Below are 142790 nucleotides of genomic sequence, written 5' to 3'. Positions count from 1 at the left end.
CCTTTGTGGTGGGAGCAGACAGTGTTGTCTCAAAGGAAAGGTCAGAGAGAGACCAAGCTGGACCTCTGCCTCCTGTCCCTCACCCCACAAGGGCAGGAGGGCACAAAACTGAACACTTTTAAAATTTTTTTTCTGTCCTGTTATTTCCAGGAGCTTGACTAGGTCGAAGGAGAGGATTAGAAGGATTTCATGAGGATCACTGCCAGGGCACAGCACACATGGCATCCCTCACCCCTTGCATCATCCTGGGATGGAGGGGTAGGAACCAACAACAGCCCTACCCCACTGCTCCAGAAGCCAAAACCCCCATGCAAGCATTTAGTTATGGCCTACTTAGAGAACCACATTGAGAGGAATGTTGAATTTTTTCTTTCCAAATGAGTTGTGGATCAACCTGTAGATAAGGCTAGCACTGAGAGATAAAAGAAACAATGGGATGGATTCCACTGATTGATGAATGGAAAAAGATATTTGCCTTTACAAACAAACTGTAGGGCTGCTGATAAATGAAATTGGATATTGAAAGATGAAAGAAGCAACGGGGGAGAAAACTATGAATTCTGTAAGAATTAAAAATTAAAAGGGAGGGTTATACATTAGAGGGGAATTTCAGGTATCAGGCGTTCCGGGAAATCTGTGCCTCTCAAGTACCTCAGCCAACGGGGAAAGAGAGAGGGAAATGAGGCCAGGAAAATAGGATAAAAAGGAGGCTGCGTCCTCCAAAAATTTGAGAGATCCCAGGGGAATGTCCCATGACCTCTCCCTTTATTCCAATAAAGTCTCCTTTTTGGACATAAAACTCTGGTGTTTGAGGATTAATTTTCCTGACAGAAAGCACTTTGGGATTCTTACCTGCACAAGCTCGTGCAGTGCCTCAGTCATAAGTGCCTCAGAAATATCAGAAGTGTGTCTTCTTCAGAGTGTGGTCACAAGGGTTCAGAGTTGGAGCCAGTTCTGCGGGCAGGCTGATGAATAGTCTGGGGCTCCTCTGCAGAGCCCCATTCATTCTGGGGCTGCTTTCTGCTGGTTCTGCTGGACTGGCTCGAGTGAAACACACACCCAATTAACAGCAGTTAAATTACTCTGGCATGAAACAGTGGGGAACAGGCAGAGCAGTGAAGGGCAGCATGGACCAGTTGCTCTGGCAGCTCTGACGAGGTCTGGTTTGATACAGCACTCACAGAACTCTGCTCCACCTGTGACACTTCCACTTGCAGTAGATGACTGTTCCTCTTCACAATATCCAGCAAGGCAGGTCAAAGACACTTTTACCATTTTCATCTTCAAAAGGGAGAAGAAATCAGCAACAAACATGAAGTAACCAGTCAGAGGTCCCAGGAAGAAACAAAAGAACAAAGAGTGGTGGAAAAAACCAGGTGGAGCAGTGATCCTTATCTCTGTGGGAGATATCCTCTGCTAATGGGCCATCTGATAAAACCAGGTGGGGCAGTGTTCTTTATCTTTTCCACAACCCATCCTTCCTCCAGGAAGATATCTTCTGTTAATGGGCCATTGAGTGCCACTGCATGACTGATAAAATTCCATCATCCCATTGGGAGATGCTCCAGCCAGGGGGAGGAGCCAAGCCTTTCCTACCTAGATAAAATCTGAGATTTGGAACACCAAGGCAGCCCTTACCCACTGGTTTCCAGAGGACAAGAGCTACCAGACCTTTCTACAGCATCACTACTACAACAAGACCACTTCATCTGGACTGCTACCACCACCCTAACTAGCGGGGTGTCAGGTTGTATTCTGATTCTGTCAGTTGTTTTCTTTTCTACTATTGCATGTATTTTTTCCTCTTATGTTTTTCCTATGAATTTGTATTTCTGACTGATTCTCTCACAGGTTTTGCTTTCAAATCAGCACAATTTTGGAGTGGATTTTGGCTGAATCTTGATATTTGGGGAGGTTTTGATATGTGTCTTAAACTTTCGAGGATTCTGGGTAGTAATCTTGGTGTTTGGGAGGTTATTACAGACACAAGATGCTCAATGACTTCCAGACATGAACTTGGGCGAGGAAGAACACCCAGTTTATGGAGCTCTTTTCTTGTTATTTCCCCCTAAACTGGGAATTTTCATTCCCCAGGTGTACGCAGATGGAGGAGGCAGAAAAGCCCCGGAGATCTCTTACGAGGAGGGGCTGCAAACCCAGCCCAGGGAGCTGTGAGGAGGAAAGACCCTCCCTGAGCCGGGAAGGCGGCCGGAGATCCAGGCAGAGCTCAGAGCTGGTGGAGAAGCCTCCTGGAGGGGAGAAGCCCCACAAGTGCTTGGAATGTGGGAAGGGTTTCAGCCAGAGATTCAGGCTGATCCGGCACCGGAGGATCCACATTGGGGAAAAGCCCTACGAGTGTGGGGAATGTGGGAAGATTTTTAGGGAAAGCAACTACCTGATGCGGCACCAGGTAATCCACACAAGGGAACGGCCCTACACCTGCTTGGAATGTGGGAAGAGCTTTGGATGGAGCTCCAACCTGAGAAGTCACCAGCGCACCCACACTGGGGAGAGGCCCTACGAGTGTCCCAAGTGTGGGAAGAGGTTTCAGAGAAGCTCCAATCTCCTCCTACATGAGCGGATTCACACAGAGGAGAGGCCCTTCCGCTGCCCCGACTGCGGGAAGGGATTCAACCGCAACTCCACCCTCATCAGGCACCGGCGCATCCACACTGGGGAGAGGCCCTACGAGTGTCCTGAGTGTGGGAAGAGCTTCTCACAGAGCTCTCACTTGACCCAACACCAATGGAGGCTCCACTAAGGGAAGCCCTGTGAGTGCCCAAGTGTGGGAAGAGCTTCGTGCTCTGCTCCAGCTCCATCCCCAATGGGAGGATCGGTGTTGGATGATCCCCAGTGATCCCCATTGGTTGAGGGGGAAGGGGTTTGAGAGATTTCTTTCCCTTCTTCTTGTCCTGCTGTGATTTGGTTGGTAATAAATTTCCTCTCCATGCCCAGGCTGGGTCTGTGATGCACATTTTGCTGTTTGGTACGGGATGTTTCTCCTTTTTACACCCACCCAGGAACTCTGGGTTAAACTTTTTCTCCCCTGTTGCAGCTGGAGGGACAGGGACAGTGGCTTTGGTGGGTGCCTGGCATCGGGCCAGCATCACCCAGGCCATGGGCACCCCTGAGATCCCAGTGTGGGGATGCATTCCCCCACTCCTAGAGAAAGTGCTGACCCAAACTGAGGCCAGGATGAAACATGGTTATGACTGGAGCCCACTCTCTTGTGACCCTGTCAGCAGAAATCCAAAAGGAGACCTTTGAGCTCTCCTTGGCCACCGTGGGCTGTGACCAGCAGTCTCCCTCTGAGGGGCCTCTCAGAGCCAGCAAACCCTCGGCTTTGCTGTGCCTGGAGGATCGCTGAAACACGACGTGTCCTGGGCCCATACCCTCACTGCTCAAGGCCCCATCCTTCGGCCAGTGGGAGATGCAAAAACATCTGAAGGGAGGATTTCACTGAGCTCTGAGGGGAATTGCCTGCACTGACTGTTCCTGTCTGTGTGTGTGCCCCTGCACATATGCTATAGCAAATCTGGGAGAAATACAGCTTTCCTAGATGTGGAAGTACCTTGGATATCTAAGTTAGGCCTTTAAGCAAGGTTCAGTTATAGTTATGAACATACTTAAATGCTGTTAAATGCTAAATGTTTTGCTAAGTTCTTAAATGTAAGTCATAAGTGTTGTTATTGTATTAAGTTGCTAAATACAACTTGGAAGTTACAGCTGTAAGTTAGGTTAAATGCTGTTAAGTGTTATTGCTCTGTTGAATTGTTAATGTTAAGTTCTAAGTTAAGTTAGGTATAAGTTTGGTGTTGTTCGTCTGTTGATTTCCTAGGCCTAAGGTATAACTTAAGTTACAAATTAAGGTAGAAGTTAAAGAGTTGTTTAGAGTTGTTAAGTTTTTAGGCCGTGTTCCTTTTAATCCCTGCATGCACCTAAACACAGCACACACCCATCCACACTCCCCTAGAGAGTTCCCAGTTAATTTCTGTTCTGATTGCATGGATTTTATTTGGTGTTGTTCTTGCCTTGTTGTGCCTCACCTGTCCTGTAGGCAGTAGAGTGAATCTTGCCAACAAACTTATTGTTCTTGTTGCTTAATATTAAATCTGACTTTTGGTCGTGCCCTTGTCACCGATTTTTAAACGATCTTAAATACTCATTCATGATGAGTGGATAAATGGATTTCAACGGATTTCAATCTCATTCAGGACAGCACCACAATGTCCCGCATCACCGAGGGCCCTGACACACGCCCGTGTCACAAAGGGCCACCCCCGGCACCCAAGAGCAGAGGGACAGCCTGGAAGCGGCCCGGAGCAGCCCCGGCCTCGTGGCCTTGTAGCCCCTGGCGTGGCCAGAGCCCTGGGAGGCTTTGGCCACGGTGGGAGCCGGCAGCCCCAGCCCCGGCCTGCAGAGCCCTGGGGCTGCAGCCCGGGCTGGCCGGGGCAGGAGGAATTGGCCGGGCCGGACGTGCCAGGGCCTTGTGGGCAGTGGCTCCGTGTCCCGCGGGAGGCCGGGGACGAGGGGTGTCCCTCAGGGCTGTGCCCGGGCACCGGGGCTCGTCAGTGCCTCGCTCAGTGACACCCAGGGGCACCGAGCGCAGCCTCGGCGCCTTTGCAGGGCACGGGGAGCTGAGCGGGGCAGGGGCACCACGGAAACACCGAGTGCCTGCCCGGGGCAGAGCCGGGGCAAAGCCGGGCTGGAGAGCCGGGAGAGGCTGCTCAGAGCTGGCCCGGGCACTTGGGCACCTGGGAGACAGAGCCCGGCTCTGGGCTGACACTGAGCCCAATACCTGAGAAATTACAGCCGGCTTTTCTAGACACCCTTCATTATTTTGTATTGTCTCAATTTGACTTTTTATCCGGGAACATTTTCAATGTTCATTTTACCTTTTTTTTTTTACTCTTTAGAAAGAATTCTATTGTATTTCATTATGTGTGAGGATGGATGGTCTGGGAAAGGTTGCAGGTAATGGCGTTTTTTATTCAATATATTTTCAAATCTGAGATGTGACAAGTCCAGACTTTGACTCCAGCAGCAGTGTCTGGTTCCAGACTGCTCTGCTTTTCACGGTGACATCTCCGTTCATTGAAATCCAGCAGTCAAAGCCCTTGAAACACGGAAAAGCTGGGAATGAGGTTGAAGACCTTGGAGGCTTTACTGTGTCCGTACATTCCCCATCTCCCCTGGTGTCCGTTCAGCCTCTCCACTCCTGTCCTAGAGCACATTGCTGTATCCAGAGTGCAGTACGTGCTTTTACAGATAGATATTTACATGTGATTATTTTATACACGATTCTCTTGCAGTGAGTTACTGTGATGGTAATTCCATGATCCTCTGCTTTGTGCCCAAAGAATGGTTATTGTATCTAAACCCCGGCAGCCCGGGAGGGGATGTGTGCGGGGCCGGGGCGGGGAGAGGCTCCTTGTTCATTCCGCGGGCGTTTTGAAGCCTCGCTGCTCGGGTTTTCCGCGGCTCTCTCTGTGCACCGTGGGTTTCTGTTTGGCTGAGAAGCGGTTTTGCCCCAAGCAAACAAAGGATTTTATCCCTTTTCTTGGCTCGGAGAGGCTGCAGGGGCAGCCTTGCCGTGCCTGGAGGCGAACTGAGCAGCTGCTGTGTCGCAGCCCGGGGGCTCCGCGCCGGCAGGAGCGGAGCGGCGCCGCTGCAGCCCAAAGCCGCTGCGAGCCGGGCCGAGCCGGGAGAGAAAACAGCCCGAGGCTTCAGCCCCGCTGCTTCGCCTGCCGGGACCGTGCCCGCGGAGCCCGGCTGGGGAGGAGTTCAAGGGCAGGCGAGCCCCGGGCTTTCATCTCCTTCGGGACAGCCCCTCGTTGGTTTTTCCCCTGGGGAAGAAGTCGGCGGCTGTACCGTGTGTTGTGAGCGGGGATTTCTCTGGAATATTGGGTCTTTTGTCCCAGGTGTCTGTGTGGGATAAGATTTGACAATTTAATATCTAGCAATTATTTACTTTTTTCCCCCTTGGCCTGTGGGCTTTCTGGTTGTTAATAAACTGTTGAAGTTTTTTCCACTTTCATGTATTAATATTAATTTCGTGTTGGCGGAAAGGGATTATTGGAACCCTGTAGAGGAGATGACACTCACTCCAGGGTGTCCTCTTAAAAACCATCTCTCAAACTGAGACACCCTACGAGAGCTTAGAACATGAAATGAGCTCCACCCAGAGCTCCCACTTGATGTGGCACCAGGAGATCCAAACTAGGAAATATCCCTGCTGGTGCTTGGAAGGAGGGAAGAGCTTCAGCAAGACCCCCCACAGCATCAAGGACCACAGGATCCACACTGGGGAGAGGCCCTACGTGTGTGGGGAGTGTGGGAAGAGCTTCTCACCGAGATCAGCCTTGACCCAACACCAGCATAGAGACAACTAAGGGAAGCCCTGTGAGTGTCCCGAGTGTGGGAAGAGCTTCGTGCTCTGCTCCAGCTCCATCCCTGTTATGAATGATGTTCTATTTTTCTCAATTTATCAAGCAACAAGATTAAATTTAATAGTAAGTTTTTAATAGTAACAAAATGAATACAATCAAAGTATTGGAGATGACAATTAAAGTATTGGAGATGAAACAATCAAAGTGCATATATTTAAGAATATACAAAATTTGGCAGTAAGTAATTTAGTATAATTGAGGTTCGTATAAAGCATAAGCAAAACCGACCGGGGAGGGGCCCCCCTCCGACCGGGGATACGGGGAGTGGCTCCCATTCCTCACGTATCAAAGCATCCAGGCTAACAATCCCACTTATATACTGTAGGCTACAGAAGTTTCTAGAAAGCTCCTCCTAGTTTCTATTCCTAAGATCTATGTAACTATACTGCACGGCGCATGCTCTACTAATGGGTTGGGGGTCTCTTATCCTTTTAAGGGTCTTATTTCCGGTGAAGGCTCATCATCATCATCAGTGACCGAGGTGTGACCTGCAGGTAGCGCAGGCGCCCTGTGTGACTGAGCAGATGTTTTCCATAACATGACTTTAATTAAGTCCCATGCTTGTGATCATTCCATTTTTGACAGCTTCAAGGTTGAAGCTGTATTTCTAGATGCCGCTTATCAGACCTTCGTCCTTCGACTATTCTTATCTGACTTTCTTCCAACCTCCTTCTTCGACTCCCAACATCTGTAAGATGTCTTTTATCCTGTCTCACCCATCTCCCCCTTCTCACTCTGTAACAATTGTCTTCTATTGATCTAAATACAATTTTGTTAATATAGTTACAACTTAATTAGCACGAATCACATTTATCACAATCCCCATGGGAGGATCGGTGTTGGATGATCCCCAGTGACCCCCGTTGGGCAGAGCCCTGGTGATCCCTGTTCGGTGGGGGGAAGGGGCTGGAGAGATTTCTTTGCCCTCTCCCTGTCCCGCTGTGATTTGGTTGGTAATAAATTCCCTCGCTGTGCCCAGGCTGGCTCTGTTGTTCCCGTGCCGGTGCTCGGGGCTGGATCTCTCCTGTTCCTTCTCTCAACTCCCGGACCTGCCCTCAGCCAATCAGAGAATGCGATGAAGAAGATTCAGCCAATGAGAGAGAGCAGCTGTGATGACTCACCGGTTGCCGGGCAGACCCGCAGCACCCAGTGTTCCCCACCTGGACCCCACCCTCCCCCCCAGTCACGATCCCCCCGCGGGGTCCCCCCAGGTCCCGCCCCCAAGTCAATGGAACTGGGTATAACTGGGAAGCTTTATTGGGAGCACTGGGAGCAGCTCGGCTTGGACAGAGTAACACAGGGTTGGAGGGGACACACTCCCCTCCCAAAATCAGCGAGGGGACGGAGCGTGGTATCCTGGCTGGGTCCGAGGCCACGGGGAGGGGCTGTAGACACTGCTGGCTCAGGAGTTCTGTGGGCAGAGAAAAGGTGGTGACCCCCGGCTGGCGGTCCCTAGGAGGAGCACACACACTCGGGGAGGGGAAACACGACCCCCGGGACCTCCCCCCCGCCTTCTTGCACACTTAGTAGCTGAGCCCCAGTGCCAGGAAGACGAAGCCCAACACAGAGCCCCCATCCCCATCAGCACTTTACTGTGGGCAGCGTCCGGCGACATCTCTAGGGGACCACAGGGGTCCGTACCAACCAAAACCTCTCATGGACATTCCAAGCCACTCGAAGAATCCTCCCAGTCTCCCCCAGCCCACCTAGAGCTCCTTAAAACATTCTCCTAATGTCTTCCCAGCTTCCTTGGGATCCACCAAAGCCCTTCCTGTCCCTCTCAAAATGGCATAACTCCCTCCCATTTGCTCCCCTCTGCCCCAGGACCCCCAAACCTTCTACCAGTCCCTTTACAGCCCCACCAGGATTCACCAAGACCCCTCCCAGTCTCTTCCCAGCACAACCAACCTCATTCCATCCCCTGCTTTCCAATTCCTGATCTTTTTCCAGCTCCTCCAGGTTCACTCAAATCCCTCCCCGTTACACCCAGCACCCCCAGACTCCCTTCCAGTGCCCTCCAGGATCCCCGGAACCCCATCCCACCCTCCTAACATCCTTCAAACTCCTCAGCCATTCTAGACCCCCAATCCATTATCCCAGTTTAAACTAGGCTATCTCAAACTCTCTCCCAGTTACCCCAGCACAGCCCAATCCCTCTCCCAGCTCCCCCAGCGCCTCCCCAACTCCCCCCACACTGTGGGGTCCGGGCCGTGCCCCAGTGCCGGCTCAGGGGGTGCTCCAGGCTGACGTGCTCCACCTGGAGCTGGAGCTGACCCCGTGCCGGGGGGAATTTCCAGCAGCACCAGGAGCTGGTAGAAATCCAGTCCCCATTGGGGACCAGGTCGGTGGCCACCATGTGGCCCGAGAGCTCCTGCTGGCCCTGGAACCATCTCAGCTGGATGTCGGCAGGGTAGAAATCCATCAGGGAGCAGAGCAGGCAGCCGGGGCTGGGAGCTCGAGGGAAGCAGCGAGATGGACACACTGGGAGGGAGTGGGGACACACTGGGATCAGCTGGGGGGGACTGGGAGAGATGGGAGAGGGCTGGTGTGGCACTGAGAGTGACTGGGAATGAAATTGGAGAGAGTAGGGGAACACTGGGAGAGAGTGGAGTGGATTGGGGCAATGGGTGAAAGACTGGAGGTTTGGGATTTGACTGAAAAGGATTTGAGAGGACACTTGGATAGAGGGGAGAGATTTGGGGACACACTGGGATGGCAGTGGGAGAGAGGCTGGAGGTCTGGGAGTGGACTGGGAATGGAATGTCTGTGGACTAAAAGGAATTGGGAAGGACTCTGGTGACACTGGGAGGGACTGTGAGGACACTGGGAGAGACTGGGATGGACTGGGAGAGCCACTGGAGTCCCTTGGGGTGAGTGGACAGGAGGCCACAGGGATGGGTATCTTAGTTTGAGAGACGATTTTAAAAAGCACACTGGAGTGAGTGCTGTCTTCTCTGCAGGGTTCCAATAATCCCTTTCCACCAATGGGAAATAAATATTAATACATGAAAGTGGAAAAAACTCCAACAGTTTATTAACAAACAATAAGCCTACAAAGCAAAAAAACCTCCCAGACTTCTGGATATTAAATTATCAGACCTTTCCCCACACTCACCAGGGAAAATGACCCAAAATGCCAGAGAAATCCCTGCTCACAACACATTGTACAGGTGGCGCCGCTTCTCCCGCAGGGGAAAAACCAACCAGGGGCTGTCCCGAAGGAGATGAAAGCCCGGGGCTCGCCTGCCCTTGAACTCCTCCCCAGCCGGGCTCCGCGGGCACGGTCCCGGCAGGCGAAGCAGCGGGGCTGAAGCCTCGGGCTGTTTTCTCTCCCGGCTCGGCCCGGCTCGCAGCGGCTTTGGGCTGCAGCGGCGCCGCTCCGCTCCTGCCGGCGCGGAGCCCCCGGGCTGCGACACAGCAGCTGCTCAGTTCGCCTCCAGGCACGGCAAGGCTGCCCCTGCATCCTCTCCGAGCCAAGAAAAGGGATAAAATCCTTTGTTTGCTTGGGGCAAAACCGCTTCTCAGCCAAACAGAAACCCACGGTGCACAGAGAGAGCCGCGGAAAACCCGAGCAGCGAGGCTTCAAAACGCCCGCGGAATGAACAAGGAGCCTCTCCCCGCCCCGGCCCCGCACACATCCCCTCCCGGGCTGCCGGGGTTTAGATACAATAACCATTCTTTGGGCACAAAGCAGAGGATCATGGAATTACCATCACAGTAACTCACTGCAAGAGAATCGTGTATAAAATAATCACATGTAAATATCTATCTGTAAAAGCACGTACTGAACTCTGGATACAGCAATGTGCTCTAGGACAGGAGTGGAGAGGCTGAACGGACACCAGGGGAGATGGGGAATGTACGGACACAGCAAACCCTCCAAGGTCTTCAACCTCATTCCCAGCTTTTCCGTGTTTCAAGGGCTTTGACTGCTGGAATTGAATGAATTGAGATGTCACCGTGAAAAGCAGAGCACTCTGGAACCAGACACTGCTGCTGGAGTCAAAGTCTGGACTTGTCACATCTCAGATTTGAAAATATATTGAATAAAAAACTCCCTTAACCACAACATTTCCCAGCACATCCCTCCTCGCGCATTACAAAATACACGGAATCATTTCTATAGGGTAAAAAATAAAGTAAAATATACATTGAAATAGATAGAAAGTTACGTTGAGAAAATACAAAATAATGAAGTGTGTCTAGAAAAGCCGGCTGTGATTTCTCAGGTATTTGGCTCAGTGTCAGCTCCGAGCCGGGCTCTGTCTCCCAGGTGCCCAAGTGCCCGGGCCAGCTCTGAGCAGCCTCTCCCGGCTCTCCAGCCCGGCTTTGCCCCGGCTCTGCCCCGGGCAGGCACTCGGTGCTTCCGTGGTGCCCCTGCCCCGCTCAGCTCCCCGTGCCCTGCAAAGGCGCCGAGGCTGCGCTCGGTGCCCCTGGGTGTCACTGAGCGAGGCACTGACGAGCCCCGGTGCCCGGGCACAGCCCTGAGGGACACCCCTCGTCCCCGGCCTCCCGCGGGACACGGAGCCACTGCCCACAAGGCCCTGGCACGTCCGGCCCGGCCAATTCCTCCTGCCCCGGCCAGCCCGGGCTGCAGCCCCAGGGCTCTGCAGGCCGGGGCTGGGGCTGCCGGCTCCCACCGTGGCCAAAGCCTCCCAGGGCTCTGGCCACGCCAGGGGCTACAAGGCCACGAGGCCGGGGCTGCTCCGGGCCGCTTCCAGGCTGTCCCTCTGCTCTTGGGTGCCGGGGGTGGCCCTTTGTGACACGGGCGTGTGTCAGGGCCCTCGGTGATGCGGGACATTGTGGTGCTGTCATGAATGAGATTGAAATCCATTGAAATCCATTTATCCATTCATCATTAATGAGAGTATTTAAGATCGCTTAAAAATTGGTGACAAGGGCATGAACAAAAGTCAGATTTAATATTAAATGACAAAGCACATGTTTGTTGGCAAGATTCACTCTACTGCCTACAGGACAGCTGAGGCACAACAAGGGAAAACAAGCAACAACAAAACCAAAAAAATCCAGGCAACCAAAACAGAAATGAACTGAGAACTCTCTAGGAGAGTGTGGGTGGGTGTGTGCTGTGTTCAGGTGCATGGGACAAAAGAGAGTGCAGGCAAGGATTAAAAGGAACACGGCCTAAAACCTAATCAACACTAAGCAGCACTTTAACTTCTCCCTTAATTTGTCACTTATACCTTAGCCCCAGCAATCCAACAGAGGTACAACAATGAACTAATACCTAACTAAACTTATAACTTAACCTTAACAATTCAACAGAGCAGTAACACTTAACAGCATTTTACCTAACTTATAGCTATAACTTCCATGTTGTACTTAGCAACTTAATAGAAAAACAACACTTAGCTTATGACTTACATTTAACAACCTAGCAATAGAATAACAGAAGTATTTAAGTAAGTTCATAACTATAACTAAACCTGGCATACAGGCCTTAGATATCCAAGGTACTTCCACATCTAGGAAAGCTGTATTTCTCCCAGATTTGCTATAGCATATGTGCAGGGGCACACACACAGACAGGAACAGTCAGTACAGGCAATTCCCCCGAGAGCTCAGTGAAATCCTCCCTTCAGATGTTTTTGCATCTCCCACTGGCCGAAGGATGGGGCCTTGAGCAGTGAGGGTATGGGCCCAGGACACGTCGTGTTTCAGCGATCCTCCAGGCACAGCAAAGCCGAGGGTTTGCTGGCTCTGAGAGGCCCCTCAGAGGGAGACTGCTGGTCACAGCCCACGGTGGCCCAGGAGAGCTCAAAGGTCTCCTTTTGGATTTCTGCTGGCAGGGTCACAAGAGAGTGGGCTCCAGTCATAACCATGTTTCATCCCAGCCTCAGTCTGGGTGGGCACTTTCTCTAGGAGTGGGGGAATGCATCCCCACACTAGGATCTCAGGGGTGCCCATGGCCTGGGTGATGCTGGCTTGATGCCAGGCACCCACCAAAGCCACTCTGACCCTGCCCCTCCAGCTGCAAAGGAAGATAGAGTTTAACCAGGAACTCCAGGATCAGATTAAGATGGGACGAGCAAACACAGCAAACAGCAAAACGGGCGTCACAGCCTGGGCACAGCGAGGGAATTTATTCCCAATCAAATCATAGCAACAGAAGGAAAAGAGAGAGAAATCTCTCCAACAACTTCCCCCCACGCAATGGGGATCATCAGGACCACGGACCACCAGGGCTCTGCCCAACGGGGGATGGAGCTGGAGCAGAGCACGAAGCTCTTCCCACACTCGGGGCACTCACAGGGCTTCCCTTAGTGGTGATTCCGTTGGTGTTGGGTCAAGTTAGAGCTCTGTGAGAAGCTCTTCCCACACTCAGGACACTCGTAGGGCCTCTCTCCAGTGTGGATGCGCCGGTGGACAGTGAGGGTGGAGTTGCGGTTGAATCCCTTCCCGCAGTCGGGGCAGCGGAAGGGCCTCTCCTCTGTGTGAATCCGCTCATGTAGAAGGAGATTGGAGCTGGTCTGAAACCTCTTCCCACACTTGGGACACTCGTAGGGCCTCTCCCCGGTGTGGATGCGCTGGTGTTTTCTCAGGTCAGAGCTCCACCCAAAGCTCTTCCCACATTCCAAGCAGGTGTAGGGCCGTTCCCCTGTGTGGATCACCTGGTGCTCCATCAGGTGAGAAATCCTTGTGAAGCTCTTCCCACATTTCCCACACTCGTAGGGCTTTTCCCCAGTGTGGATCCTTTGGTGCCGGATCAGATGGGACCTGTCTCTGAAGCTCTTCCCACATTGTCCACACTCATAGGGCTTCTCCCCAGTGTGGACCACCTGGTGCTGGATCAGATGGGAGCTCCACCTGAAACCCTTCCCACATTCCAAGCACTTGTGGGGCTTCTCCCCTCCAGGAGGCTTCTCCACCAGCTCTGAGCTCTGCCTGGATCTCCGGCCGCCTTCCCGGCTCAGGGAGGGTCTTTCCTCCTCGCAGCTCCCTGGGCTGGGTTTGCAGCCCCTCCTCGTGAGAGATCTCTGGGGCTTTTCTGCCTCCTCCATACCTGCACACCTGAGGAATGAAAAATCCTGGATTAGGGGGAAATAACAAGAAGACAGCTCCATAAACTGTGTGCTCCTCCTTGACCAAGTCCATCTCTGGAAGTTATTGAGCATCTTGTGTCTGTAATAACCTCCCAAACACCAAGATTCCTGCCCAAAATCCTCCGGATCAAAAACTCCCCAAATATCAAGATTCAGCCAAAATCCCCCCCAAAATTGTGCTGGTTTGAAAGCAAAACCAGTGAGAGACTCCAAGTCAGAAATACAATTTTATAGGAAAAAAGAGAAGAGAATTAAAATACATGCAACAGTAGAAAAGAAAACAACTGACAGAATCAGAATACAACCTGACACCCCGCTAGTTAGGGTGGTGGTAGCAGTCCCGATGAAGTGGTCTTGTTGTAGTGATGCTGTAGAAAGGTCTGGTAGCTCTTGTCCTCTGGAATCCAGTGGGTAAGGGCTGCCTTGGTGTTCCAAATCTCAGATTTTATCTAGGTAGGAAAGGCTTGGCTCCTCCCCCCGGCTGGAGCATCTCCCAATGGGATGATGGAATTTTATCAGTCATGCAGTGGGACTCAATGGCCCATTAACAGAAGATATCTTCCTGGAGGAAGGATGGGTTGTGGAAAAGATAAAGAACACTGCCCCACCTGGTTTTAACAGATGGCCCATTAGCAGAGGATATCTCCCACAGAGATAAGGATCCCTGCTCCACCTGTTTTTTTCCACCACTCTTTGTTCTTTTGTTTCTGCCCAGGAGCTCTGACTGGTTACTTCATGTTTGCTGCTGATTTCTCCTCCCTTTTGAAGATGAAAATGGTAAAAGTGTCTTTGACCTGCCTTGCTGGATATTGTGAAGAGGAACAGTCATCTTCTGCAAGTGGAGCAGAGTTCTGTGAGTGCTGTATCAAACCAGACCTCGTCAGACCTGCCAGAACAACTGGTCCATGCTGCCCTTCACTGCTCTGCCTGTTCCCCACTGTTTTATGCCAGAGTAATTTAACTGCTGTTAATTGGGTGTGTGTTTCACTCGAGCCAGTTCAGCAGAACCAGCAGAAAGCAGCCCCAGAATGAATGGGGCTCTGCAGAGGAGTCCCAGACTATTCATCAGCCTGCCCGCAGAACTGGCTCCAACTCTGAACCCTTGTGACCACACTCTGAAGAAGACACACTTCTGATATTTCTGAGGCACTTATGACTGAGGCACGTGCTTGTGCAGGTAACAATCCCAAAGTTCTTTCTTACTTCAGGAAAAACCCTGCAGCAGTGCATACCCAGCATCTGCTATCAGCACATCCTGGCTGCACGTGCAGGAGAAGCAGCAGCAGCATTGTACACGTGGGTTTGTTAAGCTGAACTCCCCTACACTTTGAACAGTGCTCATCACAAACATATTTAATGGCACACCGATGCCATACATTTCTCCTAAAAGCCTCCCTTGTAACTAAACTTTGCTGGAAAGTTAATGCCGAGGATGAAGGAGCAACTTCGGTCTCAGTGCGGAGGTGGAGGGGTTCTAAACACTGACTTTCCGAGAGCAGCATCTCTCCTGAAGCGCTCGGGGCCACCCGAGCCGCCGCCGGGAGCGCGGTGCAGAAGCCGGCCCGGACTCAGCCGCAGCGCCGGGCACCGCGCATCGCTGCTCTGCAGGGCGGCCCGCACGTCCTCCAGCAGCTGCCGCAGGCTGCCCTTCTCCTGCTGCAGCTCGGCCATGCGCTCCTCGGCCCGCTCCAGCGCCACCATCTCCTCGCAGCGCTCTCGGGAGCAGGGCCCCGGCGGCCGCCGCTCGGGCTCGGCGGGGGCTGCGCGGGCGGATTTGGCTCTTCTGTGTTCAATCCTCTCTTCTGGTGGTGCCCTGCTGGGCAGGGTGGAGGAAGAACCCCCGGCCCGTGGCTGGAATTGAGTGCAGCGGGTGCCGGAGAACAGCCATGAAACCAGAAACTCATCACGACTCCTCTGACTAAACCCTACAGTCCTCACCCAGCCCCCAGCCTGGCCTTGAAAGACTCTTTATTGTAAATAACTCCGACTGCCCCACCTGGAAAAAATCACAAAACCATCTGCTGCCCTCTGGGCAAGGTATTAACTCTTGGAATGCCCAGAATAAAACTTTACAGATACTTTATTCTCGCGCCTAAATAAAAAATAAAATAAATTTTAAAAACCCAAAATAGTAATACACGCAGAAACAATATAAAAACATCGAAATCAAACAAAAAGAAAAGTCAAACACCAAATAAAGAAAGGAGAAAACTCATGAACCAAATTTTCTCTTTTTTAAAATATGGAGAAAAAAACTCTTGTTTCCTCTATACCACATAAAAATATTACGAAGTGAATATGACTGTTCTAACTGTAAATATAAACAAAGGCAGTAATATTAAAGTAAGCACATGTTAAAATTGCTGTAATCTACGTTTAAATAATCAAAATCCCCCTGGTGTTCCACAGAAAAAAAAAACAGAAAAAAACCTCTGTTCTCAAAAATAAACTAAGCTTTTGTTTAAACGGTTATAATCCTTAAAGTGTGCCTCATAAGTTAATATAGTCCGTAATAAAAGTTGTGAGAAAAACTTTTAGTCTGAAAAAAGGGTTTTTAGGTAGTGATCAGATTTCCATTATCTTAATCACTGTAACATCCAAACCACAAGAAAACTGTTTGTTGTGAAGAAATCTCCATAGACTGAAAAAAAGTCTCCTCTTTGAAGTAAATTAGTAAAAAACTATTTTAAAGATGGTAAACTGCCTGATGTTTTTCTTTGTTTTCAGTAGTAAAAAAGATTGTGTGGAAGAAATAAAGTTGTCTCAAGTTTTATTCTAAGTTTATATTTCTTCTGGTTTATAGTAATAAAATTTCTCTTTGTACCATTTAAAGTTAAACCTGTTTTTTGTCTACTTCTTAATCCTCTCTCACAAAAAAGTTTCAAATTGATAAACCAAAACCACTACATCAAACCTCAGTGATTCCAGGATTTTAATTTCCTATTGCCCAGGGGTGTCTTCTGCAGCCAAATGGTGATGGACTGGGGCAAAGACCAACATTTTGGAGACAGTGGGGTGGAAACTCCTCCAAAAATGTTCTTCCCTCCCTCCCAAGCAGGTTAATCCTCAGCCCGCAGAGACATGGAAATAATTTTCTTTTGGCCTGGATTTGATTTTCATTTATCTTCGTCCTTTAAAACATCCAACACTGGCTAAAAATAAAGACACTGAACTGAAACATGGGGGGACAATGACATGGTGGGACACAGGCATGGAGAGTGACATGGGGACACATGGACATGGAGGGGGACGTGGCCATTTGTGGGGACATGGGGGGACACGGGCATGGATGGAGATGTGGGGGACAGTGACAGGGATGGAAACATGGTGGGGACACAGCCATGGGTGAGGACATGGTGGGACATGGCCAGTGACATGTGGGGACACGGCCACGGCTGGTGCCATGGGGGGAACTTGCAGGGGCTGTGGGGGATGCTGGCTTGGAGGGAGTTGAGGGTTCCTGGCAGGGACTTGGGGCTCGCTGAGGCCTTTGGGGACCCCAGGCCGAGCGGCTCCGGCTGCGCTGGGAGACCCTGGCGGAGGTTCTGGGGCAGCTGCTCAAGGACCCCCTGCCCTGGAGCCCCAGCCGGGCATTGGGCTCCTGGAAGGGAATGAACGTCCTTGTCCCCAGCAGGACAGATTTCTTATTTCTTGCAGGTGCAAATGGTTCTCTTACCAGAATGGCTTGTTGTGTTAATTGTTTTCAGGCTTAAGATTGTTTTCACATGGGAACAAGCAAGTTACTTAGCTGCACATAGAAGAAGTGACAGGCTAGCTATTAATTTAACAGAGAGCAAGACCTGATTTTATGAAGCCTTCCTTTTATAATTTGTCTACCAGACTGCAACATCTCACCCTTTTTCATTAATTCAAAAAAGGCTCATATGTTCTGATGATAAAATAGCTCTCTCTTGTGAGGGTGTTATCTCATTAAGGTTATCACTGGTTATCTGTTAGATATGGGATAAGACGCATAAAAGATTACAATCAACAAAACTTAGCAAATTCTATCATGTCATTGACCCAGGGTTTCACAGCATGAGAAAACAAAAGAATAATGTCCAGTGTGTCCTAGGGAAATGGGAATAAATGACCATTGTTTTAAAGTCCAAATAGTCCATTAGCTGGAAATGTTGATCTTTGACATCACTGAATGTGCTCTTGGATCCTGGAACAGGGAATAACTGAAGAAGGTTAGTAGGAACACTATACCATGATGATGACACAAGGGTTTTGTTGGCAATTTGCCTGTAAATTTCCAGACACAGCCATGTCTTGGCAGTCCTATTCTGTTTTTGCTCTGGCCACGAAGGCTGCATGGTGATTAGGTTCTTTTTCTTCTCACTGGGCTTCATTTTCTTGGAGGCAATTGATGTTTGGCTGAATGAACAGGTGACTCCTTTGAACTTGTTGATGATAAAAACACATGCATACCTTCTCCTTAAGTTAATGAATTAATTAGACTTTGTCATTGTACCTTCAATTCAAGAGCCTTACATAAAAATATTTTAATTTTTTTTGGTAAAAATATTGCAAAAAAATTTTTATAAATACGTAAATATTTAGGAGCTAACTCTCCATTCTTTGTTTTAAAAACAGCATTCATGACTCTTGCCATGAACATGAAGGGAAGTTCAAAACAAAACAATACATGTAGTAAAACCAGAAACTTAGAGTAATTGGGAATAATTCTGATACAGCAATCCAAAACATTTCCGATAAGAGATATAATTAATAACAGTTGTAAAATTAGATTATTACCAAACATTAAAACATTGTACCATCATCCCAGTGTTTGCAACAGCTGATAAACCTCAAATCAGTGAAGAACTGGATAAGCGTCTGTTGGGGGTTGGTTTTTCCTTTCCTCTCTGCCTGTGGAATTTTTTTCCCATTGACATGCTAAGAAGCACTGATGGTTGGGTCCCAGCACCAGGGAGAGCGTCACTGGTTTTTTGGGAGTTTCTCTCGGAGGGTGGGGGGAGGGAAAGGGGGAACACGGTGAGATTGGAAGCAGGTAAAGGAGGGTGGGGGGCAGTTGCTGGCTCTCGCTCGCTTTTGGCTCTCGGAGCAGAAAGGTCATTGCTACCCCCCCACCATCCCAACGCCGGGAGCTGCCTCTCTGTTTTGGACCCCACAGCCCTGCTTGGACGCCCTCCTGCTTCAGCTTGCTGTTTTCCCAGCATCCTGCCTCTCCTCCATCCCTTCCCATCTGGGACACAGCTGCCATCACCCCCAGCCCCCTGCAGGTGCCGGGATCGTCACATCTGCCCCGTCCACCGGGAATCTGCCAGCGCTCACTGCCAGCGGTGACGGTGACTGCAGCACAGGGGAAAAGAGCCTGAGGCCGAGAAGGACTGGAACTGGGTTCCTGTTCTGCTTGTTCTTGATTCCAGAGTTGTTGTTCTGTTTGCCTTCTTAGATATACTAGTAAAGAACTGTAATTCCTATCCCCATATCTTGGCCAGAGAGCCCCTTAATTTCAAAATTATACTCATTCAGACGGAGGGATTTGCTTCCTCCATTTCAAGGGAAGGCCCTGCTTTCCCTAGCACACACCTGTCTTTTATTCAAATCAGGAGTGATTTTGGCACCCAACGGTAAAACCTGTGGACATTGAGTGGAAAAGCTGGAAAAGCAATAACAGTTCTTGAGTGACCTGATTTTGTGTTTTAGGTGGCACCATATTGTCCAGCTTACCCTGGTTTGGGCTGCACGTGGTCACTGCTACATCTCTCCCATTTGCAGGCCCTTATTTGAACATGGGTCCTATCACTAAGGGTACTGTGACTATTATCCAGTTCATTTTCATCAGTGGGTTGATAAGGTGAGGAATTCATGGGTTTTTAACTTCCTCTGGAAGATGGCAACGTGGGTTCAGAGCTATTGCACTCTAACTGTGTGTTTTTGGGGTTACTTCAATAATGGTACTTACTGTGAGGAAAATAGCATGGGAAATTTTCTCCCTTCCCTTCATCCAGTCCACCGTTTAGGTCCACCCCACCAGTTTTCAAAGGCTTCAAAGGCTTCAAATCTTCTCTAAATGCTAATGCATTTACAGTGGCTGGTGTTGCTGATATGCCTGTTAAACCTGTTCTATTTAACATTCAGAGATAAGGGGAGATTGATTTGGATAACAACCCTGATACCTACCCCAGGAAATTGGGATGCTGCTGCAGAGCCTGACCCTGCCCCACAGCCCACTTCAGAAATGAAACACCCGGATTGGGTGGGTGTTTTAGTGAAGGAGATGTGTGAGATGGGCCAGATGCTGAAGGAGTACCTTTCCCCAGCTGGTGAGAAACCCTCCCCCTGCCTTCAAGAGGGAGAGTCTGATGGTGCAGCAGTGGAACCCACAGACATTACATCTGTTCAGGTTCCAGCTGAACTGCAAGGGCACTCACAGAGAGCAATAGTCACCCCTGTGGAAACAAAGAAGTCTAAGATGAAAACAAGGCACCTAGAAAATAAGGATAAGAAAGGAGGGCCCTCACAACCAGCAGGGGAGCCAGAGGCTGAGATCATCCCCAAGTCCCTGTCGTACAAAAGTCTCCATACTCTGCAAAAAGACATTGAGTGACGAGGCCGTGAGGCTTTTACCACCTGGTTACTGCAGGTGTGAGACCTTATGGGTACAGGTGTGCAACTGGATGGTCCTGAGGCAAGGAATTTGGGACCCTTGACCCAGGACTCAGGTGTGGACCAGGTATTTGTAAGGGAGCCAGGCCTCCTTTCCCTCTGGGAGTGCCTTTTAATGAGTGTGAGAGAGAGGTTTGTCCACAGAGAGAGAATGCAGGAGCACCACCATAGAATGTGCTGGAAGACCCTTGAGGAAGGGATCCAAGAGCTGAGAGAAGTGGCAGTGCTGGAGGTGCTCTTTGGGAGGGATGGACAGCATGACAATGACCCTGACAAGGTCAGGTGCACAGGGCAGATGTTGTGGAATCTGACAGACCTGGGGCCATCTCAATACACCACCTTCATTGCATTAATGCTGATAATAACAGAGACAGTGGGTTCTGTTGCCAACAAGCAACAAGCTTAGAAATTTTGAGAGTATGATCAAGGCTCGATGCAGGCTCATGTCTCTGCTGTGATTGTGAGCCTCCAAGAGGAGATGAGGGAGATGAGGGAGGAGGTGAGGAAGAACAGTTCCCAAGCAACACCAGTGCTGTCATATCACGAGTTCCTGGAACACATTTTCAAGCCCTTCCAGCTGTTTCTGTGTGGCATCACAAAATTTGACATGTGTTTTGACCTTTTAAAGGACTTGTTGCATGCATTAACATCCAAGGGGTTGCTTTCATCGTGCCCCATCCATCCCACACGGCAGCTCTTGCCATGGCCTGGAGGAAGCAGGAGACAGCAAGGACCAGCTGGAAGGCGCTGGCCACGAATGTCCCTCCCGCAGGCCCCTGGAAGGTCTCTGTGCTCTGCCCACGCCGCCCCTCGTGCGCGCAGGGAGCAGAGCCCTCCCAGCCGGGACAGGATTCCTAATGGTTGCTGGTGTTTTTTTCTAGGGAGACTTCCTGCTCAATGCAGGCTTCCCCTCAGGATGCCTGATGGTCTCTGGTGGTTTCAGTGGGGACAGCTCCTGCTCAATGCAGGCTTCCCCTTGGGATCCTTCATGGCAGCTGTTGCTGAGGTTGCTGCATGGTTGCAGGCCTGAGCTGCCGCCTGTCCCCAGCCCCTGCCCGCTGAGGGCCTGCTCTTCCAGCCTGCTGGGCATGGGGCTGGCTGCTTTGGAGTTGGGCTTCACCTTTTCCTTCTCCATGTGCAACTGTCTGGAGCACAGAGATCCCGGGAGCTGCTTCCTCCTGAGCCAGTGGCACTCCTGGCACTGGGCAGCGCAGGGCCCTGTGCCCCGTATATACCCCTGCAGGGCGGGGCTGTGCCATGTCACCAGGACAACAGAATGGCCAACAGCACCCAGGAACCCGATAGAACGGCCCTGTGTCACAAAGGGCCCAGCCCAGCACCCCTTCAGCAGCCCAAGCCCCTGGAAGTGGCATGGAGCAGCAGCCAGCCTGGAGGGCTTCGAGCCCCTTGTTCTGATCCACTGATGAAAATGATCAGAAATGGCTCTGCCTCAATTGGGGTGCAAATGAGAGCATGTGCCAAAGTCAATAGTGTGGGTTTTACTGAAGAGTAAATGAGAGACAGAGAAAATGACAGAGAGAGAAAAACAGAAATGGAATAGAGGTGGGGGGAGAGAAAGAGAGTGAAAGAGACAGATTAAGTAGAAAACCTCACCACTCTGTGGATCCCAATGGAATTCTGCTCTCTGATGGAGAGCATCCACAGATGTCTTGGAGATGGATCCCAGTGGCATACTGTGGATGCTGTACATCTCCATTTTCTTGGTGCTGAGAGTCCCCCACAAACTTGTAGTTTAGGGGGTCCATACACACTAATACATGATAAATGTATATTATAGTTAAAACTTTCACAAAATATTTAAGTAGAGGCTTTGTATTGTGCATTATAATATTAATATTTGCAGAAATAAATGTAGTTGTGAAATAATAAATAATACTTTTATTTTTATAACTAACTGACAATATTTAGAATAACTCAAATATATTTGTGAAATGTCTATGTTGATTCAAAGTACTTATAATAAACTTACAGTAGTGGAAATAGCTGAAACCGTCTGCATGTTCAGACATCATTGAAAGAACCATGCAGATAACATTGAGAGAACAGATGTAAGGAGGACTCTGCTGCTGACTGTCAATAACTGTCACTGAAATTACCAAACAGGGGACCCTTGTGAGCAAGTGACACAGGACCCCCTAAACTGCACAGAAGGGGGGACAGGGGTCGAACCAAGCTAAAGAATTGCCAGATGTAAACGAATTCAAAGCAATGTTTGAATATGTATAATCCTTATAAATATGTATTTGACCAATGCAATGAAAAAGTTGTTATGGTTAACCAGTGTGCCTCTGGCTGTGGCTACGCACCCAGCACTGTTATTGTCCCTTTTATCTCTTATTAAACTTTTAAAAATTTTAAAGAGTGAGGCTGGTTCCTCACAAAACCCAAGGTGCTCACCACTTTCTTTCCCCCCCAGGCCAGGATCTGTCAGTCCCAAACTTTGTTCAGATGTTGGAGGAGGAGGCTGCGAGGAAAAGGAAGATGGCCTGGGTAGGAGGCAGGTGAAGGGGCAGGTGCCCCTTTCCTCCTCTCCTCTCCTCTGCTCCATCTCCCAGCCCAGCATCACCCCCGGCTGCAGGACAACCCCGCTGCCGACACCTCCTGCCAGGGACGGATTGGGGGGATCTCCTTCCCCTTCCATCTGCAATGGAGGCAAATCCCATCCTCTCCTTGTCCACCTTCCTCCCTCTCCTCTTTCTGTCCTTCATCCATCCACGTTCCTTTCCCTTCTCCTTCCTCCCTTGCTCCTTCTTGTTCTTTCCTCTTCTGCCTTTTCCTTCTCCCTTCTCGCTGTCCCTTCCTCTCCTTGTCCTTCCTCGCCCAGACATTGAGCTGCAGACAGAGACCAGGGACAACAAATCCCTGGCACAGAACCTTGTGGAAGAGGCCGTTTTGAGTGGCTTCGTGGCAATGAAATGCAACGGGAAGGAAAAGTCCCAGAGATCCCACACAAGGAGGGGCTGCAAACCCAGCCCAGGGAGCTGTGAGGAGGAAAGACCCTCCCTGTGCCAGGAAGGCAATGGGAGATCCGGCCAGATCTTGGAACTGGTGGAGAAGCCTCAGGCCATGGAGAAGCCCTGGGTGCTTGGAATGTGGGAAGGCTTCAGGTGGAGCTCAGCCTATTACTGCTGCCTCCAAACACAGCAGTTCCAGATGCAGAGATCCCCCTGCAGGCCCTGGAGATCCATGGGGATGCAGAGATCCACCCACAGCCCCTGGAGGAGCCACGCAGGAGCGCGGGGATCCCTGAGAGGAGGCTGTGACCCCGTAGGCAGAGGGGCCCCCGCTGGAGCAGCCTGTCCTTGAAGGACTGAGCCCGTGGCAGAGTGACCCACGCTGCAGCAGAGTGAAGGGGGCTGGTACCCATGGGATGGACTCAGGTTGGAGAAGTCCAGGAGAAGTCTCCTGTGGGAGAGACCCCAAGGTACAGCAGGGGAACGACTCCTGTTCCTGAGCAGAGGGAGAAGCCACTGGGGATGAACTGACCATGGCCCAATTGAAGTGTGGAAAAACACTCAATAACCCACAAAATGAGTTATAAGAGTAGATGTGTATTTATTCAGCGCTGAGGTGCATGGTGGATAGCTCTTCCAAAAACATGCACACCTTTGGCAACCTGCCCTCTCCTTTTATTCTCTACAAACTAGGACTACACAACACACCTAATACATATGCATTGCCTATCCCAGCTTCACTTTGAAATTAGTTTCACACCTCTTTGTGACTGAGCATTTGTAGCCTTGGAAAGGTGTTTTAACCCTTTAAGTGCAGTGTGTGATAATTGATAAGAGATTCGTGTTAATCACAAAAGCATTGGGGTTTGTACAAACCAGAATACTAAGCTCTGAAGTGAAGCATGGACACTAGATAAAGGAAATTATATGATAAAATCATTCTGTTTAAAATCACCTTGTTATTTTATGATATGTAGTATTATGTTACATTATAATATGTTATGTTATATTTTCTAAATAAGTTGTATCAGCTACCAGCTTGCAAAATCAGACTTCCCAAAAAGCCCATCCGGCCTTCGTCTAATGAATACTGCCTATCTCAAGGACCAGACTCCCAGAACTCCTCTGGTGGTTATCTACAAGGACCAGATGGCTATCTGTGACTGATTATCACCCAAAGGCTTTGTGTAAGGATGTTTATTCAACCACCGCTGCTTATGACAATAAAAAATCCAAAAAATTGTTGACTACAACGAGAAACCACAGTATAAGAAGAGGCTGCAAACCAAGGTTGGGTGGAGCGTGGAGTGGGAGGTGACCCCTTGTAAGGGTCGGTCCAAAGTTGCCCTCGATTTTGCCTCCCGACCGTCGCAAGGAGACCTCGAGGACCCCACCCAGGCTGACTCTGGACAATGGTTTACTGGCCGGGCCAGGTGGATGCTCGTGACTGTGTGCTGGTGTATTGTGTTCACTGGACTGTGCTGTTGTGGCACCAACCAGAGACTGTGTTGTACCAACTGAGGACTGCTTGTCCGTACCTGTCTCCTGCAGCACCACACAATGGTCCATAAATCTTCCCACCTTTTGGCCAGAGGCCACTCGCTTTGGAGAAGGACTATAAAAGAGCGAGCCTCTGGGAAAGACCCTTTGAGATCTCTCCACTGATGAAGACCCCTGAGATCTCCCCACGGACGAGGACTCGTCTATCGGATGACCCGTGAGGACGCCCGTCTCGTCTGTTGGTAGCTATTCTCCCATCCCTTCCTTTCCTTCCCCTTTCCCTATACTTTGTTTCCTATACCTCTCCCCTTTACCGTAACTGAATTGTTGGCATTTGATGAAATGCATTGCTGTTGTTGACTAAACTGATTTTCTGTTGTTGAATAAACTGATTTTGTCCCCTGCATTTTGCCTGTTTGCACCTTTGAGATCAAAAGAACCATCACGACCCCCGCTCTGCATTAATAGCGGATCGTGACAGGGTGTTATCTCATTAAGTTTATTTCTGTTAGATATGGTTAGATAAGGTTATCTGTTAGATAAGGGATAAGATACATAAAAGACCGATTACAATCAACAAAACTTAGCAAATTCTATCATGTCACTGACACAGGGTTTCACAGCATGAGAAAACAAAAGAATAATGTCCAATGTCTCCTAGGGAAATGGGAATAAATGAGCATTGTTTTAAAGTCCAAATAGTCCATTAGCTGGAAATGTTGATCTTTTACATCACTGAATGTGCTCTTGGATCCTGGAACAGGGAATTACTGAAGAAGGTTAGTAGGAACACTATTCCATGATGATGACACAAGGGTTTTGTTGGCAATTTGCCTGTAAATTTCCAGACACAGCCATGTCTTGGCAGTCCTACTTCTGGTTTTGTTCTGGCTACGAAGGCTGCATGGTGATTAGGTTCTTTTTCTTCTCACTGGGCTTCATTTTCTTGGAGGCAACTGATGTTTGGCTGAATGAACAGGCGACTACTTTGAAGTTGTTGATGATAAAAACACATGCATACCTTCTCCTTAAGTTAATGAATTAATTAGACTTTGTCATTGTACCTTCAATTCAAGAGCCTTACATAAAAATATTTTAATTTTTTTTGGTAAAAATATTGCAAAAAAATTTTTATAAATACGTAAATATTTAGGAGCTAACTCTCCATTCTTTGTTTTAAAAACAGCATTCATGACTCTTGCCATGAACATGAAGGGAAGTTCAAAACAAAACAATACATGTAGTAAAACCAGAAACTTAGAGTAATTGGGAATAATTCTGATACAGCAATCCAAAACATTTCCGATAAGAGATATAATTAATAACACTTGTAAAATTAGATTATTACCAAACATTAAAACATTGTACCATCATCCCAGTGTTTGCAACAGCTGATAAACCTCAAATCAGTGAAGAACTGGATAAGCGTCTGTTGGGGGTTGTTTTTTCCTTTCCTCTCTGCCTGTGGAATTTTTTTCCTATTGACATGCTAAGAAGCACTGATGGTTAGGTCCTAGCACCAGGGAGAGCCTCCCTGGTTTTTTGGGAGTTTCTCTCGGAGGGTGGGGGGAGGGAAAGGGGGAACACGGTGAGATTGGAAGCAGGTAAAGGAGGGTGGGGGGCAGTTGCTGGCTCTCGCTCGCTTTTGGCTCTCGGAGCAGAAAGGTCATTGCTACCCCCCCACCATCCCAACGCCGGGAGCTGCCTCTCTGTTTTGGACCCCGCAGCCCTGCTTGGACGCCCTCCTGCTTCAGCTTGCTGTTTTCCCAGCATCCTGCCTCTCCTCCATCCCTTCCCATCTGGGACACAGCTGCCATCACCTCCAGCCCCTGCAGGTGCCGGGATCGTCACATCTGCCCCGTCCACCGGGAATCTGCCAGCGCTCACTGCCAGCGGTGACGGTGACTGCAGCACAGGGGAAAAGTGCCTGAGGCCCAGAAGGACTGGAACTGGGTTCCTGTTCTGCTTCTTGTTAATTCCAGAGTTGTTGTTCTGTTTGCCTTCTTAGATATTCTAGTAAAGAACTGTCATTCCTGTCCCCAAAACTTTGCCTGAGAGCCCCTTAATTTCAAAATTATACTGATTCAGAGGGAGGGATTTGTTTTCTCCATTTCAAGGGAAGGCCCTGTTTTGTATGGGTTTTGATTTTTTCTTGGTGGTTGTTTTGTTTGCCTGTTTTGTTGGGTCACAGTTTTGGTTTTGTTATTTGGTTGGGGTTTTTTCCAGTTACCAGTAGGTATCAGGTTGTGATTTGGATTGTCAAGTTTTGAAGACAGGTGTTGCACATAAAGGTTGTTTTTGTTTTTAAAGTCATCTCACACACAGTTCTGCAAGGCCCTGTGACTTTGAGGACTGTGAGCTCTAACAAATTGTGCATGAATAGGAAACTTCTAGTTCCTATCTGCATTACACACAGCAAAATGTCAAGTGTTTGGAATGGAATCAATTCTAACTTTTTTTTTTTTTTTTTCTTCCTGCCATGCCATAAATTGTGTCAGATTCATCAATGAACTCGGTTCTTCCAGGATGGAGTGTGCAAGGATAATCCCTTAGCTCCTGTGTGGAGCTGGTGTGCACCAGGCCAGACACAGCACTGTCACCCATAGCCAGCCTCTGTCTGCACAGAGAGCAGGGAGCTGCAGCTCTGAGGAACTCAGGGCTTAGTGAGCAAACACACCAAATCCCTCATTTAGATCAGTTATTTTACTGGACTATTTGTTGCTATGTATTTAGTATATATTTATTTATAGTATATGCTGCTGGTATATTTTTATATCCCCACCCAAAGCTGAAAAAAAGAACCCTGGCAGTTTGCTTTAGCTGTGAAGTCAAGAGACTCATTTCAACAGGTTCCAGCTTTGCTCCTTGTTTGAATTCAAAGCAAGCAAAAACCTCTTCTGTTGGTCACATCAAACCAACATAAGTCTGTGAAAGACAGAAGAGGGTAAAAATTAGTTCATTTTCTAGTACTTACAGTCTTCTAATTCAGCCATGGAATTATGCCATAATTCACTAGATCAAATAACTGGTAAAAGCAATAGAAAAGAAATTTTTTTAAAGCTAGGTTTAAAAAAAGTGGATTAATTTCATAAACAAAACCATGTAGTGAAAATACAGTAATTTAAACTTCTCAAAGCCCTTTGATAATGGAGCCCTGCACCCCAGTCATGTGCAGTGCAGCCTCAGCTGTCCCTTTGAGCCCAGAGCTGCCAAGGATCAGGGCTGGGATAAGACTTCATCCAAAAGTGAATCCAAAATCAGTCGAGAACAGGGCTCACACACAGAGCAAAGTCGCAAGGCCAAGGCCAAACCTCCATCGGGTTGGATTTGTTTAAACACTGAATTGTAGAAAATTTGCTCATCCTGTAACATCATTATTACCATGAAACTTTACATGAGCTGCTAAATAACCACATTCCCATCCTGAAATGCATTCCCAAATATTGTTGTGCACTTGCTCTGCCTCTGCCGCTGCTCCTGGGGCTGCTCTTGGCCACGCAGCCTCAGTGGGAGCCAGCACTGGCTGCAGCCCCAGCGGGCTCCCCAGGACAAGGACCAGCAATTAAGAGGCCAATTAAAGCACTGGGCAGCAGCAGAACCCTTATCAGAGTTATTGGGACAACAGGGACTTGCCACAGCTCCACAGCAGCATGACCATGAGCCAGGCTACCAATGCAATGAGCAGAGTTTTAATAAAACTGCGGAGAAAAATCAGCAACTTACCGTCCTATCTGATAGAGCTTCCGAATGCCAAAATAGCAGCAGAGCAGGACAAGTGGCACAGTGAACATTGTCACTACTGTGCCGATCATGCAGGACCAGCGCACATCCTGGGGGCAGACAATTCTTGGAAGGCGCTCTGGATCCTGAGCATCTATTCCTGTTTCAGGGATAACATCTGTGGGAGCAATGGGGAGCGTGAGCCCGTGCTGGGCTCCACTGCTGAGCTGGCAGCTCGCTGCATACGGCCAGGACGTTCTCTGTTTGCCCCAGAGCTGGGGCCTGCAGGCACCTTGGCACCCCTTGGCACAGGCTGTGCCACCCAACAAAGCCCAGGAGGCCGGGAGGAGAGCCCGGGGCCAGCGCAGCTGCTTGGGCAGTCGCTGCTTCCAGGGAGCCGCGCCCAACCCATCCCTGAGCAGCCACTGCCAGCCCCGACCCTCCCTGCCCCGTGACAGCTCCCCCAGCCCAAGGGGACAGAGCCAGGCCCTGTCAGGACACACTGGAGCCCTGCTCTCCCCCTCTGCCCTTTCCCCACCATGGTCACCCCTTGCAGCCCCTCCCAGGTTTCGGGCGGTGTCTCCCACGGAGGGATCCCAGCAGGATTGCTCAGCCTGGCTGAGGCTGGCACAGCAATCACCTTCTGTGGCTCTGCCTGGCATCTCCTCCCTTTGTGTACCAGGGGCTGGCACGGAGCCATTGCTTCCTCCAGGAAGCGCTGCCTTCACCAAGGCCTTTTGGTCCATCTCTGGAGAAAGGAAGAGGCACAGCTGGATCTAATGGAACCATTCCCCATTGGGGAGGGGGCATCTTCAGTAAGTAATATTTGTCAAAGACATGGATATGGATCAGGAAAAAGCCGAGGCTCTTGGGGTTGCCACGGGGCCCTCTCTCCTCCAAACAGCCACCCCTCCTGATCTAGCCTGAGGCCAGGAAATTTCAGGGATCTCAGGGTGTGCATGGCCTGTGGGGCACTTTGGGCTCCCTGTCAGATGATGCCAAAAGCCTTCCTGCAGAGACTGGGGAGAAGCTGCAGCCAGGCCAGGCTGGGAAACAGCCCTGCAGGCTGTGACAGCAGCAGTGGGACAGCGAGGCTGCCATGGATCCCTTCCCGCTGTGCCGGGCACGGCGTGTCCAGATGTGCAGAGAAAGCCCCCGGCTGCTGAGTGTCAGGAGAAGGCTGAGGGAAATGCACCCACCACGGCGTCTCTGCAGATCACTCAGCATCTGGTCCAGCAGTTTGGTTGCCTCCAGGGATTTCTTGTTTCCTGTTTCTTGGGCCTTGCCTGTTGGTGGATCTTAGAGCAAAGTAATTCAACTTCATGTGGATGGATTCCACAAAAGCAGTGCTCAGCTTGTGGGGTCAGCAGGTACACACTACTCACTCCTGCTATGAGAATTGGATTTGGACACAGCATCCAGCCCTGGAGCTGCCAAAGTGCTCCCTGCAGACACACCTGTAACTCAACAGCCACACAAGCTTCTGTCACCTGGTTTCTGCCAGGTTGTCAATGATTGTGCTGTGAGGGGAAGTTAAGAACTTACCTGCAGAAGCTCCCAAGAGTTCCAAATCATCTTCCACCCAACTTCCTTGAGAAGCCTTCACAGGAACCTCACCTAGAAGGGAGCACAGATCAGAAGCCTTTCCATGATGTGCTGGGATCCCCTTCTGCCTTAGGGAACTGGGCAGTGCAAGGAAGGGAAATGCACCCACCACGGCGTCTCTCCAGATCACTTAGCATCTGGTCCAGATGTTTGGCTGCCTCCAGAGATTTCTTGTCTCCTGTGTCGTGGCTCTTGGCTTTTGGAAGACCTTAGAGCAAAATAGTTGCACTTCAAGTGTATGCATAGGGTGAGGCTGTGGGAACCAGATGTGAATGGACATGGCCAAAGCTGCAGAGGGGCCTGGGGAGCTCTGGGCTGGCTCTGGTCACTCTCCACACTCTTTCCATGCCCTGTTCAACATCCCTGGAGGGGAAACTAGGCCAGCCCAGGGCCCGTGTGGGCTCTCTGCCTCCCACTGAGGAAAGCCTCCCTAAAGCCCTATGGAAAACCATCCCCAAAGCTTCTTAGGGAGAAGGGAGCGCTGTCCCAGGAAAGGGGAGCCAGGCCCCCAGCTCACCTGCTCCCTGTGCTCTCCACGGAGCTGCCTGGGCAGCCCTGGCAGGCAGGGCCAGTGCCAGGAGGAGCAGGAGGAAGAGGCGCAGAGCAAGGGCCATGGTGCCTTGCCCTGTGCCAGTCCCGCAGCTCTTGCTGCCCCCGCTGTCCTGACACCGCTGTCCCAATGTCAGCACCACTGCCGCCGCCGCCGCTGCTGCCGCAGCAGTTGTGCTCAAGGCCTGACTGCTCGGTGCCTGTGGTGCTGTGCAACCACGGGGCTCTGGCACCTCTGGGACCTCAGAGCCTGCTCTGACCTCATGTCCAGCGTGGAATTTTGTGGGGAGTGGGATCTATGTTCTTTGGGAGGGAGCTCATCCTGCCCAGCAGCTCTGTCCAAGGGCTGTGACACAGTCCCAGCCCAGCTGATCTCACAGCCTGGGGGATGAAGGGATGGAGAGCAGCTCTGCCGGGAAGGGCTTGTGGGTGCTGCTAGATGAGAGGCTGGACATGAGCCAGCAATGACACATCCAAAGGAGTGAATGTTGAAGGAGGTGATTCCACCCCTCTGGTCTGATGAGACCCCACCTGGAGTACTGCATTCAGCTCTGGGTCCCAACACAGGAAGGACATGGTCCCGTTGGAGCTAGTCCAGAGGAGGCACAAAATGATCTGAGGGCTGGAGCCTCTCTGCTTTGGAAACAGGCTGGGAAGCTGGGGGTGTTCATGCTGGAAGAGAGAAGGCTCCAGGGAGACCTGATTGCTGCCTTTCAGTACCTTAAGGGGGCTTGTAAAAAAGATAGGACAGAATTTTTAGTGGGGTCTGCCTTCTCCGGGCAGGCCTTGGCAGCACCGCAGCCCTTCATGGCCTCCCACTCTCCCGTGCCCTCCAGGCCTCCCCCAGGCCTGCCTGGCTGCTGAAGGAGCTCCAGAGGAGCCGCATCAAGAGGCACCTCAGAGCCCTCAGCAATCCAGCCAGCAACACACCGGCAGGACACAGATGGCGCTTCCAGGCTGGCAGAGGGGTGCTGGCCATCTCCAGGGACCGGTCTCTCAGGGATCCCCGCCGCAGCTCCGGCCTCTGCCCGCCCGCTCTGTCAGAAGCCTTAAGGCTTCCACAGAACCACCAAAGGCCAAGGGCCTTTTGGCCACTTTCCCTTCCACTCCGCACGCTTGGCCAACTTGGCGAGCACAAGCACCCTTTTTGCCCTCTTCCCCATTGGCCTGAAGACTCTGGGCACCAAAAGAAAGCTCCTGGACCTCTGTGTATGACAACAGCAATTTACTAATCCTACGGTGGGAAGAAAGAAAGTGCTTGAAAGTGCAGAGGTGTTCCCTGCAGGCTCAGGTGGCCCCAGCAGACGCAGCCTCCCAGATCAGTTCTCCACACTGCTCACACAGGACAACCAGCCCCTGCGACACAGGGAAGGCCGTGACTTCCAGAGCCGGCGGAATCCATCTCGCATCTGCTGGAGTCGGGAGGAGGGAATGCTCTGTACAGCTCTGTTGATGTACAGAGTCTGAAGAGCCAGGCATGAGATGGCAGGGCTGGTGTCATCTGTCATGTCCTGAAGGGCTGGAAGAGAGAGGAACAGAGCCACAGTCAGAGCCTGCATCTGCAGGGACCTGGGGAGACCCTCCTGCCCCATCCATCCCACACGGCAGCTCTTGCCATGGCCTGGAGGAAGCAGGAGACAGCAAGGATCAGCTGGAAGGCGCTGGCCACGAATGTCACTCCCGCAGGCCCCTGGAAGGTCTCTGTGCTCTGCCCACGCCGCCCCTCGTGCGCGCAGGGAGCAGAGCCCTCCCAGCCGGGGCAGGGAACGCAGCTGCCAGCGCCAGCCCCCGCTGACAGCCCGCTGGCCTCACTCACCCCTGCACAGGAGCTGCAACTCTCGCTGCTGCTCTCTCAGGAACCGCCCGGCCATCCCTGCCAACACAGAGCCTGTCACGGCCCCAGCCGCACAGCTGCCCCGCAGCGGCGCTGCCAGCCCTGCGGCCACAGCAGCGCCTTCCCCTGCAGGGCTCAGGCCCGGCCCTCGCCGCATCCTGACGCCCAAGGACACGGCTGCGAGAGGGCGGCAGCGGCGCCGAGGGCAGGCGGGGCTCCAGAGCCCCGGCCCGGATGGCGCTGCCGGGGCAGCAGGCGGGGCTGGGGCCGAGCTGCGGCGGGGCGGGGAGGGAGCCGGGCTTGTGGCTCACCAAGAAACCTGAGGGCCGCCTCTCGCAGGGGCTCCTGTGGGCTCCGCAGGTACGGCAGCGCCTGGCGCAGCAGCTCGGCCGCTCGGCTCCTGTCCTGTGCCAGCTGGAGAGAGCGGCAGGGCACGGAGGGAAGGGTTGGCGCGGGCTCTGTCCCTTGGCCCCGGCCTGCCCTGCCCGCACAGCCCTGAGCGGGGCAGAGGGCCCGGCAAGGCGCGGGCTTGATGGAGCTCGGGGCTCCATCAGCTCCGGCCCTGGGGCCAGAGGAGCCTGGAGAAGAGCCTGCGTGGGCAGCCCAGGGAAGGGAGCAGCGTTCTTACCAAGCACTCGCCAAACCTCCACATCTGATCCGCCATCAGCAGGTGCTCAAGATCTCTCCTCTTCAGGAAGCTTAGCGCTGAAAGCAGCGTTTCACAAGAGGCCTGCAGAGCAGCAGAGACCCAGAGATGGCACCGCAGCCCAGGGCACAGGACCTGCCTCCCTGTGCCAAGGCCAGGAGGAGGCTGGAGCCCATGAGGTGCCCGGGTGCAGGGAGACAGCTGAGCCCCCTGCCAGGAGGACAGCAGCGCCCAGGAGTCCTCACCTCTGCCACACGCATGTTCTCATCGTGGCAGTTGAAGAAGAGTGGCAGCAGGCTCTTGCTCACAAGCATCTTGAGGGGCTTTTTACCCTTGGCCGCTACCAACCTCATCACCTCTTGGAAGAGGCGAATGGAGAGCAGCTGCACATGGCGGTTGTCCTGTTGGAAAGGAAGCAAAAGCCCTCCTCATCAGCTGCTCCAGGCCCCTCTGTGCACAGGCCCAAAAATCCACGGGGCCCCACACTTGGGGGCAGCACCCAGTGGCCGTGGCTGGGGGCACAGAGCCTTACGTTGTCCAGCAGTGGCCAGAGCGTGCCAGCCAGCCGCAGGGCGATGGGGCTGGGTATTGCGAGGTGTCTGTGCGAGAGCAGAAAGCTGAGCACCGCGACGGTCATCTCAACGATGTCTTCATCTGCATCCCGCAACAGGTCCACAAGGCTTTCTGTCAGGCTGTACATTCTAATGTTCTGCACGGAAGACAAGGCAGGGCAAGCCCACGCTGCTGCTGCTGCTGCTGCCGTGGAGCCCAGGGGCCGAAGGCCTGTCCTGAAGCACTCGGGCAGCTGAACAGCAATGCAGGAGAGCTGGGAGCAGCTGCCACAGCTCCCAAAGCCCAGCCAAGCCCAAGGGGCTGCTTTCCCCAGCCCCACGCTGCCAGCACAGCTTCAGCCGCTGCTGTCTTCTCACCATCGAGGGGTCCTTGCTGAGCTGCACGAGGCCTCTGAGCACCAGGCGACACATCTCCCTGGACGTGCTCTGCAGGCGCCTTGCCATAATCTCCAGGAGGCTGTCACCCCATTCATTGATGTCCAGGAGGTCCAGGACCTGAAAGGCACAAAGCAGTGACCGGGGTGCCCAGCTGGCAGGAGCTCAGAACTGCACAGGCCTGAGCCAAGGCAGCAGCACAGGGCACGGGCACCGTCCCAGGCAGCTGCGGCTGTGAGAGGGCAGAGAGGTGGGAGGCAGCTCAGCTGTGCTGCCCATGGGGCTCACCTCCACAAGGAACGCCATGGCAGGCAGCTGCCAGTCTGAAATGTCTTGGCTGAGGAGCTCCAAGAGGCAGGAGATGAAGCTGCAACACCAGATCATGGAGACACAGCGCATCTCCCTGGTGGGGGGGAAAAGGCATCATTACCCCTGAGCCGAGAGGGCAAAGCTCTCCCAGGAGTGACCCACGGAGCTCTGGTCTTTTCCCAAGCCCCCCGTGGGCGCTTTGGGAGGCGGCTGTTCCCGGGCACCCTCCTGTGCCAGCCTTTTCCAGTCTGCTCGTCCGTCTCTTTGTGACAAAACCCTCTCACCCCTGCCCATGGGAACTGTGTGGGGCACCCTGGACACAAGTGCCGGGGGCAGCAGGGAGAAGGGGGTCTCACCTGGCCAGGAGTCCCACTGCATAGTGGTGGGTGTCAGTACAGAGCAGCGTGTCCCAGCCAGCCTTGCCTTCCATGACTACCACAACACGCTCACAGTGCACTCGGCAGAGCAGGACCTTCAGGGTCTGCACTGCAAACCTGTGTGCAGAGCAAAGCCCAGGTCATGCTGGCAGCCCTGGCTCCTGCCTTGGAAGGGATGGGGAGACTGGGAGGACTGGGATGGAGCACCTTTGGGGGTTGGTGGCAAGGCCCAGTTGCTCCTGGCACCCCTTCCAGAAGGTATCAACCTCCTCTGGCGTATCCAGTGCGCTGATGTAAACTTGGAAGAGCAGACACAGAAAGAGACGGGGAAAATACTCCAACACTATAGGTGGGCACCAGGTCAGGTTGAAGACCCTCCACAGGGTCACGGTTGCCTGCAAAAAATGAACCACCCAGAGACAACACTCAGTGCCAAGACATCCGTGTGGCAGGGCCCGAGCATGCCAGGGAGAGGCCGGGGGAGACACCTCGGGGTGACCCAGCCTGGTGCCCCTGAACCTTGCCCCTAAGGCAGGTTTCAGCGCAGTGCCTGAGGCAGAGAGATGCAGCTGGGGGGAGGACAGAGAGCTAGCTGCTGGAGAGGTGGCCTAGGGGCAAGCCAAGGTCAGTTGCAGGAACTCACAGCCAGGGCAAAGACTCCTGTGCTGTCCCCATCGGAGGTGTACACACTGTCCACTGGCCAGGCGTTCAGCACATTGAGGAGTATCTGCAGCGCCAGCTCCGCAGTCCCAGTGGAGGACATGATCACTCCCCACATGGCCATAGCAGCTCTGTGGGGTCAGAGCTCTGTGTCAGGGGGGTCTGGGCCACAGCACTGTGGCCTGGGCTGCTGCAGGGGCCCGCGCTGGCCGTCAGCCCTGCCTCTGCCCACCGGCCCTCGCTGGCAGCACCCAGCCAGCCCACGGGGGTGCAGGCATCTTGAGGGGCAGGGAGGGAGCGTGGCAGCACGCTCAGGGGCTGACATGGCAGCACTGGCAAACGGAGGCTCCTGGGACTGTCCCCCTGTCTGGCAGTCACCAGGGACAGGCTCTACAGGGTAACGGGCCGGGGAACCCTAAACCCTCAAGGCAGGTGGGGCTGCCGTACCTGTCACCTGATGGGGCCCAGCGCAGGAGAGTCATCAGCACATCACAGGTGTATTCCCTGGTCAGCTCCAGAAGGGCCTTGTCCAGCCTGTGCCCAGCAGACTCGTTGGCCGTGAGCCACTTGTGGATGTACCTCACCATGGCTGGCACCTGCAGAAGGCCCAGGGAGACTTGGATACCTGCCCGAGCAGCAGGTTCCCCAGCTTCCCCTGAGAAGTGCTGCCCTTCCCACCCTATTGGTCTGGGCCTCAAAGACTGAAGGAACCCAGCAGAGCTGGCTTGAGGCACCACACAATTCCTGGCCACAGGCTGCTTACTTGCTTTGGATTGGAGACACCCTTCTCCACAAGCAAATCCAGCATGGCAGCCCCGGTCTCAGCAGTGAAGAGGGGAAAGTTTGCCAAGAGCCCAGTGCCCACAGCGGTGGTCTCTTCCCGCCAAATGCACATGATGAATTCATAGATCATCTGCAGGAGAAGGGCAGGAAGAGAGGGAGAATCCATGGAGTGCTCCAAGCACGGTGCTGGGCTGAGCAGTGACAGCAGGCCCAGCCCAGGTGGGGATGGCTGCAGTACCTGCGCTGTTCTGCGGAAGCGGCCACGGGCAGGGTCCTGCTCTTGTGTCGGGTCCATGGCGGCACCTGGCAAAGAGCGAGCGCAGCCAGGGCTGAGGGGCTGTGGGAGAGGCCGGAGAACACAGGCCAGCCCTGCATTCCCAGGCAGGGACAGCCCTGGGATGCTCCAGGGATGGGGTGTGGCTGCCTGGGGATTCAGCCCCAGCTCCTCTTCTGTCCTATCCATGGGCATGTTGGATGGGATGGGATGGGATGGGATGGGATGGGATGGGATGGGATGGGATGGGATGGGATGGGATGGGATGGGATGGGATGGGGCTAAGCTGGCTGCAGGCACCAGCCCTGTGGCCCAGCTCTGCTACTCACCCTCCTCCAGCAGCTGGATCTGCTCCAGCTCTTCAGGCTGCTGTGCTGAGGGAGCTGCAGCCTCCTCCTCCTCCTTCACCCAGGCCAGCTTGGGCACTCTGGGTGGTGTCTGCTCCATGTCACTGTTTGGAGTTGGGACTGCTTGCAGGAGAGATGTCTTGGAAAAGCTCCAGATGAGCAAGTGCTGCAGTTGTGCCTTGTAGGCAGCTGCAACAGAGAAGCCTTGGGAAGGCTACAGGACACCGTGTCCTGCAGTCTGTCCTCGAGGCCACCTGCAGAGGAAACGCTTTGGAAAAGCTCCGGGTCAGTAGGGAACAAGCTGGCTGTGTGGGGGCTCCTCACAGCACCGCTCTCTCCGTCCTGTCCCGACGAGTGCACCGAGCACTGTGGTGTGGCCGTGTCACCGCCAGCACCTATGTCACGACGTGTCACAAAGGGTCACCCTTGTACGTTGTGTCCCTTTCCTATTGCACGGTGACCACGGTGCACTGTGTCACAAAGAGCCCTAGGACACACCTCCACGTGCCCTGGGGACACCCCCCCCCCCCCCAAAGTGGCCCAGCTTGCAAGGAAGACGTTCCCCCAAGGTTCGAGGACAGCCCAACAGGAATTTTAGGAATGGCTCAAACAACAAGCAGATGCTCCTCTGCTCTGCCTGCTCAGGGCAGCAGAAGGAGCCCCCACGGTTGCCGATGCAGCTGCAGCAGGAAGGGCATCGGGGCCTTCCACAGCAGCTGCCAGGGCCTCTCTGGGACAAGACCCGGTGCTGGGTGGCCGTCACACACACAGGAGTGTGACACAGACACGGGACATATGGCCCAGGGCACGAATGCTGCTCTGAGTCCTGGGAGCAGTGAAATCAGCAGGTGTGGCAGAGTCCCTGCCAAAGGAGACCTGCCGCCCCCAAGGCCTGCCAATGCTGGTGCCTGCTCCTGCCACAGAGACCTGTGTCCCCTGGGGACTTCTCTGCCAGAGGACAGCCAAAGCCCACGTGCATTGGTGTGTGTGCTCCTTTCTGCAGGCGGCTGTTGGCAGGAGCACCTGGTGGCAACGCTTGGTCTCTGTCAGAAGCTGTTGCTCCTTCCTGGAATGATTTTTGCTTGGAAGTGATTATGTGCAGTGTCCACGCATCCATCAGTGCCTCACACACGAGGTGACCACCAAGCCACTCTCCGGCCATCTGACCCGCAGCTGAGCCCTTCCCAGAGTGCCCGCACCCGCAGGGAGCGCAGGGCTGGATTTGGCCGCCAGAGAGTTGGTGACCCTCGTGAGATCCTCGGTGCATTTAGTTCCTACAGGAGTGTGGGCACCGCTGGGAAATGATCTGCATGCCTTGTTAATTGGATGTTCTTCCACCGCTAGCCTGGGGCAGGATCTCTCCCGGTCCTCCTCTCAACTCCCGGGCCTCTCCTCAGCCAATCAGAGAAGGCACCAAAATAATTGAGCCAATCAGAGCGCGCGGCGCTGATGACTCCTCAGGCAGTCCCAGAGCGCCCAGAGCTCCTCACCTGGACTCCACCCGCGCCCCGCCCCCAGCGCCCCCCGCCAGGAGAATTTGGGGAGGGGAGTATCGCGTTTTGTCATCTTTTTTATTCTTCCAGAGTCGGGATTAAATGCTCGAGAGACAGAATTTCGTGTTTGGACTCAGATATTTATTAATTCTTATCAATATTCCAGTGAGTTCTACAGCACTTACAGCTAACAGGCTAAAAATGGTGACGTACCTCTCTCTACAAGGCCTTTTAAGGGCCAATGAGTCCAATTAAAAAAAGACACCATAATAGCCCAAGAACCAATCACCCGTGACCTGCAATGTGGAATTTTCTATCTAATTACAAAAGTACCACCTAGACCCATGAAGAAATGAAGAAGAAAGAAACCTCCGCCCTAAAATCTCCATCTTGTTTAATATGTATTACTACATTCTAAAATCACAAATCACTACTTGGCACTGCAAATTTCTATTCAAACCACACACCAGTGATCCCAGTTCTATCAGACAATTCTGGAAACCTTCTTCACAGCCTCTGGTAAAAAGCAGTGTTTTCCTGGGGGTCAGTTCCTGCCAGCACAGAAAGCCCAAACCCCTCAGTTTCCAGGTTTCCAACAGGGGGAGGTGTCAGACCCTGCCCGGCGCTGGCCATGGGGCGTGTGGGGCAGCTGGGGCCCTACTGGTGCCACTGGGAGCCCCCTTGGCTGGGGGCGCGGAGCTCTCGGGTGAGCGGGAGGGGCGGGAAGGGAAGTGGTGGGAACGGTGGGGAGAGAAAGGGAAATGGGGAGGTGGGACCCCCAAACAGATGTTGGGGGGGGGGCTGGAGACTGGGGAGTGTTGGGAAAGGGGGAGGAAAAGACAGAGAAGGGTGGAAAAGAGGAACTGGGACTGCGGGAAGAAGGGTCCCATGGCAGCCGTGGGGCACTGAGGGTGCAGAGTCGGGGTTGCCCTGCAGCTCTTGGCTACTGTGGGCTGCTGGGGGGCTGCTGGGGGGACACCCCCGGACCTGTGTCCTGCACACACAGCGCTGTTCCAGGAGATGGTTTAGTCCGAGTGTCACTGCATTCACGGCACCGACCCGCTGAGGTTCGTGGAGAGGAACATCTCCAAGCGGGAGCAGTTCCTGCACTTGGGCAGCGATGTGGGGCTGCACGTGGGGACACCTCCTTTGGGGACAAGGCTGCCAGGCACTGGAACAGCGACCCGCAATGGATGGAGTACAGACGGGCTGCGGTGGACAGGCACTGCCGGCACAACTACGAGTTGTCCAGCCCGTTCCTCGTGGAGCGCAGAGGTGAGCGTGGGGCAGAGCGTGTCCCCTCGGGCCCTGCCCTGGGAATGACCCTGGAGCCCCTCAAAACCTCCCTGGGAATCACCCGAGACACGTCAGCCCTTCTTGTGCCCATCCCCGGGGCCTCCTGCCCCCTCACCCCAAGTGACTCCAGTGGCTCTTCCAGTCCATCCCAGTCTCTCCTAGTATCCTCATAGTCCTTCCCAGTGTCACCAGAGTCCCTCCAAATTCTTCTCAGTCCACAGCCATTCCATTCCATTTCCAAGTCCTTTTTTAGTCCAATCACCACCCTATCACCCATTGCCCCAATCCACTCCACTCTCTCTCGATGTTTCCCCATTCTCTCCAGTTTCATTCCCAGTCCCTCTCAGTGCCACACCAGCCCTCTCCCAGTTCCCCCCAGCTGATCCCAGTGTGTCCTCACTCTCTCCTAGTGTCCCCCCGTGTATCCATCTCACCATGGCATTCGATCTCCCAGCCCGGCCCCGGCTGTCTGCTCTGCTCCCTGATGGATTTCTACCCTGTCGAGATCCAGCTGAGATGGTTCCAGGTGGCTCCAGCAGGAGCTCTCAGGGCATGTGGTGGCCACCAACCTGGTCCCCAATTGGGACTGGATTTCTACCAGCTCCTGGTGCTGCTGGAAACCCCCCCGGCACGGGGTCAGCTCCAGCTCCAGGTGGAGCACGTCAGCCTGGAGCACCCCCTGAGCCGGCACTGGGGCACGGCCCGGACCCCACAGTGTGGGGGGAGTGAGGAAGGTATTGGGCGGGCTGGTAGGGGAATTGAGGTGTGCTGGGAGTAACTCGGAGAGAGTTTGAGATAGCCTGGTTTAAACTGGGAGTAAGGCTGGGGGTTCTAGAATGGCTAAGGAGTCTGAAGGATGTTGGGGAGGGAGGGGTGGGGTTCCGGGGGTCCTGGTGGGCACTGGGAGGGAGTCGGGGGTTGCTGGGTGTAACTGGGAGGGATTTGAGTGAGCCTGGAGGCGATGGAAGAAGATCAGGGATGGAAAAGCAGAGGCTGGTTGTGCTGGAAAGTGACTGGGAGAAGATTTTAAGGGGTCCTGCTTGGGCTGGAGGCAATTGGGAGGGTGCTTAGAGGGGTTTCGGGTATCTGTGACAGATTTTGGGGGGTTCTGACCCTTGTGAACCCCCAGAGATGTTGCCAGACACCGTCGACACCAAGGTGCTGATGGGGACTGGGGACTCCGTGCTGGGCTTCATCTTCCTGGCACTGGAGTTCGGCTTCTACCTGTGCAAGAAGGTGAGAGGGGGTCCTAGCGAGTCGTGTGCCCCCTCCTCCAGAGCCTGTGTGCTCCCCCTGGGGAACCCTGGCTCAGTGTTACCCCCTTTTCTCTGCCCACAAAGCTCCTGTCCCAGCAGCCGCTGCAGACCCTGCCCAGGTGGGGAACACTGGGTGCTGCGGGTCTGCCCGGCAACCGGTGAGTCATCATAGCTGCTCTCACTGATTGGCTGAATTTCTCCATCGCATTCTCTGATTGGATGAGGAGAGGCCCGGGAGCTGAGAGAAGGAACAGGAGAGATCCCGCCCCAAGCACCGGCACGGGAACAACAGAGCCAGCCTGGGCACAGCGAGGGAATTTATTACCAACCAAATCACAGCAGCACAAGGAGAAGGGAAAGAAATCTCTCCAACACCTTCCCTCCACCCAACAGGGATCACCAGGACCACGGATCACCAGGGCTCTGCCCAACGGGGGTCACTGGGGATCATCCAACACCGATCCTCCCATGGGGGATGGAGCTGGAGCAGAGCACGAAGCTCTTCCCACACACAGGAAACTCACAGGGCTTCCCTTAGTGGAGACTCCGTTGGTGTTTGGTCAAGGTTGAGCTGTGTGAGAAGCTCTTCCCACACTCAGGACACTCGTAGGGCCTCTCCCCAGTGTGGATGCGCCGGTGGGCAGTGAGGGTGCCATTTTGCTTGAAACCTTTCCTGCAGTCGGGACAGCGGAAGGGCCTCTCCTCTGTGTGAATCCGCTCATGTAAAAGGACATGGGAGCTTGTCTGAAACCTCTTCCCGCACTTGGGACACTCGTAGGGCCTCTCTCCAGTGTGGATGCGCTGGTGTCTTCTCAGGTGAGAACTCCACCCAAAGCTCTTCCCACATTCCAAGCAGGTGTAGGGCCGGTCTCCAGCATGGATCCTCTGGTGCGAGATCAGGCTAGAGCTATGGCTGAAACCCTTCCCACATTCTCCACACTTGTGGGGCTTTTCCCCAGTGTGGATCCTCTGGTGTTCGATCAGCCTGCACCTGTAGCTGAAACCCTTCCCACATTCCAAGCACTTGTGGGGCTTCTCCCCTCCAGGAGGCTTCTCCACCAGCTCTGAGCTCTGCCTGGATCTCCGGCCGCCTTCCCGGCTCAGGGAGGGTCTTTCCTCCTCGCAGCTCCCTGGGCTCAGTTTGCAGCCCCTCCTCAAGAGAGATCTCCGGGGCTTTTCCTCCTCCTCCATCTGCCAACGCCTTGGGAATGAAAAATTCTGGTTTGGGGAAAAAACAAGAGGGGAGTGCCTTGAGCTGGCTGTTCCCCCTTGCCCAAGTTCATCCCAGAAAATTATTGGCCATATTGTGTCTGTAAGAACCTCTGAAACACCAAGATTCAGCCCCAAAATCCTCCAAACCTCAAGATACACATCAAAAACGCCCCACAAAGCAAGATTCAGCCAAAATCCCCTGAAATACAAAGATTCAGTCCCAGCAAAAGAAATAAAGCACCAACTTTTACCCCAATGAAGCTTTCAAACACCAAGATTGACCCTTCAGAAAATCATAGATCCCCCTCTCTGGTCACCTGCTGCATTTGGAGGGGGACACTGAACTTGGGGATGCAGGGGTGAGGCTGTAGATAGAGGGAGGGATGGAAACTTCTGTTGCTTCTCTTTTCTGCTCCTCCTTCTCCTGTGTCCCTGCTTTTCCTCACATTTCTCTTCCTCCTACTATTCCTCCTCATGCACAATCCCACCTGCTTCTCCCATATGCATTATTTGACCATTTTGTTCTTCAACCCTGCTTCTCCTTCCCTTCTCCTGCTGCCCCCAGGCCCAGCACCCACTGCCGGCTCCCTCTTCCCCCCAAACCCACAGCATCCCAGCGCAGGGGCAGCGATGGAGCTGGGGCAGCTCGGGCTGGGGCAGCGCTGGGCTCTCGGCCGCTCCCGCCCGCACTCGCTCCCCACTGCAGCCACTGCCGCCACCACAGCGCGGGGGGGCCCGGCCTTGGCGCTCCCCCCCTCCCACCTCCCCAAATTCCCCTGCCGGGGGGCGCTGGGGCCAGGAGACAGACGAGTGACAGATCAGGGGGGCTGGGAAGAGTCGGCAGCCAGAGAGCACTGAAAATCTCAGCAGTGACTACAGTGGGATCCTCGGGGACTAAACATGGCTGGACACCCATTGAAGATAGAAAGGGAAAGCCAGGAAGGGATCCCGGAAAAAGGGATGATGATCCCAAAATATCTCTGAAGGGGCCCTTGGAAGCATGTTGAGGAAGTTTGCCCATTCTCCCAGAGGTAATCAAGGACAGGGAGACACAGGGGAGCAATAAGGGAAGTCCAGAAGGGATTTAGACAACAGGGGATGGATGCTGTTGGTGTGATGAGAAGTGCAGGGAATATGGTTCAGGCAAGAAGCAGCAGCAGCAGGAATCTATGTGGGAAGACAAAGAATGATGGAAAAGAGGAGGAAGAGAAAAATACTGAGGATGGGGATGTTTTCCAGCAGGCTCTTATCCTCAGAAGTTGCCAGCTGATGCAGATCCTTTGTATCCCCGGTTGCCAGGACAGGCACACAAGGAGGTCAGGATTGCAGGGGGTTTCTCTGTGCTGGGCAGCGGCAGGAGCGGGCGCAGAGGGGCGGCACCGGGAGCACGGGCTGGGGGCCTGTGGGGAGCTGCGGGGCCGGGCCGGGGCTGTGGGGCAGCCGGGGCTCAGCGCCGGGCGCTGCCTGAGCCCAGCACCCCCCGGCAATTGCAGGCCCGGCAGTGGCCCCCGGCCCCCAGGAGGCTGCGGGACGCCCCGGCCGCTGCCCGGCCCCGTGGAGCTGCCGGCCCTGCCCGCCGGGGGGGCCGCGTTTGGACACTGCGGCAGGACAGGCACCGGCTCTGGGATACGGGCTGGCCACGGCAGCCACAGCACAAGGAGCAGCAGGACAAAGGAACAGCTGGGAAATGGGGATTGGACGGGCAAGCATCCAGATTCGCTTTTAAGCATTTTCCTTGGGTCAGTGCAGAAAGGAATGATTTAGCAGAAAGCTCAGCAGCTGTCAGAGGATGAGCACCCCCAGGCACTGAGGGGGCTGCAGGAGGGGCAGAAGAAGCCCCTGGAGCACTTGGTCACAAAGGCACAGCAGGGGAATGCAAGAAGGGAGGAGGAAAAGGCCAAGGGGAAGGCAAAGGCCATGGCAGAGTTTCTACAGCCCCTGAGGGATGAACCCCAGGGCCCAAGGCGTCACTGTTTTCCCAGGGAAAATGGAAAAGACATGGACGGTCCTTCTGCAGGGATGCAGGGAAGCACCAGCCTTATTGGGGCAAGCCTTGCAGAAAATATCACAAGAATTTACCCCATCCCCAGGGATTGGCTTAATGCAGGATGTGGATGACTTGCTCCAATAAGAAGGACAAGAAGTGGTAGAAGAAGCCTCTGTGAATTGGCTGAATGTTCAGGCTAAATAGCATCTTTGATTATTTGAAAAAAAAGTGCAAATGCTGGAGAAAAAGATTATATATTTGGGACATACTTTGACTGAAGGTTTGTGGTGTATTGACCCAGGGAGGGACCAGGCAACCTCAGAACTAACATTACCCATCACTAAAATGGAGCTGGGACAATTCAGGGGATTAAGAGTGAATTGCAGGACCTGCATTGAGGATTCTCTGTTCCAGCCTGAATATTGTATGACTTTTTAACCCCAGACAGCCTTAATATTATGCTCTGGACATAAGAAAAAGTACAAAACTTGAGAAAATGAAAAACCAAAGTGATTGAACCCCTGCCATGGCCCTACCAGACTCAGAAAAGAAATTGGAATGGGATGTGGATGTTAAACAGGGCCATGCCAAAGGAATTTGGACTTCCTGGCTGCAGGAGCAGCATGGGAGGGCACCACTGACCCTGCACTGAAGGCAACGCAGCAGCAGCCAGGGCTCCACATCGGGCCAAGCCCCTGGGCCTGCCCACAGATCCTCTGCTGAAATCCTCTGCCTGGGCACCCTCCTTTGGCATCTCCACACACTGGGGCCAATCCTTGCTGCCACTGCTGGAGCTTCGCTGCTTTCTGTGCCTGCACTGCCACAGCTGCTGGGGAAGACAACGGCACAATTCCACTCTGCCCCTCAGTTACACTCACACACTGGGCTGCCGGGGATTCCATGGTCGGAAAATATACCTAGTTTTAAACTGTTTTAAAAATTATTTCTCTAGTCAGGCTTGATTTGCCTTTGTCCTCAAAAAAGGGATTTTTAAGTGGTTTTCTAAGAGATGTTACACTCAGTGGAGATGAGTTTAACATCTCAACAGACTGGGAATAGCCCAAAAGATAACACACATCAACAAAACATCAAGGAAACAGAAGCAAACGACAAGACAAGACCCATCCCTATGCACCCGGCATAGATGGAGACACCTGGTCTGTAAAAGGCTGAGAAGGAAATCCAGGAGTGGGACCTAATTAACATCACAGGAGGAGAAATCCGGGTACAATAGGAAATTCAATACTAAGAACTACACAACTTGGAAGCAATGAACATTAAACCAATGGATTTCTATGGGTTCAAACTGCAAAAAGTTAAGGGAAAATCTAGTAAAACTCACATATCATGGAATGATTTTCTCTGCACACCCGGGCTATTTGTGGATGAAATGATTTCTGCTGCACATCCTGGCCAGAATCAAGCAATTCCTTGATTCTCTAACAGTAGAAATGGTGTTGAAGAGTTTTAGTTCTTCCCTCAGTTTTGGTGACAAGACTACACCATTAGAAGGTTTTTTCTTAATAATCCTACTTTTATAAGATTCATTCCAGGCAGAGTCAGGAGAGCAGCTTTAGAAATGCAAATTAACTCTGCTGAAGAAATGTATGGACAATTTACCAAACTATTCTAGCCTGGGGGAGGAATTTTGCAGATTTCCTCTGTCCCCCACTCCAAGCTCTGCCTCCCTGCACAGATGGAATTTGCACAACTAAAGGCAGAGCCCATAGTGAGGATATCTGACTGCAACAGAAATTGGTTAAGCTGCAAAGGGAAACAGCAAACGCAGAATTTTGTGCAACCTTCATGAAAAATAGTGTCTGTGTGGGGGGAATCATCCCTCTCTCCAGAGCACTGGGGTGTTTTTGCTAATCCAGAGAAACCAGTTGGGGATCCAAGTATTTGATGATTTCATAAGATTAACGTGGTCAATTGATGCAGCCCTGGCTGCAGGGAGCACCCCAAAACTGGGAAAAAGATGAACAGACACCAGAACAAATCCTACACCACCATGGACCAGCCCCTAGGAACCCTAACGAATTCATATCAGGAGACAGAGAAGTCATTTATCATTTCAATGGCATAGTTAGATTACACAATGTCCTCGAAATAACACCCAACCAGACAGCTCCAGCTCCTCACCTTCTTCCCGACCAATCCACTCAGATGAGGAATGCAACGTTTCCCGATGGAATGGAATCAGATGATCTATTAACAGAAAGTGGAGGAGTTTGTGGAAAATTAAATGACTCAAACTGCTGTTTGCAAACAGATCACAAAGGAAAAGTGGTGAAACAGATAACAAAGGAAGTGAGAAAGTAGCTCATGTACCAGTCCAAGCAGGGAAAGGATGGGAATGGGACACGTTTTCGTGGTTCCCTGGCAGATCATGGCTTAAACGAATGCTGCTCCTCCTCTGACGTGCTGCAGCAACTCTCAGCTTTTTACCATGCACGACGCCTTGCGCCAAAGAGGATGCAGGAAAAGAGATTGAGTCAATGGAAATTAAAAGTTTATAAAGGCAATTCCTGAGAAAATGAGAAAAGGAGGGATTGCAAGCAGCAAGATTAATATCGTAGTAGGGGTGCATATTAAGAGGGACATGCAGTAGGTGGATCGGGAAGTCTGAACCTTCCAAAAACGTCAGCCAGAGGGGAAAGGGACAGGGAGATGCAGACGGGAAAATGAGGATAAAAAGGAGGCGGCGCTTTAGAGACCGCATGGCAAATGCCGCATGGCCTCTCTCTTTGTTCATCAATAAAGTCACTTTTACAGGACTCCTCTGTCTCCTTTGGGCACACAAAGCTCTGGCCACGGGAATTTTCCCGCACAGCCCCGGGCACAGGGCAGACACCTCTGTGCCACCCACAGCAACCGGGACGAGCCAGCGCTGCTCCGGCACCGGCTCCTGCCGAGGCCCCAGCGGGAAGGAGACCGCGGGCAGCCGCTCCCGCAGCGCCCTCAGCCCAGCGCCAACACGGGCCGGCACCGGCACAACCAACCCGCCAGAGCCCCCTGCCGCCCCCGAGGCCCGCAGCGAGCCCCGAGCCCCCGCACAACCGAGCGCGGCTCCCACCTGCGCTGGGGCCGCCTCCGAGCTCCGCCGCCGCCTGTGGCTGAGGAATTCGATGGGATGTGTTGCCTTAACCTTTCTGACCACTCCCAGCCCATCTATGCCAGCATTCAAGCCCTGAAAGAAGGTGTGAATAAACTTCGGGTAGATAATGGGTACGACTGGCTGAACTGGCTCTTAGGGAACTGGGGACTCACTGGCTGGATCAGGAATTTAGTTAAAATAGGTTTGTATGTATTAGGCATCATATTATGCATTGTAGTAGTTATTCCTTGTATTTTACAGTGTGTTAAGAATTTAATAGACAAATCGCTGAAGAGTGTATTTTTAGTTAAAAGAAACGGGGGAGATGTGGATATGGGTAATGCAAATGAGACTGATAGTACTGCAGATTTAATCAGCAAATGCAGCCTGACAACGAGGATTCCTGGCAAGAGCAAAGAGAGATCTGACTGCAGGAGGACTGGATCAAGTCTGGGTTATGGGAAATAAGATTTTACTGAGTCCAAATGTAAAGTTTGTCTATGTGAGAGTTTGTCTGTGTAAGGTTTGTCTATGTGATTGCAGTAAAATATTACCAGCCTTCCTGTAAATGGTATATAAGCACATGTAGTGCTCAGTAAAAATTGGATTTTGATCACCATTCAGCGTCCCCGTCTCTCTCTCATCGTCGATAGTTCAAGTACTCCCAGTGGGGTCCTGGAAAGAGAATGGTGGCACATCTACTGCCTGCTACCCCCCTCTAGGCAATATTCAACTGTTTCGTTCACAGACTCATCTTCCAGCACTCTTAGTGGGGTCAGCAGAGCCACTTCCCACTGGTGGGGGCAAAGAGCACCCTCTGTGCCTTTGTGGTGGGAGCAGACAGTGTTGTCTCAAAGGAAAGGTCAGAGAGAGACCAAGCTGGACCTCTGCCTCCTGCCCCTCACCCCACAAGGGAAGAAGGGCACAAAACTGAGCACCTTTTTATTTTTTTTTTCTGTCCTGTCATTTCCAGGAGCTTGACTAGCTCGAAGGAGAGGATTAGAAGGATTTCTTGAGGATCACTGCCAGTGCACAGCACACATGGCATCCCTCACCCCTTACATCATCATGGGATGGAGGGGTAGGAACCAACAACAGCCCTACCCCACTGCTCCAGAAGCCAAAATCTCCATGCAAGCATTTAGTTATGGCCTTCTTAGAGAACCACATTCCCACCCAAATCTTCCCCTCTGCAGCAGCTCATTCCCACGGGAACTGGCAGAGCAGATGGGCTTTGGACATTGGCTGGCTTCCATTGCACTCCTTGCCCTGGAGCTGGCACGGCAGGAGAAGGGCTCTGGTGAACCTTCTCCTCCTCCCATGTAGGCTCTAACCCAGCTGCCAGAACTTCAAGTTCTCAGAGCACTTCTGGGCTCTGAGCAGCGGCCACGGGAGGAGGAGATGCAGCTCCAAAGGCAGCAGTTCCCAGGCCCAGCTCCTGCCATCCCAGTGGGGCTGTTCGGTGGTTCAGGAGAGGAAGGGAAGGGCAAGTGCAGGTGGCAGTAGCTCATTTCAGACTGAAAGAGGGAAAGGTAATTTATTCACTTGGAAATCACTGCATTCAGGCTCTTATTTTAACCTGAAAGGGAAGTAGCACCTTCTTGTGTTTAATTTGGGGGAAGAACAACTGTTACATTTGATGTGGTAAACAGTTCAATTATCAGAGGGAAAGTGTACAGCAAAATTAGTGTTCACAGAGAGAGAGAAAAGTCAGGAGGTAGCAAAAGAGAGGAGGAAAAGAAAGCACACCCCAAGCCAGTGTTTTTCCCAAATCCAGGATTTTCTGTTCGTAGGGAATGGGGTGCAGAGTAGCTTTCCCTTGAGATTCAGGACTGAGAGGCCAGAGATGGAAAAGTTTTTCAGTGAGAAATGCCCTCTCCCAGATCTGTACAAGAGTTGTTCTTTAGATTTTACATGGATGTTTAAAACCTGACATATCCTTTCCTCATGTGACTCATCCCACGACCAGTAAACATAGCTGGACTTAATTACTCTCTTAGTCTATTCTATTACACAACTCTATATCATCTTAAGTTCTTTGGTGTTGGAGTCATATTTCCACCGGGCTAGTTTTCTTCCCAGGGAGCTATTTAAGAGTCTATCTGTTGACATATTTCCATTTCTTTTTCCCCTGGTGAATTTCTGCCTTGCTCTTAGTCCCATTCTTCCCGCCAATCACTGGTTCTCACAACAAAAGCCGCCTTCCCGACAGACAATTACAGGTCCTTGAAAGCAAAGCTGGACTACCAGGAATGTTTTTACAGATCAAGATCTGATTTCTTAGGAGCATTAGTGTTAAATAAATGAGGATTTTCTCAAGAACTGTCTGAATGTTCCCACTCTTCTGGATTTGACTGGGCTTCCTTTCTTCCCAGAAAGTGGCACAGGGATGGGATTGGATGCAGGATGGGAATGCTGTGTATGACAGGGAGAGAATTTGGTTGTGGCTAAGCAAGGCTTGCCCTCCTCAAGGACTCTGCAAGGTCCTAGAAGCCACTCAATATCCCATGCTCTGCCATCGAGGAGGTGACAAAGAGCCCGGAGGGAGCCTGTCCAGGACAGCCGAAGGGACTGGACAGAGGGATATTCTCGGAGCTGGAAGCACCTGGATGTTGGACCAGCCAGCTCCTGCTGCCTTTTGGTGGTGCCTGAGCAGGGCTGTGACGATGCCAGGGACATCCTGCAGTGACATCTCCCCTGTCCGTCTGGGCGTGCGCTCGGTCCCAAAGCTCACCCTGATCCTGATCTCAATCTCACTCCATGTTGAGACACACTCACTCTCCTGGATTTAATCTCATCCCAGTGCCAGACTCGTGCAGCCCCAGAGCCAATCTCAAGGCCAGGCCTAAGGCAAATGGCACATTTAGCCTTAACCCCAATTCCAGCTCTAATCTAAAACCAAGCCCTAACCGCAAAGCCCAGCCCCAATTCTAAAACCAAATGCCACGTTTAGCCCTATGCCCAAAGCCAGCCCCAATAGCAACTCTAAGCCCAACCCCAATGGCAGTCTCAAGCCCTAAGGGTAGTTTTGAGTGCCACCCCACACTCCAATGCCAGCTTTAGCTTGAATTCCCAAACTCAGCCCCAGTTCCTGCCCTAAGGCCAACACCATTCTTAGTCCTAAGCCCAATGGTAGCCCCAGTCACACTCCCTAGCCCAATCCTGGCTCTAATCTCAAGGCCACTGTGATAAATATATTACACTGCTGGCTTTAGCAATTGTTAGAGTGAATACTATGTGTTTTCTAAGCTTGACTTTTGTAAAAGAAGTTTTCCTAAAGTTTAGAGATCTTTTAATGCGAGTGTTGTGTTGTGAATGTTGGTGAAGAGTTGTTGTAATGTTAAGATTTAACCAGTGAAGGAATTCACACCTGTTGAATGTATTGAAAAGTAACAAATGATGAGGACTGGGAAAACTGCAAATGCTTGAAAAAGGTAGGACAGGGGAGAAACTCAGTTTAAGTGTTTGAATATGTATAGCCTTTCGTAAATATGTATTGGGCTGATGCAATACCCAGGTGGGCAGGGGGTAGTCTCTGCCCTCACCGATTCGGGGGGACTGGCACTGGCTCCATCCCCCTCTGATCTAGGGGGCCAGTGCAGTCGCTGTTGTTACAGATGAGCAATGTGGTGGTTGGCTCTCACAATTAAAGGATGAACAGTGTGTGTATGTTAAGATAAGTTTTGTGGATGTATAATGATGTTATTGTAATATATCCTCCCATAGTCCTCTTTCCCCTCCCCCTTGCATTGTTGTCACGACATGGCTCAGGCAGTCGGGGCATTTGGGGAGGGCCGGCTTGTTCCTACACCTGACCTCCAGTGCAGATGTAAGAAAGGAGTCTCCAGCAATGGACGGCAGGGAAGGAGTTCAGCGACAAGACTTTGGGAGGGCCCAGGGCCATAAAAGGCAGAACATCCATTCTGTAGGGGAGCACGTGGGGGTTTAGTCCTGCGCTCCCAGTGCTGATTTTTCTCCTAATTCAGTCTTTTTCTGTATTTTTCTAAGGTTTAAGAAATTGCTGAAAGTTTTAAAAGAGCAAGCGCCGTTTCTCACACCCTGCACTGCCGGGGTAGGAGGTGCAGCTGGAAGGAGGGAGGCGTGTGGAAAGCTGGTTTGAAGGGTCTCCATTTACTTCTCATTATCCTGCTTTGAGGTTTTGGAGTTTTCTGCCAGAAATCTCTCCCATCCACTCATCCACCGGGGTTTGGGGCAGTTTTCCCATTTTGGGGGTGTGACAATTGATAAAAGATTCGTGTTAATCACAAAAGCATTGAGGTTTGCTTAAACCAGAATACTAAGCTCTGAAGTGAAGCATGGACACTAGATAAAGGAAATTATATGATTAAATCATTCTGTTTAAAATCACCTTGTTATATTATGTTGTATTATGTTACATTACATTATGTTATATTATGTTATGTTTTTCAAATGAGTTGTATCGGCTACCAGCTTACAAATTTGGACTTCCCAAAAAGCCCTTCCTGCCTTTGTCTGATCAATACTGCTTATCTCAAGGACCAGACTCCCAGAACTTCTCTGGTGGTTATCTACAAGGACCAGATGGCTATCTGTGACTGATTATCACCCAAAGGCTTTGTGAATTTGTGTAAGGATTTTTATTCGACCACCACTGCTTACCTGGCAAAATTAAGACAGCAAAAAAACCACCAAAATTATTGATTACAACGAGGAACCACAGTATAAGAAGAGGCTGCAAACCAAGGTTGGGTGGAGCGTGGAGTGGGCGGTGACCCCTCACGTTCCCCAGCGCTGCTTGCTCTTTCTATATCAAATAAAGCAATCTAAATTTTGCTGAATATCGAGACTTTTGTCTCTCATTTATAACAATTTGGTGCCGATACCCGGGACGTCCTTGGAGCCCTGAGAGGCACTGCGATTTCGGGGAGGCGCCCCACTGCTGTGGCCCCTGTTCGTCAGTGATTCTCGGGACCCATCGACGTCCCGCACCATAGAGACTGAGCAAGGAAAATCTCCCCGGAAGACCGCGGCAAAATCACCTGGAATTCTCGTGCACGAAGAGCCAGACAGGAGCATCGGACTGTGAGTATCTGTGTGGTTTGGTGGGGATGACTGTGTGCTTGCCTGAATGAGACGTGGCCTTTGCTGCGAAGCGAGAGTGGAGTCCTTCTATCCGCGTTTCCAGCATCCCGCGAGGGACCTGGCCGGTGACCGGACGAAGCGAGTGAGCACAAAGGGAGAGACTGCTTTTCTTGTCCTAGCCCAGGTAGAGGCTGGGTCCTTCCCATCCTAGCCCAGGCAAAGGCAGGACCCAGGAAAAGCGGGGGGAAGGGGGAGGAAAAGAAAAGCAGATGGCAACACACCAGTCACGGAGGGAGAAGGGAAAAGCTGCTTTTCCCATCCCAGCCCAGGTAGAGGCGGGTTCCAGTCCATCCTGACCCAAGGAGAGGCAGGGGCTCGGGCAGAACACATCGGGGAGTACAAACACCTCAAGACAGTCCCTTGAGGTAAAAATGGGACAAAGAGAGAGTAAAATTCTGAGTCCCAGGGACCCACGAAGAGGTTCAAGTTCATTTGGTCCACAAGGAGCCTGGGAAAATAAAGACAAGACAAGTAGGTTGCCAGAAATAGCACCAGGCAGCCCTTTGGGAGTAATATTAAGATGTTGGGACCCAGGGGCGATATACAGAGGCAAAAGTAAAGAAAAGTTGATTCAATACTGCATGGTGGAATGGACCAGAGAAATTATCCATAAAGATAACCTATACTGGCCCATGTTCGGATCATTTGAGGGTTGGATTTGTCGGGCATTAAACACATATGTGGCTCCTAAAGAACCATTTAACAGAGAGGAATGTGAGTATGCTGCCCTGTGGGCAAAACAGTCCAAGCCATCCTTGATATATACTTTAAAAGAAAAAGAGGATGATGATAAAAAAAAGGTTACCTGGGAACCCCTCGATAATCTCCCACCTCCGTATAATACAGAAAATACAGGAGACCCCCCCACGCACCCACTTCTCCTCCTGGTACTCTCATAGCTCTAAGAACTCGCTCCAGTCAAAGGAATACCAGGAGAGATGGTATCACCAGAGAGGAGGGAGATAACGACACAAAGGCTCGCCTTTACCCCCTGAGGGAAGTGCCATTAGCAGGACAACAGGCTGGATTAATTGGATTTGTAAATGTTCCCTTGAACACAGGGGAAGTGAGGAACTTTAAAAAAGAAATGGGGAAACTATTAGAAGATCCTATAAGGGTATCAAAGACACCAGATCAATTCCTCGGACCAGGTATGTATACTTGGATGGAATTACAATCTATATTAAGTATCCTATTCACCACGGAGGAACGGGAAATGATCAGACAGGTTGGAATGAGGGTATGGGACCGGGAGCATCAGATTGGACCTAGGGGAGACCAGAAATGGCCATTAAATAATCCTAACTGGGATAATCAAAATGATGTCCATCGCCAGAATATGATCCACTTAAGATGGATACTCGTTAAAGGTATCTGAGAATCAGTTCCTAAAGGAAAAAAATATTAATAAAGCCTTTAGTGAACAACAAAAAAAGGACGAATCCCAGACTGACTGGTTGGAGCGGCTGAGGAAAAATCTCCAAATGTACTCCGGGATAGACCCTGATGCACAAGTGGGTCAGGCACTCCTCAAAACCCAATTTGTTGCTCAATCATGGGGGATCATGGGGACATATTAGAAAGAAATTTTAAAAGTTAGATGATTGGCAAGATCGGGGGTTACAAGAATTGCTAAGAGAAGCAGAAAGCAAAAGCTAAAATCTTTATAGCTGCAGTTCGTGAAACACAGAAAGAAACCCAGCAGAAAGGGGGGGGGAAACCACGAAAACCCCCACCAAAACAAGGAAATGAAGCAGGAAATTAATTATTCACCAAGGCGAACCTGCTTTTACTGTAACAAGAAAGGTCATATAAAGAAAAATTGTAAAGAACGGATACAGGATGAAAAAAAAAAGTTCCAGGAAGACAAATAGGGATGTCAGAGGCTGTATGTACTGGGACCATACCATCTAAAGAGCCCTTGATAAAATTAAGGATCTGTCCCCAGGAAGAGGAGGTGGAATTTTAGTAGATACAGAAACCAAAAAACCCACAATTAAACACCTACCAAAAGGGTGTAAACCTAGTAGAGAAACAGCACTCGTGGTTGGAGCAAAAGGTGAACCATTTCAGGTCCCTATTATTAAAAATGTGCAAATTGAGACCCAGAACAAAGCTGAATTAAAAGATCTGCTGTTACTGCCAGAGACAGAAAATAATTTATTGGGGAAGGATTTAATAGCAGCATTGGATTTGAAAACTAAAGTATCCCAAGGGCAGCTTAAAATTTTTGCTTTAACCTAAAAGGACGAGTTGCAAATATGTCCTGAGGTGTGGTACACCCCTGGGGAAATAGGGAAGTTAAAAATGAAACCTGTCAAAGTGAAAATCACTGATCCCGATTTACCTATCCGAGTTCATCAATATCCAATATCTCTGGAAGGGAGACGGGGCCTTAAGCCTCTCATAGAAAACCTTTTGCAACAGGGGGCTTTGGAACCATGTATGTCCCCACATAATACTCCTATTCTGCCTGTCAGAAAGACAGACGGGAATTACAGATTGGTACAGGATTTGAGGGCTATAAATCAGCGAACTGTTATCAAATTTCCTGTAGTAGCAAACCCTTACACTCTCTTAAAAGAGTTGTCCCCTGACTACACTTGGTATAGTGTAATAGATCTAAAAGATGCCTTCTGGGCATGCCCGTTAGAGGAAAGTAGCAGAGATTGCTTTGCCTTTGAATGGGAAGATCCTGATAAGGGCAGGAAACAACAACTGCGTTGGACAGTATTGCCTCAGGGCTTTACAGAATCCCCCAGTCTGTTTGGACAAGCCCTAAAATAATTAATGCAGTCTTTTGAGTCATCAAAAAAGATGTAATTGTAGCCCGTTCATTATAAAAAAAAAGGGAGTCCATATTGTACTGAGTTGTTGTGGTGTCATTCCTATGGTGGGTATCCCCCATTCACATTATGTGTTCAATGTAGAAGAAATGAATGTAAGGAAACTATTAAGGTACTTAATACCCTATCAGCACAAGGAGAAATTAAAATTGATGATCATAACTGGTGGGAGTTATTTGAGAATGGAACGAGATAAAAAAAGCAAGCCAGAGCAGAGGTATTGGCAATAGAGTGTCAGAAGGGTTGTGTATACCGAGCTGTTACTGCTGTACCTCGTACTGGAATGTTAAAGATAAAAGCTGGGACAAAATTAAGAAACACTACCAAAAGAGAAAGACAAAGTGGGAGAGCCCAGGACATATTCCCTGCTGCCGAGAAGATGAAACAAACCTCGGCTACTGGCAGCAACCCCGTAGGCCTTGAGGGAGGCAGAGGGATGAAAATGGTCATGGGAGTCATCCTATTGCTAATGATGATAAAAGGAAATAATGCTGATGCTTGTTCCAAGTGTCACCAGACAATTGGGTACGGGGATGCACGGTATCCACCCTTGCCTTCCACACACACATCAATTCGGCCTGCTGTAATAAACACATTATGCACTATTATGGAAAAAATTGGGTAGCCACCAATTTGGGAAAAGGAGGGTGGGCTCCATGGGCATACCAAAGTTGCCCAGTAGGAGAGACACACCTCTGCTTCACAAAAGAAGGTATGTGGGGATATTCAGATCAGGGAGGAGTGCAAGATCACTACAAGCAGGAATTAAAAAAAAAATTATAACTAAAATGTTCAAAGGAACAAGGACAAACCGTGGGGGAAGTTTTAACTTGTATAAGAAAATAAAACAACAACTCAGCGAATGGGACTTACCCACCTTGGGAAAAAATTTATTTGTAGAATTAATGAAAGAAATCACTACTGAACTGAACTTAACTCACTGTTGGATCTGTAGAGGAATGCAGATGACTGAACAATGGCCAAGGAGGTGGGGGGAAGGATTAAGGCCAAAACAGTTGTTACAGTGGAATGAAACAGAAATATCGAGGGGGGGAGTGTGGGAAGTTTAATAATTCTGAATACTGCTTAGAAATTGATGATAATGGTGAAGCAATTACTAAAATTACAGAAAAAATAAAACGAATAGCCCATGTACTGTACAAACCTGGAACTCTATGCTTAATAATAATTGGTGAAATAACCTGTTGGGGGGAGCTTGGTGGAAAAAATTAAGGTTTATGTTAACATGTGCATTATTAGGAGTACTGTTCATCCCTTGTCTTGTTCCATGCTTCATTCGACTAATCCAGTCAGTGGTTCAAGTAATGCAAGTTGCTACAATACCAATAGACCCTGAGAAGGCAACAAAATTAATGGCAGTAGATGAATTAAATCACACTGTTTTTATATTATGTTGTATTATCTTACATCACAATATGTTATGTTATGTTTTTCAAATAAGTTGTATCGACTACCAGCTTGCAAAATCAGACATCCCAAAAAGCCCTTCCTGCCTTTGTCTGATCAATGCTGCCTATCTCAAGGACCAGACTTCCAGAACTTCTCTGGTGCTTATCTATAAGGACCGGATGGCTATCTGTGACTGATTATCACCCAAAGGCTTCGTGAATTTGTGTACAACGAGAACCCACAGTATAAGAAGAGGCTGCAAACCAAGGTTGGGTGGAGCGTGGAGTGGGCGGTGACCCCTCACGTTCCCCAGCGCTGCTTGCTCTTTCTATATCAAATAAAGCAATCTAAATTTTGCTGAATATCGAGACTTTTGTCTCTCATTTATAACAGGGTTCACCTTTTCCTCCTCCATGTGTAACGTCGTCTGGAGCACAGAGATCCCGGGAGCTGCTTCCTCCTGAGCCAGTGGCACTCCTGGCACTGGGCAGCGCAGGGCCCTGTGCCCCGTATATACCCCTGCAGGGCGGGGCTGTGCCATGTCACCAGGACAACAGAATGGCCAACAGCACCCAGGAACCCGATAGAACGGCCCTGTGTCACAAAGGGCCCAGGCCAGCACCCCTTCAGCAGCCCAAGCCCCTGGAAGTGTCACGGAGCAGGTGCCCAGCAGGTGCTGGCTTTGCAGGCTGGGCTGTGCGGGGCCAGAGGAATTGGCCGGATGGACGCAGGCAGGGAGTTGTGGTCAGCGGCTCCATGGGCGGCTGCAGGCCGGGGATGAGGGGTGTCCCTCAGGGAGGGCTCTGCCTCGGCCCCGGGGGGGCCCAATGCGAGGGCGAGGGGCTGGGGGGGCCATGGGGGCGTTCGATCAATGGGGAGGGCCCGGGGAGTGCTGAGAAGGGGGTGGTGAGTGGGGGGGAGGGAGGGGTCCCATGGATTTGGGGGGAGTCTTGATGAGTGTGGGGGGAGTCCCATGGATTTTGGGGTCCTGGTGACGGGGGGAGCGGTGAGTGGGGGGGTCCCATGGATAGGGGAGGGGTGGTGAGTGAGGGGGCTCCCAGCGCTTTGGGGGGATCGGTGAACGGGGGGGCAGTGAATAGGGGGAGCCCCGGTAAATTGGGGGGATCCCTGGCGATAACTGGAGGAAGTGAGGGGGGAAAGGAGCGAGCCCCAAGGGACTCCCCCCGGTGCTGGGGACACCCCGGTGCCCCCCCAGCGCACGGCCCCCCCCCATTCCCGCTCCTGTTCCCGGGGGAAGTCAAAGGGGAGGGGCGGAATCCCCGGGATGGGCAGGGGGGGCACAAAGGGGGGTCCGGGCCCTGTGCACCGGAGGGTGGTCCGTACACGAGGGGGGGGTCCAGTCCCGGTGCCCGAGGGGGCGTCCCGGTGCCCGGTGATTCGTGAGGGGGTGTCCGGTGATTCCTGGGGAGGTCTCCGGTGGTCCTGGTGCATGACGGGGGGGTCCCGGTGACTCATGGAGGGGTCTCCGGTGATCTCGGTGCCCGAGGCTGGCGATGTTTGAGGGGGGTCCGGCGGTCCCGGTGCACGATGAGGGGGTGTCACTGCTCAATGGTGAGGGGAGTCCCGTTGCACGGTGACGGTGCTGATTGATGGGGGAGGTCCTCTGGTGGTCCCGGTGCCCGGTGATTGATGGAGGGGGTCTCCGGCGATTCCTCGGGAAAGGGGGGGCGGTCCGGTGATGCCGGTGCACGAGGAGGGGAGAGAGGAAACTCGAGGGTCCTGAGGGGGTCCCGGTGCACGAGGACGGTTAAATTCGGGGGTCCTGGTGCTCGGAGGGGGGGTCTGGTGTGTGACACAGAGAGAGACCCCGGTGACACTGGGGACCCTGGCACGGGGCTGGTGACACTCAGGGGCTCCGGGTGGCACAGAGACTCTGCCCAAATTCTCTGGCACGAGGTCCTGGTGGCACGAGGGGCTCTCGGTGATACGAGGAGCTGGTGGCACTCCAGGGGCTCCTGGTGGCACAAGGAGCTGGGGGCAGTTGAGGGGCTCTTGGTGACACAGGGCTCTCAGTGTCACTCGCAGGGCTCTCAGTAACACGAGGAGCCCCAAAATTCCTCTGGATGACACAAAGAGCCCCCCAAACTGGTCTGGGTGACACGAAGAGGCGGTGGCACGAGTGGAGCCCTTTGCAGGAGGATCTGTGGCACGAGGACCCCCAAAATTCCTCGAGCGAACCCCCCCGAAATCCTCACGCGGGACCCCCCACTCAGCGCGAGCCCAATTCCCCCCCTCTCCTGCTCCTCACCCCGGGGGTCTCCGGGTGATCCCGCCCCATGTCCTTCCCTTTCCCCCAGGACTGGGAAGGTCGGAGGGACTGAAGGGGGGGTGCAGGTGCGGGTTTTTTCGGGGGGGTCCCGGCGGCCCCCGGGGCGGGGTCAGTGCTCAGCAGCGGGGCCGCGCCGCTCGCACCCGTTGGCCGAGATCGGGGGGGGCGGGGGCGGCCCGGGGACCCCCCTGAACCCCCAAATCACACCCGGGTCTGCTGCTTTAATCCTGTACTCCCAGCGCTGATTTTTCTCCTTATTCAGTCTTTTGGCGTATTTTTATGCTAAAGTTTAATAAACCGATGAGACTTTAAAAAACCCCAAAAACAACAGCGTCGTTTGTCATAATGCTTTATTATATTTTGTTAAGGTTTCAGAAACCATTAACATTTTAAAAAGTGAGCGTCGTTTCTGCACTGCCGGGGTAGGAGGGGCAGAGGGAAGGAGGGAGGGGTAGCGGAAAGCTGGTTTAAAGGGTCTTCATTTGTTCTCGTTACACTCCTCTGAGTTTTTCGAGTTTTCTGCCAGAAATCTCTCCCCTCCTCCCGCACTCATCCCCAGGGGTTTGGAGAAGTTTTCCCATTCTGGAGGAAATCAAAGCCATGCATTGATATTCCTAATTACGGTTAGGAGAAGTGAGACTCCAGGGCTTCCCGCTGAGCCACAGCCACCGAACACGCAGGGCTGGGAAAGGCGTGCCGAGAGCTGCGGAGAACTTTGTTTGTGTTTCCAGGCCAATGGCGGCTCGGGCCGGGCCCGTTCCAGGGCTGTTCCTCATCTCCGCCTTTGCCCTCCCACAGCCCGGGGGGCCCTGAGAGCGCGGGCCGAGGCTGGGCCGTGTGCAGAGCCCGGCCCTCGCTGCCATTGGCTGATTGTGCCAATGTCACTCCTGGTTGTCGCGCGCTGATTGGGCAGAGCAGCAAAGGCGCCATTGTGGCAGCGTCAGTGCGGGCCCGGCAGCGGCGGCAGCGGCCGGAGCCCGGGGAGGCGGCGGCGGCGGAGCTCGGAGGCGGCCCCAGCGCAGGTGGGAGCCGCGCTCGGTTGTGCGGGGGCTCGGGGCTCGCTGCGGGCCTCGGGGGCGGCAGGGGGCTCTGGCGGGTTGGTTGTGCCGGTGCCGGCCCGTGTTGGCGCTGGGCTGAGGGCGCTGCGGGAGCGGCTGCCCGCGGTCTCCTTCCCGCTGGGGCCTCGGCAGGAGCCGGTGCCGGAGCAGCGCTGGCTCGTCCCGGTTGCTGTGGGTGGCACAGAGGTGTCTGCCCTGTGCCCGGGGCTGTGCGGGAAAATTCCCGTGGCCAGAGGTTTGTGTGCCCGAAGGAGACAGAGGAGTCCTGCAAAAGTGACTTTATTGATGAACAAAGGGAGAGGCCATGCGGCATTTGCCATGCGGTCTCTAAAGCGCAGCCTCCTTTTTATCCTCATTTTCCCGGTTGCATCTCCCTCCCTTTCCCCTCTGGCTGAGGTACTTGGAAGGGTCCCGATCCGCCTACTGCATGTCCTCGTTAATATGCACTCCTACTACGATATTAATCTTACTGCTTTCAATCCTTCCTTTTCTTGTTTTCTCAAGAATTGCCTTTACAAACTTTTAATTTCCATTGACTCAATCTCTTTTCCTGCGTCCTCTTTGGAGCAAGGTGTCGTGCATGGTAAAAAGCTGAGAGTTGCTGCAGCACATCAGAGGAGAAGCAGCATTCGTTTAAGCCATGGTCTGCCAGGGAACCATGGAAACGTGTCCCATTCCCATCCTTTCTCCGGAATACGAGATACTTTCATATTTCCTTTGTTATCTGTTTCACCACTTTTCGGTTATCATCTATTTGCAAACAGCAATTTGAATGATTTAATTTTCCACAAACTCCTCCTTCTTCTGTAAGTAGATAATCTGATTCCATTCCATGGTGAAATGTCTCCTTCCTCATTTCAGTGGCTTGGTCAGCAGGAAGGTCAGGAGCTGGAGCTGTCTGGTTGGTTATTATTTCAAGGATACTTTTTAACCTAATTATGCCACTCAAATTATGGATGGGTTTTCTGTGTCCTGATATGAATTCCTTAAGGTTTCCCAGGGGCTGGTCCATGGTGTTGTAGGATTTGTTCTGGTGGCCGTTCATCTTTTTCCCTTTTTTGGGTGCTCCCTCCATCCAGGGCTGCATCAATTGACCACTTTTATCTTATTAAATCATCAAATACTTGGATTCCCGAGTGATTTCTCTGGACTAGCAAAAACACCTCAGTGCTCTGGGGAGAGGGATGATTCCCCCCCCACACTGTTTTTCATTAAGCTTCCACAACATTCTGCGTTTGCTGTTTCCCTTTGCAGCTTAACCAGTTTCTGTTGCAGTCAGATATCCTCACTATGGGCTCTGCCTTTAGTTGTGCAAATTCCATCTGTGCAAGCAGGCAGAGCTGGGGGTGAGGGGCAGATGGAATCAGCCCAATTCCTCCCACAGGTAAGAAGGCCCTTGGGCATTGTCTGCACTTTTCCTGAGCAATGTTAATTTGCATTTCTAAAGCTCCTCTGCTGGCTGCCTGGAAGGGATGTCTTTGTTCCAGAGCAGCTATTAGGGGATTCACACGTGCAAGCTCACAATCTGCTTTATTTTTCTTTTTTTTTTTTAACGATTTTGTATTAACTATTTATGTGTTAAAGCCTTACTATTAATACTCTTCTACGTTTGCAAAATGCGACTTAAAGGTAAGCAGGAAAAACCCATTCCGAAATTCTGCCATCATTAAGAGTCAGCCACAAATATATAGAAAAATATTCCAGTTCAAGCAAGTCTTTTCTACATCTTCTCCTAGGAATAAAAATTCCTTGTCTCACCCCTGGTCCAAACCTAACTGATAAAATAAAAGTTGGATTAATATGAAAAAAATTTCTAATGGTGTAATCTTGTCACTGAAACTGCAGGAAAAACAAAAACTCTTCAATAATGTCTTTAGTGTTAGAGTCAAGGCATTACTTGATTCTGGTCAGGATGAGCAACAGAAATAATTTCATCCACACATAGCCCTGGTGTGCAGAGAAAATCATTCGATTACACGTGAGTTTTACTGGATTTTTCCTAAACGTTTTAGAGTCTGAACCCATTATAATCCATTGGTTTAGTGTTCATTGCTTCCAGGTTGTGTAGTTCTTAGTATTTGGTTTCGTATTGCAGGCGGATTTCTCCTCTTCTGATGTTAATTAGATCCTCATTCCTGGATTTCCTTCTCAGCCTTTTCCAGACCAGGTGTCTCCATCTGGGCCAGGGGCAGTGTCTGGGGTGGGTGTTCCTTGATGTTTGCTGATGTTTCCTTGATGTTTTGTTGGATGTCGTTCTCTTTGTGGGAATCTTTTGGGCTCTTCCCAGTCTGTTGAGATGTTAAACTCATCTCTGTTGAGTGGTCTAACATTCCTTAGAAAAAACCTTTTAAAATTTCTTTCCTGAGAGAAAGGCAAACCGAGCCTCACTAGTAAAATGAAATATAAAAAAAAAATTAAATTTGGTATATTTTCCAACAATGGAATCGCAGGCAGCCCAGTGTGTGAGTGTAATTGAGAGGCAGAGTCCTGGGTGGATGCTGTGAACAGCAAAGTGCCAAGGCAGGCTCTGTGCCAGCCCAGCTTCCTGTGGCAGAGATTTCACAAGAGACAGGATTCTGGCCACAGACTGCTTGAAATATCCATCCCTTATCTCCAGCCCGCACTAGGTGGAGAATTCCCAGGGTAAGGAATTGCAAAGATCAATTCCAAGGGAGATAATTGAATATCTGCCCTGGGACTGGCTTTTATTCTTGCCAAAGCCAATGGCAAAAGCTGCTACCATGGCATCTTGGTTTCTATCACCAGTTTCCAAAGGTGTTTCTTTATTTCCCTTTTGTTCTTTCTACCTGACCTGAGCTCTGGGAGTACCAGGACTTGTGGAGGTCCCATTGTATTCCTAAAGCAGCCATAACCCCCTGAAGGATCTTTGCTGTGAAATGAGTTCTCAATCTCAGTCTGTTGCTTCCACAATCTGTTCTCTTGGAATTATTTCTTTAAGAAATACCTTCATAAGCGATTTGGTTATTGCTGAAGAAGTCAGAATTGCTTTTGCCACCCTGTTAGCTGCCATGCTGTCACCAGCAGGTATTTGAGCCTTCCTGCTCAGGGCATTTCAGTGCCAGGCTCTTCCAAGCACACCCAGCTCCGCCGGTTGAGCTGACCATGCAGGCGGTAACCTGAGCTTGGTCTAATTCCCTTTCCTTCATCAGAGCATGTCTTGGAACTCTTTTCCCTTCTCCTGCCTTTGAAGAGCTATCCATAAACACATTTTGTCCCTCAGGCCAGGGAATTTCTCCTAATTCTCTCCCAGCCTGGCTCTGGAGCTCTGTCACTTGAATGCAGTCATGGGTTTGTTCCCAGCCCCCTGTGCAGGCTGTTCAATCAGGAGCCTGGGTTAAACCCTTCCCCTGTCCTCAATTCTAAATCCTCCTGTGCCACTGAACAAGTTTCATTCTGTAATCACCGAGCACTGCTCATCCATGTAGAGGCTCCTTTGGTTATCAAAGCTTTCACTTGGTGCCAGACTTGAACAACAGGAGATCTGCTGCCATCAGTTTTTGGGTCTCAGGTCTCATTAAAGCTGTGGCTGCACAATTCTGCAGACAATGAGGCCACTCTGGCCACTGGGTTAAACATTTTAGCACAAGAGTTCCTTTGGAATGGCCCTGTTTAACATCCACATCCAATTCAAATTTCTTTTCTGTTTCTGGAGGAGCCATGGCTGTGGCACCAATCATTTTGGTTGTATTTCATTTTCTGAAATTTTGTGGTTTCTCATGTCCATACCACAACATTGAGGCTATTTGGGGTTAAATAGTCATACAGTCTTCTAGCTAGAACAGAAAATCTTCAATCCAGGATTGAGGATCCAATTGCAGGTCCTGCAATTATCTATTCATTCTCAGAATTCTCCCAGCCCCGTTTTAGTGCCGGGTAATGTTAGTTCTGAGATTCCGTAGTCTTTCTCTGGGCCAATACACCACAAACCTTCAGTCAAAATATTTAACCTTTTTCTCCACCATTTGTGCTTTTTTTTTTTCAAATATTCAAAGGTGCTTTTTAGCCTGAACATTCAGCCATTTCACAGAGGCTTCTTCTGCCACTTCTTGTCCTCCTGATTGCAGCAAGTCATCCACATCCTGCATTAACCCAATCCCTGCGGGTGGGGTAAATTCTTGTGATATTTTCTGCAAGGCTTGCCCCAATAAGGCTGGTGCTTCCGTGCATCCCTGCAGAAGGACCGTCCATGTCTTTTCCATTTTCCCTTCTACTTCGTGTTCCCACTCAAAGGCAAAATCCAATTTACCATCCTGTGTAAGTGGGCATCCCCAGAAAGCATCTTTGCCATCAAGGACTGAATGGTGTCAGTGTGAGGAGGGCACCTGGTTGAAGATGGTGTAAGGATGTGAGAGCCCCTGGGTGCTGGGGCCCCCTTGGGCCCTGGGGTTCATCCCTGAGGGGCTGTAGAAACTCTGCCATGGCCTTTGCCTTCCCCTTGGCCTTTTCCTCATCCCTTCTTGCATTTTTCTGCTGTGCCTTTGTGACCAAGTGCTCCAGGGGCTTCTTCTGCCCCTCCTGCAGCCCCCTCAGTGCCTGGGGGTGCTCATCCTCTGACAGCTGCTGAGCTTTCTGCTAAATCATTCCTTTCTGCAGTGACCCAAGGAAAATGCTTAAAAGCTAATCTGGATGCTTGCCCGTCCAATGCCCATTTCGCAGCTGTTCCTTTGTCCTGCTGCTCCTTGTGCTGTGGCTGCCGTGGCCAGCCCGTATCCCAGAGCCGGTGCCTGTCCTGCCGCAGTGTCCAAACGCGGCCCCCCCGGCGGGCAGGGCCGGCAGCTCCACGGGGCCGGGCAGCGGCCGGGGCGTCCCGCAGCCTCCTGGGGGCCGGGGGCCACTGCCGGGCCTGCAATTGCCGGGGGGTGCTGGGCTCAGGCAGCGCCCGGCGCTGAGCCCCGGCTGCCCCACAGCCCCGGCCCGGCCCCGCAGCTCCCCACAGGCCCCCAGCCCGTGCTCCCGGTGCCGCCCCTCTGCGCCCGCTCCTGCCGCTGCCCAGCACAGAGAAACCCCCTGCAATCCTGACCTCCTTGTGTGCCTGTCCTGGCAACCGGGGATACAAAGGATCTGCAGCAGCTGGCAACTTCTGAGGATAAGAGCCTGCTGAAAAACATCCCCATCCTCAGAATTTTTCTTTTCCTCCTCTTTTCCATCACCTTTTTTCTTCCCACATACATTGCTCCTGCTGCTTCTTGCCTGAACCATATTCCTGCACACTCCCCTTCACACAGTCCCTTCCTAGGAAACCAACACCATCCATCCCCCTGTTGTTTGAATCTCTTCTGGACTTCCTTGATTGCCCCCCTGAGTGTCCCTGTCCTTGATTACCTCTGGGAGAATGTGTAAACTCCCTCCAGATGCTCCCAAGGGACCCTTCAGAGATATTTTGGGATCATCGTCCCTTTGGCCAGGAGCCCTTCCTGGCTTTCCCTTTCTACCCTCCATGGGTGCCCTGCCATGTTCAGTCCCCGAAGATCCCACTGTAGTCACTGCTGAGATTTTCAGTGCTCTCTGGCTGCCGACTCTTCCCAGCCCCCCTGATCTGTCACTCGTCTGTCTCCTGGCCCCAGCGCCCCCCGGCAGGGGAATTTGGGGAGGTGGGAGGGGGGGAGCGCCAAGGCCGGGCCCCCCCGCGCTGTGGTGGCGGCAGCGGCTGCAGTGGGGAGCGAGTGCGGGCGGGAGCGGCCGAGAGCCCAGCGCTGCCCCAGCCCGAGCTGCCCCAGCTCCATCGCTGCCCCTGCGCTGGGATGCTGTGGGTTTGGGGGGAAGAGGGAGCCGGCAGTGGAGCAGGAGAAGGGAAGGAGAAGCAGAGTTGAAGAACAAGATGATCAAACGCTGCACGTGGGAGGAGAAGTTGGGATTGTGGAGGGGAAAGAGGAATAATGGGAGGAAGAGGAGTGTGAGGAAGAGCAAGGATACAGGAAGAGGAGGAACAGAAACAGGAAGCACCACAAGTTTCCACCCCTCCCTGTGTCTGGAGCCCCTCCCCCAGTCCCAGGAGCATTGCTCCCCCCACATTCAGCAGGTGACCGAAGAGGGGGATCCATGATTTTCAGAGGGGCGAATTTTGGTGTTTCTCAGCTTTAGTGGGCTAGATGTTGATGCCTTGGTTTCTTTGCGGGGCCTGAATCTTTTTATTTTGGAGGTATTTTTGGCTAAATCTTGATTTTGGGAGAGTTTTTGATTTGTGTCTTTATGTTTGGATAATTTTTGGACTGCATTGTTGTATTTTGGAGGTTCTTAGAGACAGAAGATGCTCAATGACTTCCTGAATTGCACTTTGGAAGGAGGAACCCTCAGCCCAATGTGCTCTCTTGTGTTTTCCTCCAAATCAGGATTTGTCATTCCCAAGGCGTGGGTGGATGGAGGAGGTAGAAAAGCCCCGGAGATCCCTCTCGAGGAGGGTCTGCAAACCCAGCCCAGGGAGCTGCGAGGAGGAAAGACCCTCCCTGAGCCGGGAAGGCGGCCGGAGATCCAGGCAGAGCTCAGAGCTGGTGGAGAAGCCTCCTGGAGGGGAGAAGCCCCACAAGTGCTTGGATTGTGGGAAGGGTTTCAGGTGGAGCTCTGAGCAGATCCGACACCAGAGGATCCACACTGGGGAGAAGCCCTACGAGTGTGGGAAATGCAGGAAGACCTTCATCACTATTTCTTATCTGATGCAGCACCAGGTGATCCACACAGGGGAACGGCCCTACACTTGCTTGGAATGTGGGAAGAGCTTTCAGTGGAGCACTGCCCTGAGAAGACACCAGTGCATCCACACTGGGGAGAGGCCCTTCGAGTGTCCCAAGTGTGGGAAGAAGTTTCAGACCAGCTCCAATCTCCTCCTACATGAGCGGATTCACACAGAGGAGAGGCCCTTCCGCTGCCCCGACTGCGGGAAGGGATTCAAACGCAACGACAACCTCACTGTCCACCGGCGCATCCACACTGGGGAGAGGCCCTACGAGTGTCCTGAGTGTGGGAAGAGCTTCTCACAGAGCTGTAACTTGACCCGACACCAATGGAGGCACCAGTAAGGGAAGCCCTGTGAGTGTGGGAAGAGCTTCGTGCTCTGCTCCAGCTCCATCCCCCATGGGAGGATCGGTGTTGGATGATCCCCAGTGACCCCCGTTGGGCAGAGCCCTGGTGATCCGTGGTCCTGGTGATCCCTGTTGGGTGGGGGGAAGGGGTTGGAGATATTTTTCTGCTCGGGGAGTGGACAGGGAATGGAATGGCTGTGGACTGAGAGGAACTGGGAGGGACTCTGGTGACACTGGGAGGGACTGTAAGGACGGCAGGAGAGACTGGGATGGACTGGGAGAGCCACTGGAGTCACATGGGGTGAGGGGGCAGGAGGCCCCGGGGATGGGCACAAGAAGGGCTGACGTGTCTCGGGTGATTCCCAGGGAGGTTTTGAGGGGCTCCAGGGTCATTCCCAGGGCAGGGCCCGAGGGGACACGCTCTGCCCCATGCTCACCTCTGCGCTCCACGGGGAACGGGCTGGACAACTCGTAGTTGTGCCGGCAGTGCCTGTCCACCGCAGCCCGTCTGTACTCCATCCATTGCGGGTCGCTGTTCCAGTGCCTGGCAGCCTTGTCCCCAAAGGAGGTGTCCCCACGTGCAGCCCCACATCGCTGCCCAAGTGCAGGAACTGCTCCTGGTTGGAGATGTTCCTCTCCACGAACCTCAGCCGGTCGGTGCCGTGAATGAAGTGACACTCGGACTAAACCATCTCCTGGCACAGCGCTGTGTGTGCAGGACACAGGTCCAGGGGCCCCCCCCCAGCAGCCCCCCAGCAGCCCACAGTAGCCAAGAGCTCCGGGCCCCCGCCACACGCCCCATGGCCAGCGCCGGGCAGGGTCTGACACCTCCCCCCTGTTGGAACTCTGGAAACTGAGGGGTTTGGGCTTTCTCTGCTGACAGGCATTGACCCCCAGGAAAACACTGCTTTTGACCTGAGGCCGTAAAGAAGCTTTCCAGAATTGTGTGATAGAACTGGGATCACTAGTGTGTAGCTTGAATAGAAGTGTGTAATGTCCCATGGTGGAAAATTTAGAATTTGTGGGTTTAGACTATATTAATACATATAAAACAAGATGGAGGTTTTAGGGTGGAGTTTTCTTTCTTTTTCACCTTCTTCACGGGTCTAGGTGGTACTTTTGTAATTGGATAGAATATTCCACATTGCAGATCACAGGTGATTGGTTGTTGGGTTAAAAGTAAAAAGAATTTAGCTGTCTGTTCTTAATTGGACAGATTGGCCCTTAAAAGGCCTTGTAGAGAGAGAGAGATACGTGTCCATTTTTAGCCTGTTAGCTAGAAGTGCTGTAGAACTCACTGTAATATAGATAAGAATTAATAAATATCTGAGTCCAAACATGAAATTCCGTCCCTCGAGCATTTAATCCTGACTCTGGAAGAATAAAAGATAAAACGCGATACCCCCCCTCCCCAAATTCTCCTGGCAGGGGGCGCTGGGGGCAGGGCGCGGGTGGAGTCCAGGTGAGGAGCTCTGGGCGCTCTGGGACTGCCTGAGGAGTCATCAGCGCCGCGCGCTCTGATTGGCTCAATTATTTTGGTGCCTTCTCTGATTGGCTGAGGAGAGGCCCGGGAGTTGAGAGGAGGACCGGGAGAGATCCTGCCCCAGGCTAGCGGTGGAAGAACATCCAATTAACAAGGCATGCAGATCATTTCCCAGCGGTGCCCACACTCCTGTAGGAACTAAATGCACCGAGGATCTCACGAGGGTCACCAACTCTCTGGCGGCCAAATCCAGCCCTGCGCTCCCTGCGGGTGCGGGCACTCTGGGAAGGGCTCAGCTGCGGGTCAGATGGCCGGAGAGTGGCTTGGTGGTCACCTCGTGTGTGAGGCAGTGATGGGCTGGGGAGATGCGTGGACACTGCACATAATCACTTCCAAGCAAAATTCATTCCAGGAAGGAGTAACAGCTTCTGACAGAGACCAAGTGTTGCCACCAGGTGCTCCTGCCAACAGCCGCCTGCAGAAAGGAGCACACACACCAATGCACGTGGGCTTTGGCTGTCCTCTGGCAGAGAAGTCCCCAGGGGACACAGGTCTCTGTGGCAGGAGCAGGCACCAGCATTGGCAGGCCTTGGGGGCGGCAGGTCTCCTTTGGCAGGGACTCTGCCACACCTGCTGATTTCACTGCTCCCAGGGTTCAGAGCAGCATTCGTGCCCTGGGCCATACGTCCCGTGTCTGTGTCACACTCCTGTGTGTGTGACGGCCACCCAGCACCGGGTCTTGTCCCAGAGCGGCCCTGGCAGCTGCTGTGGAAGGCCCCGATGCCCTTCCTGCTGCAGCTGCATCGGCAACCGTGGGGGCTCCTTCTGCTGCCCTGAGCAGGCAGAGCAGAGGAGCATCTGCTTGTTGTTTGAGCCATTCCTAAAATTCCGGTTGGGTTGTCTTCGAACCTTGGGAGAACGTCTTCCTTGCAAGCTGGGCCACTTTGGGGGGGGGGGGGGTGGGGGTGTCCCCAGGGCACGTGGAGGTGTGTCCTAGGGCTCTTTGTGACACAGTGCACCGTGGTCACCGTGCAATAGGAAAGGGACAGAGCGTACAAGGGTGACCCTTTGTGACACATCGTGACATAGGTGCTGGCGGTGACACGGCCACACCACAGTGCTCGGTGCACTCGTCGGGACAGGACGGAGAGAGCGGTGCTGTGAGGAGCCCCCACACAGCCAGCTTGTTCCCTACTGACCCGGAGCTTTTCCAAAGCGTTTCCTCTGCAGGTGACCTCGAGGACAGACTGCAGGACACGGTGTCCTGTAGCCTTCCCAAGGCTTCTCTGTTGCAGCTGCCTACAAGGCTCAACTGCAGCACTTGCTCATCTGGAGCTTTTCCAAGACATCTCTCCTGCAAGCAGTCCCAACTCCATACACTGACATGGAGCAGACACCACCCAGAGTGCCCAAGCTGGCCTGGGTGAAGGAGGAGGAGGAGGCTGCAGCTCCCTCAGCACAGCAGCCTGAAGAGCTGGAGCAGATCCAGCTGCTGCAGGAGGGTGAGTAGCAGAGCTGGGCCACAGGGCTGGTGCCTGCGGCCAGCTTAGCCCCATCCCATCCCATCCCATCCCATCCCATCCCATCCCATCCCATCCCATCCCATCCCGTCCCACATGCCCATGGATAGGACAGAAGAGGAGCTGGGGCTGAACCCCCAGGCAGCCACCCCCCATCCCTGGAGCATCCCAGGGCTGTCCCTGCCTGGGAATGCAGGGCTGGCCTGTGTTCTCCGGCCTCTCCCACAGCCCCTCAGCCCTGGCTGCGCTCGCTCTTTGCCAGGTGCCGCCATGGACCTGACACAAGAGCAGGACCCTGCCCGTGGCCGCTTCCGCAGAACAGCGCAGGTACTGCAGCCATCCCCACCTGGGCTGGGCCTGCTGTCACTGCTCAGCCCAGCACCGTGCTTGGAGCACTCCATGGATTCTCAATCTCTTCCTGCCCTTCTCCTGCAGATGATCTATGAATTCATCATGTGCATTTGGCGGGAAGAGACCACCGGTGTGGGCACTGGGCTCTTGGCAAACTTTCCCCTCTTCACTGCTGAGACCGGGGCTGCCATGCTGGATTTGCTTGTGGAGAAGGGTGTCTCCAATCCAAAGCAAGTAAGCAGCCTGTGGCCAGGATTTGTGTGGTGCCTCAAGCCAGCTCTGCTGGGTTCCTTCAGTCTTTGAGGCCCAGACCAATAGGGTGGGAAGGGCAGCACTTCTCAGGGGAAGCTGGGGAACCTGCTGCTTGGGCAGGTGTCCAAGTCTCCCCGGGCCTTCTGCAGGTGCCAGCCATGGTGAGGTACATCCACAAGTGGCTCACGGCCAATGAGTCTGCTGGGCACAGGCTGGACAAGGCCCTTCTGGTGCTGACCAGGGAATACCCCTGCGATGTGCTGATGACTCTCTTGCGCTGGGCCCCATCGGGTGACAGGTACGGCAGCCCCACCTGCCTTGAGGGTTACCCTGGCCCGTTACCCTGTAGAGCCTGTCCCTGGTGACTGCCAGACAGGGGGACAGTTCCAGGAGCCTCTGGCTCCTCCGTTTGCCAGTGCTGCCATGTCAGCCCCTGAGCGTGCTGCCACGCTCCCTCCCTGCCCCTCAAGATGCCTGCACCCCCGTGGGCTGGCTGGGTGCTGCCAGCGAGGGCCGGTGGGCAGAGGCAGGGCTGACGGCCAGCGCGGGCCCCTGCAGCAGCCCAGGCCACAGTGCTGTGGCCCAGACCCCCCTGACACAGAGCTCTGACCCCACAGAGCTGCTACGGCCATGTGGGGAGTGATCATGTCCTCCACTGGGACTGCGGAGCCGGCGCTGCAGATACTCCTCAATGTGCTGAACGCCTGGCCAGTGGACAGTGTGTACACCTCCGATGGGGACAGCACAGGAGTCTTTGCCCTGGCTGTGAGTTCCTGCAACTGACCTTGGCTTGCCCCTAGGCCACCTCTCCAGCAGCTAGCTCTCTGTCCTCCCCCCAGCTGCATCTCTCTGCCTCAGGCACTGCGCTGAAACCTGCCTTAGGGGCAAGGTTCAGGGGCACCAGGCTGGGTGACCCCGAGGTGTCTCCCCCGGCCTCTCCCTGGCATGCTCGGGCTCTGCCACACGGATGTCCTGGCACTGAGTGTTGTCTCTGGGTGGTTCATTTTTTGCAGGCAACCGTGACACTGTGGAGGGTCTTCAACCTGACCGGGTGCCCACCTATAGTGTTGGAGTATTTTCCCCGTCTCTTTCTGTGTTTGCTCTTCCAAGTTTACATCAGCGCACTGGATACGCCAGAGGAGGTTGATACCTTCTGGAAGGGGTGCCAGGAGCAACTGGGCCTTGCCACCAACCCCCAAAGGTGCTCCATCCCAGTCCTCCCAGTGTCCCCATCCCTTCCAAGGCAGGAGCCAGGGCTGCCAGCATCACCTGGGCTTTGCTCTGCACACAGGTTTGCGGTGCAGACCCTGAAGGTCCTGCTCTGCCGAGTGCAGTGTGAGCATGTTGTGGTAGCCATGGAAGGCAAGGCTGGCTGGGACACGCTGCTCTGTACTGACACCCACCACTATGCAGTGGGACTCCTGGCCAGGTGAGACCCCCTTCTCCCTGCTGCCCCCGGCACTTGTGCCCAGGGTGCCCCACACAGTTCCCATGGGCAGGGGTGAGAGGGCTTTGTCACAAAGAGACGGACGAGCAGACTGGAAAAGGCTGGCACAGGAGGGTGCCCGGGAACAGCCGCCTCCCAAAGAGCCCACGGGGGGCTTGGGAAAAGACCAGAGCTCTGTGGGTCACTCCTGGGAGAGCTTTGCCCTCCCGGCTCAGGGGCAATGATGCCTTTTCCCCCCACCAGGGAGATGCGCTGTGTCTCCATGATCTGGTGTTGCAGCTTCATCTCCTGCCTCTTGGAGCTCCTCAGCCAAGACATTTCAGACTGGCAGCTGCCTGCCATGGCGTTCCTTGTGGAGGTGAGCCCCATGGGCAGCACAGCTGAGCTGCCTCCCACCTCTCTGCCCTCTCACAGCCGCAGCTGCCTGGGACGGTGCCCGTGCCCTGTGCTGCTGCCTTGGCTCAGCCCTGCCTGTGCAGTTCTGAGCTCCTGCCAGCTGGGCACCCAGGTCACTGCTTTGTGCCTTTCAGGTCCTGGACTTCCTGGACATCAATGAATGGGGTGACAGCCTCCTGGAGATCATGGCAAGGCGCCTGCAGAGCACGTCCAGGGAGATGCGTCGCCTGGTGCTCAGAGGCCTCGTGCAGCTCAGCAAGGACCCCTCGATGGTGAGAAGACAGCAGCGGCTGAAGCTGTGCTGGCAGCGTGGGGCTGGGGAAAGCAGCCCCTTGGGCTTGGCTGGCCTTTGGGAGCTGTGGCAGCTGCTCCCAGCTCTCCTGCGTTGCTGTTCAGCTGCCCGAGTGCTTCAGGACAGGCCTTCGGCCCCTGGCCTCCACGGCAGCAGCAGCAGCAGCGTGGGCTTGCCCTGCCTTGTCTTCCATGCAGAACATTAGAATGTACAGCCTGACAGAAAGCCTTGTGGACCTGTTGTGGGATGCAGATGAAGACATCGTTGAGATGACCGTCGCGGTGCTCAGCTTTCTGCTCTCGCACAGACACCTCGCAATACCCAGCCCCATCGCCCTGCGGCTGGCTGGCGCGCTCTGGCCACTGCTGGACAACGTAAGGCTCTGTGCCCCCAGCCACGGCCACTGGGTGCTGCCCCCAAGTGTGGCGCCCCATGGATTTTTGGGCCTGTGCACAGAGGGGCCTGGAGCAGCTGATGTGGAGGGCTTTTGCTTCCTTTCCAACAGGACAACCGCCATGTGCAGCTGCTCTCCATTCGCCTCTTCCAAGAGGTGATGAGGTTGGTAGCGGCCAAGGGTAAAAAGCCCCTCAAGATGCTTGTGAGCAAGAGCCTGCTGCCACTCTTCTTCAACTGCCACGATGAGAACATGCGTGTGGCAGAGGTGAGGACTCCTGGGCGCTGCTGTCCTCCTGGCAGGGGGCTCAGCTGTCTCCCTGCACCCGGGCACCTCATGGGCTCCAGCCTCCTCCTGGCCTTGGCACAGGGAGGCAGCTCCTGTGCCCTGGGCTGCGGTGCCATCTCTGGGTCTCTGCTGCTCTGCAGGCCTCTTGTGAAACGCTGCTTTCTGCACTAACCTTCCTGAAGAGGAGAGATCTTGAGCACCTGCTGATGGCGGATCAGATGTGGAGGTTTGGCGAGTGCTTGGTAAGAACGCTGCTCCCTTCCCTGGGCTGCCCACGCGGGCTCTTCTCCAGGCTCCTCTGGCCCCAGGGCCGGAGCTGATGGAGCCCCGAGCTCCATCAAGCCCGCGCCTTGCCGGGCCCTCTGCCCCGCTCAGGGCTGTGCGGGCAGGACAGGCCGGGGCCTAGGGACAGAGCCCGCGCCAACCCTTCCCTCCGTGCCCTGCCGCTCTCTCCAGCTGGCACAGGACAGGAGCCGAGCGGCCGAGCTGCTGCGCCAGGCGCTGCCGTACCTGCGGAGCCCACAGGAGCCCCTGCGAGAGGCGGCCGTCAGGTTTCTTGGTGAGCCACAAGCCCGGCTCCCTCCCCGCCCCGCCGCAGCTCGGCCCCAGCCCCGCCTGCTGCCCCGGCAGCGCCATCCGGGCCGGGGCTCTGGAGCCCCGCCTGCCCTCGGCGCCGCTGCCGCCCTCTCGCAGCCGTGTCCTTGGGCGTCAGGATGCGGCGAGGGCCGGGCCTGAGCCCTGCAGGGGAAGGCGCTGCTGTGGCCGCAGGGCTGGCAGCGCCGCTGCGGGGCAGCTGTGCGGCTGGGGCCGTGACAGGCTCTGTGTTGGCAGGGATGGCCGGGCGGTTCCTGAGAGAGCAGCAGCGAGAGTTGCAGCTCATGTGCAGGGGTGAGTGAGGCCAGCGGGCTGTCAGCGGGGGCTGGCGCTGGCAGCTGCGTTCCCTGCCCCGGCTGGGAGGGCTCTGCTCCCTGCGCGCACGAGGGGCGGCGTGGGCAGAGCACAGAGACCTTCCAGGGGCCTGCGGGAGGGACATTCGTGGCCAGCGCCTTCCAGCTGATCCTCGCTGTCTCCTGCTTCCTCCAGGCCATGGCAAGAGCTGCCGTGTGGGAGGGATGGGGCAGGAGGGTCTCCCCAGGTCCCTGCAGATGCAGGCTCTGACTGTGGCTTTGTTCTTCTCTCTTCCAGCTCTTCAGGACATGACAGATGACACCAGCCCTGCCATCTCATGCCTGGCTCTTCAGACTCTGTACATCAACAGAGCTGTACAGAGCATTCCCTCCTCCCGACTCCAGCAGATGCGAGATGGATTCCGTCGCCTCTGGAAGTCACGGCCTTCCCTGTTGTTGGGGGTTGAATGCTTCGCTTTTCTTTCTGTGGAATTTCTCCCATTGTTATGCTAATTAATTGTGGCTACACCTTAAAACGACAGATAATGTTCTCTCGTAGGGGGGTGGCTGGAGGGGGAGGGGGGGGGGAACCGGAAAAGGAAAGGTGGGATAGGGGGGTCTGGAGCGGGAGACTCTCTCTCGCTTGGCTCGTGGAGTGGGAAGACAACCTGGGCTCTGCTCTGGCATCTTCCCCTGTCATCCCAGCGCTGAGATCCACGCTCCCTGCCTTTGGACATCGCTCCGCGGCTCTCCCAGCTCACCCTACTACCTCCGGACACTCTGCTGAGCACCACGACCGACACCGTGAGGGGGGAGTAACTTTCCCCATCCTCTCTCTCCCCTGGGCCGCGGCCGCCATCACCCAGCCCTCTTCAACTGCGCGGGACCTGCCCTGCCCCCACAGCACCGGTAACAGCACAGGGAGACGGCCTGCGGCCAGAAGGGACTGGAGCGGAGCTAGACTGTTTCTGTTGCCAATTTTTATAGCTGTTGTTGTTTTTTTTCTGCTTTGTTAAATACCAGTAAAGAACTGTTATTCTCATCCCCATATCTCCTGCCTGAAGGTGTCTGAATTGGACCTAAAATAATTAAAAGGGAGGGGGATTGCACTCTGCATCGCAGAAAAGGGGCTCCTGCCTTTCCTTAGACCATACCTGTCTTTCAAACCGAGACACCTGTGTCGCAGGGGCTGGTTGTCCTGCGTGAGCACTGTGGAGAACTGATCTGGGAGGCTGCGTCTACTGGGGCCACCTGAGCCTGCAGGGAACTTCTCTGCTCTGCAAGCACTTTCTTTCTTCTCACTGTAGGATTAGTAAATTGCTGTTGTCATACACAGAGGTCCAGGAGCTTTTTTTTGGTGCCCAGAGTCTTCAGGCCAATGGGGAAGAGGGCAAAAAGGGTGCTTGTGCTCGCCAAGTTGGCCAAGCGTGCGGTGTGGAAGGGAAAGTGGCCAAAAGGCCCTTGGCCTTTGGTGGTTCTGTGGAAGCCTTAAGGCTTCCGACAGAGCGGGCGGGCAGAGGCCGGAGCTGCGGCGGGGATCCCTGAGAGACCGGTCCCTGGAGATGGCCAGCACCCCTCTGCCAGCCTGGAAGCGCCATCTGTGTCCTGCCCGTGTGTTGCTGGCTGGATTGCTGAGGGCTCTGAGGTGCCTCTTGATGCGGCTCTTCTGGAGCTCGTTCAGCAGCCAGGCAGGCCTGGGGGAGGCGTGGAGGGCACGGGACAGTGGGAGGCCATGAAGGGCTGCGGTGCTGCCAAGGCCTGCCCGGAGAAGGCAGTGGGAAGGCGTGAGGGGGATGCGTGTGGCGCTGGGTGGCGGGAGGCTGTGATGGGCCAGGAGGACTTGTGTGGATGGGTTGGTGGGAAGCCCTGAGGAACTGGGTGGCAGAGGCCATAAGCAGCCCCCAGACAGCCACCTTCTTCCTGCCAGCCGGCTCCTCTGGCGCTTCTCCGACGCGTCTCTGGTGCCTGTGGCAGAAGCCCTCGAGGCCTGGCCTCAGCTGGACGGTGGGGACAGCCCCGAGGTGCCCAGGCTGCTTTGGCCAGGGACAAGGAGGGGCAGGGAGGGACAAGGAGGCCCTGCTGGAGCACGGCCACTGGCTGCTGCAGGCGAGGAGCAGTGGGAAGTGGCAGCGCTGGCGATCAGCCCGGGTCCCCAGAGCTGTCCAGGCCACTGTGCTGTGTGGCCAAGACTCCCCTGACACTGAGCTCGGGACCCACAGAGCTGCTGCCACCATGGCAAGAACGATGTCTCCTGGAGCTGGCCTGCGGAGCTCCTGCTGTCAACGTGGCTCTGGACACCAGAGAAAAATGACCAGAGTGTGCACAGGAACAGCAGCACCCAGAAGGCTTGTACCTCCTCAGGAAGACATGCACACCAGACAGGATGCCAAAAGAGGGGATGCTATGGGCACAATTTTTCGTGGCTTGGCAAAGGGTTTAAGGGAAAGTGGTCACCATGGTTTTCTCTTGCCTTGCCAGAATCACAGCAACGCTTGGCAGCTTCAGCTGCAGCCTGTCCCCCTGACTGACCTCAGCGGCTCTGCTCGAGGGCACACTCGCCTTCCAGAGTCGGCTGTTGCAAGGCAGCAGCGTTGGTGCCATCGTTAGAGACTCTGATGGGACACGAGCCCTTAGCTGCAGCTGCTGACACTCTCCTCCATTGTTATAGTTTTGCCAATTTAAATATACTAATTTTTCTGTTGTGAGACAGAACCAGGAGCAAAAGAGCAAGGCAGGCCTAAAACTTAAAAAGGGTATAAAAAACTTTATTAGCTACACAAAGAAAGAGAAAGAAAAGGAAATTCAGAATAAGATCTCTAGAGCACTCCTTCCTTCCCTCTCCCAACCTTCATAACAACAAAACAAACATACAAAAAACTACTTCAGCCAGTTCCCAACTTAAATAGTCCTTTTCAGTTCACTTTGGAGAGAGAAGTTTCCTCTTGTCAGGCCATAGTGACTTCACCACAAGAAGGGAAAAAACCAGTCCTCTCCTGGCTTCACTTTCACGATTTACATCTGCCTGGGAAAAAACTTGCAAAGTAGTGAAGTTCCTCCCATCTTCACAGCTTTCCCAAAGCTGTGCTTATGGGCCATACTCACGGGGTATTTACTTTTAAGAATTAACTGTTCCAAACCAAACATTTTCTTCATCACTCTTTCTCTCTGTTCATGCTCCATCTCCAGAAAAAGAGATCCCCTTTTCTCCTCGGGGCGAAGGATTCTCAACACAGATGCCTTTGATTAACAATCTACCAAATGGAACATCTCCAACCTCCCCGTGTCTTTCTCCATGGTTTACAGGAATATTCAGTACATCAGTTCATCCCTACAATCTTACAAAAGGATTTTCAGCCATCTTCACAGCATCTCCTCATTCTCCTTCCATCGAAAGAAACTTAGCTCTTGCTTCACTGACTTTGGAGCATCTCCTTTTTCCCCTCTCATATTCAAAGGAAAGCCGGAGGTCTGCAAAATCTTACCTGAGCACTAAAGAGTTAAAGTTTCCCACAGAAGTCACGGCGCTGGGTGTGGGGGCGGCTGAGATGTTAATCAGCTTTTCTGGAGCTTGCTGCAGCCCCGCACTGCCCATGGCCACCCCTGCTTCCAGACAGGGCCCGGCTGCCTCCCCCAGGCCGTGCGGGGGCCGGGCGGGCTCGGCCCCTCCAAAGCTGCTCCGAGCCAGCAGCAGGAGCCGGGCCCCCCCAGAGCCGCGGGCTCGTAGGGGAGGAAGCCGGGCTAAGGTCTCATCAATGAGCCTTTCCTCCCCCCGGCCATCGGGTTCCCTGGTTTGCAAACGGGGCCCAGCGGCCTCCCGAGCTCCCCCAACATGGGAGGGAGCCCGGGCTGGGCCGTTGTTACCTGCTCAGCTATCGGAAATAAAAGGGAGTTTTTTCCCGGGTTACCGCCTTCAAAATGTGTGCTCACCGAGCGAACTAACTTTCTGCAATTGGTTGTTCAGGCTGTCAATAACCAAACCAGCCTCCAATTGGTCCCATCAACTCCCAGAGGGAGTTCTCACACAGAGAATTTCTCTCTTGAGTTTCTTCTCCCCGGGTGAAACTAGCACAGAAGTCGATATTAGGGAAGATCCTGCTGCTTTCCACCAGTTTTAGAGGGTCATAAACACTCTGTATAATTTTGAAATTAAGGGACTCTCAGGCAATGATATGGAAATAGGAATAACAACAACTATGAAATTAACAACAAACAGAACAGGAGCCCAGTTCCAGTCTCTGGGCCACGGGCACTTTCCCCTTTGGTGCAGTTGCTGTCACAGCTGGCAGTGAGCTCTGGCAGGCTCCTGATGGGCAGGTGCGACGATCCCCGTGCGGCTGCAGGGGCACTGGGGGTGATGGCAGCTGTGTCCCAGATGGGAAGGGATGGAGGAGAGGCAGGATGCTGGGAAAACAGCAAGCTGAAGCAGGAGGGCGTCCAAGCAGGGCTGCGGGGTCCAAAACAGAGAGGCAGCTCCCGGCGTTGGGATGGTGGGGGGGTAGCAATGACCTTTCTGCTCCGAGAGCCAAAAGCGAGCGAGAGCCAGCAACTGCCCCCACCCTCCTTTACCTGCTTCCAATCTCACCGTGTTCCCCCTTTCCCTCCCCCCGCCCTCCGGGAGAAACTCCCAAAAAACCAGGGATGCCCTCCCTGGTGCTGGGACCCAACCATCAGTGCTTCTTAGCATGTCAATGGGAAAAAATTCCACAGGCAGAGAGGAAAGGAAAAAACAACCCCCAACAGACGCTTATCCAGTTCTTCACTGATTTGAGGTTTATCAGCTGTTGCAGACACTGGGATGATGGTACAATGTTTTAATGTTTGGTAATAATCTAATTTCACAAGTGTTTTTAATTATATCTGTTCTCGGAAATGTTTTGGATTGTTGTATCAGAATTATTCCCGATTACTGTAAGTTTTAGTTTTACTACATGTATGGTTTTGTTTTGAACTTCCCTTCATGTTCATGGCAAGAGTCATGCATGCTGTTTTTAAAACAAGGAAGGGGGAATTAGCTCCTAGGGACCCACCCAATTTACCGGGGCTCCCCCTATTCACTGCCCCCCCCGTTCACCGACCGCCCCAAAGCGCTGGGACCCCCCCTCACTCACCGACCCTCCCCCATCCATGGGACCCCCCCCACTCACCGCTCCCCCCCCGTCACCAGGACCCCAAAATCCATGGGGCTCCCCCCACACTCATCAAGACTCCCCCCAAATCCATGGGACCCCTCCCTCCCCCCCACTCACCACCCCCTTCTCAGCACTCCCCGGGCCCTCCCCATTGATCGAACGCCCCCATGGCCCCCCCAGCCCCTCGCCCTCGCATTGGGCCCCCCCGGGGCCGAGGCAGAGCCCTCCCTGAGGGACACCCCTCATCCCCGGCCTGCAGCCGCCCATGGAGCCGCTGACCACAACTCCCTGCCTGCGTCCATCCGGCCAATTCCTCTGGCCCCGCACAGCCCAGCCTGCAAAGCCAGCACCTGCTGGGCACCTGCTCCATGCCACTTCCAGGGGCTTGGGCTGCTGAAGGGCTGCTGGGCTGGGCCCTTTGTGACACAGGGCCGTTCTATCGGGTTCCTGGGTGCTGTTGGCCATTCTGTTGTCCTGGTGACATGGCACAGCCCCGCCCTGCAGGGGTATATACGGGGCACAGGGCCCTGCGCTGCCCAGGGCCAGGAGTGCCACTGGCTCAGGAGGAAGCAGCTCCCGGGATCTCTGTGCTCCAGACAGTTGCACATGGAGGAGGAAAAGGTGAACCCTGTTATAAATGAGAGACAAAAGTCTCGATTTTCAGCAAAATTTAGATTGCTTTATTTGATATAGAAAGAGCAAGCAGCGCTGGGGAACGTGAGGGGTCACCGCCCACTCCACGCTCCACCCAACCTTGGTTTGCAGCCTCTTCTTATACTGTGGGTTCTCGTTGTACACAAATTCACAAAGCCTTTGGGTGATAATCAGTCACAGATAGCCATCCGGTCCTTCTAGATAAGCACCAGAGAAGTTCTGGGAGTCTGGTCCTTGAGATAGGCAGTATTGATTAGACAAAGGCAGGAAGGGCTATTGGGAAGTCTGATTTTGCAAGGTGGTAGTCGATACAACTTATTTGAAAAACATAACATAACATATTATAATGTAAGATAATACAACGTAATATAACATAGCAAGGTGATTTTAAACAGAATTATTTTATCATATAATTTCCTTTATCTAGTGTCCATGCTTCATTTCAGAGCTTAGTATTCTGGTTTATACAAACCCCAATGCTTTTGTGATTAACACGAATCTTTTATCAATTGTCACAATTTCCCACTTCTCTTTTTTTATCCCATTGATTCGTGTTCTGGTTTCAAATTTTGTCAGTACCTCTTGTACTAGATTTAATTCATGTACTGTCATTAATTTTGTTGCCTTCTCAGGGTCTATTGGTATGGTAGCAACTTGCATTCCTTGAACCACTGACTGGATTAGTTGAATGAAGCATGGAACAAGACAAGGGATGAACAGTAGTCCTAATAATGCACATGTTAGCATAAACCTTAATTTTTTCCACCAGGCTCCCCACAACAGGTTATTCCACCAATTATCATTAATCATATTGTTTCAGGTTTGTACAGTACATGGGCTATTCGTTTTATTTCTTCTGCAATTTTAGTAATTGCTTCACTATTATCATGAATTTCTAATCAGTATTCAGAATTATTAAATTTCCCACACACTCCCCCTCGATATTTCTCTTTGATTTCACTGTAACAACTGTTCTGGCCCTAATCCCTCCCCTCCTCCTTGGCCATTGTTCAGTCATCTGCATTCCTCTACAGATCCAACAGTGAGTTAAGATCAGTAGTAATTTTTTTCATTAATTCTACAAATAAATTCTTTCCCAAGGTGGGTAAGTCCCATTTACTGAGTTGTTGTTTTATTTTCTCATACAAGTTAAAACGTCCCCCACGGTTTGTCCTTGTTCCTTTGAACATTTTAGTTATAATTTTTTTTTAATCAATTCCTCCTTGTAGTGATCTTGCACTCCTCCCTGATCTGAATATCCCCACATACCTTCTTTTGTGAAGCAGAGGTGTGTCTCTCCTACTGGACAACTTTGGTATGCCGATGGAGCCCACCCTCCTTTTCCCAAATTGGTGGCCACCCAGTAACTTCTTCCCATAATAGTGCAAGTTTCTAAATTGTGTTTATTACAGCAGGCTGAATTGATGTGTGTGTGGAAGGCAAGGGTGGATACCGTGCATCCCCGTACCCAATTGTCTGGTGACACTTGGAACAAGCATCAGCATTATTTCCTTTTATCATCATTAGCAATAGGATGACTCCCATGACCATTTTCATCCCTCTGCCTCCCTCAAGGCCTGCGGGGTTGCTGCCAGTAGCCGAGGTTTGTTTGATCTTCTTGGCAGCAGGGAATATGTCCTGGGCTCTCCCACTTTGTCTTTCTCTTTTGGTAGTGTTTCTTAATTTTGTCCCAGCTTTTAGCTTTAACATTCCAGTACAAGGTACAGCAGTAACATCACAATATACACAACCCTTCTGACACTTTCTTGTCAATACCTCTGTTCTGGTTTTCCTTCTTTTTTTTTTTTTTTTCCTTATTCCTCCCACCAGTTATGATCATCAATTTCGATTTCTCCTTGTGCTGATAGGGTATTAATACTGTAATAGTTTCCTTATATTCTTTTTTTATACACTGGACACATAATGTGAATGGGGGATACCCACCATAGGAATAACACCACAACAACTCAGTACAATATGGACACCTTTTCTTGATGAACAGGCTACAGCCGGGTTTGGGGCAGGTGACTTTCAGTCCTGATTAGGAGACCTTCGAGACGAATTGATCCGATATTGACATCAAGTCTTCCCAATTCGCCCTTTGAGGTCTCCAGGCTCGGATGTCACTGCCCAACCTGCAGTAGGAGGGGTTACAGGACCCTTGACTCTACTCACATGTGTCCATCCCTTTCCAGCTGTCCTCACAGCTGTTTCAGTCGTTAACAGAACTAAATACGGTCCTTCCCATTTTGGAGCTAGATTTTCTTCTTTCCATACTTTAATTAACACATCTTGTCCTGGCTTAATTTTATGTATGGCAAATCCTAGAGGGACAGTTTGAGCCAAAATCCCCTTCTCTCTTAATTCTTCCAAGTTTTTGCTGATGGTTATTATGTAATTCTGAAGAGAAGGGTCCTGAACTAAGGTCGGATCAAGGCGTTCTCCTTTAGGGTCAGGCATACCATACAGCATTTCATATGGTGAAATCCCTGTTTTCCAATTTGGCATTATTCGTATATTAGACAGGGCTAGTGGGAGGCACTTTGTCCATGGCATTTTAGTCTCAATCATTAATTTTGACAGCTGTTGTTTCAATGTTTGATTCATCCTTTCAACCCTGCCAGATCTATGAGGGTGCCAAGGTGTGTGATACTCCCAGCTGATGCCCAGGGCCGGGGTCAGTGACTGCAGCACCTTTGATGTAAAGTGCGTCCCCTGCTCTGAGTCTATGGCTCGAACCAGGCCATACCTTGGGATTATGTGTTCCAACAATATTTTGGCTACCACTTGTGATGTGGCTCTAGCTGCAGGGTATGCCTCTACCCAGTGGGTTAATTGGTCTACTATCACTAGTAAGTATTCCCACCTTCCTATTTTTGGTAATTCTGTAAAATCTACTTGTATTCTTTCAAAGGGTCTGTAAGCAGTTTTCCGTCCTCCTGACGGACCTTGTCACAAACCTTTTTTATTAATTTTCTGACAAGTTAAACAACCCTGTATGCTCTGCTTTGTAATATCAAAAATGCCGATGCATCCAAAAAAATTTAAATATTGGTCTGCTAGTGCTCTGGTTCCCCAATGTGTTTGTTGGTGTAATTGTTCAATAATTTGTCTGGCCTGGGTCTTAGGTAAAATTTCCCTGCCATCTGGTAAAACCCATTTATTCTCATGCTGTTCTGCCTTTAATTTTTTTATCGCTTCTTTTTCCTGAGGAGTAAATAGCTTCTGTAATTCCTGGTTGGGGCTGAGATCTTTAACTGTAGTACTTAATACAGAAACTGGTTTTTGCTTCAATGCTGCTTTTTTTGCTTCTTTGTCAGCCAGATTATTCCCCCTTGTATGGTAGCTTGTTCCTTTTTGGTGCCCTCTTATATGGACCACAGCAATTTCAGTGGGGCCCCTAAGAGCCTCTAGTATTCTAACAATTAATTCTTGATGTATCAACCCCCATCCTTGAGTGTTAATTAACCCCCTTTCTTCCCAAATTTTACCAAATGTGTGGACTGTGCCATAGGCATACTTAGAATCCGTATATATCGTTCCTTTTTTACCTTCTAAATAAGACAATGCCCTATAAAGAGCAAATAGTTCACAAGCCTGAGCGGACCCTGCTGCGTTTAAGGGTCCGGATTCAATTAATTTCAATTCTTCTCCTCCTACTATGGCATATCCCGATTTTCGTTTTCCTTCCACCACTCGAGAAGATCCATCTATAAACAATTTTACTCCATCCTTAAATTCAACTTCTCCCAAGTCAGGTCTAATTTTTGTTTGTAATTCTGTAACATCCACACAATCATGTTCTAAGTTTTCTCCTGGTTCCCCATATAGGAATTGTGCAGGACTTTGAGCAGTTGTTGTTTTTAGCTCCAAATCTGGGGAAGTGATTAGAATAGCTTCATATTTTAATATTCGGGCATCAGTTAACCATTTCTCAGCTTTTTGATTCAGAATTCCCCTTACCTTATGAGGGGTGTGGACCACTAGGGGTGCCCCAAAGGTAATTTTTCGGGCTTCTTCAATTAAAAGTGCTGTGGCCACTGGGGCCTGGAGGCATGTGGGCCAACCCCGACTGACAGGGTCGAGCAGTTTAGAATAAAATCCCACTGGCTTTCGACTGCCTGCCCATTCCTGGGTGAGTACCCCATATGCTGTTTGATCAGAGGTGTTTACAAATAACTGAAATGGTCTCTCCAAGTCTGGGAGACTGAGTACAGGGGCTTGAATTAAAGCATGTTTGACCTTTTCAAAACTTTTATCATCCTCTTCTGTCCATTTTAGGCGATTAGTGGTAAGTTTTTCATATAGAAATTTCACTTTCTCACTAAATCCCTCTATCCATTGACGACAATGTCCCAGCAATCCCAAAATTTTCCTCACTTCTTTTTTGGTTTTTGGAGGTCCCAGTCTTAATATTCCAAAGATTCTATTAGGATCCAATTTCTTTTTCCCTTTACTTAGCCAATGTCCCAAATATTTTACTTCTGGTTCTGTGAACTGTAATTTGGCTTTGGATACCTTCAATCCCTGTTGTCCCAAAAAGTTTAAAAGTTTTATAGTCCAATTTCTTGTAGATTTCTCGTCCTTTCCTGCTATCAATAGATCATCTACATATTGTAATGATTTCACCCCATCTGGTGACTCAGAAGACTGAATTAATTCTTCTAGGGCTTGTCCAAAGAGATTGGGGGATTCTGTAAAGCCCTGAGGCAATAGTGTCCAACGCAGTTGTTGTTTCCTGCCCTTATCAGGATCTTCCCATTCAAAGGCAAAGCAATCTCTGCTACTTTCCTCTAATGGGCATGCCCAGAAGGCATCTTTTAGATCTATTACACTATACCAAGTGTAGTCAGGGGACAGCTGGCTTAAGAGTGTGTAAGGGTTTGCTACTACGGGAAATTTGGTAACAGTTCGCTGATTTATAGCCCTCAAATCCTGTACCAATCTGTAATTCCCGTCTGTCTTTCTGACAGGCAGAATAGGAGTATTATGTGGGGACATACATGGTTCCAAAGCCCCCTGTTGCAAAAGGTTTTCTATGAGAGGCTTAAGGCCCCGTCTCCCTTCCAGAGATATTGGATATTGATGAACTCGGATAGGTAAATCGGGATCAGTGATTTGCACTTTGATAGGTTTCATTTTTAACCTCCCTATTTCTCCAGGGGTGTACCACACCTCAGGACATATTTGCTCCTCGTCCTTTTGAGTTAAAGCAAAAATTTTAAGCTGACCTTGGGATACTTCAATTTTCAAATCCAATGCTATTGTTAAATCCCTCCCCAATAAATTCTTTTCTGCCTCTGGCAGTAACAGCAGATCTTTTAATTCAATTTTGTTTCGGGTCTCAATTTGCACATTTTTAATAATAGGGACCCGAAATGGTTCACCTTTGCTCCAACCACGAGTGCCGTTTCTCTACTCGGTTTACAGCCTTTTGGTAGGTGTTTAATTGTGGATTTTTCGGCTCCTGTATCTACTAAAAATTCCACCTCCTCCCCCTGGGGACCAATCTTTAAATTTATCAAGGGCTCTTTGGATGGTATGGTCCCTAATACATACAGCCCCTGACACCCCTATTCGTCTTCCTGGAACATTTTTTCATCCCGTATCTGTTCTTTGCAGTTTTTCTTTATAGGACCTTTCTTGTTACAGTAAAAGCAGGTTCGCCTTGGTGAATTATTTCCTGCTTCATTTCCTTGTTTTGGTGGAGGTTTTCGTGGTTTCCCTCCCCCTTTTTGCTGGGTTTCTTTCTGTGTTTCACGAGCTGCAGCTATAAAGATTTTTGCTTTTGCTTTCTGCTTCTCTTCATCCCTCCTTACATAAACTTTTTGTGCTTCTCTTAGCAATTCTTGTAACCCCCGATCTTGCCAATCGTCTAACTTTTCTAATTTCTTTCTAATATCTCCCCATGATTGAGCAACAAATTGGGTTTTGAGGAGTGCCTGACCCACTTGTGTGTCAGGGTCTATCCCGGAGTACATTTGGAGATCTTTCCTCAGCTGCTCCAACCGGTCAGTCGGGGATTCGTCCTTTTTTTGTTGTTCACTAAAGGCTTTATTAATATTTTGTCCTTTAGGAACTGATTCTCAGATACCTTTAACGAGTATCCATCTTAAGTCCATCATATTCTGGCGATGGACATCATTCTGATTATCCCAGTTAGGATTATTTAATGGCCATTTCTGGTCTCCCCCAGGTCCAATCTGATGCTCCCGGTCCCATACCCTCATTCCAGCCTGTCTGATCATTTCCCGTTCCTCCGTGGTGAATAGGATACTTAATATAGATTGTAATTCCATCCAAGTATACATACTTGGTCCGAGGAATTGATCTAGTCTCTCTGATACCCCTATAGGATCTTCTAATAGTTTTCCCATTTCTTTTTTAAAGTTTCTCACTTCCCCTGTGTTCAAGGGAACATTTACAAATCCAATTAATCCAGCCTGTTGTCCTGCTAATGGCACTTCCCTCAGGGGGTAAAGGCGAGCCTTGGTGTCGTTATCTCCCTCCTCTCTGGTGATACCATCTCTCCTGGTATTCCTTTGGCTGGAGCGAGTTCTTAGAGCTATGGGAGTACCAGGAGGAGAAGTGGGTGCGTGGGGGGGGTCTCCTGTATTTTCTGTATTATACGGAGGTGGGAGATTATCAAGGGGTTCCCAGGTAACCTTTTTTTTTATCCTCATCCTCTTTTTCTTTTAAAGTATATATCAAGGATGGCTTGGACTGTTTTGCCCACAGGGCAGCATACTCACATTCCTCTCTGTTAAATGGTTCTTTATGAGCCACATATGTGTTTAATGCCTGACAAATCCAACCCTCAAATGATCCGAACATGGGCCAGTATAGGTTATTTTTACGGATCATTTCTTTGGTCCATTCCACCATGCAATATTGAATCAATTTTTCTTTACTTTTTCCTCTGTATATCGCCCCTGTGTCCCAACATTTTAATATTTCTCCCAAAGGGCTGCCTGGTGGTATTTCTGGTAACCTACTTGTCTTGTCTTTATTTTCCCGGTCTCCTTGTGGACCAAATGAACTTGAACCTCTTTGTGGGTCCCTGGGACTCAGAATCTTACTCTCTCTTTGTCCCATTTTTACCTCAAGGGACTGTCTTGAGGTGTTTGTACTCCCCGATGTGTTCCGCCCAAACCCCTGCCTCTCCTTGGGTCAGGATGGACTGGAACCCGCCTCTAGCTGGGCTGGGATGGGAAAAGCAGCTTTTCCCTTCTCCCTCCGTGACTGGTGGGTTGCAATCTGCTTTTCTTTTCCTCCTCCTTCCCCCATCCCCGAGTCCTGCCTCTACCTGGACTAGGATGGGAAGGACCCAGCCTCTACCTGGGCTAGGACAAGAAAAGCAGTCTCTCCCTTTGTGCTCACTCGCTTCGTCCGGTCACCGGCCAGGTCCCTCGCGGGATGCTGGAAACGCGGATAGAAGGACTCCACTCTCGCTTCGCAGCCAAGGCCACGTCTCATTCAGGCAAGCACACAGTCATCCCCACCAAACCACACAGATACTCACAGTCCGATGCTCCTGTCTGGCTCTTCGTGCACGAGAATTCCAGGTGATTTTGCCGCGGTCTGCCGGGGAGATTTTCCTTGCTCAGTCTCTATGGTGCGGGACGTCGATGGGTCCCGAGAATCACTGACGAACCGGGGCCACAGCAGTGGGGCGCCTCCCCGAAATCGCAGTGCCTCTCAGGGCTCCAAGGACGTCCCGGGTTTCGGCACCAAATTGTTATAAATGAGAGACAGAAGTCTCGATTTTCAGCAAAATTTAGATTGCTTTATTTGATATAGAAAGAGCAAGCAGCGCGCTGGGGAACGTGAGGGGTCACCGCCCACTCCACGCTCCACCCAACCTTGGTTTGCAGCCTCTTCTTATACTGTGGGTTCTCATTGTAATCAATAATTTTTGTTTTTTTGTTGTCATAAGCAGTGGTGGTTGAATAAACATCCTTACACAAATTCACAAAGCCTTTGGGTGATAATCAGTCACAGATAGCCATCTGGTCCTTGTAGATAAGCACCAGAGAAGTTCTGGAAGTCTGGTCCTTGAGATAGGCAGTATTGATTAGACAAAGGCAGGAAGGGCTTTTTGGGAAGTCCGATTTTGCAAGCTGGTAGCCGATACAACTTATTTGGAAAACATAACATAATATAACATAATATAATGTAACATAATACTACATAATATAACATAACAAGGTGATTTTAAACAGAATGATTTTATCATATAATTTCCTTTATCTAGTTTCCATGCTTCACTTCAGAGTTTAGTATTCTGGTTTATACAAACCCTAAAGCTTTTGTGATTAACACGAATCTTTTATCAATTATCACACACCACACTTAAAGGGTTAAAACACCATTCCACGGCTACAAATGCTCAGTCGAAAAGAGGTGTGAAACCAATTTCAATGTGAAGCTGGGATAGGCAATGCATATGTATTAGGTGTGTTGTGTAGTCCTAGTTTGTAGAGAATAAAAGAGAGGCCAGGTCGCCAAAGGTGTGCATGTTTTTGGAAGAGCTATCCACCATGCACCTCAGTGCTGAATAAATACACATCTACTCTTATAACTCATTTTGTGGGTTATTGAGTGTTTTTCCACGCTTCAATGGGGCCATGGTCAGTTCATCCCCAGTGGCTTCTCCCTCTGCTCAGGGAGAGGAGTCGTTCCCCTGCTGCACCTTGGGGTCTCTCCCACAGGAGACTTCTCCTGGACTTCTCCAACCTGAGTCCATCCCATGGGTACCAGCCCTCTTCACTCTGCTGCAGCGTGGGTCACTCTGCCACGGGCTCAGTCCTTCAAGGACAGGCTGCTCCAGCGGGGGCCCCTCTGCCTGCGGGGTCACAGCCTCCTCTCAGGGATCCCCGCGCTCCTGCGTGGCTCCTCCAGGGGCTGTGGGGGGAACTCTGCATCCCCATGGATCTCCAGATCCTGCAGGGGGATCTCTGCATCTGGAACTGCTGTGTTTGGACACAGCAGGAATAGGCTGAGCTCCACCTGAAGCCTTCCCACATTCCAAGCACCCAGGGCTTCTCCATGGCCTGAGGCTTCTCCACCAGTTCCAAGATCTGTCCGGATCTCCCATTGCCTTCCTGGCACAGGGAGGGTCTTTCCTCCTCACAGCTCCCTGGGCTCGGTTTGCAGCCACTCCTTGTGTGGGATCTCTGGGACTTTTCCTTCCCGTTGCATTTCATTGCCACGAAGCCACTCAAAACGGCCTCTTCCACAAGGTTCTGTGCCAGGGATTTGTTGTCCCTGGTCTCTGTCTGCAGCTCAATGTCTGGGGGAGGAAGGACAAGGAGAGGGAGGGACAGCGAGAAGGGAAAAGGAAAAGGCAGGAGAGGAAAGAACAAGAAGGAGTAAGGGAGGAAGGAGAAGGGAAAGGAACGTGGATGGATGAAGGACAGAAAGAGGAGAGGAAGGAAGATGGACAAGGAGAGGATGGGATTTGCCTCCATTGCAGATGGAAGGGGAAGGAGATCCCCCCAATCCGTCCCTGGCAGGAGGTGTCGGCAGCGGGGTTGTCCTGCAGCCGGGGGTGATGCTGGGCTGGGAGATGGAGCAGAGGAGAGGAGGAAAGGGGCACCTGCCCCTTCACCTGCCTCCTACCCAGGGCATCTTCCTTTTCCTCGCAGCCTCCTCCTCCAACATCTGAACAAAGTTTGGGATTGACAGATCCTGGCTTGGGGGGGGAAAGAAAGTGGTGAGCACCTTGGGTTTTGTGAGGAACCAGCCTCACTCTTTAAAATTTTTAGAAGTTTAATAAGAGATAAAAGGGACAATAACAGTGCTGGGTGCGTAGCCACAACCAGAGGCACACTGGTTAACCATAAAAACTTTTTCATTGCATTGGTCAAATACATATTTATAGGGATTATACATATTCAAACATTGCTTTGAATTCGTTTACATCTGAAAATTCTTTAGCTTGGTTCGACCCCTGTCCCCCTTCTGTGCAGTTTAGAGGGTCCTGTGTCACTTGCTCACAAGGGTCCCCTGTTTGGTAATTTCAGTGACAGTTATTGACAGTCAGCAGCAGAGTCCTCCTTACATCTGTTCTCTCAATGTTATCTGCATGGTTCTTTCAATGATGTCTGAACATGCAGACGGTTTCAGCTATTTCCACTACTGTAAGTTTATTATAAGTACTTTGAATCAACACAGCCATTTCATAAATATATTTGAGTTATTCTAAATATTGTCAGTTAGTTATAAAATTAAAAGTACTATTTATTATTTCACAACTAAATTTATTTCTGCAAATATTAATATTATAATGCACAATACAAAGCCTCTATTAAATCCTTTGTGAAAGTTTTAACTATAATATACATTTATCATGGATTAGTGTGTCTCGACCCCCTAAACTCCGAGTTTTTGGGGGACTCTCAGCACCAAGAAAATGGAGATGTAGAGCATCCACAGTATGCCACTGGGATCCATCTCCAAGACATCTGTGGATGCTCTCTATCAGAGAGCAGAATTCCATTGGGATCCACAGAGTGGTGAGGTTTTCTACTTAATCTGTCTCTTTTACTCTCTTTCTCTCTCCCCACCTCTATTCCATTTCTATTTTTCTCTTTTTTTTTTATATTCTCTCTGCCACTTGTTTACCCTACAGTAAAATCCATACTGCTGACTTTGCCACATGCTCTCATTTGCACCCTAATTGAGGCAGAGCCATTTCTGATCATTTTCATCAGTGGATCAGAACAAGGGGCTCGAAGCCCTCCAGGCTGGCTGCTGCTCCATGCCACTTCCAGGGGCTTGGGCTGCTGAAGGGGTGCTGGGCTGGGCCCTTTGTGACACAGGGCCGTTCTATCGGGTTCCTGGGTGCTGTTGGCCATTCTGTTGTCCTGGTGACATGGCACAGCCCCGCCCTGCAGGGGTATATACGGGGCACAGGGCCCTGCGCTGCCCAGTGCCAGGAGTGCCACTGGCTCAGGAGGAAGCAGCTCCCGGGATCTCTGTGCTCCAGTTGCACATGGAGGAGAAAAAGGTGAAGCCCAACGCCAAAGCAGCCAGCCCCATGCCCAGCAGGCTGGAAGAGCAGGCCCTCAGTGGGCAGGGGCTGGGGACAGGAGACAGCTCAGGCCTGCAACCATGCAGCAACCTTAGCAACAGCTACCATGAGGGATCCCAAGGGGAAGCCTGCATTGAGCAGGAGCTGTCCCCAGCAGAAACCAGCATCTACCATCAAGAGTCCCATGAGGAAGCGTGCATTGGGCAGAAGCTATCCCCATAAGAAGAGGCTGAGGGGGATGGAATGAGCGTCCTCGAGCTCTGTGAGGACAAAGAAGAGAGAGAGCACAGATGGGCCGGTCTGTCAGCAGGCGGGTTCCCCTTGGCTGCCCCTCGCCAGGCCTGGGTTGAGCCGGGAGCAGCTGAGCCGAGCTCCCCAGGCCCGTGCTGTGCCTGCCCTGCCCGTGTGGAAGCGCCTGCACCCATCAATAACCATCGATCCCGGCTGCGGCGGGCACTGCGGGCGCTGCGCCGCCTCTGCCGCTGCCCCTGCCTGGCTCCACTGCCCCAGCAGGAGGGCTGGAAAAGGGGCAAAAATAAGAAAAAACAAACAGAATGAATAAGAATAATAATTAGAAAATGAATAGGAAAAAGAATAGGAATTAAGAATAAGGACACTAAACCAAAAATTAAGAATAAGAATAAGAATAAGACTATAAGACTATAAGAATAAAAGAATATAAGAATAAGAAGTAGATGTAGAAGGAAGAGAACAGGTAGAAGAAGCCCATAAGAAAAAATAATTATAGTAGAGAAATATAATAGTAAGAAGAATAATAAAAATACTAAGATGAAGAAGAAATAGTGGTAGCAGTAAATGTCATAATCATTATAAGTATAGACAGAAGAAGAAGAAGAAGAAGAAGAAGAAGAAGGAGGAGGAGGAGGAGGAGGAGGAGGAGGAGGAGGAGGAGGAGGAGGAGGAGGAGGAGGAGGAGGAGGAGGAGGAGGAGGAGGAGGAGGAGGAGGAGGAGGAGGAGGAGGAGGAGGAGGAGGAGGAGGAGGAGGAGGAGGAGGAGGAGGAGGAGGAGGAGGAGGAGGAGGAGGAGGAGGAGGAGGAGAAGGAGAAGGAGAAGGAGGAGGAGAAGGAGAAGGAGAAGGAGAAGGAGAAGAAGAAGAAGAAGAAGAAGAAGAAGAAGAAGAAGAAGAAGAGGAAGAAGAAGAAGAAGAAGAAGAAGAAGAAGAAGAAGAAGAAGAAGAAGAAGAAGAAGAAGAAGAAGAAGAAGAAGAAGAGGAAGAAGAAGAAGAGGAAGAAGAAGAAGAAGAAGAAGAAGAAGAAGAAGAAGAAGAAGAAGAAGAAGAGGAAGAAGAAGAAGAAGAAGAAGAAGAAGAAGAAGAAGAAGAAGAAGAAGAAGAAGAAGAAGAAGAAGAAGAAGAAGAAGAAGAAGAAGAAGAAGAAGAAGAAGAAGAAGAAGAAGAAGAAGAAGAAGAAGAAGAAGAAGAAGAAGTCCTGCATGGTTGGAATCCCTGTCTATCCTTGACCCTAGCCAAAGCAGCCTGGCCACCTCGGGGCTGTCCCCACCGTCCTGCTGAGGCCAGGCCTCGAGGGCTTCTGCCACAGGCACCAGAGACGCGTCGGGGAAGCGCCAGAGCAGCCGGCTGGCAGGAAGAAGGTGGCTGTCTGGGGGCTGCTTATGGCCTCTGCCACCCAGTTCCTCAGGGCTTCCCACCAACCCATCCACACAAGTCCTCCTGGCCCATCACAGCCTCCCGCCACCCAGCGCCACACGCATCCCCCTCACGCCTTCCCACTGCCTTCTCCGGGCAGGCCTTGGCAGCACCGCAGCCCTTCATGGCCTCCCACTGTCCCGTGCCCTCCACGCCTCCCCCAGGCCTGCCTGGCTGCTGAAGGAGCTCCAGAGGAGCCGCATCAAGAGGCACCTCAGAGCCCTCAGCAATCCAGCCAGCAACACACGGGCAGGACACAGATGGCGCTTCCAGGCTGGCAGAGGGGTGCTGGCCATCTCCAGGGACCGGTCTCTCAGGGATCCCCGCCGCAGCTCCGGCCTCTGCCCGCCCGCTCTGTCAGAAGCCTTACGGCTTCCACAGAACCACCAAAGGCCAAGGGCCTTTTGGCCACTTTCCCGTCCACACCGCACGCTTGGCCAACTTGGCGAGCACAAGCACCCTTTTTGCCCTCTTCCCCATTGGCCTGAAGACTCTAGGCACCAAAAGAAAGCTCCTGGACCTCTGTGTATGACAACAGCAATTTACTAATCCTACAGTGGAGTGAAAGAAAGTGCTTGCAGAGCAGAGGTGTTCCCTGCAGGCTCAGGTGGCCCCAGCAGACGCAGCCTCCCAGATTAGTTCTCCACAGTGCTCACACAGGACAACCAGCCCCTGCGACACAGGGAAGGCCGTGACTTCCAGAGCCGGCGGAATCCATCTCGCATCTGCTGGAGTCGGGAGGAGGGAATGCTCTGTACAGCTCTGTTGATGTACAGAGTCTGAAGAGCCAGGCATGAGATGGCAGGGCTGGTGTCATCTGTCATGTCCTGAAGGGCTGGAAGAGAGAGGAACAGAGCCACAGTCAGAGCCTGCATCTGCAGGGACCTGGGGAGACCCTCCTGCCCCATCCCTCCCACACGGCAGCTCTTGCCAAGGCCTGGAGGAAGCAGGAGACAGCAAGGATCAGCTGGAAGGCGCTGGCCACGAATGTCCCTCCCGCAGGCCCCTGGAAGGTCTCTGTGCTCTGCCCACGCCGCCCCTCGTGCGCGCAGGGAGCAGAGCCCTCCCAGCCGGGACAGGGAACGCAGCTGCCAGCGCCAGCCCCCGCTGACAGCCCGCTGGCCTCACTCACCCCTGCACAGGAGCTGCAACTCTCGCTGCTGCTCTCTCAGGAACCGCCCGGCCATCCCTGCCAACACAGAGCCTGTCACGGCCCCAGCCGCACAGCTGCCCCGCAGCGGCGCTGCCAGCCCTGCGGCCACAGCAGCGCCTTCCCCTGCAGGGCTCAGGCCCGGCCCTCGCCCCATCCTGACGCCCAAGGACACGGCTGCGAGAGGGCGGCAGCGGCGCCGAGGGCAGGCGGGGCTCCAGAGCCCCGGCCCGGATGGCGCTGCCGGGGCAGCAGGCGGGGCTGGGGCCGAGCTGCGGCGGGGCGGGGAGGGAGCCGGGCTTGTGGCTCACCAAGAAACCTGACGGCCGCCTCTCGCAGGGGCTCCTGTGGGCTCCGCAGGTACGGCAGCGCCTGGCGCAGCAGCTCGGCCGCTCGGCTCCTGTCCTGTGCCAGCTGGAGAGAGCGGCAGGGCACGGAGGGAAGGGTTGGCGCGGGCTCTGTCCCTTGGCCCCGGCCTGCCCTGCCCGCACAGCCCTGAGCGGGGCAGAGGGCCCGGCAAGGCGCGGGCTTGATGGAGCTCGGGGCTCCATCAGCTCCGGCCCTGGGGCCAGAGGAGCCTGGAGAAGAGCCCGCGTGGGCAGCCCAGGGAAGGGAGCAGCGTTCTTACCAAGCACTCGCCAAACCTCCACATCTGATCCGCCATCAGCAGCTGCTCAAGATCTCTCCTCTTCAGGAAGCTTAGTGCAGAAAGCAGCGTTTCACAAGAGGCCTGCAGAGCAGCAGAGACCCAGAGATGGCACCGCAGCCCAGGGCACAGGACCTGGCTCCCTGTGCCAAGGCCAGGAGGACGCTGGAGCCCATGAGGTGCCCGGGTGCAGGGAGACAGCTGAGCCCCCTGCCAGGAGGACAGCAGCGCCCAGGAGTCCTCACCTCTGCCACACGCATGTTCTCATCGTGGCAGTTGAAGAAGAGTGGCAGCAGGCTCTTGCTCACAAGCATCTTGAGGGGCTTTTTACCCTTGGCTGCTACCAACCTCATCACCTCTTGGAAGAGGCGAATGGAGAGCAGCTGCACATGGCGGTTGTCCTGTTGGAAAGGAAGCAAAAGCCCTCCTCATCAGCTGCTCCAGGCCCCTCTGTGCACAGGCCCAAAAATCCATGGGGCCCCACACTTGGGGGCAGCACCCAGTGGCCGTGGCTGGGGACACAGAGCCTTACGTTGTCCAGCAGTGGCCAGAGCGCGCCAGCCAGCCGCAGGGCGATGGGGCTGGGTATTGCGAGGTGTCTGTGCGAGAGCAGAAAGCTGAGCACCGCGACGGTCATCTCAACGATGTCTTCATCTGCATCCCGCAACAGGTCCACAAGGCTTTCTGTCAGGCTGTACATTCTAATGTTCTGCATGGAAGACAAGGCAGGGCAAGCCCACGCTGCTGCTGCTGCTGCTGCCGTGGAGCCCAGGGGCCGAAGGGCTGTCCTGAAGCACTCGGGCAGCTGAACAGCAACGCAGGAGAGCTGGGAGCAGCTGCCACAGCTCCCAAAGCCCAGCCAAGCCCAAGGGGCTGCTTTCCCTAGCCCCACGCTGCCCGCACAGCTTCAGCCGCTGCTGTCTTCTCACCATCGAGGGGTCCTTGCTGAGCTGCACGAGGCCTCTGAGCACCAGGCGACGCATCTCCCTGGACGTGCTCTGCAGGCGCCTTGCCATGATCTCCAGGACGCTGTCACCCCATTCTTTGATGTCCAGGAGGTCCAGGACCTGAAAGGCACAAAGCAGTGACCGGGGTGCCCAGCTGGCAGGAGCTCAGAACTGCACAGGCCTGAGCCAAGGCAGCAGCATAGGGCACGGGCACCGTCCCAGGCAGCTGCGGCTGTGAGAGGGCAGAGAGGTGGGAGGCAGCTCAGCTCTGCTGCCCATGGGGCTCACCTCCACAAGGAACGCCATGGCGGCAGCTGCCAGTCTGAAATGTCTTGGCTGAGGAGCTCCAAGAGGCAGGAGATGAAGCTGCAACACCAGATCATGGAGACACAGCGCATCTCCCTGGTGGGGGGAAAAGGCATCATTGCCCCTGAGCCGAGAGGGCAAAGCTCTCCCAGGAGTGACCCACGGAGCTCTGGTCTTTTCTCAAGCACCCCGTGGGCGCTTTGGGAGGCGGCTGTTCCCGGGCACCCTCCTGTGCCAGCCTTTTCCAGTCTGCTCGTCCGTCTCTTTGTGACAAAGCCCTCTCACCCATGCCCATGGGAACTGTGTGGAGCACCCTGGGCACAAGTGCCGGGGGCAGCAGGGAGAAGGGGGTCTCACCTGGCCAGGAGTCCCACTGCATAGTGGTGGGTGTCAGTACAGAGCAGCGTGTCCCAGCCAGCCTTGCCTTCCATGGCTACCACAACACGCTCACAGTGCACTCGGCAGAGCAGGACCTTCAGGGTCTGCACCGCAAACCTGTGTGCAGAGCAAAGCCCAGGTCATGCTGGCAGCCCTGGCTCCTGCCTTGGAAGGGATGGGGACACTGGGAGGACTGGGATGGAGCACCTTTGGGGGTTGATGGCAAGGCCCAGTTGCTCCTGGCACCCCTTCCAGAAGGTATCAACCTCCTCTGGCGTATCCAGTGCGCTGATGTAAACTTGGAAGAGCAGACACAGAAAGAGACGGGGAAAATACTCCAACACTATAGGTGGGCACCAGGTCAGGTTGAAGACCCTCCACAGTGTCACGGTTGCCTGCAAAAAATGAACCACCGAGAGACAACACTCAGTGCCAAGACATCCGTGTGGCAGGGCCCGAGTATGCCAGGGAGAGGCCGGGGGAGACACCTCGGGGTCACCCAGCCTGGTGCCCCTGAACCTTGCCCCTAAGGCAGGTTTCAGCGCAGTGCCTGAGGCAGAGAGATGCAGCTGGGGGGAGGACAGAGAGCTAGCTGCTGGAGAGGTGGCCTAGGGGCAAGCCAAGGTCAGTTGCAGGAACTCACAGCCAGGGCAAAGACTCCTGTGCTGTCCCCATCGGAGGTGTACACACTGTCCACTGGCCAGGCGTTCAGCACATTGAGGAGTATCTGCAGCGCCGGCTCCGCAGTCCCAGTGGAGGACATGATCACTCCCCACATGGCCGTAGCAGCTCTGTGGGGTCAGAGCTCTGTGTCAGGGGGGTCTGGGCCACAGCACTGTGGCCTGGGCTGCTGCAGGGGCCCGTGCTGGCCGTCAGCCCTGCCTCTGCCCACCGGCCCTCGCTGGCAGCACCCAGCCAGCCCACGGGGGTGCAGGCATCTTGAGGGGCAGGGAGGGAGCGTGGCAGCACGCTCAGGGGCTGACATGGCAGCACTGGCAAACGGAGGAGCCAGAGGCTCCTGGAACTGTCCCCCTGTCTGGCAGTCACCAGGGACAGGCTCTACAGGGTAACGGGCCAGGGAACCCTAAACCCTCAAGGCAGGTGGGGCTGCCGTACCTGTCACCCGATGGGGCCCAGCGCAAGAGAGTCATCAGCACATCGCAGGGGTATTCCCTGGTCAGCTCCAGAAGGGCCTTGTCCAGCCTGTGCCCAGCAGACTCGTTGGCCGTGAGCCACTTGTGGATGTACCTCACCATGGCTGGCACCTGCAGAAGGCCCGGGGAGACTTGGACACCTGCCCGAGCAGCAGGTTCCCCAGCTTCCCCTGAGAAGTGCTGCCCTTCCCACCCTATTGGTCTGGGCCTCAAAGACTGAAGGAACCCAGCAGAGCTGGCTTGAGGTGCCACACAATTCCTGGCCACAGGCTGCTTATTTGCTTTGGATTGGAGACACCCTTCTCCACAAGCAAATCCAGCATGGCAGCCCCGGTCTCAACAGTGAAGAGGGGAAAGTTTGCCAAGAGCCCAGTGCCCACACCGGTGGTCTCTTCCCGCCAAATGCACATGATGAATTCATAGATCATCTGCAGGAGAAGGGCAGGAAGAGAGGGAGAATCCATGGAGTGTTCCAAGCACGGTGCTGGGCTGAGCAGTGACAGCAGGCCCAGCCCAGGTGGGGATGGCTGCAGTACCTGCGCTGTTCTGCGGAAGCAGCCACGGGCAGGGTCCTGCTCTTGTGTCGGGTCCATGGCGGCACCTGGCAAAGAGCGAGCGCAGCCAGGGCTGAGGGGCTGTGGGAGAGGCCGGAGAACACAGGCCAGCCCTGCATTCCCAGGCAGGGACAGCCCTGGGACGCTCCAGGGATGGGGTGTGGCTGCCTGGGGCTTCAGCCCCAGCTCCTCTTCTGTCCTATCCATGGGCATGTGGGATGGGATGGGAGGGGATGGGATGGGATGGGATGGGGCTAAGCTGGCTGCAGGCACCAGCCCTGTGGCCCAGCTCTGCTACTCACCCTCCTGCAGCAGCTGGATCTTCTCCAGCTCTTCAGGCTGCTGTGCTGAGGGAGCTGCAGCCTCCTCCTCCTCCTTCACCCAGGCCAGCTTGGGCACTCTGGGTGGTGTCTGCTCCATGTCAGTGTATGGAGTTGGGACTGCTTGCAGGAGAGATGTCTTGGAAAAGCTCCAGATGAGCAAGTGCTGCAGTTGTGCTTTGTGGGCACCTGCAACAGAGAAGCCTTGGGAAGGCTACAGGACACCGTGTCCTGCAGTCTGTCCTCGAGGTCACCTGCAGAGGAAACGCTTTGGAAAAGCTCCGGGTCAGTAGGGAACAAGCTGGCTGTGTGGGGGCTCCTCACAGCACCGCTCTCTCCGTCCTGTCCCGACGAGTGCACCGAGCACTGTGGTGTGGCCGTGTCACCGCCAGCACCTATGTCACGACGTGTCACAAAGGGTCACCCTTGTACGCTCTGTCCCTTTCCTATTGCACGGTGACCACGGTGCACTGTGTCACAAAGAGCCCTAGGACACACCTCCACGTGCCCTGGGGACACCCACACCCCCCCCCAAGTGGCCCAGCTTGCAAGGAAGACGTTCCCCCAAGGTTCGAGGACAGCCCAACAGGAATTTTAGGAATGGCTCAAACAACAAGCAGATGCTCCTCTGCTCTGCCTGCTCAGGGCAGCAGAAGGAGCCGCCACGGTTGCCAATGCAGCTGCAGCAGGAAGGGCATCGGGGCCTTCCACAGCAGCTGCCAGGGCCTCTCTGGGACAAGACCCGGTGCTGGGTGGCCGTCACACACACAGGAGTGTGACACAGGCACGGGACGTATGGCCCAGGGCACGAATGCTGCTCTGAGCCCTGGGAGCAGTGAAATCAGCTGGTGTGGCAGAGTCCCTGCCAAAGGAGACCTGCCGCCCCCAAGGCCTGCCAATGCTGGTGCCTGCTCCTGCCACAGAGACCTGTGTCCCCTGAGGACTTCTCTGCCAGAGGACAGCCAAAGCCCACGTGCATTGGTGTGTGTGCTCCTTTCTGCAGGCGGCTGTTGGCAGGAGCACCTGGGGGCAACACTTGGTCTCTGTCAGAAGCTGTTACTCCTTCCTGGAATGATTTTTGCTTGGAAGTGATTATCTGCAGTGTCCACGCATCTCCCCAGCCCATCACTGCCTCAAACACGAGGTGACCACCAAGCCACTCTCCGGCCATCTGACCCGCAGCTGAGCCCTTCCCAGAGTGCCCGCACCCGCAGGGAGCGCAGGGCTGGATTTGGCCGCCAGAGAGTTGGTGACCCTCGTGAGATCCTCGGTGCATTTAGTTCCTACAGGAGTGTGGGCACCGCTGGGAAATGATCTGCATGCCTTGTTAATTGGATGTTCTTCCACCGCTAGCCTGGGGCAGGATCTCTCCCGGTGCTCCTCTCAACTCCCGGGCCTCTCCTCAGCCAATGAGAGAAGGCACCAAAATAATTGAGCCAATCAGAGCGCGCGGCGCTGATGACTCCTCAGGCAGTCCCAGAGCGCCCAGAGCTCCTCACCTGGACTCCACCCGCGCCCCGCCCCCAGTGCCCCCCGCCAGGAGAATTTGGGGAGGGTGGTATCGCGTTTTATCTTCTTTTGTGTTCTTCCAGAGTCGGGATTAAATGCTCGAGAGACGGAATTTTGTGTTTGGACTCAGATATTTATTAATTCTTATCTATATTACAGTGAGTTCTACAGCACTTCTAGCTAACAGGCTAAAAATGGACACGTATCTCTCTCTCTCTCTCTACAAGGCCTTTTAAGGGCAAATCTGTCCAATTAAGAACCGACAGCTGAATTCTTTTTACTTTTAACCCAACAACCAATCACCTGTGACCTGCAATGTGGAATTTTCTATCCAATTACAAAAGTACCACCAAGACCTGTGAAGAAGGTGAAAAAGAAAGAAAACTCCACCCTAAAACCTCCATCTTGTTTTATATATATTAATATAATCTAAACCCACAAATTCTAAATTTTCCACCATGGGTCATTACACACTTCTATTCAAACTACACACCAGTGATCCCAGTTCTATCACAATTCTGGAAAGCTTCTTCACATCCTCAGGTCAAAAGCAGTGTTTTCCTGGGGGTCAATGCCTTTCAGCAGAGAAAGCCCAAACCCCTCAGTTTCCAGGGTTCCAGCAGGTGGGAGGTGTCAGAGCCTGCCCGGAGCTGGCCATGGGGCGTGTGGGGCAGCTGGGGCCCTACTGGTGCCACTGGGAGCCCCCCGGGCTGGGGGCGCGGAGCTCTCGGGTGAGCGGGAGGGGCGGGAAATGGTGAGATGGTGGCTCTTCCAGTCCGTCCCAGTCTCTTCCAGTCCATCCCAGTCTCTCCTAGTGCCTCCCCAGGCCCTGCCAATATCCTCATAGTCCCTCCCAGTGTCACTAGAGTCCCTCCAAATTCCTCTCAGTCCACAGCCATTCCATTCCCTGTCCTTTCCAAGTCCTTTTTCAGTCCAATTCCAGACCACCACCCTATCACCCATTGCCCCAATCCGTTCCACTCTCTCTCGATGTTTCCCCATTCTCTCCAGCTTCACTCCCAGTCCCTCTCAGTGCCACACCAGTCCTCTCCCATCTCCCCCCCCCGCTGATCCCAAAGTGTCCTCACTCTCTCCCAGTGTCCCCCCGTGTATCCATCTCACTGTGGCCCTCGAGCTCCCAGCCCGGCCCCGGCTGCCTGCTCTGCTCCCTGATGGATTTCTACCCTGCCAACATCCAGCTGAGATGGTTCCAGGGCCAGCAGGAGCCCTCGGGACACGTGGTGGCCACCGACCTGTTCCTCAACGGGGACTGGATTTCTACCAGCTCCTGGTGCTGCTGGAAACCCCCCCCGGCACGGGGTCAGCTCCAGCTCCAGGTGGAGCACGTCAGACTGGAGCACCCCCTGAGCCGGCACTGGGGCACGGCCCGGACCCCACAGCAGGGGGTAGTGGGGGAAGTACTGGGGGGCTGGTGGGTGAATTGAGGTGTGCTGGGAGTAACTGAGGGAGTTTGAGATAGTCTGGCTTAAACTGGGAGTAAGGCTCGGGGGTCTAGAATGGCTAAGAAGGAGTCTGAAGGATGTTGGGGAGGGTGGGATGGGGTTCCGGGTGTCCTTCTGGGCACTGGGAGGGAGTTTGGGGGTACTGGGTGTAACTGGGAGGGATTTGAGTGAGCCTGGAGGGGATGGAAGAAGATCAGGGAGGGAAAAGCAGGGGTTGGAATGAGGTTGGTTGTGCTGGAGAGAAACTGAGACGCGTCTTGGTGTGTCCTGGTGGGGCTTGGAAGTGACTGTGAGAGGGTTGGGAGTCCTGTGCTAGTGGGGGGAAACTGAGAGGGGAGTTACGGGATCCGGAGAGGGACAAGAGGGGCTTTGGTGGGAGCTGGGAGGCTGGGAAGAGGCTGGGAGGAGATTTTAAGGGGTCCTGGGTAGGCTGGAGGAAATTGGGAGGGTACTTAGAGGGATTTGGAGTATCTGTGACAGGTTTTGGGAGGGTCCTGACCCTTGTGATCCCCCAGAGATGTTGCCAGACACCGTCCAGAGCAAGGTGCTGATGGGAATTGGGGGCTTCGAGCTGGGCTTCAATCTTCCTAGCACTGGGGCTCGGATTCTACTTGTGCAAGAGGGAGGGGTCCAAGGGAGTCGTGTGCTCCCTCCACCAGCGCGCATGTGCTCCCCCTGAGGCTCCCAGTCCGGTGACATCCCCCTTTTCTCCACCCACAGAACTCCTGACCCAGCAGTGGCGGCAGACCCTGCCCATTGCCTCGAGCCCAGCCAGGACACCCTGCTTTGTCCCCACACTGATATTGGGGGAGGGTCGTGTGTCCTCCCCAGCCCCGCTGTCACTCTGACCCCGCCTGGCTGCTCCCAGTAAAGCTTCTCAGTTAGACCCAGTCCCGTTTATTGTGGGGCGGGACTGGGAAAGGACTTGGGGGGACCCCGCGGGGGGATCGTGACTGGGCGGGGAGGGTGGGGTCCAGGTGGGGAACACTGGGTGCTGCGGGTCTGCCCGGCAACCGGTGAGTCATCACAGCTGCTCTCCCTGATTGGCTGAATCTTCTTCATCGCATTCTCTGATTGGCTGAGGAGAGGCCCGGGAGTGAGAGAAGGAACAGGAGAGATCCTGCCCCGAGCACCGGCACGGGAACAACAGAGCCAGCCTGGGAACAGCGAGGCAATTTATTACCAACCAAATCACAGCGGGACAAGGAGAAGGGAGAGAAATCTCTCCAACCAATTCCCCCCACGCAACGGGGATAACCAGGATCACGGATCACCAGGGCTCTGCCCAACGGGGGTCACTGGGGATCATCCAACGCTGATCCTCCCATGGGGGATGGACCTGGAGCAGAGCACGAAGCTCTTCCCACACTCGGGGCACTCACAGGGCTTCCCTTAGTGGTGACTCCGTTGGTGTCGGGTCAAGGTTGAGCTCCTGGAGAAGCTCTTCCCACACTCAGGACACTCGTAGGGCCTCTCCCCAGTGGGGATGCGCTGGTGTTTTCTCAGGTCAGAGCTCCATGCGAAGTTCTTCCCACATTCCAAGCAGGTGTAGGGCCGTTCCCCAGTGTGGATCACCTGGTGCCGGAGCAGGCCAGAGATCTCGCTGAAGCCCTTCCCACATTTCCCACAGTCGTAGGGCTTTTCCCCAGTGTGGATCCTCTTGTGTAGGATCAGTTTGGACCTGTAGCTGAAACCCTTCCCACATTCCAAGCACTTGTGGGGCTTCTCCCCTCCAGGAGGCTTCTCCACCAGCTCTGAGCTCTGCCTGGATCTCTGGCCGCCTTCCCGGCTCAGGGAGGGTCTTTCCTCCTCACAGCTCTCTGGGCTGGGTTTGCAGCCCCTCCTCGCGAGAGATCTCCGGGGCTTTTCTGCCTCCTCCATCCCTGCACACCTGGGGAATGAAAATTCCTGGTTTAGGGGGAAATAGCAAGAAGAGAACTCCATAAACTGGGTGTTCCTCCTTGCCCAAGTTCATCTCTGGAAGTCATTGAGCATCTTGTGTCTCTAATAACCTCCCAAACAACAAGATTCCCAACCAAAATCCCCCAAACTTTAAGACAGGGATCAAAAACAACCCCAAATATCAAGCTTCAGCCAAAATCCCCTACAAAATTATGCTGGTTTGAAAGCAAAACCAGTGAAAGACTCCAAGTCAGAAATAGAATTTCATAAGAAAAATATAAGAGAAAAATCCATGCAATAGTACAAAAGAAAACAACTGACAATCAGAATACAACCTGACACTCCACTAGTTAGGGTGGTGGTAGCAGTCCCGATGAAGTGGTCTTGTTGTAGTGATGCTGTAGAAAGGTCTGGTAGCTCTTGTCCTCTGGAAACCAGTGGGGAAGGGCTGCCTTGGTGTTCCAAATCTCAGATTTTATCTAGGTAGGAAAGGCTTGGCTCCTCCCCCTGGCTGGAGCATCTCCCAATGGGATGATGGAATTTTATCAGTCATGCAGTGGCACTCAATGGCCCATTAACAGAAGATATCGTCCTGGAGGAAGGATGGGTTGTGGAAATGATAAAGAACACTGCCCCACCTGGTTTTAACAGATGGCCCATTAGCAGAGGATATCTCCCACAGAGATAAGGATCACTGCTCCACCTGTTTTTTTCCATCACTCTTTGTTCTTTTGTTTCTTCCTGGGACCTCTGACTGGTTACTTCATGTTTGCTGCTGATTTCTTCTTCCTTTTGAAGATGAAAATGGTAAAAGTGTCTTTGACCTGCCTTGCTGGATATTGTGAAGAGGAACAGTCATCTACTGCAAGTGGAAGTGTCACAGGTGGAGCAGAGTTCTGTGAGTGCTGTATCAAACCAGACCTCGTCAGACCTGCCAGAACAACTGGTCCATGCTGCCCTTCACTGCTCTGCCTGTTCCCCACTGTTTCATGCCAGAGTAATTTAACTGCTGTTAATTGGGTGTGTGTTTCACTCGAGCCAGTGCAGCAGAACCAGCAGAAAGCAGCCCCAGAATGAATGGGGCTCTGCAGAGGAGCCCCAGACTATTCATCAGCCTGCCCGCAGAACTGGCTCCAACTCTGAACCCTTGTGACCACACTCTGAAGAAGACACACTTCTGATATTTCTGAGGCACTTATGACTGAGGCACTGCATGTGCTTGTGCAGGTAAGAATCCCCAAGTTCTTTCTGTCAGGAAAATTAATCCACAAATACCAGAGGTTTATGTCCAAAAAGGAGACAGAGGAGTCCTTTTTGCTTTATTCGAATAAAGGGAGAGGCCATGGGACATTCCCCTGGCATCTCTCCAATTTTTGGAGGACGCAGCCTCCTTTTTATCCTATTTTCCCGGCTGCATTTCCCTCTCTCTTTCCCCATTGGCTGAGGTACTTGAGAGGCACAGACTTCCCGGAACGCCTGATACCTGAAATTCCCCTCTAATGTATAACCCTCCCTTTTAATTTTTAATTCTTATAGAATTCATAGTTTTCCCCCCGTTGCTTCTTTCGTCTTTCGATATCCAATTTCATTTATCAGCAGCCCTACAGTTTGTTTGTAAAGGCAAATATCTCTTTCCATTCATCAATCAGTGGAATCCATCCCATTGTTTCTTTTATCTCTCAGTGCTAGCCTTATCTACAGGCTGATCCACAGCTCATTTGGAAAGACAAATTCAACATTACTCGCAATCCCCCCTCTTTTATTTGTTTAATAATTGTCTTTACAAACTTTAGCTCTCATTGACTTAATTTTTTTTTGTTCCTGAGTCCTTTTTGGTTTTGTAATTATTTGGAGTGACATCAATTTCTGTCCTTTTGTAACCATCTCTGGATCAGTAGGCGTGGCTATTACCTGCATCCCTTTGATCACATGTTGAATAAGTTGTACTAAGCAAGGGATCGTGCATGGTAAAAAGATTAGAGTTGCTACAGCACATAAGAGGAAAAAAAGTAGTTGTTTAACCCATAGTCCACCAGGTAGCCAAGAAAACATGTCCCATTCCCATCCTTTCCATGTTTGGACTGGCACATGAGCTAATTTTCTTATTCCTTTTTCTATTTGTTTCACCACCTTTCCATTGTCATCTATTTGCAAACAGCAGTTTGAGTCATTAAATTTGCCACACACTCCCCCTTCTTCTGCTAATAAATAGTCTAATACCATCCAGTGTTGAAATATTGCAGTTCTCATCTGAATAGACTGGTCAGCAAGAAGGTCAAGAGCTGTAGCTGTCTGGTTACTTACTATTTCAAAGAGAGCTTGTAACCTAATTATCCGGTTTAGATTATAAATGGGTTCTCTGGCACCTGATATGAATTCATTAGGATTCCAAGTGGCTGGTCCGTAGTGTTGTATGATTCCTTCAGGTGGCCATTCATCTTCACCCCATCTTTGGGTGCTCCCTCCAGCCAGGGATACATCAATTGACCGCTTTTCTCTAATTAGATCATCATGTACCTTGATTCCTAAGTGATTTCCCTGATCCTGTGGTAGCAGAAAGAGCAGTGGTCTGATATACCCCACACAACATATTCCTGACCCCAGTTTGGGGGTAACCTGCGATGTGCATGTTGGCCACAAATCCAGTAATGCCCCTTTAAAGCCCAGGTCCCATTGGCAAAGGGACCTTCCCAATGTTCATGGTCAATTGGAGAGTCAAAATACAGCTTACTTCCTGGGCCCAGTGGTCCCCCAACAATGGTTGCCCCACCATAAGAATCACAGTAGTTGCATTTCCAAGCTCCCACATGAGGTTTCCACCTGCAGTTACATCCCAGATCTGTTTTGTTAGATTTGGACCAGAACCTATTAAAAAGGGTTCGAGTTCCATTTCGATGTTGCCATTTCCACTGGTAGTCACGGATAACATGTGTCCTACTTGTGGAATTATCTCGGGGGCAGCTTAAAAATAAGGGATCAAAAAACTTATCCTTCCCCACTGCTTTACAGCCTTTTAAATCTTTCTGGTAATTATGGTAGGAGCACTTTACCCAGCTACCATTTGTGAGCTTAACATGTGTTTGATTCCATCTGCCTTGATATCTGGAACAATCATAAGGAAGGCAGTTGGGGGTCCAACAATCTAAACCCAAAGATAAAGTCCAGTCACAAATGCTTTTTCCCATATATATGCTTCCTGTCCTATTTAGACAGCAAGTGCCTTTTTCAGAAGAATGAAGCCGCCATGGACTTCCTTCTTCATCCCAAAATCCTGTTCCATTACGGACCTCACTCAGGGTGTTAATCTACTATTTAGGTTTTACTGGGCTGGCCACCCATGGCCAGTTTTCAGGTCCCCCTGGCCCTCCACAGACCCAACAATTGCTAAGGTTAAAGGTTTTTGCTACTTCTTCTCCTAAGGTCAAAAATTATTTTCCCATTCTTGGCCCCAACCTAACTGATAATATAAAGGGAACATTATTAAGAGAAACATTCTGATTGTGTAATCTAATCTCCTAACTTAATTTTTACTTTCACGTTGTCTTCCACACCACCTGTGGCGAGTGAAGGCACAGAAACAGCTCAACATAAAGAAAACAATGACAGCAAGGGTTGGCCCCCAGTGCCTGGAGATCTGAGAGGAGGGATGCCCACACAGACTATTTCAGCAGGCACTCTGTGGGTGGGCACACGAGGCTTCCCCCGATGTCGACGCCCTGGCTGCTGCTCCAGTCCCCTCCTGCCGAGTGTCAGTCGCGGCTTCCCGTCCTTCTCCTCCAGCTGAGATGTCCAAATCTCTGGGGCTGCAGAGACCTTGACCCGAGTGTGATGGGTCCAGCCGTGTTCAGCTGTCTTGACGGCTGTGTCTGTGCTCAGCAACACCTGGAAAGGTCCACGCCACTTGGCCACCAGTGGTGCTTCTTCCCACTCCTTAACCAGGACCCAGTGTCCCGGTTGGATGTTGTGAACAGCAAAGTCCAAAGGCAGGGTCTGTGCCAGCTGAGCTTCCTGTCGAAGAGATTTCACAAGAGACAGTATCCAGCCACATATTGTTTCAAATACACATCACTTATCTCTATCCCCCCACTCGGCTGAGAATTACAAGGGTAAGGAATTCCAAACATCAATTCAAAGGGAGAGAATTGAATATCTCCCCTGGGTCTGGCTCTTATCCTTGCTAAATCCAGGGGTAGGAGCCGTACCCACGGCATTTTAGTTTCTATCACCAGCTCCAGGAGATGTTTTTTTTCTTTCTCCATTCATCCTCTCAACCTGGCCCGAACTCTGTGGGTGCCAGGGGGTATGGAGGTTCCACTGTATCCCTAAAGCAGTCATAACTCCTTGAAGAATTTTTCTTGTAAAATGAGTTCCCCTGTCTGAATCTATTGCTTCCACTATCCCATGTCTTGGAATTATTTGTTCCAAAAATATTTTAACAACTGATCCTGTAGTTGCTGACACAGTTGGAAATGCTTCTGGCCACCCGGTTAATTGACATACTATTACCAGAAGATATTTAAATCTTGCCACTCGAGGCATTTCAGTAAAATCCACCTGGCATCTCTGGAAGGGACGTACTGCCCAACGCCTCCCTCCCCTGGCCAGTTTCTTTGTAACTTTGTTGTTGGTTTTAGCACAAGTCAAACAACATTCAATAGCTCGCTTTGCCAGGCTAAAGAGACCAACAGCAGCGTTCATTTCGAGGAAAGCTTCTGCCAGTCCTCGGGAGCCCCAATGACTCCCTTCATGAAGTTGATTTAACAATTGTAAGGCTAGAGCTTTTGGTATCCACTGCTTACCATCCCTTGTAAACCAATTATTTTCTTCTTTCTTCTGCCTCACTATTTTTAATTATCTCAAGTTCCTCTGGTGGAAAAGAGAGTTTCTCTGGCAGCGGTGCAGTTACTGGGAGCAAAGGCAGGGTCTTAGAGACTTCTGGCAACAATGCAGCTTTTCGAGTTTCTTCATCAGCCAGTCGATTTCCTATTGCCTCCTCCGACCATCCTGCCTGATGCCCCTTAATGTGGATTATTGCCACCCTTTTTGGTAAATTCACTGCCTCCAATAGGCGAGAGATTAAGTTCTCGTGAGCTAACGTCTTTACTCTGCAGCTTAATAAACCTCTTTCTTCCCATAGTTTTCCAAATGCATGTATTACCCCATATGCATATTTAGAATCAGTAAATATATTTACTGTCTTGTCCTGGTATAATTCACAGGCTCTCACAAGCGCGTACAGCTCTGCTGTCTGAGCTGACCAGGTGTGTGGTAACCTCCCCCCTTCCTTTAATTGCTTCCCATTCACGATAGAGTATCCTGTAAATCGTTTCCCTTCTACCACCTTGGAGGACCCATCAATGAACACATTCTCTCCCTCAGGCCAGGGAATATCCCGTAGATCTTCCCTAGCCCGTGTCTGGAGGTCTATAACCTGGATACAATCATGGATTTCTTCCTGGCCCCCCTTTTCTCCAGGGCCATTTAAATAAGAGGCTGGATTAAAAATTTCCCCACCTTTAAATTCTAAATCCTCCTGTTCCATTAAACAAGATTCATACTGTAATAATCGAGCACTCGTCATCCACTTAGAGGCTCTCTCAGTTAACAAAGCTTTAATCTGATGTGGGACTTTAACAATGAGATGCCCTCCCCTTGTCAGCTTTCGGGCCTCAGCCACCATCAGAGCTGTGGCTGCACAGTTCTGCAGACAATGGGGCCGCCTCTGGCCACCGGGTCTAACAACTTAGAAAAACAGGCAACAGGCCTCCGTGTTCCCCCATGCTCTTGCACCAAAATTCCTTTAGCATGACCCTGTTTGACATCCACATATAGCTGAAATTCTTTTTCTGCGTCTGAAAGAGCTAAGACTGGGGCATTAACCAATTTGTCCCTGGGGCTGCCCATACTTCCTGATTTATTTCAGCATAAGCCTTCTCAGACATTTTACACAAAGATATCACAGTTTCGGACTCCGTGTCACTTTTTTACAATGCTAATTTGCATTCCCATTCTAGCCATCAAATCTCTTCCCAGTAAATTACAATCACAATTGAGAACAAACAAGAATTCATGCAGTTCAAATCTGTCCCCCACATTCATTAACAGCGGTTGAATAAAATGCACTCGCTCATCCTTCCCGCTTACTCCTTGAATAACCAAGGATCTTTTTGACAATTTCCCCCCCTTAGGTATAAAATTTAAGGTGGATGGAGAGGCCCCCGTGTCTACCAGAAAACACACCTCCTCTCGATCCGGACCCACCTTAAAAGTTATCAAGGGCTCCTGAGTGGTGGGTCCTTGGTATAATAGGAGCCCCTGACACCCCTAACAATCCATTTCCATTATCCTCTGGACTTCCTCCTCCTGAGGGTCCAGTTGTTTCTGCGGACACTCGTTTTTCCAATGCCCTTCTGCCCTGCAGACAGCACACTGGTTCTTCCCCAGCCGCTGTTTGGGTCGGCTGTCCATCCCATTGTTACTTTTATCTCTCAGTGCTAGCCTTATCTACAAGCAGTTGCACAGCTCATTTGTAAAGACAAATTCAACATTCCTCTCACGATCATCACTTTCGATTTCTCCTGTGCTGATAGGGTATTAAGTACCTTAATAGTTTCCTTACATTCATTTCTTCTACATTGAACACATAATGCGAATGGGGGATACCCACCATAGGAATGACACCACCACAACTCAGTACAATATGGACACCCTTTTTTTTTATAATGAACGGGCTACAATCACAGCCCTTCACTGCATTAATTCTTCTATGGCTTGTCCAAAGAGATTGGGAGATTCTGTAAAGCCCTGAGGCAATACTGTCCAACGCAGTTGTTGTTTCCTGCCCTTATCAGGATCTTCCCATTCAAAGGCAAAGCAATCTCTGCTACTTTCCTCTAACGGGCATGCCCAGAAGGCATCTTTTAGATCTATTACACTCTACCAAGTGTAGTCAGGGGACAAATCCTTTAAGAGAGTGTAAGGGTTTGCTACTACAGGAAATTTGGTAACAGTTCGCTGATTTATAGCCCTCAAATCCTGTACCAATCTGTAATTCCCGTCTGTCTTTCTGACAGGCAGAATAGGAGTATTATGTGGGGACATACATGGTTCCAAAGCCCCCTGTTGCAAAAGGTTTTCTATGAGAGGCTTAAGGCCCCGTCTCCCTTCCAGAGATATTGGATATTGATGAACTCGGATAGGCAAATCGGGATCAGTGATTTTCACTTTGATAGGTTTCATTTTTAACTTCCCTATTTCTCCAGGGGTGTACCACACCTCAGGACATATTTGCAACTCGTCCTTTTAGGTTAAAGCAAAAATTTTAAACTGCCCTTGGGATACTTTAGTTTTCAAATCCAATGCTATTATGAAATCCCTCCCCAATAAATTATTTTCTGCCTCTGGCAGTAACAGCAGATCTTTTAATTCAGTTTTGTTCTGGGTCTCAATTTGCACATTTTTAATAATAGGGACCTGAAATGGTTCACCTTTTGCTCCAACCACGAGTGCTGATTCTCTACTAGGTTTACACCCTTTTGCTAGGTGTTTAATTGTAGATTTTTTGGTTTCTGTATCTACTAAAATTCCACCTCCTCTCCCTGGGGACAGATCCTTAATTTTATCAAGGGCTCTTTAGATGGTATGGTTCCCAGTACATACAGCCCCTGACATCCCTATTTGTCTTCCTGGAACTTTTTTTTTTTCATCCTGTATCCGTTCTTTACAGTTTTTCTTTATATGACCTTTCTTGTTACAGTAAAAGCAGGTTCGCCTTGGTGAATTATTTCCTGCTTCATTTCCTTGTTTTGGTGGGGGTTTTCGTGGTTTCCCTCCCCCTTTCTGCTGGGTTTCTTTCTGTGTTTCACGAACTGCAGCTATAAAGATTTTAGCTTTTGCTTTTTGCTTCTCTTAGCAATTCTTGTAACCCCCGATTTTGCCAATTGTCTAACTTTTCTAATTTCTTTCTAATATCTCCCCGTGATATTAGAAAGAAATTGGGTTTTGAGGAGTGCCTGACCCACTTGTGTGTCAGGGTCTATCCAGGAGTACATTTGGAGATTTTTCCTCAGCCTCTCCAACCAGTCAGTCGGGGATTCGTCCTTTTTTTGTTGTTCACTAAAGGCTTTATTAATATTTTGTCCTTTAGGAACTGATTCTCAGATACCTTTAACGAGTGTCCATCTTAAGTCCATCATATTCTGGCGATGGACATCATTCTGATTATCCCAGTTAGGATTATTTAATGGCCATTTCTGGTCTCCCCTAGGTCCAATCTGATGCTCCCGGTCCCATACCCTCATTCCAGCCTGTCTGATCATTTCCCGTTCTTCCGTGGTGAATAGGATACTTAATATAGATTGTAATTCCATCCAAGTATACATACTTGGTCCGAGGAATTGATCTAGTCTCTCTGATACCCCTATAGGATCTTCTAATAGTTTTCCCATTTCTTTTTTAAAGTTTCTCACTTCCCCTGTGTTCAAGGGAACATTTACAAATCCAATTAATCCAGCCTGTTGTCCTGCTAATGGCACTTCCCTCAGGGGGTAAAGGCGAGCCTTTGTGTCTTATCTCCCTCCTCTCTGGTGATACCATCTCTCCTGGTATTTCTTTGACTGGAGCGAGTTCTCAGAGCTATGGGAGTACCAGGAGGAGAAGTGGGTGCGTGGGGGGGGTCTCCTGTATTTTCTGTATTATACGGAGGTGGGAGATTATCGAGGGGTTCCCAGGTAACCTTTTTTTTATCCTCATCCTCTTTTTCTTTTAAAGTATATATCAAGGATGGCTTGGACTGTTTTGCCCACAGGGCAGCATACTCACATTCCTCTCTGTTAAATGGTTCTTTACAAGCCACATATGTGTTTAATGCCTGACAAATCCAACCCTCAAATGATCCGAACATGGGCCAGTATAGGTTATCTTTATGGATAATTTCTTTGGTCCATTCCACCATGCAATATTGAATTAATTTTTCTTTACTTTTGCCTCTGTATATCGCCCCTGTGTCCCAACAGTTTAATATTACTCCCAAAGGGCTGCCTGGTGGTATTTCTGGCAACCTACTTGTCTTGTCTTTATTTTCCCGGTCTCCTTGTGGACCAAATGAACTTAAACCTCTTCGTGGGTCCCTGGGACTCAGAATCTTACTCTCTCTTTGTCCCATTTTTACCTCAAGGGACTGTCTTGAGGTGTTTGTACTCCCCGATGTGTTCTGCTTGAACCCCTGTCTCTCCTTGGGTCAGGATGGACTGGAACCCGCCTCTACCTGGGCTGGGATGGGAAAAGCAGCTTTTCCCTTCTCCCTCCGTGACTGGTGCGTTGCAATCTGCTTTTCTTTTCCTCCTCCTTCCCCCATCCCCGAGTCCTGCCTCTACCTGGACTAGGATGGGAAGGACCCAGCCTCTACCTGGGCTAGGACAAGAAAAGCAGTCTCTCCCTTTGCGCTCACTCGCTTCGTCCGGTCACCGGCCAGGTCCCTCGCGGGATGCTGGAAACGCGGATAGAAGGACTCCACTCTCGCTTCGCAGCCAAGGCCACGTCTCATTCAGGCAAGCACACAGTCATCCCCACCAAACCACACAGATACTCACAGTCCGATGCTCCTGTCTGGCTCTTCGTGCACGAGAATTACAGGTGATTTTGCCGCGGTCTTCCGGGGAGATTTTCCTTGCTCAGTCTCTATGGTGCGGGACGTCGATGGGTCCCGAGAATCACTGACGAACCGGGGCCACAGCAGTGGGGCGCCTCCCCGAAATCGCAGTGCCTCTCAGGGCTCCAAGGACGGCCCCGGTTTCGGCAGCAAATTGTTATAAATGAGAGACAAAAGTCTCGATATTCAGCAAAATTTAGATTGCTTTATTTGATATAGAAAGAGCAAGCAGCGCTGGGGAACGTGAGGGGTCACCGCCCACTCCACGCTCCACCCAACCTTGGTTTGCAGCCTCTTCTTATACTGTGGGTTCTCGTTGTACACAAATTCACAAAGCCTTTGGGTGATAATCAGTCACAGATAGCCATCTGGTCCTTGTAGATAACCACCAGGGAAGTTCTGGGAGTCTGGTGCTTGAGATAAGCAGTATTGATTAGACAAAGGCAGGAAGGGCTTTTTGGGAAGTCTGATTTTGCAAGCTGGTAGCTGATACAACTGATTTGGAAAACATAACATAACATAACATATTATATAATGTAAGATAATACAACATAATATAACATAACAAGGTGATTTTAAACAGAATTATTTTATCATAATTTCCATTATCTAGTGTCCATGCTTCACTTCAGAACTTAGTATACTGGTTTATACAAACCTCAATGCTTTTGTGATTAACACGAATCTTTTATCAATTATCACACCAGTGAAATCCAAAACAGTGGGAACATTCTGACAGGTCTCCGAGAAATCCTAACGTATTTAACACTAATGCTCCGAAGAAGATCAGATCTTAATCTGTAAACACATTCCTGGTAGTCAGAGGCCATCTCACTAGTAGAGTGGAGAAGCTTCCTGCAGATGCAAGAGCCTCCTTGGTTTCATGTGAATTTTTCCCGCTGCAAAGCGTGGGGGGTTCCCCACTGGAACAGGGACAGCGTTCTGGGAACTGACTGTAGGCTGAACACAAGTGGCTCCAGGACACTTCCTGCCGGGACACTTGCCTCTGGGAACAGCTTCTTGGAGATGGCTGGGCTCCCCTTTTTACTTCCGGGCATTTTCTGTCCATCTGCATCCTCAGGGATGAGGCTGTTTGTCTCATAGCCGTGGCTCTGAGGGAGCAGGGACGCCTGTCCAAAGGGCTGCCTCCCTCTGCACTCTGGCAGCTCTCACCCAGGCTCTGGCAGGGGTGAAGGCTCTTGCAGAAATATCCCAAGGCTGGAGATCTTCCTCACCCTGCTCCTCCACTGCTGATACCACAGAGTTCCCTGCACATCGGAACATCACCTTTTCTTCTGCAGGAACCTTTTCAGCACAACACCAAGGGTCTTCTCCTGTGGCACCACCACAGCATCCTTAAAGCTGTGGACTAGCAAGTGACAGTTCCTGGAAACTGCTGCTGTGTGTCTGGCTGCAGGAAACCCCTTCTAGAACGCCCTTGGTCTCTATTTTTGCTTTCTGGACTTTCATGGCCAATCTGCATTGATTGCCAGGGAAAATCGCGAGGGTGCGGCGTGAGCAGCGGCCGAAAGCGCTGAGCGGGGCCATCAAACCCAGCCCAGCAACTCCCGGCGTTCGCCAGCCCAGAGGTGGCGCGGACAGCGCGGCCGAGGGTGGAGAACCAGCCCGGCTGTGCGGGAGGGCTCTCACGTGGGAATGTGGTTCTCTAAGAAGGCCATAACTAAATGCTTGCATGGGGATTTTGGCTTCTGGAGCAGTGGGGTAGGGCTGTTGTTGGCTCCTACCCCTCCATCCCATGATGATGTAAGGGGTGAGGGATGCCATGTGTGCTGTGCACTGGCAGTGATCCTCAAAAAATCCTTCTAATCCTCCCCTTCGAGCTAGTCAAGCTCCTGGAAATGACAGAAAAAATAAAAAGGTGCTCAGTTTTGTGCCCTCCTGCCCTTGTGTGGTGAGTGGCAGGAGGCAGAGGTCCAGCTTGGTTTCTCTTTGACCTTTCCTTTGAGACAACACTGTCTGCTCCCACCACAAAGGCACAGAGGGTGCTCTTTGCCCCCACCAGTGGGAAGTGGCTCTGCTGACCCCACTAAGAGTGCTAGAAGATGAGTCTGTGAACTAAACAGTTGAATATTGCCTAGAGGGGGGTAGCAGGCAGTAGATGTGCCACCATTCTCTTTCCAGGACCCCACTGGGAGTACTAGAACAGAGGTCTGTGAGGCTGAGAGGTTGAATATTGCCTGGGAGGGTGGCAGGCACTGGATGTGACTCGACTCATGTGGGCACTGGCCTGGCCTTTCCTGTTTGTGCAGAACAAGCTCACTGTTCACCGCGGGTGTTCTCTTTCCAGCACAGATTCTCTGTGTGTTGTTTGCACTGGGAGGGAGATTTCTAGGTTGTCTTTTGTTTCTTCATTAAAGGCGAATGATGGTGGGCAGAGCTCTGCAGAGAGTGAGATGAAGAAAGGAACAGGGTTGGTTGCCCCTAAAACATGAGAGGAGAGGAACAGTCCCATTGTCCCCCCCTGAGCCTCGCCAGAGGGAAATAACCAAGAAATTGTCCCCAAAGACAGGGTTTTGTGCAGCCTTGTGTTACCTGCAGGAATGCGGGACCTGTCTTCGAGTATGTGTGTGGGGGAGGGTTGGGGAAGTAAGAAGAAGTTCTAGGGACATATTTTAACTAATTGTAGGCATGAACTGTGCCACAATGTGCCACCCATATTCCACTCTCCTGTCCCCATCCCCACCGTGTCATGATCCCACAGAGAGACCCACAGGGGGGTCGGGGCCAGGAGGGCTCTAGAAAAGTGCAGTGCACACGTGTGCCAGTGTGCAGAGCTCTGTGTGCACACACAGACACCGAAGTGCACACGTGTGTCAGTGTGCACAGCTGCACACACGGATATTTTCTAGCGTGTCCAGATGTAAGAGTGCCCGTCCTGCTTTGCACAGTGTCCATGTGTGCGGGTGTGCACAGCACTGTTCACATCTGTGCACTGCTGTGTACACGTGTGTGGAGTCTGTGCACAGCTCTGTGCTTGTAGGTGTGCACAGCTCCGCAAGGGTGAGCACGGCTCTGTGTGGGACATCCGTGTGTCAATGACACTGCACGTATTCGTGTGCACGAGCTCTCTAAGGACAACAGGTCTTGTGCTTGTGGGCAGGTGAGCATTAGTGGAGACTGTGCCTAGGTGGGTGTGTGTGTAGCACGGATGTGTTGGGGGGTGTGTGTGTGTCTGTCTGTGTGTCTGTGTGTGTCTGTGTGTCTGTGTGTCTGTGTCTGTGTGTCTGTGTGTGTGTGTGTCACTGCTGGGCTCTGCTGGTTGGAGTGTCCCCTGGCTCTCTGTGTACACTCTCTTCTTATAGGGACAAGAATTCGCCCCTACATAGAAGTTTGCCAAAAATATATATAAGTTGTGTACAGTGATTTCCATCAAATTTAGTAGTGTTTAAGGTTCCATTGAATCCCTGTAAGATGTGCATGCTTTGCACGGGTGTCTTTGGGAGGGGTGTGTGTTCTCTAAATAGATTTCATAGTCATTTCCAGAGCTTTGATTTATACTGACCTTTTAAATCTAACATGTCAAACAAGAGTTTTTCAAATACACCAAGGAACAAGTGGCATCATTATGTGCATCCACTGCTGCTCTCGCCCAGGTCCCCTAGAAACTGCTGCCATCAAGACGAGAGGCCATGCCAGGTACATAACCTTTCTACAATTTAATGCTCCCCGAGCCAGTTCCCTTGTGTCAGCAGTGAGCAACTGCCTTAGGGTGAAGCATGTGGGGCAGTACTGGGGTGGAAATAGCCATGAAGAATAGAACTGCCTGCTAATATGTATTTGTTCAACAATGCTTCCTAAGTCTGTGCTCTCCAGCCTCTGACTGAGTCTCAGACACATTAAGCATTTCAGTTCCTTGTCCAACACTCAACAGAAGCTGCTATGTAGAAAAATGCTACCTTATGTACATTGTCTTCAGTGTCTGTCTTTTAGAGAAAGACCAGCTTTTAACCCCTCAGTGGGGAGTTCCCTTTCAGGTCCTGCTCACCACTGAATCGGCTGTGCCAACTGCAGAGTGGGAGTGGACTCATGGCAACAGAATTAAAGGCCCAGTAAAAGAACCCAAAGAATAAACTATAACATCCAGACAGGGAGAGATAGAATTGACTCTCAAGCTGAGAACTAGAGATAACCAAAGTGAGGTCAAGCTTCCACCAGACAGCTCCAAGACTGCTTGAACTAACACTTTAAGGGGGAGTTTGAACCATATCAGCTATTAATGTAATTGTCCTGTTTTAATGGATGGAAATTACAAGCATCTGTTTAGGGAAAGTACACAAGGAACCGTAAGAGGTGCTGGGGTGGTTTCCTTGGGAACCAACAAGTGGAGTCACACAAGAAATTCAGGGCAAGACGGGGTTGGCCCCTGTGTTCCCCACTGAGAAGATTGTACAGCCCTGCTGTGGGCAGCAACCCTGTAGGCATGGTAAGGTGGGGGCAAAAAGGCCATACCAGACCTCTATCATTCCTCAATTGGTGTGTAACAGGTGAGATACACCTGCTATGGGCAGTAATGCCATCAGCATGGTAGGGGGCCATACCAGGCCCCTGTGATTCCCAATTGTTCATTGCGAATAAGTGGGCCTAAGGAAAACCGGAGATTTTCCTGTTTCCACTGTCCTCACACACCTCAACAGACGCTAGTATGAAAAAACTCAGTTTTGAAAAGTAAGAGCGAATCATCAGAATTGAAAATAAGAGTCCATTGTTTAAGTCAAATAACTTATGAAAAAGAAAAAGGAGATTTGTTATAGATGAGAAACGTGATGGTTGGCTGTCACAATTGAAGGATAAATATTGTGCCTAAGTAAAGATAAGTTTTATGGATGTATAATGACGTTATTGTAATATATCCTCCCATAGTACTCTTTTCCCTCCCCCTTGTATTGTTGTCGTGACACGGCTTAGGTACTCAGCGCATCTGGGGAGGGCCATTGTCCTGGATTGGAAAGACAGGTGTGCTAGGGAAAGCAGGGCCTTCCCCTGAAATGAAGAAAAATCCTTCCCTCTGAATTAGTGTAACTTTGAAATTAAGAGGCTCACAGGCAAAGATATGGGGATAAGAAATAGCAGTTCTTTACTAGTCTATGTAACAAGGCAAACAAAACAACAACTATGGAATTAACAACAAACAGAACAGGCACCCAGTAACAGTTCTTTTGGTTGTGGACACCTTTTCCCTGTGGTGCAGATGCCGTCCCAGTTGGCAGTCAGTGCCAGCCGGCTCCCGGTGGGCAGGGGCAGACGCGGTGATCCCACGTGGCTGCAGGAGTGCTGGGGGCGATGGCAGCTGTGTCCCAGATGGGAAGGGATGGAGGAGAGACTCTGCTGACGAATCCTTGGAGCAGTGTCGGTCCCGGTGCTCCAACAGGATGCTGGAGATCCAGACTGAAGCAGGAGAGCGTCCGAGCAGGGGTGAGAGATCCAACACCAGAAGAGGCGTTGGGATGGTGGGGCGAGGTTTTCCAGAGGCCTTCCTGCTCCCAGAGCCATAAGCGAGTGAATTCCAGGAACTGCTCCCCCCCCATCTTTACCTGCCTCCAATCTCGCGGTCTTCCCCCCCTTCCCCCTACCTCACCCCTGCTCCACCGACGCCCTCCTCCAAGAGATACTCTCAAAAATCCAGGGAAGCTGAACCTCCCCCATCTCAAGGTCTCAGGGATCTAGCCATCAGTGCTCCTTAGTATGTCAATGGGAAAAAATTCCACAGGCAGAGAGGAAAGGAAAAAAACAACCCCCAACACCCGGCTTGTTCCTACACCTGACCTCCAGTGCAGATGTAAGAAAGGAGTCTCCAGCAATGGACGGCAGAGAAGGAGTTCAGCGACAAGACTTTGGGAGGGCCCAGGGGCATGAAAGGCAGAACATCCATTCTGTAGGTGAGCACGTGGGGGTTTAGTCCAGTGCTCCCAGTGCTGATTTTTCACCTTTCTCAGTCTGTTGTTGTATTTTTATGCTAAGATTTAATAAACCTCATAAAGTTTAAAAAAATGAGCGTCGTTTGTCCCACCCTGCACTGCCAAGGTAGGAGGTGCAGCTGGAAGCAGGGAGGGGTGAGGGAAAGCTGGTTTGAAGGGTCTTCATTTACTTCTCATTGTCCTGCTTTGAGTTTCTGCAGTTTCTGGCAGAAATCTCTCCCGTCCACTCATCCGCTGGGGTTTGGGGCAGTTTTCCCATTTTGGGGGAAATCAAAGCCATGCACTGATGCTCCTAATTAGGGGGTAGGAGAAGAGAGGCTCCAGGGCTTCCCGCTGAGCCAGAGCCAGCGAACACGCAGGGCTGGGAAAGGCGTGCCGGGAGCTGCGGAGAACTTTGGTTGTGTTTCCAGGCCAATGGCGGCTCGGCCCGGGCCCGTTCCAGGGCTGTTCCTCATCTCCGCCTTTGCCCTCCCACAGCCCGGGGGGCCCTGAGAGCGCGGGCCGAGGCTGGGCCGTGTGCAGAGCCCGGCCCTCGCTGCCATTGGCTGATTGTGCCAATGTCACTCCTGGTTCTGGCGCGCTGATTGGGCAGAGCAGCAAAGGCGCCATTGTGGCAGCGTCTGTGCGGGCCCGGCAGTGGCGGCAGCGGCCGGAGCCCGGGGAGGCGGCGGCGGAGCTCGGAGGCGGCCCCAGCGCAGGTGGGAGCCGCGCTCGGTTCTGCGGGGGCTCGGGGCTCGCTGCGGGCCGAGGGGGCGGCAGGGGGCTCTGGCGGGTTGGTTGTGCCGGTGCCGGCCCGTGTTGGCGCTGGGCTGAGGGCGCTGCGGGAGCGGCTGCCCGCGGTCTCCTTCCCGCTGGGGCCTCGGCAGGAGCCGGTGCCGGAGCAGCGCTGGCTCGTCCCGGTTGCTGTGGGTGGCACAGAGGTGTCTGCCCTGTGCCCGGGGCTGTGCGGGAAAATTCCCGTGGCCAGAGGTTTGTGTATCCAAAGGAGACAGAGGAGTCCTGTAAAAGTGACTTTATTGGTGAACAAAGAGAGAGGCCATGCGGCATTTGCCATGCGGTCTCTAAAACGCAGCCTCCTTTTTATCCTCATTTTCCCGGCTGCATCTCCCTCCCCCTTTCCCCACTGGCTGAGGTACTTGGAAGGTTCAGAGTTCCTGATCCGCCTACTTCATGTCCTCATTAATATGCACTCCTACTACGATATTAATCTTACTGCTTTCAATCCCTCCTTCTCTCATTTTCTCAAGAATTGCCTTTACAAACTTTTAATTTCCATTGACTCAGTTTATTTTCCTGCATCCTATTTGGCACAAGGTGTCGTGCATGGTAAAAAGATGAGAGTTGCTGCAGCACGTCAGAGGAGGAGCAGCATTCGTTCAAGCCATGGTCTGCCAGGGAACCACGAAAACGTGTCCCACTCCCATCCTTTCCCTGTTTGGACTGGTACATGAGCTACTTTCTTATTTCCTTTGTTATCTGTTTCATCACTTTTCGGTTATCATCTATTTGCAAACAGCAATTTGAATGATTTAATTTTCCACAAACTCTGCCTCTTTCTGTTAATAGATAATCTGATCCCATCTCATGGTGAAATGTGTCGTTCCTCATTTCAGTGGATTGTTTGCAGGAAGGTCAGGAGCTGGAGCTGTCTGGTTGGTTATTATTTCAAGGACAGTTTTTAACCTAATTATGCCACTCAAATTATGGATGGATTTTCTGTCTCGTGATATGAATTCATTATGCTTCTCAGGGGCTGGTCCATGGTGTTGTAGTATTTGTTTTGGTGGCCATTTGCCTTTTTCCCTTTTTTGGGTGCTCCCTCCAGGCAGGGCTGCATCAATTGACCACTTTTATCTTATTAAATCATCAAATACTTGGATCCCCAACTGGTTTCTCTGGATGATTCCCCCCCCACACACACTATTTTTCATGAAGGTTGCTCAAAATCCTCCGTTTGCTGTTTCCCTTTGCAGCTTAACCAATTTCTGTTGCAGTCAGATATCCTCACTATGGGCTCTGCCTTTAGTTGTGCAAATTCCATCTGTGCAGGGAGACAGAGCTTGGGGTGAGAGACAGAGGGAATCAGCCCAATTCCTCCCCCAGGCTAGAAGCGTTTTGTACATTGTGCACACATTGCCCTAGCAGTGTTAATTTGCATTTCTAAAGCTCCTCTCCTGGCTGCCTGGAACCTATGATTTTCTCCCAGAGCAGCCATTAGATGATTCATATGTGCGCCCTCACAATCTGCTTATTTTTTCTTTTCCTTTTTTTTTTTTTTTTTACACGGTTTTGTACTAACTGTTTATGTGTTAAAGCCTCACCATTAATACTCTTCTAGGTTTGCAAAATGCAACTTAAAGGTGAGCTTCTAAAATCCATTCCGAAATTCTCCCATCATTAAGAGCCACCACAAATATATAGAAATATATTCTAGTGCAATCAAGTCTTTTCTGCCTCTTCTCCTAGGAGTAAAAATTGCTTGTCACACCCCTGGTCCAAACCTAACTGATAAAATAAAAGTAGGAATAATATGAAAAAATTTTCTAATTGTGTAATCTTGTCACTGAAACTGCAGGAAAAACAAAAACTCTTCAATAACGTCTTTAGTGTTAGAGTCAAGGCATTACTTGATTCTGGTCAGGATGAGCAACAGAAATCATTTCATCCACGCATAGCCCGGGTGTGCAGAGAAAATCATTCCATGAGATGTGAATTTTACGGGATTTTTCCTAAACGTTTTAGAGTCTGAACCCATTGAAATCCATTGGTTTAGTGTTTATTGGTTCCAGGTTGTGTAGTTCTTAGTGTTTGATTTCTGATTGCACACGGATTTCTCCTCTTCTGATGTTAATTAGATCCGCATTCCTGGATTTCCTTCTCAGCCTTTTCCAGACCAGGTGTCTCCATCTATGCCGGGGCAGTGTCTGGGGTGGGTGTTCCTTGATGTTTGCTGATGTTTCCTTGATGTTGTGTTGAATGTTGTTATCTTTGTTGGTATCTTTTGGGCTATTCCCAGTCTGTTGAGATGTTAAACTCATCTCTGTTGAGTGGTCTAACTTTCCAATTGAAAATCTTTTAAAATTTCTTTCCCGGGACAAGGGCAAACCGAGCCTGACTAGTAAAATGAAATATAAAAAAATTTAAAGCTGGTACATTTTCCAGCAATGGAATCGCAGGCAGCCCAGTGTGTGAGTGTAATTGAGAGGCAGAGTCCTGGGTGGATGCTGTGAACAGCAAAGTGCCAAGGCAGGCTCTGTGCCAGCCCAGCTTCCTGTGGCAGAGATTTCACAAGAGACAGGATTCTGGCCACAGACTGCTTGAAATATACATCCCTTATCTCCACCCCGCACTAGGTGGAGAATTCCCAGGGTAAGGAATTGCAAAGATCCATTCCAAGGGAGAGAATTGAATATCTGGCCTGGCTCTGGCCAAAGGTTATAATGGCCGGATGCTTGGCCTTCAGCCAAGGGCACACACTGACTCAGAAAACACTTCCTAAATGCAGCAACATGTTGCATATTCATACACCTTCATGCATTATTCTGAATCATTCCCCTCCAACCTGTAAATCATTATTTTTTCCTTCCCTGGTTTTGGTGCCCCATAATTCCAAGAATGTGAAGAATTTACTGATTATCTTTATTACCATTCTCCAAGGTTGTTACATGAACCTAAGATTATTACATTATCCTGCAAGAAAAATATATTTATCACATAACTATTTATAACTTTTGTTTATTTATGTAAATTTATTTGCATTTCTAAGTTTTGATAATTGCAGAACTAAGAGAAACTTTGTTCATATAGTAGTATTTTCCAGCATATGGCATCCATTTTAATATTTGCAAAAACTCAATAATATAATGTACACTTATAACACACATAGAATTTAAATTTCTTTTTCTCAGTCTGGAGGAGACATAGCTGGTGGTCCAATCATTTTGTTATTTTTCATTTTCTCAGGTTTTTTTCCTTTTCTCCTGTCCATAGCACAACACTGAGGATATTTGGATTTAAAAAGTCATACAATGTTGTGGCTAGAGCAGAGAATCTTCAATTCAGGTTCTCCAATTCCCTATTAATCCTCAGAATTCTTGCACCTCCTTTTCAGTCCTGGATTACTTCTGAGATTCCCTGATCCCTCTCTGGTCAATACACCACAAACCCTCAGTCAAAATATGTCCCAAATATTTAACCCTTTTCTCCACGATTTCCTCTTTTATTTCAAATACTCAAAGATGCTTTTTAGCCTGAACATTCAGCCATTTCACAGAGGCTTCTTCTACCACTTCTTGTCCTCCTGATTGCAGCAAGTCATCCACATCCTGCATTAACCCAATCCCTGGGAGTGGGGTAAATTCTTGTGATATTTTCTGCAAGGCTTGCCCCAATAAGGCTGGTGCTTCCGTGCATCCCTGCAGAAGGACCGTCTATGTCTTTCCTATTTTCCCTTCTACCTCTTGTTCCCCCTAAAAGGCAAAATCCAGTTTACCATCCTGTGTGAGTGGGCATCCCCAGAAAGCATCTTTGCCATCAAGGACTGAATGGTGTCAGTGTGAGGAGGGCACCTGGTTCAAGATGGTGTAAGGATCTGAGACTGTGGAGTGCCTAAGTTGAATAATCTCATTTATTATTCTTATGTCCTGCACCATTCTTTCGATTGCATCTGATTTTTTTGACTGGCAGGATAGGAGCATTATAGGGAGAGATCCCTGGCTTCAAAAGCCCTGCCTTTAGCAGTGACTCAATAAGAGGCTATAAGCCTTTCCTTCCCTCCCTTGGAATAGGGTGTTGCTTATAGACACCGCTTGTCCTGGTTGCTTCAAAGAGCTTTGGAGAGGCTTCATATCTAATTTTCCCTATTTTTCTGGAGCTGCCCAAACATCTGAGTTAACTTCAGCTTAGGCCTTGCCAGACATTTGACACAAAGGCAAAACAGAATTTGACTCTGTACCACCTTTTACAATGTTCATTTGCATTTGAATTTAAGCCATCAAATCCCTTCTCAGTACATTACAATCACAATTAGGTGCAAATGAAAATTCTTGCATTTCAAACCCTCCCCTGGGTGCTGGAGCCCCCTTGTGCTCTGGGGTTCATCCCTCAGGGGCTGTAGAAACTCTGCCATGGCCTTTGCCTTCCCCTTGGCCTTTTCCTCCTCCCTTCTTGCATTCCCCTGCTGTGCCTTTGTGACCAAGTGCTCCAGGGGCTTCTTCTGCCCCTCCTGCAGCCCCCTCAGTGCCTGGGGGTGCTCATCCTCTGACAGCTGCTGAGCTTTCTGCTAAATCATTCCTTTCTGCACTGACCCAAGGAAAATGCTTAAAAGCTGATCTCGATCCTTGCACGTCCAATCCCCATTTCCCAGCTGTTCCTTCGTGCTGCTCCTTGTGCTGTGGCTGCCGTGGCCAGCCCGTATCCCAGAGCCGGTGCCTGTCCTGCCGCAGTGTCCAAACGCGGCCCCCCCGGCGGGCAGGGCCGGCAGCTCCACGGGGCCGGGCAGCGGCCGGGGCGTCCCGCAGCCTCCTGGGGGCCGGGGGCCACTGCCGGGCCTGCAATTGCCGGGGGGTGCTGGGCTCAGGCAGCGCCCGGCGCTGAGCCCCGGCTGCCCCACAGCCCCGGCCCGGCCCCGCAGCTCCCCACAGGCCCCCAGCCCGTGCTCCCGGTGCCGCCCCTCTGCGCCCGCTCCTGCCGCTGCCCAGCACAGAGAAACCCCCTGGAATCCTGACCTCCTTGTGTGCCTGTCCTGGCAACCGGGGATACCAAGGATCTGCAGCAGCTGGCAACTCTTGAGGACAAGAGCCTGCTGAAAAACATCCCCATCCTCAGTATTTTTCTCTTCCTCCTCTTTTCCATTATCCGTTTTCTTCCCGCATAGATTCCTGCTGCTTCTTCTTGCCTGAACCATATTCCTGCACACTGCCCTTCACCCAAGCCCTTCTCATCACACAAACAGCATCCATCCTCTATTGTCTAAATCCATTGCGACTTCCCTTATTGCCCCCCTGGGTGTCCATGTCCGTGATTACCTCTGGGAGAATGTGCAAACTCCCTCCACATGCTGCCAAGGGACCCTTCAGAGATATTTTGGGATCATCATCCCTTTGGCCAGGAGCCCTTCCTGGCTTTCCCTTTCTACCCTCCATGGGTGCCCTGCCATGTTTAGTCCCCGAAGATGCCACTGTAGTCCCTGCTGAGATTTTCAGTGCTCTCTGGCTGCCGACTCTTCCCAGCCCCCCTGATCTGTCACTCGTCTGTCTCCTGGCCCCAGCGCCCCCCGGCAGGGGAATTTGGGGAGGTGGGAGGGGGGGAGCGCCAAGGCCGGCCCCCCCCGCGCTGTGGTGGCGGCAGCGGCTGCAGTGGGGAGCGAGTGCGGGCGGGAGCGGCCGAGAGCCCAGCGCTGCCCCAGCCCGAGCTGCCCCAGCTCCATCGCTGCCCCTGCGCTGGGATGCTGTGGGTTTGGGGGGAAGAGGGAGCCGGCAGTGGGTGCTGGGCCTGGGGGCAGCAGGAGAAGGGAAGGAGAAGCAGGGTTGAAGAACAAAATGGTCAAATAATGCATATGGGAGGAGCAGGTGGGATTGTGCATGAGAAGGAGGAATAGTAGGAGGAAGAGAAATGTGAGGAAAAGCAGGGACACAGGAGAAGGAGGAGCAGAAAAGAGAAGCAAGACAAGTTTCCATCCCTCCCTCTATCGACAGCCTCACCCCTGCAGCCCCAAGTTCATTGCCCCCCTCCAAATGCAGCAGGTGACCAGAGAGGGGGATCTATGATTTTCTGAAGGGTCAATCTTGGTGTTTGAAAGCTTTATTGGGGTAAAAGTTGGTGCTTTATTTCTTTTGCGGGGACTGAATCTTTGTATTTCAAGGGGATTTTGGCTGAATCTTGCTTTGTGGGGCGTTTTTGATGTGTATCTTGAGGTTTGGAGGATTTTGGGGCTGAATCTTGGTGTTTCAGAGGTTCTTAGAGACACAATATGGCCAGTAATTTTCTGGGATGAACTTGGGCAAAGGGGAACCGCCAGCTCAAGGCACTCCCCTCTTGTTTTTTCCCCAAACCAGGATTTTTCATTCCCAAGGCGTTGGCAGATGGAGGAGGAGGAAAAGCCCCGGAGATCTCTCTTGAGGAGGGGCTGCAAACCCATCCCAGAGAGCTGCGAGGAGGAAAGACCCTCCCTGAGCCGGGAAGGCGGCTGGAGATCCAGGCAGAGCTCAGAGCTGGTGGAGAAGCCTCCTGGAGGGGAGAAGCCCCACAAGTGCTTGGAATGTGGGAAGGGTTTCAAGTGGAGCTCCGAGCTAATCCGACACCAGATGATCCACACTGGGGAAAAGCCCTACGAGTGTGGGGAATGCAGGAAGAGCTTCAGGACTATTTCTTATCTGATGCATCACCAGGTGATCCACACTGGGGAACGGCCCTACACCTGCTTGGAATGTGGGAAGAGCTTTGGGTGGATCTCTGCCCTGAAATACCACCAGCGCATCCACACCGGGGAGAGGCCCTACGAGTGTCCCCAGTGTGGGAAGAGGTTTCACACCAGCTCCGATCGCCTCAGACATGAGCGGATTCACACAGAGGAGAGGCCCTTCCGCTGCCCCGACTGCGGGAAGGGATTCAACCGCAACTCCACCCTCACTGTCCACCGGCGCATCCACACTGGGGAGAGGCCCTACGAGTGCCCTGAGTGTGGGAAGGGCTTTTCTGACAGATCAACCTTTACCAGACACCAACGGAGTCACCACTAAGGGAAGCCTTGCGAGTGCCCCGAGGGTGGGAAGAGCTTCGTGTTCTGCTCCAGCTCCATCTCCCATGGGAGGATCGGTGTTGGATGATCCCCAGTGACCCCCGTTGGGCAGAGCCCTGGTGATCCGTGGTCCTGGTGATCCCTGATGTGCGGAAGGAAGGTGTTGGAGAGATTTCTCTCCCTTTTCCTTGTGCTGCTGTGATTTGGTTGGTAATAAATTCCCTCGCTGTGCCCAGGCTGGCTCTGTTGTTCCCGTGCCGGTGCTCGGGGCGGGATCTCTCCTGTTCCTTCTCTCAACTCCCGGGCCTCTCCTCAGCCAATCAGAGAATGCGATGAAGAAGATTCAGCCAATCAGAGAGAGGAGCTGTGATGACTCACCGGTTGCCGGGCAGACCCGCAGCACCCAGTGTTCCCCACCTGGACCCCGCCCTCCCCGCCCAGTCACGATCCCCCCGCGGGGTCCCCCCAAGTCCTTTCCTAGTACCCCCCACTAAATGAACTGGGTGTAACTGGGAAGCTTTACTGGGAACACTGGGAGCAGCTGGGCTTAGGCAGAGTTCCAGCAGGGCTGGGGGAGACACACTACCCTCCCAAAATCAGTGTGTGGATGGATCAGGGGGTCCTGGCCTTCCGTAAGTTCATGGGGAGGGGCTGCGGCCGCTGCCGGCTCAGGAGCTCTGTGGGCAGAGAAAAGGGGGTGACACCCGGCTGGAGGTCCCCAGGAGGAGCACACCTACTCTGGGGGCGGGGGAATATGAACCCGGGGTCCCCCCCTCACCTTCTTGCACAGGTAGAAGCCGAGCCCCAGCGCCAGGAAGACGAAGCCCAACACGGAGCCACCAATCTCCGTCAGCACATTGCTGTGAGCGGCGTCTGGCATCATCTCTGGGGCATCACAGGGGTCAGGGCCACCCAAAACCTCTCACGGACATTTCAAGCCTCTCCAAGAATCCTCCAAATCTCCCCTAGCCCACCTGGGGCTCCCTAAAACTTCTTCTAATTCTTCTAATCTCTTCCTGGCTTCCTTGGGACCCACCAAACCCCTCCTGTCCCTTTCAAAATGCCATAACTCCCTCTCATTTGCCCCCCACTGCCCCAGGACCCCCACACCATCTCCCAATCCCTTCCCAGCCACACTAGAACTCACCAAGATCCTCCCAGTCTCTTTCCAACACAATCAACCTCATTCCAAACCCTGCTTTCCAATCCCTGATATTTTTCCAGCTCCTCCACGCTCACTCAAATCCTTCCCAGTTATACCCAGCACCCCCAGACACCCTCCCAGTGCTCTCCAGGACCCCTAGAACCGCATCCCACCCTCCCCAGCATCCTTCAAACTCCTTCTCAGCCATCCTAGACCGCCGATCCATTCTCCTGTTTTAATCCAGGCTATCTCAAACTCCCTCCCAGTTACTCCCAGCACACGTCAATCCCTCTCCCAGCTCCCCCAGTGCCTCCCCCACGCCCCTCACACTGTGGGGTCCGGGCCGTGCTCCAGGCTGATGTGCTCCACCTGGAGCTGGAGCTGACCCCGTGCCGGGGGGGTTTCCAGCAGCACCAGGAGCTGGTAGAAATCCAGTCCCCATTAGGGACCAGATTGGTGGCCACCACATGCCCCGAGAGCTCCTGCTGGCCCTGGAACCATCTCAGCTGGATCTCGGCAAGGCAGAAATCCATCACGGAGCAGAGCAGGCATCTGGGGCTGGGCTGGGAGCTCGAGGGCCACAGTGAGATGGGCACTGGGGAGCGCTGGGAGAGAGCGGGGACACACTGGGATCAGCTGGGGTGGGGACTAGGAGAAATGGAAGAGGGCTGTTGTGGAAGTGAGAGGGACTGGGGATGAAAGTGGAGAAAGTGGGGGAACACTGGGAGAGAGTGGAGTGGATTGGGGAACGGGAGAAAGAGTGGAGGTTCGGGATTGGACTGAAAAGGACTTGGAACAGACTGGGAGGGATTGGGAGTGCACTGGGAGAGAGGGTGGAGGTCTGGGAGTGGAATGCGAATGGAATGGCTGTGGACTGAGAGGAATTGGGAGGGACTCTGGTGACACTGGGAGGGACCGTGAGGACACTGGAAGAGACTGGGATGGACTGGGAGAGCCACCGGAGTTACTTGGGGTGGGGGGGCAGGAGGCCCCGGGGTGGGCACAAGAAGGGCTGACGTGTCTCGAGTGATTCCCAGGGAGGTTTTGAGGGGCTCCAGGGTCATTCCCAGGGCAGGGCCCGAGGGGACACGCTCTGCCCCACGCTCACCTCTGCGCTCCACGAGGAACGGGCTGGACAACTCGTAGTTGTGCCGGCAGTGCCTGTCCACCGCAGCCCGTCTGTACTCCATCCATTGCGGGTCGCTGTTCCAGTGCCTGGCAGCCTTGTCCCCAAAGGAGGTGTCCCCACGTGCAGCCCCACATCGCTGCCCAAGTGCAGGAACTGCTCCCGCTTGGAGATGTTCCTCTCCACGAACCTCAGCCGGTCGGTGCCGTGAATGAAGTGACACTCGGACTAAACCATCTCCTGGAACAGCGCTGTGTGTGCAGGACACAGGTCCGGGGGTGTCCCCCCAGCAGCCCCCCAGCAGCCCACAGTAGCCAAGAGCTCCGGGGCCCAGCCACACGCCCCATGGCCAGCGCCGGGCAGGGTCTGACACCTCCCCCTGTTGGAACTCTGGAAACTGAGGGGTTTGGGCTTTCTGTGCTGACAGGCATTGACCCCCAGGAAAACACTGCTTTTGACCTGAGGCCGTGAAGAAGCTTTCCAGAATTGTGTGATAGAACTGAAATCACTGGTGTGTAGTTTGAATAGAAGTGTGTAATGTTCCATGGTGGAAAATTTAGAATTTGTGGTTTTAGAATATATTAATATATATAAAACAAGATGGAGGTTTTAGGGTGGAGTTTTCTTTCTTTTTCACCTTCTTCACGGGTCTAGGTGGTACTTTTGCAATTGGATAGAAAATTCTACATTGCAGGTCACAGGTGATTGGTTGTTGGGTTAAAAGTAAAAAGAATTTAGGTGTCTGTTCTTAATTGGACAAATTGGCCCTTAAAAGGCCTTGTGGAGAGAGAGATACGTGTCCATTTTTAGCCTGTTAGCTGTAAGTGCTGTAGAACTCACTGTAATATAGATAAGAATTAATAAATATCTGAGTCCGAACACGAAATTCCGTCTGTCGAGCATTTAATCCTGACTGTAGAAGAACACAAAAGAAGATAAAACGCGATACCCCCCTCCCCCAAATTCTCCTGGCGGGGGGCGCTGGGGGCGGGGCGCGGGTGGAGTCCAGGTGAGGAGCTCTGGGCGCTCTGGGACTGCCTGAGGAGTCATCAGCGCCGCGCGCTCTGATTGGCTCAATTATTTTGGTGCCTTCTCTGATTGGCTGAGGAGAGGTCCGGGAGTTGAGAGGAGGACCGGGAGAGATCCTGCCCCAGGCTAGCGGTGGAAGAACATCCAATTAACAAGGCATGCAGATCATTTCCCAGCGGTGCCCACACTCCTGTAGGAACTAAATGCACCGAGGATCTCACGAGGGTCACCAACTCTCTGGCGGCCAAATCCAGCCCTGCGCTCCCTGCGGGTGCGGGCACTCTGGGAAGGGCTCAGCTGCGGGTCAGATGGCCGGAGAGTGGCTTGGTGGTCACCTCGTGTGTGAGGCAGTGATGGGCTGGGGAGATGGGTGGACACTGCAGATAATCACTTCCAAGCAAAAATCATTCCAGGAAGGAGTAACAGCTTCTGACAGAGACCAAGTGTTGCCACCAGGTGCTCCTGCCAACAGCCGCCTGCAGAAAGGAGCACACACACCAATGCACGTGGGCTTTGGCTGTCCTCTGGCAGAGAAGTCCCCAGGGGACACAGGTCTCTGTGGCAGGAGCAGGCACCAGCATTGGCAGGCCTTGGGGGCGGCAGGTCTCCTTTGGCAGGGACTCTGCCACACCTGCTGATTTCACTGCTCCCAGGACTCAGAGCAGCATTCGTGCCCTGGGCCATACGTCCCGTGCCTGTGTCACACTCCTGTGTGTGTGACAGCCACCCAGCACCGGGTCTTGTCCCAGAGAGGCCCTGGCAGCTGCTGTGGAAGGCCCCGATGCCCTTCCTGCTGCAGCTGCTTCGGCAACCGTGGGGGCTCCTTCTGCTGCCCTGAGCAGGCAGAGCAGAGGAGCATCTGCTTGTTGTTTGAGCCATTCCTAAAATTCCTGTTGGGCTGTCCTCGAACCTTGGGGGAACGGCTTCCTTGCAAGCTGGGCCACTTTGGGGGGAGGGTGGGGCTGTCCCCAGGGCACGTGGAGGTGTGTCCTAGGGCTCTTTGTGACACAGTGCACCGTGGTCACCGTGCAATAGGAAAGGGACAGAGCGTACAAGGGTGACCCTTTGTGACACGTCGTGACATAGGTGCTGGAGGTGACACGGCCACACCACAGTGCTCGGTGCACTCGTCGGGACAGGACGGAGAGAGCGGTGCTGTGAGGAGCCCCCACACAGCCAGCTTGTTCCCTACTGACCCGGAGCTTTTCCAAAGCGTTTCCTCTGCAGGTGACCTCGAGGACAGACTGCAGGACACGGTGTCCTGTAGCCTTCCCAAGGCTTCTCTGTTGCAGCTGCCTACAAGGCACAACTGCAGCACTTGCTCATCTGGAGCTTTTCCAAGACATCTCTCCTGCAAGCAGTCCCAACTCCAAACAGTGACATGGAGCAGACACCACCCAGAGTGCCCAAGCTGGCCTGGGTGAAGGAGGAGGAGGAGGCTGCAGCTCCCTCAGCACAGCAGCCTGAAGAGCTGGAGCAGATCCAGCTGCTGCAGGAGGGTGAGTAGCAGAGCTGGGCCACAGGGCTGGTGCCTGCAGCCAGCTTAGCCCCATCCCATCCCATCCCATCCCATCCCATCCCATCCCATCCCACATGCCCATGGATAGGACAGAAGAGGAGCTGGGGCTGAACCCCCTGGCAGCCACACCCCATCCCTGGAGCATCCCAGGGCTGTCCTTGCCTGGGATTGCAGGGCTGGCCTGTGTTCTCCGGCCTCTCCCACAGCCCCTCAGCCCTGGCTGCGCTCGCTCTTTGCCAGGTGCCGCCATGGACCCGACACAAGAGCAGGACCCTGCCCGTGGCCGCTTCCGCAGAACAGCGCAGGTACTGCAGCCATCCCCACCTGGGCTGGGCCTGCTGGCACTGCTCAGCCCAGCACCGTGCTTGGAGCACTCCATGGATTCTCCCTCTGTTCCTGCCCTTCTCCTGCAGATGATCTATGAATTCATCATGTGCATTTGGCGGGAAGAGACCACCGGTGTGGGCACTGGGCTCTTGGCAAACTTTCCTCTCTTCACTGCTGAGACCGGGGCTGCCATGCTGGATTTGCTTGTGGAGAAGGGTGTCTCCAATCCAAAGCAAGTAAGCAGCCTGTGGCCAGGGCTTGATCACCCCAGATATTGTGTGGCCCCTCAAGCCAGCTCTGCTGGGTTCCTTCAGTCTTTGAGGCCCAGACCAATAGGGTGGGAAGGGCAGCACTTCTCAGGGGAAGCTGGGGAACCTGCTGCTCGGGCAGGTGTCCAAGTCTCCCCGGGCCTTCTGCAGGTGCCAGCCATGGTGAGGTACATCCACAAGTGGCTCACGGCCAATGAGTCTGCTGGGCACAGGCTGGACAAGGCCCTTCTGGAGCTGACCAGGGAATACCCCTGCGATATGCTGATGACTCTCTTGCGCTGGGCCCCATCGGGTGACAGGTACGGCAGCCCCACCTGCCTTGAGGGTTTAGGGTTCCCCGGCCCGTTACCCTCTAGAGCCTGTCCCTGGTGACTGCCAGACAGGGGGACAGTTCCAGGAGCCTCTGGCTCCTCCGTTTGCCAGTGCTGCCATGTCAGCCCCTGAGCGTGCTGCCACGCTCCCTCCCTGCCCCTCAAGATGCCTGCACCCCCGTGGGCTGGCTGGGTGCTGCCAGCGAGGGCCGGTGAGCAGAGGCAGGGCTGACGGCCAGCGCGGGCCCCTGCAGCAGCCCAGGCCACAGTGCTGTGGCCCAGACCCCCCTGACACAGAGCTCTGACCCCACAGAGCTGCTACGGCCATGTGGGGAGTGATCATGTCCTCCACTGGGACTGCGGAGCCGGCGCTGCAGATACTCCTCAATGTGCTGAACGCCTGGCCAGTGGACAGTGTGTACACCTCCGATGGGGACAGCACAGGAGTCTTTGCCCTGGCTGTGAGTTCCTGCAACTGACCTTGGCTTGCCCCTAGGCCACCTCTCCAGCAGCTAGCTCTCTGTCCTCCCCCCAGCTGCATCTCTCTGCCTCAGGGACTGGGCTGAAACCTGCCTTAGGGGCAAGGTTCAGGGGCACCAGGCTGGGTCACCCCGAGGTGTCTCCCCCGGCCTCTCCCTGGCATGCTCGGGCCCTGCCACACGGATGTCTTGGCACTGAGTGTTGTCTCTGGGTGGTTCATTTTTTGCAGGCAACCGTGACACTGTGGAGGGTCTTCAACCTGACCTGGTGCCCACCTATAGTGTTGGAGTATTTTCCCCGTCTCTTTCTGTGTCTGCTCTTCCAAGTTTACATCAGCGCACTGGATACGCCAGAGGAGGTTGATACCTTCTGGAAGGGGTGCCAGGAGCAACTGGGCCTTGCCACCAACCCCCAAAGGTGCTCCATCCCAGTCCTCCCAGTCTCCCCATCCCTTCCAAGGCAGGAGCCAGGGCTGCCAGCATGACCTGGGCTTTGCTCTGCACACAGGTTTGCAGTGCAGACCCTGAAGGTCCTGCTCTGCCGAGTGCACTGTGAGCGTGTTGTGGTAGCCATGGAAGGCAAGGCTGGCTGGGACACGCTGCTCTGTACTGACACCCACCACTATGCAGTGGGACTCCTGGCCAGGTGAGACCCCCTTCTCCCTGCTGCCCCCGGCACTTGTGCCCAGGGTGCCCCACACAGTTCCCATGGGCAGGGGTGAGAGGGCTCTTTCAGAAAGAGACGGACGAGCAGACTGGAAAAGGCTGGCACAGGAGGGTGCCCGGGAACAGCCGCCTCCCAAAGTGCCCACGGGGTGCTTGGGTAAAGACCAGAGCTCCGTGGGTCACTCCTGGGAGAGCTTTGCCCTCCCGGCTCAGGGGCAATGATGCGTTTTCCCCCCACCAGGGAGATGCGCTGTGTCTCCATGATCTGGTGTTGCAGCATCATCTCCTGGCTCTTGGAGCTCCTCAGCCAAGACATTTCAGACTGGCAGCTGCCCGCCATGGCGTTCCTTGTGGAGGTGAGCCCCATGGGCAGCACAGCTGAGCTGCCTCCGACCTCTCTGCCCTCTCACAGCCGCAGCTGCCTGGGACGGTGCCCGTGCCCTGTGCTGCTGCCTTGGCTCAGCCCTGTGCAGTTCTGAGCTCCTGCCAGCTGGGCACCCCGGTCACTGCTTTGTGCCTTTCAGGTCCTGGACCTCCTGGACATCAAAGAATGGGGTGACAGCCTCCTGGAGATCATGGCAAGGCGCCTGCAGAGCACGTCCAGGGAGATGCGTCGCCTGGTGCTCAGAGGCCTCGTGCAGCTCAGCAAGGAGCCCTCGATGGTGAGAAGACAGCAGCGGCTGAAGCTGTGCTGGCAGCGTGGGGCTGGGGAAAGCAGCCCCTTGGGTTTGGCTGGGCTTTGGGAGCTGTGGCAGCTGCTCCCAGCTCTCCTGCGTTGCTGTTCAGCTGCCCGAGTGCTTCAGGACAGCCCTTCGGCCCCTGGGCTACACAGCAGCAGCAGCAGCAGCGTGGGCTTGCCCTGCCTTGTCTTCCATGCAGAGCATTAGAATGTACAGCCTGACAGAAAGCCTTGTGGACCTGTTGCGGGATGCAGATGAAGACATCGTTGAGATGACCGTCGTGGTGCTCAGCTTTCTGCCTTCGCACAGACACCTCGCAATACCCAGCCCCATCGCCCTGCGGCTGGCTGGCGCGCTCTGGCCACTGCTGGACAACGTAAGGCTCTGTGCCCCCAGCCACGGCCACTGGGTGCTGCCCCCAAGTGTGGGGCCCCATGGATTTTTGGGCCTGTGCACAGAGGGGTCTGGAGCAGCTGATGAGGAGGGCTTTTGCTTCCTTTCCAACAGGACAACCGCCATGTGCAGCTGCTCTCCATTCGCCTCTTCCAAGAGGTGATGAGGTTGGTAGCGGCCAAGGGTAAAAAGCCCCTCAAGATGCTTGTGAGCAAGAGCCTGCTGCCACTCTTCTTCAACTGCCACCATGAGAACATGCGTGTGGCAGAGGTGAGGACTCCTGGGCGCTGCTGTCCTCCTGGCAGGGGGCTCAGCTGTCTCCCTGCACCCGGGCACCTCATGGGCTCCAGCCTCCTCCTGGCCTTGGCACAGGGAGGCAGCTCCTGTGCCCTGGGCTGCGGTGCCATCTCTGGGTCTCTGCTGCTCTGCAGGCCTCTTGTGAAACGCTGCTTTCTGCACTAAGCTTCCTGAAGAGGAGAGATCTTGAGCAGCTGCTGATGGCGGATCAGATGTGGAGGTTTGGCGAGTGCTTGGTAAGAACGCTGCTCCCTTCCCTGGGCTGCCCACGCGGGCTCTTCTCCAGGCTCCTCTGGCCCCAGGGCCGGAGCTGATGGAGCCCCGAGCTCCATCAAGCCCGCGCCTTGCCGGGCCCTCTGCCCCGCTCAGGGCTGTGCGGGCAGGGCAGGCCGGGACCAAGGGACAGAGCCCGCGCCAACCCTTCCCTCCGTGCCCTGCCGCTCTCTCCAGCTGGCACAGGACAGGAGCCGAGCGGCCGAGCTGCTGCGCCAAGCGCTGCCGTACCTGCGGAGCCCACAGGAGCCCCTGCGAGAGGCGGCCCTCAGGTTTCTTGGTGAGCCACAAGCCCGGCTCCCTCCCCGCCCCGCCGCAGCTCGGCCCCAGCCCCGCCTGCTGCCCCGGCAGCGCCATCCGGGCCGGGGCTCTGGAGCCCCGCCTGCCCTCGGCGCCGCTGCCGCCCTCTCGCAGCCGTGTCCTTGGGCGTCAGGATGCGGCGAGGGCCGGGCCTGAGCCCTGCAGGGGAAGGCGCTGCTGTGGCCGCAGGGCTGGCAGCGCCGCTGCGGGGCAGCTGTGCGGCTGGGGCCGTGACAGGCTCTGTGTTGGCAGGGATGGCCGGGCGGTTCCTGAGAGAGCAGCAGCGAGAGTTGCAGCTCATGTGCAGGGGTGAGTGAGGCCAGCGGGCTGTCAGCGGGGGCTGAGACCTTCCAGGAGCCTGCGGGAGGGACATTCGTGGCCAGCGCCTTCCAGCTGATCCTTGCTGTCTCCTGCTTCCTCCAGGCTATGGCAAGAGCTGCCGTGTGGGAGGGATGGGGCAGGAGGGTCTCCCCAGGTCCCTGCAGATGCAGGCTCTGACTGTGGCTCTGTTCCTCTCTCTTCCAGCCCTTCAGGACATGACAGATGACACCAGCCCTGCCATCTCATGCCTGGCTCTTCAGACTCTGTACATCAACAGAGTTGTACAGAGCATTCCCTCCTCCCGACTCCAGCAGATGCGAGATGGATTCCGCCGCCTCTGGAAGTCACGGCCTTCCCTGTGTCGCAGGGGCTGGTTGTCCTGTGTGAGCACTGTGGAGAACTGATCTGGGAGGCTGCGTCTGCTGGGGCCACCTGAGCCTGCAGGGAACACCTCTGCTCTGCAAGGACGTTCTTTCACCCCATTGTAGGATTAGTAAATTGCTGTTGTCATACACAGAGGTCCAGGAGCTTTCTTTTGGTGCCCAGAGTCTTCAGGCCAATGGAGAAGAGGGCAAAAAGGGTGCTTGTGCTCGCCAAGTTGGCCAAGCGTGCGGTGTGGAAGGGAAAGTGGCCAAAAGGCCTTTGGCCTTTGGTGGTTCTGTGGAAGCCTTAAGGCTTCTGACAGAGCGGGCGGGCAGAGGCCGGAGCTGCGGCGGGGATCCCTGAGAGACCGGTCCCTGGAGATGGCCAGCACCCCTCTGCCAGCCTGGAAGCGCCATCTGTGTCCTGCCCGTGTGTTGCTGGCTGGATTGCTGAGGGCTCTGAGGTGCCTCTTGATGCGGCTCCTCTGGAGCTCCTTCAGCAGCCAGGCAGGCCTGGGGGAGGCGTGGAGGGCACGGGACAGTGGGAGGCCATGAAGGGCTGCGGTGCTGCCAAGGCCTGCCCGGAGAAGGCAGTGGGAAGGCGTGAGGGGGATGCGTGTGGCGCTGGGTAGCGGGAGGCTGTGATGGGCCAGGAGGACTTGTGTGGATGGGTTGGTGGGAAGCCCTGAGGAACTGGGTGGCAGAGGCCATAAGCAGCCCCCAGACAGCCACCTTCTTCCTGCCAGCCGGCTGCTCTGGCGCTTCCCCGACGCGTCTCTGGTGCCCGTGGCAGAAGCCCTCGAGGCCTGGCCTCAGCAGGACGGTGGGGACAGCCCCGAGGTGCCCAAGCTGCTTTGGCCAGGGACAAGGAGGGACAGGGAGGGACAAGGAGGCCCTGCTGGAGCACGGCCACTGGCTGCTGCAGGCGAGGAGCAGTGGGAAGTGGCAGCGCTGGCGATCAGCCCGGGTCCCCAGAGCTGTCCAGGCCACTGTGCTGTGTGGCCAAGACTCCCCTGACACTGAGCTCGGGACCCACAGAGCTGCTGCCACCATGGCAAGAACGATGTCTCCTGGAGCTGGCCTGTGGAGCTGCTGCTGTCAACGTGGCTCTGGACACCAGAGAAAAATAACCAGAGTGTGCACAGGAACAGCAGCACCCAGAAGGCTTGTACCTCCTCAGGAAGACATGCACACCAGACAGGATGCCAAAAGAGGGGATGCTGTGTGCACAATTTTTCGTGGCTTGGCAAAGGGTGTAAGGGAAAGTGGTCACCATGGTTTTCTCTTGCCTTGCCAGAATCACAGCAACGCTTGGCAGCTTCAGCTGCAGCCTGTCCCCCTGACTGACCTCAGCGGCTCTGCTCGAGGGCACACTCGCCTTCCAGAGTCGGCTGTCCCAAGGCAGCAGCGTTGGTGCCATCGTTAGAGACTCTGATGGGACACGAGCCCTTAGCTGCAGCTGCTGACACTCTGCTCCATTGTTATAGTTTTGACTTGCCAATTTAAATATACTCATTTTTCTGTTGTGAGACAGAACCAGGAGCAAAAGAGCAAGGCAGGACTAAAACTTAAAAAGGGTATAAAAAACTTTATTAACTACACAAAGAAAGAGAAAGAAAAGCAAATTCAGAATATCTTCAGACCACTCCTTCCTTCCCTCTCCCAACCTTCATAACAACAAAACAAACATACAAAAAACTACTTCAGTCAGTTCCCAACTTAAATAGTCCTTTTCAGTTCACTTTGGAGAGAGAAGTTTCCTCTTGTCAGGCCATAGGGACTTCACCACAAGAAGGGAAAAAAACAGTCCTCTCGTGGTTTCACTTTCAGGATTTGCATCCGCCCGGGAAAAAACTTGCAAAGTCGTGAAGTTCCTCCCATTTTCACAGCTTTCCCAAAGCTGTGCTTATGGGCCATGTTAAACCCATGAGGTATTTAGTTTTAAGAATTAACTGTTCCAAACTAAAATTCTCTTTATCTCTCTTTCTCTCTGTTCATGTTTCATCTCCAGAAAAAGAGATCCCCTTTTCTCCTCGGGGTGAAGGATTCTCAACACAGATGCCTTTGATTAACAATCTATCAAATGGAACATCTCCAACCCCCCATGTCTTTCTCCATGGTTTATAGGAATATTCAGTACATCAGTTCATCCCTACAATCTTACAAAAGGATTTTTCAGCCATCTTCACAGCATCTCCTCATTCTCCTTCCCTCTAAAGAAACTTAGCTCTTGCTTCATTGACTTTGGAGCATCTCCTTTTCACCCTCTCATATTCAAAGGAAAGCCGGAGGTCTGCAAAATCTTACCTGAGCACTAAAGAGTTAAAGTTTCACACAGAAGTCACGGCGCTGGGTGTGGGGGCGGCTGAGATGTTAATCAGCTTTTCTGGAGCTTGCTGCAGCCCCGCACTGCCCATGGCCACCCCTGCTTCCAGACAGGGCCCGGCTGCCTCCCCCAGGCCGTGCGGGGGCTGGGCGGGCTCGGCCCCTCCAAAGCTGCTCCGGGCCAGCAGCAGGAGCCGGGCCCCCCCAGAGCCGCGGGCTCGTAGGGGAGGAAGCCGGGCTAAGGTCTCATCAATGAGCCTTTCCTCCCCCCGGCCATCGGGTTCCCTGGTTTGCAAACGGGGCCCAGCGGCCTCCCGAGCTCCCCCAACATGGGAGGGAGCCCGGGCTGGGCCGTTGTTACCTGCTCAGCCACCGGAAATGAATGAGAGTTTTTTCCCGGGTTACCGCCTTCAAAATGTGTGCTCACCTAGCGAACTAACTTTCTGCAATTGGTTGTTCAGGCTGTCAATAACCAAACCAGCCTCCAATTGGTCCCATCAACTCCCAGAGGGAGTTCTCACACTGAAAATTTCTCTCTTGAGTTTCTTCTCCCCGGGTGAAACTAGCACAGAAGCCGATATTAGGGAAGATCCTGCTGCTTTCCACCAGTTTTAGAGGGTCATAAACACTCTGTATAATTTTGAAATTAAGGAGCTCTCAGGCAATGATATGGAAATAGGAATAACAACAACTATGAAATTAACAACAAACAGAACAGGAGCCCAGTTCCAGTCTCTGGGCCACGGGCACTTTCCCCTTTGGTGCAGTTGCTGTCACAGCTGGCAGTGAGCTCTGGCAGGCTCCTGATGGGCAGGTGCGACGATCCCCGTGCGGCTGCAGGGGCACTGGGGTGATGGCAGCTATGTCCCAGATGGGAAGGGATGGAGGAGAGGCAGGATGCTGGGAAAACAGCAAGCTGAAGCAGGAGGGCGTCCAAGCAGGGCTGCGGGGTCCAAAACAGAGAGGCAGCTCCCGGCGTTGGGATGGTGGGGGGGTAGCAATGACCTTTCTGCTCCGAGAGCCAAAAGCGAGCGAGAGCCAGCAACTGCCCCCACCCTCCTTTACCTGCTTCCAATCTCACCGTGTTCCCCCTTTCCCTCCACCCACCCTCCGAGAAAAACTCCCAAAAAACCAGGGAGGCTCTCCCTGGTGCTGGGACCCAACCATCAGTGCTTCTTAGCATGTCAATGGGAAAAAAATTCCACAGGCAGAGAGGAACGGAAAAACCAACCCCCAACAGAGGCTTATCCAGTTCTTCACTGATTTGAGGTTTATCAGGTGTTGCAAACACTGGGATGATGGTACAATGTTTTAATGTTTGGTAATAATCTAATTTCACAAGTGTTTTTAATTATATCTGTTATCGGAAATGTTTTGGTTTGTTGTAGCAGAATTATTCCCAATTACTGTAAGTTTTGCTTTTACTACATGTATTGTTTTGTTTTGAACTTCCCTTCATGTTCATGGCAAGAGTCATGAATGCTGTTTTTAAAACAAGGAAGGGGGAATTAACTCCTAAATATTTACGTATTTATAAAGATTTTTTTGCGGTATTTATACCAAAAAATGGTAAAATATTTTAATGTAAGGCTCTTCAATTGAAGGTACAATGACAAAGTCTAATTAATTCATTAACTTATGGAGAAGGTATGCATGTGTTTTTATCATCAACAACTTCAAAGTAGTCACCTGTTCATTCAGCCAAACATCAGTTGCCTCCAAGAAAATGAAGCCCAGTGAGAAGAAAAAGAACCTAATCACCATGCAGCCTTCGTGGCCAGAACAAAACCAGAAGTAGGAGTTCCAAGACATGGCTGTGTCTGGAAATCTACAGGCAAATTGCCAACAAAAGCCTTGTGTCATCATCATGGTATAGTGTTCCTACTAACCTTCTTCAGTTATTCCCTGTTCCAGGATCCAAGAGCACATTCAGTGATGTCAAAGATCCACATTTCCAGGTAATGGACTATTTGGACTTTAAAACAATGGTCATTTATTCCCATTTGCCTAGGAGACATTGGACATTATTCTTTTGTTTTCTCATGCTGTGAAACCCTGTGTCAATGACATGATAGAATTTGCTAAGTTTTGTTGATTGTAATCGGTCTTTTATGTATCTTATCCCTTATCTAACAAATAACCTTATCTAACCATATCTAACAGTAATAAACTTAATGAGATAACACCCTCACAAGAGAGAGCTATTTTAACATCAGAACATATGAACCTTCTTTGAATTAATGAAAAAGGGTGAGATGTTGCAGTCAGGTAGACAAATTATAAAAGAAAGGCTTCATAAAATCAGGTCTTGCTCTCTGTTAAATTAATAGCTAGCCTGTCACTTCTTCTGTGTGCAGCTAAGTTACTTGCTTGTTCCCAGGTGAAAACAATCTTAAACCTGAAAACAATTAACACAACAAGCTATTCTGGTAAGAGAACCATTTGCACCTGCAAGAAATAAGAAATCTGTCCTGCTGGGGACAAGGACGTTCATTCCCTTCCAGGAGCCCAATGCCCGGCTGGGGCTCCAGGGCAGGGGGTCCTTGAGCAGCTGCCCCAGAACCTCCGCCAGGGTCTCCCAGCGCAGCCGGAGCCGCTCGGCCTGGGGTCCCCAAAGGCCTCAGCGAGCCCCAAGTCCCTGCCAGGAACCCTCAACTCCCTCCAAGCCAGCATCCCCCACAGCCCCTGCAAGTTCCCCCCATGGCACCGGCCGTGGCCGTGTCCCCACATGTCACTGGCCATGTCCCACCATGTCCTCACCCATGGCTGTGTCCCCACCATGTTTCCATCCCTGTCACTGTCCCCCACATCTCCATCCATGCCCGAGTCCCCCCATGTCCCCACGAATGGCCACGTCCCCCTCCATGTCCATGTGTCCCCATGTCACTCTCCATGTCTGTGTCCCACCCTGTCAATGTCCCCCCATGTCCCCACCCATGTCTCAGTTCAGTGTCTTTATTTTTAGCCAGTGTTGGATGTTTTAAAGGGATGAAGAGAAATGAAAAGCAAATCAAGGCCAAAATAAAAGAATTTCTGTGTCTGTGCGAGCTGAGGATCCACGTGCTTGGGAGGGAGGGAGGGAAGAACATTTTTGGAGGAGTTTCCACCCCACTGTCTCCAAAATCTTGGTCTTTGCCCCAGTCCATCACCATTTGGCTGCAGAAGACACCCTAGAGTAATAGGAAATCAAAATCCTGGAATCAGTGAGGTTAAATGTATTAATTTTGGTTTATTAATTTTAATTTTTTTGTTGTGAGAGAGGATTAAGAAGTAGACAAAAAACAGGTTTTACTTTAAATGGTATAAAGAGAAATTTTATTACTAGAAACTATATGAAAAAAACCCTTAGAAGAAAACTTTAGTCTACTGCTTTTTCTTGCATACATTTTTTTTAATACTAAACACGTACAAAAACAACTCAGTCTACCATCTCTAAAATAGTTTTTTACTCATTTACTTGAAAGAGGAGACTTTTTTTCAGTCTATGAAGATTCCTCCACAAGAAAACGGATTCTTCTTGTTTTGATGTTACAGTGATTAGCTTCCCAGGAGAATGGAAATCTGATTACTATCTAAAAATCCTTTATGCAGACTAACAGTTTTTCTCATAACTGTTATTGAGGACTATATTGACTTCTGATGCACAGTTTAAGGATTATAACAGTTGAAAAAAAACTTACTTTATTTTTTAAAATAGAGTTTTTTCCTTTTTCTTTTTTTGGGAGGGAGAGCAGGGGTTTTCTATTACTAAAACCTAGGAGATTACTGCAATTTTTACATTTGTTTAATATTAATGCTTTTCTTTATATGTACAGTTAGAACAGTCATATTCACTTCAAAATATTTTTACATGTTTTAGAGGAAACAAGAGTTTTTTCTCCATAGTTTAAAAAAAGAGAAATGTTAGTTCATGACTTTTCTCCATTCTTTATTTCAAAGTTGACTATACTTTTTGTTTGATTTTGGTGTTTTTATATTGCTTCTGTGCGTATCACTATTTTAGTGGGTTTTTGGTTTTGTTTTGTTTTTGGGGGGTTCTTTTGTTTGTTTGTGTGTTTGTTTGGGTTTTGGGTTTTTTTGTTTGGTTGGTTGGTTTTTGTGTTTTTTTCAACCATCCAACACCAATCCTCCCATGGGGGATGGAGCTGGAGCAGAGCACGAAGCTCTTCCCACACTCGGGGCTCTCACAGGGCTTCCCTTAGTGGAGCCTCCGTTGGTGTCGGGTCAAGTTAGAGCTCTGTGAGAAGCTCTTCCCACACTCAGGACACTCGTAGGGCCTCTCCCCAGTGTGGATGCGCTGATGTTTTTTCAGGTCAAAGCTCCATCCAAAGCTCTTCCCACATTCCAAGCAGCTGTAGGGCCGTTCACCTGTGTGGATCACCTGGTGCCGGAGCAGGCCGGAGATCTCATTGAATCCCTTCCCGCATTTCCCACGGTCGTAGGGCTTTTCCCCAGTGTGGATCCTCTGGTGTTGGATCAGCCTGCACCTGTAGCTGAAACTCTTCCCACATTCCAAGCACTTGTGGGGCTTCTCCCCTCCAAGAGGCTTCTCCACCAGCTCTGAGCTCTGCCTGGATCTCCGGCCGCCTTCCCGGCTCAGGGAGGGTCTTTCCTCCTCGCAGCTCCCTGGGCTGGGTTTGCAGCCCCTCCTCCTGCAGGATCTCCGGGGCTTTTCCTCCTCCTCCATCTCCTCACGCCGTGGGAATGAAAAGTCCTGGTTTGGGGAAAAAACAAGAGA

This window comes from Sturnus vulgaris, unplaced genomic scaffold, assembly GCF_052056855.1.
Source record: "Sturnus vulgaris isolate bStuVul1 unplaced genomic scaffold, bStuVul1.hap1 Scaffold_198, whole genome shotgun sequence".
Classification (NCBI taxonomy): domain Eukaryota; kingdom Metazoa; phylum Chordata; class Aves; order Passeriformes; family Sturnidae; genus Sturnus; species Sturnus vulgaris.
This window is presented reverse-complemented; position numbering follows the sequence as displayed.